Source organism: Equus przewalskii, chromosome 23 (assembly GCF_037783145.1).
Source record: "Equus przewalskii isolate Varuska chromosome 23, EquPr2, whole genome shotgun sequence".
Classification (NCBI taxonomy): Eukaryota; Metazoa; Chordata; class Mammalia; order Perissodactyla; family Equidae; genus Equus; species Equus przewalskii.
In genome coordinates, this window is record NC_091853.1 from 13,220,469 (window position 1) to 13,335,700 (window position 115,232).

The following is a 115,232-nucleotide window of genomic DNA, read 5'->3' on the forward strand; positions in this document are numbered from 1 at the left end:
AGGAGTGGGGGAAATGTTTTTTCCTTTTTTGGTAGTTGCAAGGTAAAAGAGGGTGATATTGGCGGGTCAAGAAAGTGTGGTGTGTAAGTATTCTATATTTGCAAATACAGATTATTGTTGTAGAAGGAATTCATTTAGTATAGGCAATTTTCATTGTGATTTTGAAACTATACTTCCCTGAAAAATGGAATCCTGAAGTCTGTAGAAAACAGAACATTGCGTGTTTAAAAGTTTGTCATGTGGGCTATGTAGCCTAAAAAGACAGAATTCATGAATTGTTGAAGTCTTTTATGCAAAAAGATATCTTTGCTTTGTATGGCCATAAGTAATTCAGAATAAAGTTCATTGTTTTGTCTGGGGAAAAACAGTGAAGGCAAACCGATAGAACTGTACTAAGCAGAGGGCCTGACGTAGGGCAGTAGTTTAAATGTTTGCTTTCGTTATGAAACCATTCTAAAAAATAAATTGTTACGCTTAAGCCCAGCATATAAAACAGATAAAATATAGCTGCTTCTGGTTGAGATAGGGATGGGGGGCTGGAGCCCTTCTTGTTTAGACCCATTTTCTCCTACTCCAAATACCCAGTTTGAAAACTACTGGTGCAGAAGAAAGAGCACGCATGGACTTTTGATTTAGATAGCTCCATACTTACTAGCAGTGTGACCTTGGGCAAAGTTTAGTTTATCAGAGCCACAGTTTTCCTCATCTGTAAAATGGGGATAATAATAACTACCTCATAGAGTTGTTGCAAAGCACTAGCCCTGGCAGAAACAGGGCCTCATTATGTCCTTACCCTCCGTAAATTCTAAACCTAAGTCATTATTTCGTTGGAATCCTTTAAAAATGTGAAATGTTTCAAATGCTGCACGCTTCCAAGAATATATGCTTTTCTGTTAAATAGACTCTCAGGATGATGGGAATGGCATTGCACCTTGATCAGGGGACGCTCCCATAATGGGATTGACAAGAACTGACTGCGATTGTTCAAGGCACTCACTCATGTCTCCACCTCTCCACAATCCCTTTCAGATTTATGTGTTTATTAGCATTAGGGTAGGGCAGCACTTCCTTTCTCCAAAAAGAAATGCACTTCTACTTTTACCAGGGTATTTAAGTCAAGGTTTAGAACTTGTGTGTATACTTTATACTTAAGTTTTAGAATTTGTGGAGATGAAGGAAACTAATGAGGGCTTACTTCTGCCAGTTTAAAGAGTAGTTATTTTAGAAGGCAGAATAAATTTCTTAATGGAAGATAGTTAATAAAGTTTAAGTGACTTTCCTACGAATCTTGTGCAAAATTTCATGTAACTTAGGTAGTTTATAATAGTTTTAATATACATATATGTGTGTATATATATTTTTACTATCAGAGAAAGATCTGTCTTGGACATTGTTTCACATATCCTATCTCTAGGCTTTATGTTTATGGCGAGGAAATAGAAGAAACTGGGACATAAATATTTTGAGGAACAAAATGAGTCTTATTAGTGGAGCTTATATAAGTATTTGGTTAGTTTCTAACATTACTAAAGTTTCTATCAGGTAGTCGAGTGTTGGAATCCAGTTTATAAAGGAGATAAAATATGGCTACTCTGGTTGAAACAGGAGTGGAGCCCTTCTTGCTTGGTCTGCCCATGCTCTTTCCATCCTAAATTTAATGCCCAGTTTGAAAATCAATAAATAATGATAAAATTGAGAAGTTTTAGGTTAGTAGAAAAGCTGTACAATTTATACAATTTACTAAATCCTTAATAAAGTTTCCTTCTTTTTTTTTGTAAAGTATGAAGACTTTAATAGCTGATTTGGATTTGAGAAAAAGAAAAGGTTAATTTCAGAAGTGGTATAGTTATTAAAAAATCTAAAAACTGCCTCTGTACTCCTTTTTTCCTACGTTTTCTTCCTTATTTCTACATTATTACATTTACATTTCTGCTGTCAGTGTGCCCTTCCTAACGGAGTGCTAGCCTTTAAGCCAGCAGATACTTCACCATGCTTTGTAGTGTTTGTTGTTTTTCTTAATGAAGTGGTGGGTGTACTTTCTCTTTGCTTTAAATAACTTGGAAACGTGAGGCAGGTCATGCACCAGCCGTTTAGAGATACAGTTTGAATTCCCATGTGCAGATGTGCCAATCCTCGGAGGGGAGGAGAGCTCAAGCCCCAGGCAAGCCCCTGCTGTGGGGCCCCGGCAGCTGCCTCCTCCCTGTGCCTGTACCGCTCCAGCTTGTGCGTTAAACCCGTAGCATTCTAGGAGCAGAAGGAGGATCGTGGAAATCTGAGGTTGGTTTAAAGGTTTTTCTCTAATTAAAGATGTCTTTTCTATTTCATTCTTATTTGCTCTTTTCTTAAATTCCTGTTTCCTTTTCTCCCCTAAATCCTTGGTTGTCTAATCACTGGTGCTGTCACTTTGTTTCATATGCATTGTATTTGCATTAACTTAAAAAATTTTAAACTTTATATGCAAACACAAAAAATGGCAAAATATTGTATATGTGAAGAATGTGGTAAATAAATATATTTGGAAAAAACTTAGTCTCTGTTGTTTTAAAAGTAACTTCTAGTTTATTTAATATTCTATATTTATTTCATATTCATAAATGCTTTTCATGTTAATATCAAGTAGCTTTATATGCTGAATATAGTCAAAGAGAAGGCAAATGACAGAACTTTCTTATGCAGGATAATGGAGGGGGAGCCATGTTATAGATTATAAAGAAAAAATAATGGGGCCTGGTTGTGACTACGTATTTGCATCAAGAAAAGCAGTGATGAATTCTTGAGCTTCCTCTTCATCGTGGTCATTGTTTGTTGCTTGATTCCTTTTGCTGTTGGCCTTTTAAAATTTGTGAATGAATATTTCTAAAAATGCCCAACCCCCTCGCCCCTAATGAGCAGAAATGGTCTTAGGTTTTTAGTGAAAGCTGAAAATCCATTGGCTAGGAAGTGGGCCTTTTCAGACAAGACGTGGGGAAACCAATTTTGGAGGAAGATAGTTTGCTTGCCTTCCCTCAAAGAATCTTATTCTTTCCATAGAAGCATGTGTCACAGTAAGAGTTAAGAAGTACTCTCTAGTTACCCTCTATGGTCTGGCTCTACCCACCAGCCTCTGCAGTGTCAAAGGAGTGGGAAGGGGGAAGGCCCTTCAGAAATTATACGTGCCCCTGTTTCTTGGACCAAGTGACTGTTTCTTGCTTCTAGGGACAAAGCCTCAGTGTGGCAATTTTCTTGATGAATTTATTAAACTTTAGGGTCCTGTCCTTTTAGGCTCAGCTTGTATTTGGACCCAAATTAAGTTCATGAATGTGATTTATAAAACTGAAATAGCAGTTTGTGAATACATCATAAGAAATCACACGTGAGTGGCATGCTCAGGTTGGCTTGGTTGCTGCATTCTCTGTAGGGGCTCAATTTACTGTATGATGAGAAAGGTGAATTTATCCTAGACTGCATCAACACCTGTGTCAGGTACTGTGCTGTGCACTGAAGATACACTTGTTAACGCAAAAGCATGTTTTTTCCTGTAGGCACACCCACGTGGAATCAGAACGAGGGTACTTAGATGAATAAGGATAAAACTAAGACAATCTGAGACATCATTTCAGTTTTAGGGATGCCCTTCTTGTGTGGAAGCAATTAATACCAGAAGCCACTCTTCCCCAGGGAACTGTTTGGCTGAGCAGCGCCTAGATTTCTTTCTTAGTGTCTCCTTTTAAACATTTCTGATTGATGCCTTCATTCTTTAGCTACATTAAATACAAATACTGGCCTGCTTCCCACTCAGACTCCTTCCAGGAGCTTTGCATCCTGTATTTAGGTGCCTACAGATGTGGCCCACACACTTAGAAGATGAGTGGGTAAAAAGGAGATTGGTGCAGAGGCACACCCACTGTTTATTGTTTGTTCCCACTTCAGGGCACGTTTGGTGATCACACTGACTGGCTCTTCTGAGATAATGTCTTGTCCACCTGAAGCCCTGGAGGACCCTACTGCTGCCTTGGTGTTAAGCAGCTGCCACAGACGTCAGCCACACCAGCAAGCACAATTAGCCCTGTTTACGACTGTCACTTTTTGTGTGTCTTGACATTTTCTATTTAGGAAAATTCTTACCTGCTCATTTTACATTTTGCTGTAGTATTTTCCATCAAAGACCACAATAATATTTTACCTTACTCCATTTTAGGGTTCCCTTGGTATAATTCAAAATTATGAGAGGAGTTTCCGAGGAGTAGCAATTGTCTTAAATAGCTGTGGTCTTCTTGTAATGTTCTTATGTTCTCATCCATTCTTGTGCTTACTGTTTCATATACTTCCACAACTTTAACCCGGACCTTTGCTCAGCAAATGGTGTGTATAATCACCACACCGTTGCACAGGATAGAGAATGAAAAGTAAACTTTGATGTGTTTTTCTTCTCACCACATATCCAATCACTTCCTAAATCCTCTAGATTTACTTTGTGTGTATCGAATCTGTTCACGTATCTCCATCTCTTTTATCTATGCCCTACTTAGATTTTTCTTTTAAACTAGGTTAAGAATATGAAAGATGAGTTACTTTGTTCTTCCAGTATCTAAATGTTTGATAAACCATGGATGCTGGAGTTTGGGACCTCTTAGGTTCAGTATCCTGGTTATGGTTCCACACTATAATGTGGAGTCACACCAGTCAGGAGGGAGGAAGAAGGCAAACAAGCTGGGGAAAAACTGCCTGCCACCTACTTGTGCATTGCTTCTGCCCATTACCTGTTTTGATGGTTGCCAGTCCTTAAGGAGAACTGTGTGTGCTGTATGAGGGCTATATGCGTGTATTTTAATTCTTGGGAAAATCCAGAGAAAAATTAGGGTGATGGGAGATAAGGCTAAAGGCTAACATGCTCAGACATCCAAGGTGTTTGACTAGGAGAGTTAAAAGAGGCCATAGAGATTGTATTTCTCTTTTCAACACTTTGCTCATATACCTCATTGGTATTATTGTAATGATGAGCCCTCTAGGACCAGTACAACTGACACCATCTTATCAACAGTAATTAAGAGTGGTTCTTTCAGCAACTGAGACTCCTTGTCCTGTTCAGGCCAGTTAAGACCACGAACCCATCAACTGGGCTTGCACAAATGCCCAATAAACGAACTTTTTGACCACAAAGGACTGAAAACTCCACCCTTAGATCACACTAACACCACCATTTTGTGAACATGGGTGTTATGAAGAGCCATGAAGCTTGATACACTTGCAGATCTTAAATTACTCACTTTTCCTTAACACTAATCATTTATCTCCACACTTCAGACGGCCCTGCCCTTCAGCCCATAAATTCTGCCTCAAGCCCTGGATCTGAGAGCCGATGCCTCCTGTCTCCTTGCAGATCCATCCAGCAATAATGCTGATTTCTTTTCCCAAAAGCTGATGCTGTAGTAATTGGCTTTTTTTATGCTCATTGGGTAGGAGAACCCCATTCTTGTGCAGTAACATTACCTAGGAAACCAGAAACCAGAGAGTTAAAGTCTATCAACACAGAAGCAATAGAACTGTCCAGCTGATTTTCAAAATCATGTATTGAAATTGTGCCAGGCACTGTGCTTGGGAGTATGACCACTGAACAAGATAAGGTTTCTTCCTTCCTGAAATTTATTTTCTATACTAGACGCATCTAGACGCTGGGATTCCACCAGCATTATTTGGCATTAAGGCTCCATCTTAATACAAAACGATCCCTGGTGGCGGTGAGGAGCGGGGTCTCACCTCCTCGGTGCTAATGCGTTTATCACATTCTATCCTGAGAACAGGTATTTAAGCAAGAAGACCAAATGGTTTTGCTTGGGTTGGCTCCGTCTAAAGTGCCAAAAAAAAAGAGTCTCGACCCAGGAAGGCCTTCCGCATGCTCCGGGGGCGGTGCTTGGGTCCAAGGAAGACCATCAAAATGTCAAAGACGGGGCAGCATCCAAAATAAAGCCTCAACTGATGGGGGACGGGGAGAGAGACCCCGGCCACCACTAGCGCCTGCGCATAGGGCTCGGCCTGCGGGCGGGAGTCCAGGGATCAAGACACTTTCCGACTCCGTGAGAGGGGCCTCGTTACTCATTTTTATTCTCTGTTGCGACTGCACCTGTGCCGTTGGGATTGTTTCTTACGGTCTCCTTCCTTCGCCGGCACCTCCGAAGGCAGCCCCGGTCGCGGATTGCGAAGGCTCGGGGTCCTGGGTTTCCATGACGACACGCAGGCGTTCCAGGAAAAGGCGAGGCCACAAGGTACCTGGCGGGAAACACAATTTACGGGTATGGGTTGCGAGTGTCCGATTCCCATCGCTTGTGAGGCCGAAACGGCGGGAACTGTGCCCGGCCCCGAGTCCGCGGAGCTGGCGGGCGCGAGGGCGCTGCCTGTGGGCCAGGCCGGGAGCCGAGACGACCGGCCTGGAGCGAGGGCGCCGGCGGCTGGTGCCGGCGGTTGCGGGCTGGGCCGAGGGTGTCCTTCCCGGCCTGGGCCCCGGCCCTGACCACAGGCTTCTTGGGCGCCTCCGATGACCTGCGAGAAGACAGAGGTCTCCCCAAGGAAGGAAAACCCACGCTAGATGAATTGTCAACTCCGATCTTAACATAAGCATTTAACAAGTCTCATTTTTCTGTCTGCAGGACAATGTGGCAGCCCTGCCAAGTCCCGGCACCCCGCTGACTTGTTTCTAGGTTAGCTTTATGGAGAGAGATTTCAAATTACTAACGGGAGTGCTAGGAGACATTGTTTATTATGTCTCTCCCGAAAACGCCCTCCAAATTGCCGAACTCCGCCTCGACGCCTGAGGGCAAAAAGTTAAAAGTCTCTGCACCCAAGGAAGAGACAGGTAAAGTTCTTCAAGGATTCCCGCAAATAGTCATGGCCACAGGCGGAAATCACAGTCCGTTCACCGTTTTCCTTGATCTGAGATTTCAGGATACGTTAGCTTCGTTTCCCAATACACTTGTTTCAGTAAAATCAAAAGCTGTTCCTTTCATAGTATTTTGAGTCAGAGTCCTGTGTCGCTACTCCACCCAAGGGCTGTATTTCTAATTTTTTTTCAAATGCTGATGAGTTATATTGTTTTAAATTCGCTCTACTTTAAATACCAATACCACTTATATGAAACTACTTTTTTGGATACCTGGTCTCTGACTTTAAGGAACTAGTTTGTATCAGGTTTTAATAATTATTCTAAATGAAGATAATTCCTTGTTTATGATTTTTATTCATATACAGATAAGTGCAGATCTGTCCTAGAATAAGAATCAGTTAGACCCATTCCTACCCCTGCTAACGCTTCCTCCCGCTCATCTCATCTTGGTTTTACGGGAGATTGTGCTAAAGCCCCCACCGAACCATTTTGTGCTTCCGCTCCCCATCCCCGCGCCCCCGTCCTCTGATATTCTAAATCTATCCCAAACTCTCAAGAGAGAGAGATTTGGTTATGTGAACTTGGGAGGTCTTGATGGTGATCAAAGCATGAGACCTCATTATAGAAATTAACATAAGCCACACGGTGGGAGGGGCATAGATTAGTGGAGAGTTCTTTAAGAGCCCGACTCTCCTTGACTGACTTCAGAGATGACCTTTTCCTGTATAGCCCTCCCGCCTACGTTTATAACCCCATCGCCCTGGTCGAGCTGAGTAGAAGGCTCTTTCTAGTGTTCTTACTCTACCAATTTGCTCAGGTTCTTCTCTCTTCACTTCCAACAATCCCAACTCTACTTTTACATTTTAACCCAACTCAGATCCCTTCCGCTCTATGAATGCCCCGATTTAATGCAATTGTTCTCACCTTTGAACTTATACAGAAAAAATTACTCAATAATTTGACAGTTTTGAGGAGAGGAGATTTCTTTTGTGTTTTTCATATCAAAGGGAAATTAGACATTCATCTTAAGGCTATCCTAGTTAATTGAGTAAGTGAAGTGAGTTTTAATTTTCAACTTTGAATTTAGAATAACAGAGGTTCATCTTTGTATCTGAGTTTTTGAACCCGTGTCTGATGTGTGAACAGGGCAGGCAATATGAGTTTCTTTTTCTTGACTAGATGATATTCAGTGTTTTTAAAGTTGTTACTATTCTTGGCAACCGGAAGCAGTGTTTCCTGGTTAGAAACATTTTGATGGGATTGATCAAGCAGCCTGTGAATCTCCAATTAACTCTGCAGAAAACTAGTCAGCGTTTCTTTCTCATTACTTTCTTAGGACTTCCTGAACTAAGGGAGAAAAGAAATATGGTGGATCGTTCAAAACCCCTTCCTACTTCCCTTCAGAACGAGTTCATCCCTGAGGAAGTTCTTCTTTCCCTGACCTATGCAGCCAATGCCGGTCCTTGTCCTGAAAACTTATTGCCCCCTAAGAAAATTAAAACTGCAAAGGTGTGTATATACATATAAAAAGTACTTGGGAACATTTATCTTTTCAGTATCCAGTTCATTAAGTATTTATTAAACATATCTTATATATTCTAGATTGTCTTAAAAATGTTTTAAAATTAATTTCCTAGATTGAAACTAAAACTAAAATTGAAAACTAAAATGCTCACATATTTCCATTAACCTGTTTTTATGGGATTTACCTAAATGATCATTACTACTCTTAGTCTTGATATATTTCTCTCACTGTTGAATTGGTCTAGTTTCAGTCTTTCTCCACAGTATTGAATAAAAATTCTGCTCTTTTTTCCATAGAATATGCAAATACTCAATATAAAACTCGAAACAATTAAGAATAGCTTTCATTTGTCTAGAGCGCCCTCTGCTGTGTATTTGTGTTTTTGCTTTTCCCCAGGGTACTCTTCTGCGCCCTGTTGACCCGGTCTGGCATCACCCTGTTCGAAGGAATAAGTTCAAATACCTGATTGACCATCCCGTTTCCCTTACTGGAGCTGGAAGGTAAAAAGGGAAGATAATGGGGTAGATGCAGATGAATGGAGTCATTTTCTCATTTTGTATGATTTCTTTGGGAGGGGCAGGGTTGGAAAAATCATAGAATCACAGATTTTAAAGCTTGAGTATATTTGATGAAGCAGAATACAATCTGAACAGGGCACAAGACCAGCTTTTTGTGTATGATTATTATCAGCAGGATGGCAATAGGGCTGGCGGTACCTACTTTTGGTTTAAGTTTACTTTTTTGCATGCTTGTCCCCTTACTCTCTGCTTCGTTGTACCCCAAAAAGGGACAAGATCAGACAGGCAGAATGCTGTCAGTGCTTCTTTTATTTGTACATCTGAAATGAGCTGGGTAATGTAGCTTCATGATGTGCAACCTTGAAAAAACAAGTGCTCAATCCCTGATTTTCTTCAAAGTGAACCCTTAGCTTTTACACGGTTTCAGATCAAATCAGCAAATACTATATGTGGTTTTTATATCATTCCTAAAAATATTCTAAATGTCAGAATTTTTCCTGTGAAGATTGTGACCTGCAATTTTCTATGTCAGGTCCATTTATCAGTTTACTCCCTGCATGTCCCTTACTGAAGTATCACTTCGTCTGAAAGAAATGTTTAAACTTATTAATCCTCAGGGAAATGATTTAGTCTTTCCGAGTTCCATTTTCTCACTCGTAAAAAGGCGATGATAGACTTGCTCCATTTCGTGTACCTTCAGGGATGTTGTAAAGCACAAATGAGATAATGGATACAAGAGCACTGGGAAAACTATATAGTACTATGTAAATATAAGGTGGTATTGCTCAGCTATGTCCCAGTGCTAGAAAACTGGCAGAAACTTGGCCTGTTGACTTTTGTGTCCTGGAGCTTTAGTGTCATCAAGTATCTGTACTGTATTTTACATCTTCAGATCGTGGCTATAATTATTAAGAGTAATTATCAGTAGTTATGAGATGTTTGAAGTACTCTGAAAAAATAATTAGCTATATCTGAATGTGGCAATAAACTGATATTAATGTTTTAATGTCAAATGACTTCTGACTTGGAATTTTTAAAATGTGAAGTTGTGTGTTGTGGCAGACAGGATAATGGCCTACCCCCAGAGTGTCTTCACTCTAATCCTCGGAACCTGTGAATACATATCTTATGTGGCAAAAGGGGCTTTGCAGACGTGATTAAGGTAAGGACCTTGAGATGGAGAGTGTCCTGGATCATGAGGAAGGGCCCAACCGAATCGCCCGAGTGTTAAAAGTGGAACAGGTAGGAAGTTGAATGGGTCAGAAAGATGAGACAAAAGACGGAGCAGCACAGATCCGAAACATGAGAGGGATTCACCCTGCTGTTGCTGGCTTGGAAGATGCAGGAAGGGAGGACACAAGCTAAGAACTGCCTTGGCCACTAGAAGCTGGGAATGGCCCTCGGCTGGCAACCAGCAAGGAAACAGGGATCTCAATCCAAGGACCGCGAGGAACTGAGTTCTATTTACAACCCAAATGGGCATGGAGGTGGATGGTCCCCTAGAGTATCCAGGAAGGAATGCAGCCCTGTCAACACCTTGATTTTAGCCCAGTGAGCCCTGTGTTGGACTTCTGACCTACAGAACTGTAAGATAATAAATCTGTGTTGTTTAAGCTGCTAAATTTCTGGTCACTTGTTATGGCACCAGTAGAAAATTGATAACATGTATGCACAATTAATAGAATTCATAACAAGAGGTAACTTTCTAGCAACCTTAAATATTCAGAGCACAGCAGTAAAATACAAAACGACCAAACAAATAGCCTCTGAGTAATATTTTTTGATAGCTCTCTCAGAGTTGAGTGCAGAAAATAAATACTCTAGACGTCTTAAGCAGGATATTGAGTATTTACCAAATTATTGGAAGGGCTAAAGGAGCGAGTGTGAAGCAATGCCTTTGGGAATAACTCCCAGAACAGAATGGAATTAACCCCTCATAGAGTCTACTGCCTCCAAGGCTGCCACAGAGTTCAGGAGTATGTTCCCTTGAATAGACGTTTGTCCAAGGAAGATAAAAATGGCCAATAGGCACATGAAAAGATGCTCAGCATCATTAGCCGTAAGGAAATGTAAATCAAATCACAATGAAATACTATTTCACACCCACTGGGATGACCAGAATCAAAAAGTGGATAATAACACATGTTAATGAGGATATAGGGGAATTGGAAGTGTCATGCATCGCTGGTGGGAATGTAAGATGGTGCAGCCTCTGTAGAAAGCAGTTTGGCAGTTCTTTAAAAAGTTAAACATAAGGGCTAGCCCCATGGTTTAGTGGCTAATTTTGGCACACTGCTTTGGCAGCCTGGGTTTGTGGGTTTGGATCCCAGGTGAGGACCTACACCACTCATCAGTCATGCTATGGCAGTGACCCACATAAAAAAAAGTTAAAGATAGAGTCACCATATGACCCAGTAATTCTCCTAGGTGTATACTCAAGACAATTGAAAACATATGTCTACACAAAAACTTTACATGAATATTCATGGCAGCGTTATTCATACGGCTAAAAAGTGGAAACAACCCAATTGTCCATTAATCGATCAAAGGATAAACAAAGTGTGGTATACAATGACATATTATTCAGCCATAAAAAGGAATGAAGTAGTGATACATGCTACAACATTGATGAACCTCGAAAACATGCTAAGTGAAAGAAGCCATTCACAAAAGGGCACATATTTGTATGTTTCTGGTTATATGAAATGTGCAGAATAGAGAAATCCATGGAGACAAAAAGTAGATTAGCAGTTGTTGGGGGCTAGCAGGACAGGAGAGTAGGGAATTACTGCTAACGGGTAAGGGGTTTCTTTTTGGGATGTTGAAAATATTCTGAAATTAGATACTGGTGATGGTTGTACAACTTCATGAATGTACTAGAAATTTATAAATTGGACTCTTTAAAAACTGGCCAGCCTGGTGGCATAGTGGTTAAGTTTGCATGCTCCACTTCAGCAGCCCAGGGTTCGTGGGTTCAGATCCCGAGTGCAGACCTACACACCGCTCATCAAGCCATGCTGTGGAGGCATCCCACATAAAATAGAGGAAGATTGGCACAGATGTTAGCTCAGTGACAATCTTTCTCGAGTAAAAAAGGGGAAAATTGGCAACAGATGTTAGCTCAGGGCCACTCTTCCTCATGAAAAAAAAAAAAGTGAATTTTATGATATGTGAATTATATTGCAATAAAAATATACCCCCTTAACTGTTATCCAAGGATCAGGAAGCTGACGTCAAGAAGCTGTCATTACTGCTGCTGTTGCTGCACTGCCTCTCTGGACCTGGGGAGCTGGAGGATGGACTCTGGAATGTCGCTTCAGGAAAACCACATTTTCATGATACTGCAGGCAGAATCAGCTAAAACATGGCAGGAAAATGGCTTCTGCCTCACTTCTACTTCCAAAATCTTGGAAAAGTACATCTACTGGTAGAACTTAGTTCACACCCAGAATCCTAGCTGCAGGAGTATCTAGGAAAGTGCTTTCCAACTTCTTCAATTCAAAGGGGGCGTCCAACACACCCCAGGGCCTGCTGTATTTCCGGACTGTCCTAGGCATTATAATTATACCCAGAGAGTCCTCAAGAAACTTCTAGCTTCTTAAGTCATAAGTTTTCTTAACAGCCACAAAGTTTTAAATACATTTTAAAAAGACTTAATGTTGCTTAAAAAGCATATGTCAGTTATTTGGAAAATTGATATCTCTGAAATATTTCATTCCCTGACAACTTCAGAGAAAAGACATGCTTATTTATGCTCATAACTCATCCAGTGAACATTGGAGAAAAATTTGAAGTATGAAATCAGTTTGATAATCTGGGGCCTGGAGAAAGGGATAAAGAATTTCTTAAAGTCTGATGAAGTTTAGTTTTTATGTTATAGCTAAGAATCAAAGTTCTGTTTTATTTCTTTGAATAAAAATAGATTTTCCAGAAAAGCGGAAGCAGGTGATTTGCCACAAAAGTTTTGTGAGAAATAAAACATATCTCTAATTATTTTTAAAAGAAAAATTATATTCCAACAAATAAGTAAAACATTTCCTCTAAAAATAAATTATATAAATAAAATACCCAATAGTTCAATAACAGAAACATAAAAGGCTCCTAAAATTACTCTTTGAGAAAATTTGTATGACAGTTACCAAACCAACATTTCCTTTAGAAAGATGTGTGTGTGTGTATGCATACGTATGAAACGTTCATTGTTCTGGCTAACAAAGTCATATTTGCCAACTTTTCTGTTATTGGTGTGATAAAAACTGATGTTCCATCATCCTGAGAGCAGCTTTTTTGTAAATAACTTTATTGAGATATCTTTGACACATAAAAATTGTTTATATTTAAGGTGTACAACTTGATAAATGTTTTGATAAATGTATACATTGTGAAAAGATCACCGCAATCAAGCTAAATAACTTATCCATCACCTCTGTATAGTTACCATTTGTGTGTGTGTATGTGTGGTGAGAGGATTAAATTTAAGATCTATTCTCAAAGCACATTCCAAGTAAACAATATAGTATCGTTAACTATCATCATGCTGTACATTACATCTCCAGAACTCATTCATCTTGCATAATGAAACTTTGTACCGTTTGACCAACATCTCATTTCCCTCTCCACCTCCATTCCCTCACCTTACAAATAAGTGAGATGATGCACCATTTGTCTTCCTCTCTCTGGCTTATTTCACTTAGTATAATGTTCTCCAGGTTCATCTATATTGTCACAAATGGCAGGATTTCCTTCTTTTTTTAAGGCTGAATAACATTCTGTTGTACATACACACCACGTTTTCTATATCCATTCTTTTGCTGACAGACATTTAGGTTGTTTCCATGTCTTGGTTGTTGTGAAGAATGCTGCAGTGAACATGGAAGTGCAGGTTTCTCCTCAAGATCCACACTTCATTTCGTTTGGATCTAAACCCAGAAGTGGGGCTGCTGGATCATACGGTCGTTCTATATTTTTTTTTTGTTTTTGAGGAAGATTAACCCTGAGCTAACTGCTGCCAATCCTCCTCTTTTTGCTGAGGAAGCCTGGCCCTGAGCTAACATCCGTGCCCATCTTCCTCTACTCTATATGTGGGACACCTACCACAGCATGGCGTGCCAAGTGGTGCCATGTCCACACCCGGGATCCAAACCAGCGAACCCTGGGCCTCCGAAGCAGAACATGCGCACTTAACTGCTGCGCCACCAGGCCGGCCCCTATTTTTTATTTTTTTGACAAACATCTATACTGTTTTCCTTAAAGGCTGTACCCATTAAAACTGGGGAGAGGGGCAGAGACATCTGGAAATTATATGCAGTAAGTGGCATGATTATAACTGTGCTATAGGGAGATGAATCTGGCAGAAGTAGAATTTAGAATATGCTAGAGAGACTTGAGAATCCACAAAAAAGTAATGACAATTTAGACTAGTGATTTGGTATCGGCAAGAGACAAGAGGACCAACCACTAGAATGATATGAGGGTGGCTCTAAAAGTGAGTGATGGATGGATATTGAGGGCAAAGGATGGGAAGGAATCAGTTATGGATGCTGAGATTTTGCATAGTAGAGTGGTGGTGCTAGCTGAAAGAATTAGTGAATATAGGAGGGTGAAAAGTTAGAATGGTGGGAAGATCATTCACTTGTATCTAGAGGTAGCAAATGTGATCAGGAGAGATTTGATGGCATTGCCAAGGGAGAAAGTGTAAGGAAAGAAGAACAGAGAGATGAGGACAAAATATTGTGGAGCATTTTCTTTTAATAGGCAGGAGGTCACAGAGAAGTCCAAGAAGGAGTAGTTGGGATGAAAGAACCAGGAGAGTCCAGTGACACAGAAGATAGAGGAAAGGAGAGTGTTGTTAAAAAGAGAGGTGATCAACCCTGGAAAATATCCCAGGAAAATAGTGGAAGATAAACTTAGCAGCGGAAAGTTGTCATCAGCTTTCTGAGAATGGTTTCGGAAGAGAGAGAGGGGTAGAAATCAGATTGCAGAGAAATTTCAAGAAATCCGATGCTTAAAAGAAAGTGAGAGTTAGATTGATCGATTGGTTGATAGATAGATCATGATAACATGACCAAATGCATGGTCAAGGGAAGATTTTTAGGAGGGGGAAAGTCCTGAGTTATAGACAAAGGAATATTCCGAGAGAAGAGGAGATACACAGAAATTATGATTGGTGGAATGAGATCCCTGAGGATGTGGGCAAAGATGAAATCAAGGACCTAAGTGGAGGAAATAACCCTGGGGAAGAGAACACATATTAACCTGAGATTGAAGGAAAGGAAAGAATTTGTGAGGTGAATGAGAAATTTGAGGTGGAGAAGAGAAAGATGTGAGGGGAAACTCGCGTCTAATGTGTCAGCCTTCCTAGTAAAGGGTGAGGTAAGGAGACCAGGTTTCTACCCCTTTTTACCGCTAAAAGAATGTGTGTGGACCTTACCTACTCTTATCCAGTAGCCAGACAGGAATTTTATTTTTAATTATACTTTTCTTATTTTTTAGGGATATTTCTTTCCTGTATGATGTTAAATACGTTAAAGGAGAGACTAGGGAGTGTACAGTTTTCCCCCCACATTTGGACTGTTCATTACAGCCACATGATGGTGTCATTGTGCCTCATAAGGTAAATACAGTATTTGACAAATAATTTCCTCTCCTTCTTTCTACTTTAAAAACAAAATCATTTCCCCAAAAGATAAAGCAATGTCATACAATAATAACCTGCATTGCTTATAAGTTTTTGTAGCACTGTCTAATTATTTCTAGAAAAGAGTTTTTAGTGGGAAAAGATCAAAGATATTTTAAGCCATTTTCCAAACTACAGTTATCCACTTTAATCTAGACAATACAATATAGGAGACTAGTTTTTGTTTTTGTTTTTTTTTTTTAGAAATCCACAGTTTAAAGTTGTGAAATTCTTATTTTTGGCATGTTGCTGAAGTGGATTTTAAATTCCTACTGAATTTTAATGCGTCATTAGATTTCTGAATATATGGGACATGTGCAACTAATACTAAAACCAAAGTTGCTCTTTAATTCATGGTTATTTTTTTAATGTATGCTCCGATAAAAGTTTTTTGCTACTTGTCATGACCCATATTCCTAATATTGTTACTTCTGTAATTAGAATCTCTTAACTTAATAAATAGTATCCCATTGCTGTAGGAATTAGGATTTGTGCAACTCTGTTTTTCTTGTCTATTAATGTTTCTTTTTGTCATTATTTCTTTTTTTTTCAGCCAAAGAAACTAACGGATACTTTGATTCCTGAAGAATTTCATATTGTGTCAAATACAGGAGTTTCTGGTTTGGAGTGTTACGATGAGTGAGTACTATTATATATACTGACTATCTGACAAGTTGCACTGTTTCTTCCTTCCCAGACATAGAGGCACCTGAGAATAGTTCACTCATGTTCCTAGGCATTATCTACACTAAAATGAGGAAGCATTTGGCCTACCATCCTAAGACAATTTAAGAAAAGTATCCAAAACTAATGAAAAACTCTTACTTGAACGAGTTTGGGATTTTAGTGATTAAATTGTTCTATGTGTTTTCCTACTGTGTAATATTGAATTTAAAAAAATAGATCTTTGATGGGCAAAAACTGAGCGCCATCCCATCCGAACAAGAACGAGACAAGGATGCCCTCTATCACCACTCTTATTTAACATAGTTCTGGAGGTCCTGGCCAGAGCAATCAGGCAAGAAAAAGGAATAAAAGGAATCCAAATGGGGGGGAAGAAGTGAAACTCTCGCTGTTCGCAGATGACATGATCTTATATATAGATAACCCCAAAGAATCCATTGGAAAACTTTTAGAAGTAATCAACAACTACAGCAAAGTTGCAGGGTATAAAATCAATTTACATAAATCAGTAGCATTTCTATACTCTAATAATGAACTAACAGAAAAAAAACTCAAGAACACAATACCATTCACAATCGCAACAAAAAGAATAAAATACCTCGGGGTGAATTTAACTAAGGAAGTGAAAGACCTGTACAATGAAAATTACAAGGCTTTTCTGAAAGAAATAGATGACGACATAAAGAGATGGAAAGACATTCCATGCACATGGATTGGAAGAATAAACATAGTTAAAATGTCCATTCTACCTAAAGCAATCTACAGATTCAATGCCATCCCAATCAGAATCCCAATGACATTCTTTACAGAAATAGAACAAAGAATCCTAAAATTCATATGGGGCAACAAAAGACCGCGAATTGCTAAAGCAATCCTGAGAAAAAAGAACAAAGCTGGAGGCATCACAATCCCTGACTTCAAAACATACTACAAAGCTACAGTAATCAAAACAGCATGGAACTGGTACAAAAACAGGTGCACAGATCAATGGAACAGAATTGAAAGCCCAGAAATAAAACCACACATCTCTGGACAGCTAATCTTTGACAAAGGAGCTGAGGGCCTACAATAGAGAAAAGAAAGTCTTTTCAACAAATGGTGCTGGGAAAACTGGAAAGCCACATGTAAAAGAATGAAAATTGGCCATTCTTTTTCATCATTCACCAAAATAAACTCAAAATGGATCAAAGACCTAAAGCTGAGACCTGAAACCATAAGGCTTCTAGAAGAAAATGTAGGCAGTACACTCTTTGACATCAGTATTAAAAGAATCTTTTCGGACACCATGTCTTCTCAGACAAGGGAAACAATAGAAAGAATAAACAAATGGGACTTCATCAGACTAAAGAGCTTCTTCAAGGCAAAGGAAAACAGGATTGAAACGAAAAAACAACCCACTAACTGGGAGAAAATATTTGCAAGTAATACATCTGACAAAGGCTTAATATCCATCATATATAAAGAACTCACACAACTCAACAACAAAACATTAAATAACTCCATCAAAAAATGGGCAGGAGACATGAACAGATGTTTCTCCAAAGAAGATATACAGATGGCCAATAGGCACATGAAAAGATGTTCATCATCGCTGTGCATCAGGGAAATGCAAATCAAAACTACACTAAGATATCACCTTACACCCATTAGAATGACAAAAATAACTAAAACAAATAGTAACAAATGTTGGAGAGGTTGTGGAGAAAAAGGAACCCTCATACACTGCTGGTGGGAATGCAAACTGGTGCAGCCACTATGGAAAACAGTAGGGAGATTCCTCAAAAAATTAAAAATAGAACTACCATATGATCCAACTATTCCACTACTGGGTAGCTATCCAAAGAGCTTGAAGTCAGCAATCCCAAAAGTCCTGTGCACCCCAATGTTTATTGCAGCATTATTTACAATCGCCAAGATGTGGAAGCAACCTAAGTGCCCATCAACAGATGACTGGATAAAGAAAATGTGGTACATATATACAGTGGAATACTACTCAGCCGTAAAAAAGAACAAAATCGTCCCATTTGAAACAACATGGATGGACCTTGAGGGAACTGTGTTAAGTGAAATAAGCCAGATAGAAAAGGACAATCTCTGTATGACTCCACTCATATGAGGACTTTAAACCTGTGGACCAAGAGAACAGATTAGTGGCTACCAGGGGAAATGTGGGGTGGGGGGTGGGCACAAAGGGTGAAGGGTTGCACCTACAACACAACTGACAGACAATAACATACAACTGAAATTTCACAAGATTGTAACCTATCATTAACTCAATAAAAAGTTAAAAAGAACAAAAATAGATCTTTGTTCTGAATGCTTGACTATGCCTCTTTAGGAATGGTTTTGAACAATGACTATGGAGACAAAGGAAAGTAGCCCTCTAAGCTGGAATCTCATAATACACGCTCTGGGGCTTAGGTCAAGACTGCAGACTAGTCATCTCAAGTTTTCTTTGATTCGTGTTTATGTGATTAAAAATGGGATCTTAACAAACTAGAACTTTGGACTAAGGTTATAATAAAATATCCAGAAGCTGTCACTCTTTTTGCCTTATCCAATACATATGTTACATGGCACTTCCTTATGATGGTGGGTTTCAGAACAATATTTTTCCAAAGAGAACTAAATGGAACTAATTTTTTGGGTAACTTTTTATTTTTATATAATTTCAAGATTATAAAAAAGTTACAAAAATATGACAAGGAACTCCTATGTACCCTTTATCCTGACTCACTGAGTGTTTACATTTTTCCTCTTTTGCTCTAATATACATGTGCATGCACACACACATATATTTTTAAACTATTCAAGAGTAAATTGGAGGACAAGAGTGACGTCAGCAACATGGCAGAGTGAGCTGTTCCCTTTATGTCTCCCCCTTCAAACTACCACTAAATGGATGTTCATTGATCAACTGAGGACACCCCACACAGCACAATAGGATTCCTGAGAGACATGTGCAGCTATACATCTGAACATGGATGGACTACCCCCAGAGAGGTAGTAGAGATAGGTGAGCACTCTCTGGCCCCTAGCAAACCTGTGCATGTGTCAGACTGCTCTCCCAGCTGGAGCACCCGTAGCACTGCTGCAGCCCTGAGGGTGGGAGTGCATCTCAGTGCAACTGTGGGAACAGGTAACAGCAACCCTGAACCCCTGCATGCTTGCTTTCCAACCTGGTGAGAGAGCCCACAGTGCTGCCCCAGTCCCCATGGAGTGGCCTAGGCTTGGACCCAGTGGGCAGGCCCCACCCACCAAGCACAACAGTTGGTGTGGTGGATATGTGCATCCAGGTGAACGAGTTCCCAGCAACTGCAAATGCCTATAGTACTCCTGTGGCCCCTAACTGGGGAATGCATCTTGGCAGGACTGTGGGAGCAGGTGGCAGCAGCCCTGAGTCCCTGTGTGATCAGTTTCCCATCTGGTGGGGGGGCCCACAGTGCTGCCCTCATCCCCAGGGAGTGGCCCAGACTCGGAACCAGTGGAGAGACCCCACCAACCAAGCACAAGAACTAGTGTGACCTAGGAGGACACAGTGGTGGATCTGTGCACCTGGTTGACTGGGTTCCTGGCTGCTGTGAAAGCCCATAGTACTGCTACAGCCCCAAAGTGGGGAACATGTCTCAGTAGGACTGTGGGAGCAGGTGGCAGCAGCCCTGAGCCCCCGCATGATCACTTTCCCATTCAGTGGGAGGGCCCACAGGGCCACTGTAGTCCCAAGGAGTGGCCCAGTCTCAGACAGGCACAGAAGACAGGGATCATGGTGGGCTCAGCATACACAGCTCCTGCTGCCTCCCCAGTGGTGGCAAATGGAATCTGCAGCTCGATACCATCATTATGCAAAGGCACAAATCCACCCCATCAAATACTATGAAGAGGTATATTAATACTCCAGATGAGAAGGAAACAGACAAACACCCAGAAATCAATCCTGAAGGAACAGAAATTTATAGTCTAAATGACAGAGAACTCAAAATAGCTATCATAAAAAACTCAAGTTACAAGAGAACTCAGAAAGACAGTTTGATGAAATCAGGAATAAAATTAATGAACAGAGGGAATTCTTCACAAAAGAAATTGGTTTTTAAGGAAAAACCAATCAGAAATGTTGGAGATGAAAAACACAATGAATGAAATAAAGAAAAATCTGGACTCCCTAAATAATAGAGCTGATATTATGGAGCACCGAATTAGCAATTTAGAGGACAGAAAATAGATGCTTCAGATGGAAGAGGAGAGAGAACTAAGACTAAAAAGAAATGAAGAAATTCTCTGAGAAATATCCAACTCAATAAGGAAATGCAACATAAAGATTATAGGTATTCAAGAGGGAGAAGAGGGTGAGAAAGAACAGAGAGATTGATCAAAGATATAGTAGCTGAAAACTTCCCAGACGTGGGGAAGGGGCTGGAATTACATGTAAAAGAAGCTAATAGAACTTCTAATTACATCAATGTAAAAAGACCTTATCCAAGGCATATATTAGTAAAACTGGAAAAAGTGAATGACAAAGAAAAAATATTAAGTGCAGCAAGGCAGAAGAAAATAACCTACAAAGGAACCCTCATTAGGCTTTTAGCAGATTTCTCAGCAGAAATCTTATGGGCTAAGAGAGAGTGGAACAATATATTCAAAATTCTGAAAGACAAAAGCTTTCAGTCAAGAATACTCTATCCACCAAAAATATCCTTCAGACATGATGGAGAAATAAAAACTTTCCCAGATAAACAAAAGCTGAGGGAGTTCATCACCACAAGAGCCCTGCTACAAGAAATGATCAAGAAGGCCCTCATCCCTGAAAAAAAAAAAAGAAAGGATTTTCAAAGCCTTAAGCAAGGAGATAAATAGACAGACAAAATCAGAAAATTTCAGCTCTCTATCAGAACAGATTAGCAAACACTTAATTATAACATTAAAGATAAAGGGAAGGAAAACATCAAGAATAACTATAATCACTTCATTTTAACCATGAACTCACAACACAAAACAGAATAAGTTGAGACAATAATAACTTAGATGGGGAAGAGGAAAGGGATGGAACCTGCTTAGACTAAGGAAATAAGATTCTATCAGAAAATGGACTATCTCATCTACAAGATATTTTATACAAACCTCATGGTAACCACTAAAAAAAATCAGAACAGACACAAATGATAAATAATGAGAAAACCATCATATAGAGCCAGAAAACTGAATTGGCAATCCCAAATACACAGGATGAGAAACAAGATAAATACAGAACAACTGGAAAACAAGTGATAAAATGGCAGCATTAAGCCCTCATATATCAATAATCACTCTAAATGTAAATGGATTGAATTCTCCAATCAAAAGACACAGAGTGGTGGGATGGATTGAAAAACAAGACCAAACAATATCCTGCCTCTAGGAAACACAGCTCTAAAGACAAACACAGGCTCAGAGTGAAGGGATGGAAGACGATACTCCAAGGTAATGGCAAATGAAGGCAGATTTTGCCATACTTATATCAGAGAAAGTAGACTTCAAGATAAAAAAGACAATCAGAGGCAAAGAGGAGAAGTATATAATGATAAAAGGGACACTCCACCAAGAGGACATAACACTTATAAATATATATGCACCTAACACAGGAGCACCAAAGTACATAAAGCACCTATTAATTGACCCAAATGGAGATATTAACAGCAACACAATAATTGTAGGGGACTGTAACACCCCACTTACATCAAAGGATAGATCATCCAGGCAGAAAGTCAACAAGGAAATAGTGGAACTAAACAAAAAACTTGACCAGATGGAGTTTATAGATATATATAGGACACTCCATCCAAAATCAGCAGAATACAAATTCTTCTCATGTGCACATGGAACATTCTTAAAGATAGGCCTTCTGTTGAGAAACAAGGCAAGCCTCAGTAAATTTAAGAAGTATTAAATCATAGAAAGCATCTTTTACAACCATAAGGCTATGAAACTAGAAATCAACTACAAAAAGAAAGCTGGGAAAGTGACAAACATGTGGAGACTAAACAACATGCTACTGAACAACCAATGAATCATGGAAGAAATTAAAGGAAGAGTCAAAAAATATCTGGAGACAAATGAAAATGAAAATACACCATACCAACTCATGTGGGATGCAACAAATCGGTCCTAAGAGGGAAATTCATAGCAATGCAGGCCCACCTTAACAAACAAGAAAAATGTCTAATAAGCAATCTTAAACTACAACTAACAGAACTAGAAAAAGAACAAACAAAGCCCAAAGTCAGCAGAAGGAGGGAAATAATAAAACTTAGAGCAGAATAAATGAAATTGAAACTGAAAAAACAGTAGAAAGGATCAATGAAACTAAGAGCTGGTTCTTTGAGAAGATAAACAAAATTGACAAACCCTTAGGCAGACTCACTAAGAAAAAAGAGAAAAGCTTCAAATAAATAAAATTAGAAATGACAGAGGAGAAATTACAATGGATACCACAGAAATACAAAGGATTCTAAGAGAATAATATGAAAAACTATATGCCAACAAATTGGACACTCTAGGAGAAATGGATAAATTCTTAGACTTATACAACCTCCCAAAACTGAAGCAATAAGAAATAGAGAATCTGAATAGACCAATCACAAGTAAAGAGATTGAAATAGTAAGCAAAAACCTCCCCCAAAAAAGTCCAGAACCAGAAGGCTTCTCTGGAGAATTCTACCAAACATTCAAAGAAGATTTAGTACCTCTCCTTCTCAAACTATGCCAAAAAATTGAGGAAGACAGAACACTTCCTAATACATTTTACAAGGCCAACATCACCCTGATCCCAAAGCCAGACAAGGACAACACAAAGAAGGAAAATTAGAGGTGTATACTGCTTCTGAACATAAATGCAAAAATCCTCAACAAAATATTGGGAAATTGAATACAGCAATACATTAAAAAAGATCATACACCACGATCAAGTGGGATTTGTACCAGGGACCCAGGGATGGCTCAACATCTGCAAATCAATCAATGTGATATACCACATTAAGAAAATGAGGAATAAAAACCAGATGATCATCACAATAGACACAGAGAAAGCATTTGAGATCCAACATCTATTTATGATAAAAACTCTCAATAAAATGGTTATAGAAGGAAAGTGCCTCAGCATAATAAAGGCCATATATGACAAACCCAGAGCCAACATCATACTCAATGGGGAAAAACTGAAAGCCATCCCTCTGAGAACAGGAACAAGACAAGGGTGCCCATTTTCACCACTCTTATTCAACATAGTACTGGGGGTTTTGGCCAGAGCACTTAGGCAAGAAAAAGGAATAAGAGGAATCCAAATTGGTAATGAAGAAGTGAAACTCTCACTGTTTGCATACGACATGATTTTATATATAGAAAACCCTAAAGAATCCATCAGAAAACTATTACAAATAATCAAAAACTACAGGAAAGTTGCAGGGTACAAAATTACCTTGCAAAAATCAGTTGCATTTCTATACTCTGATAACAAACTTACAAAGAGAACTCAAGAATACAATCCCATTTACAGTTGCAACAAAAATAAAATATGTAGGAATAAATTTTACCAAGGAAGTGAAAGACATATACAATGAAAACTATAAGACATTATTGAAAGAAATCGAGGATGACATAAAAAATGGAAAGACATTCCATACACATGGATTGGAAGAATAAACATAATTAAAATGTCCATACTACCTAGAGCAGTCTACAGATTCAACGCAATCCCATTCAGAATCCCAATCACATTCCTCACAGAAATAGAGTAAAGAATCCTAAAATTGATATGGGGCAACAAAAAACCCCAAATACTAAAACAATCCTGAGTAAAAAGGACAAAGTTGGAGGTATTACAGTCCCTGACTTCAAAATATACTGCAAAGCTGTAGCAATAAAACAGGAGGTACTGGCACAGAAACAGACACACAGGTCAATGGAACAGAACTGAAAGCCCAGAAATAAAACCACACATCTACAGACAGCTAATCTTCGACCAAGGAGCTAAGAACATACAAGGGAGAAAGGAGTCTATTCAATAAATGGTGTTGGGAAAACTGGACAGCCACATTGCAAAAGAATGAAAGTAGACCGTTATCTTTCACTATACACAAAAATAAACTCAAAATGGATCAAAGACTTGAAGGTAAGACATGAAATCATAAGACACCTAAAAGAAGATATAGGCAGTACACTCTTTAACATCAGTCTTAGAAGTACCTTTCCTAATACCATGTCTACTCAGCCAAGGGAAACAAAAGAAAAAATAAACAAGTGGGACTTCTTCAGACTAAAGAGCTTCTGCAAGGCAAAGGAAACCGTGAACAAAATCAAAAGACAACCTGCCAACTGGGAGAAAATATTTGTAAATCATGTATCTGACCAGGGGTTAATTTCCAAAATATACAAAGAACTCATACAACTCAACTACAAAAAAAACAAAAAACCTAGTCAAAAAGTGGACAGATCTGAACAGACATTTTTCCAAGGAAGATATACAGATGGCTAATGGGAAAATGAAAAGATGTTCAACATCACTAATCATTAGGGAAATGCAAATCAAAGCTACAATGTGATGTCACCTTACACGTGTTAGAATGACTCTAATTACCAAGATAGAAAAAAATATATTGGAGAGCATGTGGAGAAAAGGGAACCCTCATACACTGCTGGTGGGAATGCAAACTGGTGCAGCCACTATGGAAAACAGTATGGAGAATTCTCAAAAAATTGAAAATAGAAATACCGTATGACCCAGCTGTCCCACTACTGGGTATTTATCCAAAGAACTTGAAGTCAACAATTCAAAGAGACTTTGCAACCCTATGTTCATTGCAGTATTATTCACAATAGTCAAGATGTGGAAGCAACCCAAGTGCCATAGAATGATGGTGAACGAATGAATAAAGAAGATGTGGTGTGTGTGTGTATATATATATATATATACATATACATGATAGAGTAGTACTCAGCCATAAAAAAAGACAAAATCATCCCGTGCAACAACAAGGATGGAACTTGAGGGTATTATGTTAACCAAAATAAGGCAGATAGAGAAAGACAAACACTGCATGATTTCACTCATATGTGGAAGATAAACAAACACATGGACAAAAAGAACAGATTAGTGGTTACCAGAGGGGAGGGAGGGTGGGGGCTAGGCATGAAGGGTAAAGAGGCACATATTTATGGTGACTGACAAATAATGTACCACTGAAATTTCATAATGTTATAAACTATTATGACCTCAATTTTTAAAAAAAAGTAAATTGGAGACATCATGACCATTTATCACCAAATACTTTATTGTATATTTCCTAGCAACCCACTAGTTATAGATCTTTTTGATGACTTTTTTAAGCTCCATCATTTCTGCTATATTTATTAGTTGGCATTTTATCATATAGACTCATGGATTTCTATTTTATTCAGTGGTTTTTCTTTATTCTTATTTATTTTGGTGTTCACATTTTTCCAGATTTGGCCAATGCCAGCTCCTTTGAGCTGGCTCTTGTGTTCTTTGGACATGTCACTATCATTCTTTGAATGTTCCCTTATTTTCTGGCTCAACAAGTTTTCCAGGTTCGTCTTTCATTTCCCAACTCCAACTCTGGAATGAGCTCTGAGTCATTTCTACAAGGAGTACTGATTCCTTTTAGTGGTGATTGGTACTTAGGAAACAAGATCTGGATGTTAGATGTGCTCATTGCTCCTGGGGTATCATCACTTCTAGTGCCTCTCACCTACTCATTTTTGAAACTTTATTTTGAGTCTATATTCCCTGGAGATTCTTCACTGATCTAAATTCTGAAAATAGACCTTATTAACCAATGGTATTCCAACAAGGGGCAGAACAAAAGGAAATGCTTATTAACTAGGGGAAGAAAAAAGATACATAAATAATAATGAATTTAAAGGATTACCATGTGGCTGTAATGGTGATACTCATTTAGGTGTAACAAGCACTACCAGAGGAGAGAGAGGCTGGGAGTCAGGAAAGCTCAGTTCTAGTTTCCGTCTCTGCTTCTTATTAATTGTATAACTTGTTTAGTCACTTAACTTTATTGACTTCAGTGTTCTCAGAACATCTTTCCACCTTTGAAAATTTATGTTTTTTTAAAATGAATCAAGGAAATGTTCATATTGTGACATATTGAGGAATGTGATTGAAGCTCCTTTACTAAAAAAATGTTCCACATATGATAGATATTATTACATCTGTGTCTATATATGTCTAAGGCTATTTAGGTGTGACCTTGTGTGCAAAATGATGGACTTTCTGATTGCCTCCAAGCTTCTCACTTCCACGAGGTCTTGAGTTTGTCATGTTGTGACATGTGATAAATGGGCCAGATAATTTTCTTATAATAACATTTACCTGTCTTATTTACTGCAGCAAATATACTACTCTCCTCACAGACAGTGAAAATAGGCTATTGCTCTTCCCATCCATGTAAGTACAGTTTATTTTTGAAAGTGTTTCTCAGAAAGAATAACTATATACATATATATTCCTCTTTCTTGATACTTTATTACATAAAAAATATTAAAGTTACAGCAGAACCCCAAGACAATAATTGCCTACAATTCTGTTATCTAATCAATGTTTTCATTTGTCCAATTGCAATTTATTCAATTTTTGCATATTTATAATATTTAAGTGCTATAAGATGCTTTTATTTTTACAGTTTCAAATTTCTTTTTTCTGTTTTTAAATTTTATTTTATTGTGGTAACAATACTTAACATGACATCTACCCTCTTAAGAAATTTTTAAGTGTTCAATACAGTATTGTTAACCATAGGCACAATGTCGTAGATAGGTAGAACTTATTCACCTTGCATGACTGAAACTTTATGCCCATTGGTTAGTAATTTCCCATTTCCCTCTCCCCCAGCCCCTGGAAACCACCATTCCACTCTCTGACTCCATGAGTTTGACTATTTTAGATCCCCCATGTAAGTGGAATCATGCAGTATTTGTCCTTCTGTTACTGGCTTATTTCACTTAGCATAATGTCCTCCAGGCTCATCCATGTTGTTGCATATTGCAGAATTTCCTTTTTTTAAGGCTGAATAATATTCCATTGTATGTGTATATATATGTGTGTATATATGTGTGTGTGTGTGTGTGTATATATATATACACACACTACACCTTCTTTATCCATTCGTCCATCGGTGGACACTGAGGTTGTTTCTATGTCTTGACTATTGTGAATAGTGCTGTAGTGATCATGGGAGTGCTAGTATCTCTTTAAGATCCTGATTTCAGTTCTTTTGGATAAATGCTGAGAAGTGGGATTGCTGGATCATATATAAAATACTTTTATATTCTACATTTAACCATTAGTATTTCTCCATTTTGCTGATTCTTTTTTTTTCTTATTATCTCTCCTTTGTTCCTCTTCTTCTCTTACGTTGTAAAGTAACCAATATTAACAGCGTGGTGTTTCTCTCTCCACAGTTTTTCTATGTTCTTACAATCCTATACCATAGGTGTATAGAATTTTTTGAGGGGGAGCATTATTTTATTTTATGAAAAAGAGGATCATACTACTTGCATTTTTCTTGTTTTTGTGTGTGTGTGTTTTTTTTGAGGAAGATTAGCCCTGAGCTAACATCTGCCAATCCTCCTCTTTTTGCTGAGGAAGACTTGCCCTGAGCTAACACCCGTGCCCATCTTCCTCTACTTTATATGTGGGACGCCACGCACAGCATGGCGTGCCGAGCGGTGCCATGTCCACACCTGGGATCCGAACTGGCGAACCCCGGGCCGCCGAAGCGGAACCTGAGCGCTTAACTGCTGCACCACCAGCCGGCCCCAACTTTTTTTTTTTTTTTTTCACTATATTACTGATATCCAACTAGATCAGTACATATAGGTCTAAGGCTTTAAAATACCATTAATGTTCCATGTTATGTACACTTTCTTTATACATATTATAATCTTTTTGCCATTTGAGGATGACCTATTTTTTGTAACACTAATCACATAAGTCTGCCACCTTTAATCTTTTAGGAAACCTAATAAAAGAATAGAAGTGGTCCAGCTGAATGGCGTGATGGATACTATGCTTGAGAGGGCTGGTGTGGAAAATCAGGAATACACAGGGCCCACCAAGGTAACTGCAAAGGTCACTGTAACCGAGCGCGGGAGAGCGTGCGCTCTGGAGGTGGAGTGGCTGGACTGGAGGCTGGCCCTGCCGCTTATTAGCTGATGACCTTGGGCAAGTCATTTAATGTATTTGCGCCTCAATTTCTTCATCTGTAAATTAGAGATAATCGTATCTACCTCATAGGGTTGTTGTAGATTTTAAATCACCTAATGAATGTAAAGGGCTTAGAACAGTGCTTGGCATGTGGTAAACACTGTATAATTAATTGTTAGTGTTAGTATTATTGTATTACATTGACTATAAGGTACCATTGATTATATGACCCTTGTTATTTTATGTACCACTAAAAACACTGCCAATTAAACCATGCTTTCTTACCACTTATAATTTTTATTTTGTACTTAGTGAAAGAACTCTTTCAGTCTTACATAGATATAGATTTTTTTTTCTTTATGAGGGCTATTTCTTTTTTGTTTTATAAATTTTTCTTTTTATAGAATTTGAAACTTGAAATAGACAAGTTTAGCATAAGGCACTCCTATGTAACCTTTACCCAGGTTCACCAATTTTTTACATTGTTTCCTATTTGCTTTATCATTCTCTCTCCCTCTCTGCATATCTCTATATGAATAGTTTTTTCTGAACCATTTTGAAGGAAGCTGGTGACATCATACCTCTTTATCACCAAACATTTCAGAGTACACTTCCTATGGATAAGGACAATCTCTTATATATCCATAATACAGTCATCAAAATCAGAAAAGTTAACACTGATATGATAGTATTATCTAATATAGTCCATATTCAAATTGCAAATTTTATCAATTGGCCTGGTAATGGCTTTTATAGCTATTTTCCCCTCTATTTCAGGATCTTAGGATCACACAGTGCTTTTAGTTGTCATGTTCCTTTAGACAACTATAAAACAGTTTTTTGGTTTTCTTAACCTTAATATTCAGAAGAGCACAAGCCCGTATTCTGTAGAATGTTCCTTAATTTTGGCTTGTCTGATGTGTAGTCATGATTAGATTCCGGTTTTGTATTTTTGGCAGGTATAACAGAAGTGATATTGTGACCTTCTCAGTGCATCACATAAAGAGGTGCATGATTAGACATAGGCTTTTAAAAATAATGTATTATTTTTGTATATATATTTAGTTATAAAGGAAAATGTAAGTGAAATAAATTAAAGTGTTTCTAAAACTTATTCACATTTAGAGTGCCTGCCACCTAAAATGGTTTTTACTGACAAAACTGTAATAAATACTGATTATCTTATTTATCATTTGCCAGATGCACAAACTACTACATTTATTGAAGAAGGAACAGACCATTTACAATACAGTATTTCACGAACTTATTCGACAAGTCACCGTGGACTGTGCAGATCGAGGAGAACTGCTGTCGAAAATCAGGTTCGAGCTGCTACTGGAGTATCCCATTTCCCAGTGGATTTTATGTAAGAATTAGGTTTGTGTCTGCTGTCAAGAAGATCACAAAGTACACTTCTCTATTCTGTTGATAGTAAGGAGCCTAAGAGTATTACTATTATATTTTCTATAGTAAACATATAATAGTGGCGAACTTCCTTAAGGTGATTTCTGTTGGATGTTTGATACCATATTCTTTTTATGATTGGGAGTGAAGTGCTATGTGACATAGTGGAAAGAGCGTAGATTCTGGAGACAGACCAATCTGGTTTCAAATCGTCATCTAGATGTGTGACCTTGGTAAAAGTCTGAGCCTTAGTTTTCTCATATGTAAATGAAGATAATAACTACTGCGAAAATTTTCATTTGTCTATTTTTTCATTCGTCAATAATGTTTATTGAGAGTCCACTCTGTGTCAAGCACTAAGATGCTTCACAGGCTTGTGGTGTTTAAATGAGAGCACAGCAGTAGGTGCTCACTATATATCATGGTTATAGATGATGATGATAAATACTGTTATTACTGTAATTCTTCTTATGACCATGGCACTTTCCAAAAAGCTGAAAGGAATAGTGGAATTATAAAAGTGGGTTCAAATTACATATCTGCAGTTTACTTGCCATGGGGCCATAGGCAAATTATTAGATCTCACTGAATATCTGTCTCTCCTGAAAGGGAATTAATAATAGAAATTTGCCCTATTTTCCCACTGTCTGATTTATGGCAGCCGAGTCCCCCTCTCTGATGGTGTTGACAAACTAGAAGCAAAACCATTGATAAGAGACTAGTCAAGATTAGATACTAAGGAGTACTAAGGAGTAAGTTGTTGGAATACCGTCAAGAGCTGGAGAATATCAAATCAGAATGAGGCTAGGCTAAAGTCTGCATTGTCAAGCTAAGAGCAAAGCCAAGTGGGATAGATGAGGAAGCGGGGCAAAGGAACCAGATGACTGACAGTGTATCCAAACCTTCCTCTTATGAAGGGTAGGGATGCGTGGGACTCTTCCAGCTGATTTCAGGAGGTAGCTTCTAGGGCCCGAAATAGGGTGGGGTCCTATCCCAGGAAGTCTAAACAGAAAGAGACAGGCAGGCAAATCAAAGCCAAAATTCTTTAAGAAAAGTTGAGTCTGGGGCCAGCCCAGTGGCATAGTGGTTAAATTCATGTACTCTGCTTCAGCAGCCCGGGGTTCACAGGTTTGGATCCCGGGCATGGACCTACACATTGCTCACCAAGCCATGCTGTGGTGGTGTCCCACATACAACAGAGAGGAAGATTGGCATAGATGTTAGCTCAGGGTGAATCTTCCTCAAGCAGAAAGAGGAAAATTGGCAACAGATGTTAACTCTGGGCCAATCTTCCTCACACACACAAAAAAAGTTGAGTCAGACACTAGGGAGACAAAAATACTAACTCCAAAGTGCCAGAGATAGGATCAGAGTAGAGCTTCAAAGCCAAGGATTTAAAATAGGGTAAAGTTGGAGTTAAGAATACAAAGCAGGTGAGAATAAGCAATGAGGTTTCAGGATGATTGCCACAAACATTCATGATGTGTTTGTGGAATGGTGGACTCAGTAGGTCCAAAGTAATATAGTGGCCAGCATTTTGTTGTGGTAGGAGCTACCGTCCCTATATCGCCAATAGGGGAAGTCCTAAAGAAGATGTTTGTAAAGTTGATACTTCCCTGTGTATGAGCTGCATATTGAGTAATAAACTCCCTGCCACTTTAAGTGTTTAAGCAAGGGCTGGATAATCCTTTCTCTCAGTGGATGAGAGATTAAACTAAAGGATCATTCCAACTCAAAGACGTTATAATTCTGGGGTCTCAGGCTTAGGGTGTAATACCTAGATGACTTTTAATATAAATGAAGACCACTCAGTCATGGTCTTTGTAATTTATCATCTGTGATCATTTCCAAATATTTTGTTTGGATTTATTCAGAAGCAAAAGAAATGACTTCCTTGTATTTCAGGTCTTTGTTTATTTTTAAACAGTTGGTATCTTTTTACATTTCGGTCAATTCGAGAAAAGTAATTTTTCTGTTTTTTTTGAAGGTTGGCACCTGAGCTAACATTTGTTGCCAATCTTCTTTTATTTATTTTTTCTTCTCCCCAAAGCCCCCCAGAACATAGTTGTACATTTTAGTTGTGGGTCCTTCTAGTTGTGCTATGTGGGATGCCGCCTCAGCATGGCCTGATGAGTAGTGCCATGGCCGCGCCCAAGATCCGAACCAGCAAAACCCTGGGCCGCGGAAGTGGAGTGCGTGAACTTAACCACTTGGCCATGGGGCCAGCCCTGAGAAAAGTGATTTTATTCATGAATTCAACTATTTATAAAAATCTCACTATACTCAAGGCACTCTGTGACATGGTTCCTATCATTATAGAGTTTATAATTTAGAAGAAGAAATAAAAGAAGTCCTTATTTGGTTTTATATCTCAGACATTATATCCCAAATAATTATGACTCTGGCTAAAATTCTCCACAATTCGTTCACTTGTATGAGCATGGCAGGAATAGATCCCTTTCTTTTTCTATCTTGTTCTTCCCACATATCTTTTGTGAATGTATGTTCACTGTTTCTTTCCTAGCATTACTTTCTCTCTCACGTATTTTCTGGCTCCTTTTCTTCTGCATGGTGTCTTGTTTTCCTTCTTCCTCATGCAGAGAGCGGTATGTACAAATGCTTGACCAAATTGCCCGGCAGATGATTGACTTCTACAAAGACTTGGTAACTCAGCGAATGATGGACCAGCGCATTTTAGAAGAATTGTACAATTTTAAGAATGTTATTGAGGAACTGACCAGGTAAAAACTGTGATTACCTTTAACACAAAACAAAAGGCAAAGCCGTGTCTCTAAAGAGAGTAAAAAATATTCAGGGAAAGTAGCATGGCTAATGGTGAGGACTCTTTTGTTCTCTTTTCACGTTTAGCAAGAGAACAAAAAGGACTGGATGCAGATGTCGATATAGATGTAGAGACATGGATTGCACAGGTTAACACAGAACCAGGGCTCTGTGTATGTACAGGGAAAAGACTCCTTTTCTTCCTTCCAAGGTAGAGATGTTTATCTTTTTTTTTTTTGAGGAAGACTAGCCCTGAGCTAACTACTGCCACTCCTCCTCTTTTTGCTGAGGAAGACTGGTCCTGAGCTCACATCCGTGCCCATCTTCCTCTACTTTATATGTGGGACGCCTACCACAGCATGGCGTGCCAAGTGGTGCCATGTCCGCACCTGGGATCCGAACCAGCAAACCCCGGACCGCTGAGAAGCGGAACGTGCGAACTTAACCGCTGCACCACCGGGCCGACTCCAGAGATGTTTATCTTAATCAGGTTTATAGAACAATGCCATGATTAGGGTGTTAAGGTTCAAATCCCAAAGAGAATAAGCATTGTATAGCAATCAAGGTTAGAGATCATCTAACCTTGTGGCAAGATATTTAGTGACAAGAATGACGAGGATAGGATAGGCATGACAGAGGGTCCAACGGAGCAGCCTGGAGGCCTTGCCTGTCAACATCCGCCTTTACTCCATTCTAGAGGATCCCGCACATCTTCGTTCTACCTTTTCTAGCCAGACTGATTCCATTGCCAGACCTGGCAAGATTCCATCCAAATGTACACTAGATATCTTCATTTGTTTTATGAGGTAGAGAAACTAGGAAGAGATGTACACATGATAACTGAGAAGATTCCTGAGTATAAAATCTGATTTCCTGGGTAGAAACTTTTTGGAGGTCTTCAACTATGAGTATAAAATCTGTTTGCTCTATTTCAGGGAGCTGTGTCTGGTCCAGGCACACGATATGAAATTAACAAAGGAGGCAGAGAAGGCCCACAAGGATCTGGCGCAAGCTCTTTTAGATGCTGAAAAGAATGCCAAGTGAGTTACCAAACGTTAGCATTATGTCATACATGCTTCACATCTTGTGTTAAGAAACAAAATTTTATAGCAACATTTGAAGTTTTTTTTTATTGCAACAGTGCCCGGAGGAGTTAATCTATGTAATTTTCGTTACATATTAATGAATGCAGTTAAGGTACGTAAAGCTCATTACGTATGTGAACTCCTCCGGCACTGTTGTAATACACGTCTTGTAAATGTTTTGCTGTATGGGAGTTTTCCAGCGGGTATACCTAGAAGTGGAATTACAGGCTCATAGGATACGCACGGCCTTGCCTTGCTAGATATTGCCAAATGCTCCACAAAGCAGCTGTATTGTATATCCTCTCGTCTGTACATGAGAGTGCCCTTTAGCCTGTATCTTTTATCCGTATGGTGGGTGTGAAAAGATATTTAGTTTTTGTTGGCACTTTCCTATTTAGTAACATGAGTCTAGTTCTTTTTTAGATTTTAGTGAATCTACTGCAGTCTTAATGTTTTTATTCTATTTCAAGGGTAGCAAACTTTTTTCTTTTTTTCTTTTTTGATGAGGAAGATTAGCCCTGAGCTAGCATCCATTTCCAATCCTCCTCTTTTTGCTGAGGAAGATTGGCCCTGAGCTCACATCTGTACCCGTCTTCCTCTATTTTATGTGTGGGACACCTGCCACAGCAGGGCTTGATACGTGGCACTTAGATCTATGCCAGGATCCAAACCCTCAAAGCCCAGGCCACCAAAGCCAGTGCGCAAACTTAACCACTGTGCCACTGGTCAGGCCTGCAAACTTTTTCTTTAAAGGGCCAGATGGTGACATATGGTTTCTGATGCAACTACTCAGTCAGCTCTGCCTTTGTAATGTGTGCCATTGGACACAGCCAAGGACAACAGGCTGTGTTCCATTAAAACTTTATTTGTTGACACTGAAATGTGAATTTATAACATTTTCATGTGTCAAAAGCTGGTTATAATCAAATGACACTTTGAGTAGTCCTTAACTAGTTGGACTTTCATATTAATTTCATACTCTAGAACTGAGTTTATAGAGTGCACTCTGTTCCAGAGGTTGGTAAACATTTGGATTGTCCTTGTATCTGGAGAATTTTTCCCCATGTTCTCCGCTAGTATGCATCTGGATAGGAAATATGTGAGGGCATTACGTTTTTGAAAGAAGTATAAAATCTAACCAGTCACTAGACTTGATTAGTTACAAGTGTAACAAGGTGGCTTTATGAATTTAAGTTCACGTAATATAAAATCTGAATTGATGTAAACTATCTGTGCCTTCAAAATTTAAAAAAAGAAACATTCAAGCCTTTTGCTCTTCTGTAATATTTCTGCCCTTAGCACAAAACATTGGTTTCTCAGTGTTTTTGCTTCAAAGAATGCCTAGATCCAAGTGACCCCACTTTAAAGCCAAAAGAAAATTCCAAGAGCAGTTCTTAAAGGAGTCAGAGAAAACAGTAAGCAATCCTTCTGTTTTTCAGTGGTATACTAATGTGTCTGGTACTAGAATGGCCCCCCTGAATTTGAACAAAGATACTTTTCCCCTTGGATTTTCTCCTACCAAAAAATCTAAATTATTGACAATAAAAAAATTCTTCTTTTTTTTTAACCATTAAAAAATATAAAAAGTAAAATTATAGATGTGAAAAATTAAAAATGTAAAATTCTCAGCTGGTGGACTATACAAAAAACAAGTATGGGCTGGATCTGACCCGCAAGCCGTGCTTTACTGACTTCTGTTCTATTTCATTTTCTGTTAGACTTCTGATTACTAGAAGCTCTTGGGTACATATCAAAAGATATATCTGAGTGCATTTAAATTTTTTTATTTAATTAATTAGAAATAATATTATTATATTATCATAGAAGCAGTACATGTGCCTTATAAGAAAATTAGAAAATACAAACAAGCAAAAGTGAATAAATAATATCACCATCTCACCACCCATAGATTACTGCTGTGAATACCTCGGTGTATGTGTATTCTTGTGGACCTTTTTTCTTTGTACATGTGCACACATGCATTTTTTAAACCGAAATTGTATTGTATATATAATTACACAGCCTGGTTTTTTTTTTTTAGTCAACAATCTCTACCTATTTCAGTAAATTTTCACTTCATAAATTGCCTGGGTCATATTCAGATTTTCTCAGTTATTCCTAATATGTACTTCACATTGGGTTGTCCAGACTAGTGTCCAATCTAGGACCACATATTGCATCTTGTTTTATTTCGCTTTGAATCCAGCATAGTCCTCTGCTTTTTTTTTTTTAATTTGTTGAAGAATAACTATATTTTTTAAATGTCGAGAAAAACGCAATGTATATAAGATCTGAATTCAAAATATATTTACTTTTATTCTATTTTATTCCTTACTGGAATGAGAGAGGTAGCTTGATCCTTTTCTGCCCACTGAAGTACTCCTGTTTTCCGTAGTTGATTCACCTTCTTGTCTTAGTAGATAGCTGTTCTGTACTTTGTCTTCTATCCTCATGCCTCTAACATAGCTCTTCACCTTCTTTCGGAGCTGGTGAGCTTGCTTTTTAAAGGTAGAAGCAAACAGGAGAGAACTCAGTCTCTCACCCCTGCGTCTCCCCACCCACCTGCATCTGTGCGCACACCTTCTCTCTTCCTTCTCTTACTGGAGATGAACTGTCTCCTTTTTCAGGCCAGTCTCTCCGTGTGTATGCTGTTACATCTCCTCTTACCTAGTCAAGATATTTTCAGCAAATATTCCGCCTTTCTCCTGTATCATTGATGTTTCCCTCTCCACCTGATTAGTCCTATCAGTATGCAAATATACTATAAGTACTCCCATCTTAAAAACAACAACCCAAAAAAACCCCTAAAAAGGCTCCCAAGTCTGTTAGGACCACATATCCCCTGCTAGCTATGGCCCCATTTCTCTGCTCCCCTTACAGTAAACTTCTTCAAAAGTTTTACTTCTTCGTACTCATTATCTCCATTTCCTGTCCTCCCATTATCGCTTGAACCCACTCCAGTCAGGCTTTCACCTCGACCACTCCACCAAAAGGCACCTGTCATTGCATGCACCAGTGACTTTCATGTTGCTACATCCAAAGGTCACTTATCAATTCTCATTTAACTTGATTTACCAGCTGCATTTGTCATAATTGACCAGTTACCCTTACTTTCAGCATATTATACTCCTAGTTTTCCTTCTACTTTACTTTTGGCTCCTTCTTACTTGTATCCCTTGCAGGTTCCTTTTCATCTCACCAATTTCTGAATATTGGAGTGCTCACTCTTTGGATCTTTCCTCTATCTATATTCACTTCCTAAGTGAATCCATTCAGTTTCTAGGCTTTAAATACCATCATCTCTATACTCAACACACAAATTTATATCTCCAGGTTCAATCTTCTCCTTGAATTCCAGACTTGTATATTCAACAGGCTTAACATTTCTGCTTAGATGCCTAAGGTTCCCAAACTGAATTCCTGTTTTTACTCCTAAACCTACTCCTTCAACACTCTTTTCCCATTTCAATTAATGGCAACTCCATCTTTCCAGTTTCTCCAGCCAAAATCTTGGCATCGTCCGTGATCCCTTTCTTTCTCTCACATCTCACATCTCTCCATTAGCAAATTCTATCAACTCTTGTTTCATTACATATGCAGAATCTTCACGACTTTCACTACTGCCATCTTCATCTCTTGCCTGGGTATTACAATAACCTCAGAATGGCCTTTTTACTTCTGCCTTTACACTACTATAGTCTGTCTATTCTCCCCACACCAGCCAATGTGATCTATTAAAACTTGACTCAAATAATATCATTTCTCTGCTCAAAATTCTTCAATACCTCTCTCTCTTATGGTAAAAGGCCATGCTTTAAAAAAATGGTTTATAAGACTAATCCTACCAGAATTTCTCTGAGTTCTCCTACTTTATTGTAGACATGCTCACCTTTGTGCCTTCCTTGAATGCACCAGCCAGGCTCCCACTTCAGGGCCTGGAATCCTCTCCCCCAGAGAGCTGTGGAGCTTCTTCCCTCCTTCCTTCAGACCTTGGCTCAAATCTTCTGAGCAAGGTCCTTCCTGATCCCCCTGTTTAAAATGGCAATATACTTCATACTCTTGATCCCTTTCCCTAGACTTATTTTTATCCATAGCACTATCACTACTTAATATATTGTTTAACTTTTTTATTTGTTTATTATCTCTTCTGAATAAACTTTATAAGGAAAAGTTTTTTTGGTTTATTTAGTTTTGAACACTACCTGGCATATGGTAGGCACTAAACAGATATTTGTTCAATGAATTAAAAAAATAAACTAGGACTTCTTTTGTGCTAATGTCCACTATAAGAACAAAATATCTTCTAAATCCAGAGAGAAGGGGAAGGAAGGAGAGAAAGAAATCTTATTTTCTTTAAAAATTGATGGTTCTGAAAGGGGATGGTTCATTTTTGTGTGTGATGAGAAATTTTTAGTAATACTTTATTCTGATTATTATTATTAAATAATACTGATTATTTTATTGAAAATTTAGAAAATACAGAAACGTAAATAAGGAAATAAGGAGCATCCATTATTCTGTCTCTTAGAGTTAACTACTATTAATATTTTGGTATATTTTTCTTTTTTCTATGTATTTTTTATGAAAATGAGATCAAACTGAAGATATAATTTTATCATTTGGGTTTTCTCGTTTTATGTTATAACACAAAAAATTTTCCCATGTACCAAAGTATTGAGAACATGATCTTGAATTCACTTGAGCGTGTTTTCATCATAGAGCTTCATCATGTATTTTATTTGGCCAATCCCTGGTTGTTGCACATTGAGGTTGTTTCTGAATTTTTTTCTTTTGCTATTACAAAGCAGGGTCATTAATTCCCTTTTTAAAATCGAGGTCTAATTTTCAGATGGTAAAATGCACATATCTTAAGGGTATAGCTTGTTGAATTTTTATATGTGTATTTACCTGTGTGACATGTAACACGTAGGGTGATTAATTTTGTCTCAGTTGCTTTGAACAAGTGGGAGCCTCCAAACAGAAGGAGGCTTCAGAAGCCAGTGCTGGTAGTTCCTGGCTCTCACCAAAATTAGGAGAATTTTACATCACTGGCCTTTAATTCTTAAAGCAAAGTTAATATTCTGTAGGAGAAAGTGTTCCAAAAGGTTTGTGAGATTCTGCCAGTCACTTTAGAAATTCCGTGTATGTGTTTAATCTTAGAAGGACTTTTAATTCTAAGAGAAGCTTCAGCGTAAGTTAGAAGGAAAAGGCATGTTCTGGTAAACATGAAGAAAAACTAGATAATAAAAAGGTACTTAATTATACTCAAGCTTTTGGTTGGTTGGTAGAGAATTTCTTTAAATCTTATTATATATAATTTAAAAATATAGTGGCTCACAATTATTGGGCTTTGTGCCTTTAATAGAGAATCCTAATTCTATGGGAAAAAAGCTTAACAATAAAACTACTATATTACTGCCACTTGCATTCTGAATTTTTCACTAGATATAGTATTGTTATACCATTGGAATACCATTTTGTAAAAATTCTAGTGAATAAAGAGTATGATGAAAAGTGTTTAGAGCAGGGAACAATATATTGAACTTTTTACTTTAAGACTTTTGTGAGATTTAAAAATGAAATGCGAATATTTTTACTTCCACTTTGCTGTATATTAGTGTTGCTGATCTATCCAGCAATTTTATCGTAATTACTTTATGGTGAGTTTTAAAGGAAAAAATTGCCTGTTTTAGAACAAAACTTCTTAAAAAACAATATGTCTCTATATAGCTGTTTCTTAATTTTTCTTCTAGAATTGTAGAAGAATACCATGACTTATATACATTACAAAGAGGAAGGATGGAGAGCGATATTAAACAGCTAATGGCAGAAAGAGATATCTGGAGCTCAGCCACATATGATTTGGCCCTAAAGGTTGGTTAATCTGGAATCATATCTCAGACTTCTTTTTTGGCTCAAGTTTCGTTTTACAATTTTCTTTCTTTCTTTTTATTGAAGTATAATTGACATACAATATTATATTAGTTTCAGGTGTACAACATAGTGATTTGATATTTTTATATGTTATGAAGATATCACTGCCAGATATAATATATATATGTTATATGCCAGATATATATAACCAGATATAAGTCTGGTTACCATCTGTTACCATACAATGTTATTACCGTATTATTAACTATATTCCCGATGCTGTACATTATGTCTCTGTGATTTATTTATTTTATAACTGGAAATCTTTACTTCTTGATTCCCTTCTCCTTTTTTGCCCATCCGCTTACCCCCAGCCCCTCTGGCAGCCACTGGTTTGTTCTCTGCATCTATGAGTCTGTTTCTGTTTTATTGTATTTGTTTGTTTTGGTTTTTAGATTCCACATGTAAGTGAAATCATACAGTGTCATTCTCTGTCTGATTTATTTCACTTAGCATAATACCCTCTAGGTCTATCCATATTGTTGCAAATGGCAAGATTTTATTCTTTTTTATGGCTGAGTAATATTTCATTGTATATGTGTACCACATCTTCTTTATCCATTTATCTATATTTTTTTTTGAGGAAGATTAGCCCTGAGCTAACTGCTGCCAATCCTCCTCTTTTTGCTGAGGAAGCCTGGCCCTGAGCTAACATCCGTGCCCATCTTCCTCTACTTTGTATGTGGGACACCTACCACAGCATGGCGTGCCAAGCGGTGCCATGTCCGCACCTGGGATCCCAACCGGCGACCCCCGGGCCACTGAAGCGGAATGTGCGAACTTAACTGCTGCAGCACGGTGCCGCCCCTCCATTTATCTATTGACGGACACTTCGGTTGCTACCATATCTTGGCTATTTTCAATAATCTAGACAAAAATTTAAAAAATGAAGATGTATGTTTAATTGATGAATAATGTAGCCATTATGGGCCTTGAAAAGGAAAAGTTATATATTTTTCCTTTGATTCTTTTCTGTTGGGGACCTGGCTATTGCCCAATTAAAGGCTATTTTTTTCAACAGAACCTGTGAAGTATGAACAAGAGTTATTTCTCTGTTGTTTGTGAACACGTTAAAATTTTTTACTTTGAATTATACTAATAATAAACTCAGAAAAGTGGTTCTTATTTTTTCAACTAATCTAACTGTATTAGGATCACTAGATATCTCTCTTTGGTTCTATTAGGTTGGTATCCAAGATGACAAATGAATTGAAATATGGCAGCCTGTGGACCATCATAGTAATGCTTTAGAGAACTAGCAAAATCCCACAGTATTCTATTTTTCTGAAATGTTTGCTAGTTGGTTGCCTATTCTCACACCTGGGACTTATAGTATTATCAGCAAATTATGACCCTCAACAGATTCAAATTTTTGTACCATTTTCCTCTGGAATGGTCAGACCTCATCTAGGATCCAATATTCCATCCTGGTGCAGATTTTAAAAGGGACATTGGCTTGTCCAGAGGCAACAATCACGACAGTAAATATGTAAGAAGCAAATCTGGGAGTTAGGTATGCTCAGTAGAAGAAAAAAAGAAGACAAGTGAGTTCCCTCGCTCGAGAAGTAAACAGGAGAGAACTGATGCCTGGTAGAGGTTTCTGAACAAGCAAAGCTTGAATCGATGGGGCTCTGTGTTAGGCCATCCCTAATGTCCCTTCCCACAAGAAATGACAGCTAGAATGTCAACTCCCTGAAAATAAGGACTTTGTTTCTTTTGTTCACGGCTATATGTACAGTGTCTAGAACACATTCATTGAATGACTATGTAGTTGATTCAATACATCAGTGGTTCTCAAAGTATGGTCCAAAGACCCCCTGGGTGTCCATGAGATCCTTGCATGAGATCGAAACTAGTTGCATCGTAATACTAAGATGTTGTTTGCCCTTTTCACTCTCATTCTCACATGAGTGCACAGTGGATTTTTCTTGAAGTTACATGATAATGGGATATTGCAACAGATTGAAGGCAGAAGCAAATATGAGACTCCAGCTCTATTCTATTAAGGCAAACATTAAAAAGATTTGTAAAAAATGTCAAACAATGGTGCTCTTTTTACTAATTATTTTTTGTTTTGGAAAATATAGTTATTTTTTCATAATAATACTATTTATGTTAACATATCCTGGGTTTATTAATGTTATGTTTAAGTGAACTAACAAAAACATATTTTAAATAATTTCGGTTTTAATTTCCAATACAGTAAATATCAATAGATACAATGCATATAAACAAAAGCTCTTTGGAGTCCACAATAATTTTTAAAAGTGTAAAGGGGTTTGAGATCGAATTGTTTGAGACCCTCTGCTGTGTACTACACTTCACTGTGGTTCTAATTCAGTAGTTTTAGAAACACGAATTTACAATTCAGGTTAGTTCATGATTTAAATAAGAAATTGTGATTGAGTTAATGATTGAATGAAAAATTGATATGTGAAATTGGTTTGGGTTTAATAAATTACAGTGGTTTGATAATGTTTTAGGTTCCTAATTTTAGTAATTTTTTAAAATAGGTAATTGAAAGAAATAGAGTCATATTGGCTAAAAGACTTTACCTCAATGAAAAAGGCTGGAATAAATATGCTAAGCATTTCATCATACTGCTGTCAACCAAGGTAAAGCTCAGTTCATTTAAGTTATGGGAAAAGAGACTCCAGTTTTTGAGGGTTAAGACTATAGGAAGCCTTTGCTAAATTTATAGATTAAATTTTAAATATAGTTTTACATTTGTGCTTTATTGTGGGCAGAATGAAAAATCTAGGGAAATGTGAATAAAGGCTCTCACTTCTTGGGACCAGTGCAGTGGCGTAGTGGTCAAGTTTGCGCGCTACACTTTGGTGGCCCAGGGTTTGCAGGTTCGGATCCTGGGTGAGGACCTACACACCATTCATCAGGCCATGCTGTGGCAGCATCCTATATTCACAATAGAGGAAGACTGGCACAGATGTTAGCGCAGCAACAATCTTTCTCAAGCAAAAAGAGGAAGATTGGCAACAGATGTTAGCCCAGGACCAATCTTCCTCACACACACACAAATACACACACACACACACACACACACACACACAAAGCCTTACTTTTTTGTGTTTGTCTTCTATCCTAATTAAACCAGTTTAAGCAATTTATCTAAGTTAATAATACTGCGAATGTTATTTATAGTTATCCTTCTGTTTATTAGTGCTTAAACTAAAAAAATGTAAGTAGCTGTGCTCATTGAAATAGTTGCATTATTGGTGCATTCTATGCAATTTTATGGGAAAATTCAGTGAGCACACTAGATTGAAAAGGAGGGAAGTGGCATTTAGTGTGTTTCTAGAGTCAAACCATTTACACTAATCTTTCCATTTAATTTTTATAACAATCCTGTGGGATATATATTAGGGTATTTATTTCATGGATAAGAAAAATTAATCTCAGGTTAAATAACATCCCCCAAGGTTTCACAGCCTGTAAATGGCTACGATTCACATTTGGTTCTTTCTGGCTTTGAAACTCCTGTTTTTTTCCAGTGTACTGCATTCCCTCACATGAAAGTCCTATGGGGAAGTTAGGCTCAAGCTGCAAAGGAAAAATCTTGTTCCTAGTACTTTATGTACCATGGAAAAATCCACCACCAGAGGGACCATGTAGTAGGGTCACTGATGATATTTTGAAAGAGGAATAAATCTTTTCGATTTTTTGATCCATTTTCTGTGGATGTCTCTAGTATTACAATATTAAGAACGGTCTGGTATATGCTAATAAGTATTTGTTACATGATTAAATGAATAAATGGTTTGATTCCATCTCTTTTATCTAGGACACTGCAGACCTTGCACTGTTGCATAAGTTGACACAGAAATGGAGAAACTCAGTGAATAAATTTAAACAGGAATTGGAACAAAATGAAGACTCTACAAGGGAGACACTGCAATTTGTTAAGGATGGCCTTGTCAAATGGCAGCAATTCTTCAGAAATAAGTGGGTCTCTGGGAATCTTGTTTTTCTGATTATACTGTGTCATGCCTGATAACTCGGTCTGATTCTTCTTCATTAACATTGATTTTGGTGAGATAACCAGCAGCCCTTACAAGGGCACCACAAGACCAATCCTACTAAGACCTTGAATGGTCTTGTGGTTTCTAGTGCTAATTATCTCTTAGTCCGTCCTGCTCCCTATACCCAGCTGCTGCTGCCTCCATTTAACTCCAGCTGTTTTTCTTTTCTTTCGTCTCTTTGTAAAATCGTCAACTTATGTCATTACTGTTGGCAAACTTGAATATCTGGATCCATTTGCAAATTCTGTAGCATGGTACACATGCAGAGAAGTGGAATCGCTGGGTGGCAGTTATAAGGAGACTGATTTGGATTGGATATCATACTTTGTAACAATTAGACAAATCTGACAATGGAAGAGGCTGCCTATAAAATAGTTAAGTCGAGGCCAGGTGACTGAGTGAAAGGCAAGCTTAGTGGGAATCTGTACTTTGAATGCAGGCTGGACACAATAATTTCTAAGGTTTTTAAAAACTTTAAGATGCTCTGTCTGGTGCAGAAACACATTTAGGTATCATTTCCGTTTCAGATTGAGAACAATGCTTTCAGTTTTTCATATCTTCTAAGAATTTTCCCAATTAGTAGATTTGGAAGTTCTGAAGGCTGAAGCTGGTACACATCCGAGCTGGTTGCTGCTGCCGTCGCCCGTTTCTACTGTTTGTTGCCTCTTAGCTGGGAGGGAGCACAGGTGGTAGAGGTTCTCTTCTCCCTTTCTCTACAGGCCCTTCTTTATCAAGAGCTTTCTCCTTCTGAACTTCAGACATAACAAAGGAAACTCTCTCTTACCAGAAATTGGGGCTCCTGACCTAAATATTGAGACTTAATTATTCATTAGGCTTCCTTTCTATTTATATATTGTTTTGGCAACAGTATTCAACAGGAATTATTCTTATGATGATCTAGTTTTGGAAGCTGAAGACCAGAGACCACCTTTTGTAATACTGTCATGGCCTCTGACCCAGTAACTTGGTTAGTCAGGTCTGATAAGAGTCTGAATTTATATTTATATTTGTAAATTTAAAAATGAATGCCTATGAGGAGAGGGGCTGAACCTGGAAGGCATTCTTGCGAATCATTAAAGAGAAACATAATATTAATTGTTACATAGTGTATGGATTCATGATTTTCTTTGGTTATACCTTGTTCTGAGACCCAGCTCTTGCTCTTTTTCCTTCTTTCAGTGCAACAGACATTTTATCCCCTCGTAAAGGAAGTATACACGGATCAGTCATTCCAGACTTCAAGCAATGGCAAAAGGTGAGACTTTCTAATAAACAGCTTGGCAATCAAAATGCTGATTTGTCAACTTGCCGCTCCTCACCTATAACTGAGTCACCTCTCATCCTTTAAAAATGCCGTGCTAAGCATATGAAAGACAAGGAAAACGGCAAGGGCTTTAAAAATATGTTTAAATATTTTATTTTCAGTTCTATTTTAGATTTTGGGTCAAATAAAGTTAGGCTGCCAGAAAACAATTGGGAAAAGACACTTGGGTGGCAGTGAGGGTAGTTCTGATTCTCTCATCTCCTTATCAGATATAAGGATCCTTTGTGCCTCTCCTGTACGCGGCTTTTGTCTTAGGACCAATCGGACTTTTAAAATTAATAACAACTTTTAAAAAAATTATGGTATAATATATGCAAGATAAAATTGATCATTTTAACCCTTTTTAAGTGTGCAGTTCAGTGGCATTAAGTACAGTCACATTGCGTTGCAGGCGTCATCACTATCCATGTCCAGAGCTTTTTCATCTTGTTGAACAGAAACTCTGTCCCCGTTAAATAATAACTTCCCAGTCCCTGCCCTGGCCCCTGGCGACCACCGTTCTGCTTTCTGTCTCTGTGAATTTGGCTGCTCTAGGCACCTCATGTAAATGGAATGGTATAGAATTTGTCCTTCTGTTACTTATTTCCTTCAGCATAACGTCCTCAAGTTTCACCCATGGTATAGCATGTGTCAGAATTTCCTTCCTTTTTAAGGCTGAATAATATTCCATTCTATGTATTTACCACATTTTGTTTGTTTATTAATAACATCTTTTTAAAGGGTTAGAGCTTTGAAAATAGGTTTCATTAATCAAATTGCTATCACGTTATACAAAGGAAAATATATAAGATATTGAAATACCTCCAAAGTGAGTATCAAATTCATGACCTGATGAAATCTCATCCAGATCCCAGGAAGCCGCTGCTTTGCTTTCAGAATGACTCGAGCAGAATATTCTCAAGATTGAAGGTGTTTGTTGTCCTATATACAATATGGCTAGTTTAGTGACTTTTTACTGTTTATCTGGCAATTCTGACACTGCATAGATAAAACTGAAAAAAAAGTCATGCTTCTGTATTTAGTAGGAATAATAATAACTCTTATTCATTAAGCACTTACTCCATCAGGCTGAAGGTGCTGTGTGTACATTATCTTACTTAGTCCTCGTGGCAGCCACTTGATGCAGGTTTTATAATCCTCATCTTACAGATGCGGAAATTGAAGCTCAGAAATGTTAAGTAACTTGCCTAAGTTATCAATAAATGGTAAGTGACTGAGTCGGAATTTGAGTCCAGGTCTCTCCATCTCCAAAATCCTTACTCTTAGCTGCTCTGCTGCGTCACTTCCCTGTACTGATTACTCTTGCTGAAGAGTGCGCGATTGGTTCCATTATCTGAGTCACAAATAACGGCAAGTTTTATGTATAACTGCACCTTATTTTTTCCACAAATGTTTATTGATATGTATAGGACTTGGGCTTGGGGTTAGACAGACAAGTAAAACGTTAATAAAACACAACCTATGCATTCTAGGAACTTTCCCCGTCTAGTGGGGATGATGTAAACAGATATATTATATCCCTACCAAAGCAAGTAGTAATTAAACTTGCTCAGCTCTCTGGGACTTAATTGCCTCTCCCTAATTTTTTACCCACATACAATTTAATATAATGATTTTCATCCTGGTAAACCGTAGGTTATCTTATAGAGTATCAAAATTAACTTAAATTCACTTTAATTTTAAAAATGTATGTCACATATTTCAAGAAGAAATGGTCTTAACAAATAATAATAGGATATACAACTCTAAAATGATCGGGAGTCCCTGGGGAATAAAGATCGGTAGACTTTGATGAAGTCAGTAGTGAATAACGTGCTGATCTCCTTACCCCCCTTTACCCTCTAGATGCTGCATGAAGATAAAGACAAGTTTACTGGGGATCATCTAGTGTCAAAATACGATTCTCTCAAGATTATTAAACACTTACAGGAAAACTGGATGGATATTGGGCTTGGGATATTTGGTCGCCATAAAAGTATGGAGGGGGAGATGCCACCAGAGCGACAGTACATGGAGGAAATTGCGAAAAGCATAGAAAGACTCTACAAAGAATTTAAAATAAGAATAAATGGGGATAACGGTAAGAAAAAAACACTAATGAGTAGATTGCTTGACGTAAAGAATTTCAACAGTAATTATTATTTTTAATACAATTAATATTTAAAATCAAAATAACACATGCATATAGTTTTAAAAATCAAGAAAAATAAAGCATTGAGCATCAATTTATTGAGATATAATTCAAGCGCAATATATTTCACCTACTTAAAGTGTACAATTCGATCATTTTTATTATATTCACAGATGTGGGCAACCATCACCACAGTCAGTTTTAGAATATTTTCATCAAAAGAAACCTTGTACCTTTTAGCTGTCACTCTTTTATCCCCCCTGTCCCCACCCCAGTCTTAAGTCTACTCTTTTCTCTATAGATTTCTCTATTCTGGACTTTCATATGAATAGAATCATATAGTATCTGATCTTTTGTGACTGACCTTTCACTTAGCATAATGTTTAAAAGGTTCATCTATGTTTCAGCACGTATCAGTACTTGCTTCATTTTTATGGCAGATAATATTCCATTGTATGTATATATCACATTTTGTTTATCATTTTATCTGTTGATGGACGTTTGGGTTGTTTCCACTTTTTGGCTATTGTGAATAATGCTGATATAAACATTTGCTTACACATTTCTGTGTGGACATAAATTTTCATTTCTCTTAGGTATATACCCAGAATTAGAATTGCTGATCATGTGGTAGCTCTGTATTTAATTTCTTGAGGACTGTCACACTGTTTTCAAAGAGGCTGCATCATTTTATATACCCACCAGCAGTGTATGAGGGTTCTGATTTCTCCACATTTTTGCCAATCCTTGTTATCTGACTTTTTAATTCTAGCTATACTTGTGGGTGTGAAATAGTATCTCATTGTGGTTTTGATTTATTTGTGTTTTCCTGATCACTAATGATGTTGAGCATCTTTTTAAGCCTTATTAGGCATTTGTATTTAATCTTTTGGAGAAATGTCTATACAGACCCTTGTCCATGTTTTATTTTTATTTTTTTATTTTTGTAAAGATTGGCACCTGAGCTAACAACTGTTGCCAATCTTCTTCTTTTTTCTTTTCCTTTTTCTCCCCAAATCCCCCCAGTACATAGTTGTATATCTTAGTTGTGGGTCCCTCTAGTTGTGGCATTTGGGATGCTGCCTCAACATGGCCTGATGAGTGACGCCATGTCGGCACCCAGGATCTGAACCATGGAAACCCTGGGCCGCTGAAGCAGAGCATGCGAACTTAACCACTCGGCCACGGGGCAACCCCTGTCCATGTTTTGATTGCATTATTTGTCTTTCTATTATTGGGTTGTAAGAGTTCTTTATATATTCTAGATTCAAGTACCTTTTCAGATATATGAATTGTAAATGTTTTCTCTGATTCTGTGGATTGCCTTTTCATTTTCTTGGTGGTTTCCTTTGAGATGCAAAAATTTTTAATTTTGATGAAGTCCAGATTACCTATTTTTTTCTTTTTTTTGTTTTTGCTTTTGGTGTCATGTCTATGAATCTTTTTCCAAATTCAAAGTCATGAAGTTTCCTCTATATAGTCCTCTAAGACTTTTATAGTTTTTGCTCTCAGATTACGGTGTTTGATCCATTTTGAGTTAATTTTTTTATATGGTGTGAGGTAAGGGTCCAACTTCATTCTTTTGCATGTGGATATCCCATTATTCCAGCAGCATTTGTTGAAAAGACCATATTTTCCACATTTAGTGGTCTTGGCACCCTTGTCAAAAATCAGCTGACCATAGATGTATGGGTGTAATTCTGGACTCTCAATTCTATTCCATTGGTCTATATGTCTGTCCTTGTGCTAGTACCACACTGTCTTGATTACTGTTGCTTTGCAGTAAATTTCAAAATTAAGTATGAGTCCTCCTACTTTATTCTTTTTCATGATTGTTTTGGCTATTCTGGATCACTTGCAATTCCATATTAATTTTAGAAACAGCTTATTAATTTCTACAAGGACATAAGCTTGGATTTTGATAGGGATTGTGTTGCATCTATGGATCTGTTTGGGGAAGATTGGCATCTTAACAATGTTAAATCTTTCAATCCATGAACGTGGGATTCCCCCAATTATTTAGATTTTCTTTAGTTTCTTTCAACAATGTTTTGTAGTGTTCTGAGAATAAGTTTTGCACTTCTTTTGTTAAATATTTTCCTTTGTATTATATTCTTTTCAACACCATTATGACTGCAATTGTTTTCTTAATTTTATTTTCGGGTGCTTCATTGCATGTGTATAGAAATACAATTGATTTTGTATCCTGACAACTTGTTGAACTCATTTATTAGTTCTAATAGGTTTTTAGTGGATTCCTTAAGATTTTCTGTTTACGAGATCATGCCATCTGTTTATAGAGATTGTTTTACTTGTTCTTTTCCAATCTGGATTCCCTTTATTTATTTTTCTGGCCTAATTTCCCTGGCTAGAACCTCTAGTACAATGTTGGAAATTATGATGTTAGCTGTGAGTTTTTCATAGATGCTCTGTATCAATGTCTTAATCTGTTTGAGCTGCTGTGACAAACTACCATAGACTGGTGGCTTATAAACAACATAAATTTATTTTTCACAGTTTTGAAGGCTAGGAAATCCAAAATCAAGGCAATGGTAGATTAGGCCCTCTGGTGAGGCCCCTTCCTGGCTCGTAGATGGCGGCTTCACATGGTTGCAAGAGTTAAAGGAGCTCTCTGGGGTCTCTTTTATAAGGGCATTAATCCTGTTCATGAGGGCTCCACGTTCATGACATAGTCACTTTCCAAAGGCCCCACCTTCAAATACCATCACATTGGAGGTTAAGATTCAACAAATGAATTTGAGGAAAACACAAACATTCAGTCTCTAGCAATCAAGTTTAGAAAGTTCCTTTCTATTTCTTTTTAAAATCCCCCCCAGCTTTATTGAGATATAATTGATGTATAATATTTTATAAGTTTAAGGTGTATAATTTGATATATGCATATATTGTGAAATAATTACCACAATAACTTTAGTTAACACATCCATCACCTCACACAGTCACCAATTTTTTTGTGTGACGAAAACTTTTAAGATTTACTCTTTCAGCAACTTTCAAGTATACAGTACAGTATTGTTCACTACAGTCATGCTGTGCATCACGTCCCCAGAACTTATTTATCTTGTAACTGGAAGTTAGTACCCTTTGTTAACCTTGACTCATTTCCCCCGCACTCACCCTCCCCCTGCCCCGGCAACCACCACTCTACTCTCTGTCCTTATGAGTTCAGTTTTTTTAGATTCCACATATAAATGAGATCACATAGTACTTGTGTTTCTCTATTTGACTTATTTCACTTAGCACAATGCCCTCAGGGTCCATCTATGTTGTTGCAAATAGCAGAATTTTCTTTTTTACGGCTAAATAATATTCCATTGTACATATTTACCGTATCTTTTTTATCCATTCATCTGTCTGTAGACACTTCGGTTGTCTTGGCTATTGTAAGTAATGCTGCAATGAATGGGGGAGTGTGTAGATATCTTTTTGAGATAGTGATTTCGTCTCCTCTAAATGAATACCCAGAAGGAGAATTGCTGGATCCTCTGGTAGTTCTATTTTTAATTTTTTGAGGAACTTCCATACAGTTTTTCATAGTGGCTGTACCAATTTACATTACCAACACTGCACACAGGGTACCTTTTCTTCCAAGTCCTCACCAACACTTATCTCTTGTCTTTCTGATAGTAGCCATTCTAACAGGTGTGAGATGATATCTCATTGTGGTTTTGATTTGCATTTCCCTGAGATTAGTGATGTTGAACACCTTTTTATGTACCTGTTGACCATCTGTATGTCTCCTTTGGAAAAATGTCCACTCAGATCCTCTGTCCATTTTTTAATCAGATTGGTTTTTTAAGATTGTTTGTTCTATTTCTGTGAAAAATGCTATTGGAATTTTAATAGAGATTGCATTGAATCTATAGATTGCTTTGGGTAATATGGACATTTTAACAATATTAATTCTTCCAATCCATGAGCATGGAATATCTTTCCATTTATTTCTGTCTGCTTCAATTTCTTTCATCATTGTCTTATAGTTTTCAGTGTACAGGTCTTTCACCATCTTGGTTGAATTTGTTCCTAGGTCTTTTATTCTTTTTGATGTGATTGTAAATGGGATTGTTTTCTTAACTTCTCTTTCTGATAGTTCATTATTAGTGTACAGAAATACAACAGATTTTTGTATGTTGATTTTGTATCCTCCGATTTTACTGAATTGGTTTATTAGTTCCAAGAGTTTTTTGGTGGAGTCTTTAGGGTTTTCTAAATGCAATATCATGTCATCTGCAAACAGTGACAGTTTTACTTCTTCCTTTCTGATTTGGATGCCTTTTATTTCTTTTTCTTGCCTAATTGCTGTGGCTAGGACTTCCAATACTCTGTTGAATAAAACTAGCGAGAGTGGGCATCTTTGTCTTGTTCCTGATCATAGAGGAAAAGTTTTCAGCTTTTTATCATTGAATATGATGTTAGCTGTGGGCTTGTCGTATATGACCTTTATTATGTTAAAGTATGTTCCCTGTATACCCGCTTTGTCAAATGTATAATCCAGTGACATTCATGTAAAATCAGACGTGTATGCATAGAAAAGTAAATAAAATTATGACTTAACAGTAATGAAGTAATAAAACAAGAAAAATTGGGGTCCAAAGGACAGTTCAAAAGAAAATGCAAGCGATTTGAAGAGGACTTGGATGGGTTGATGTTCAGAGGCCAGGTACTCATGAGAGGCTGTTCCTGATGAGTGGAAGAAAGTTTAAGCTGATTTTGTGATTATTTGCTTATGGCTTGAGTCTATTGTCAAAGAACAAGCAGTCTTTCCCTTTTGTGAATTTGGAGATTAAGACCTTTTTATTCATATATGACCACGTTCCTACATTTGCATTTGTCTATCTGACACAATTTTCTTTCTCCCTGGAGAACTCTCTTTAGCATTTCCTATAATTTGGATCTGCTGGTGATTTCTCTTTGTTTTTATTTTCCTTTTTTTGTTTAAATGATCTTTTATCTGTGTTGTATAGAATTCTGATTTGGCAGCAATTTTCTTTCAGTACTTTACATGGTCTAATCCAATATTAAACATGCACTGAATTTTTAATTTCAATTATTGCTTTTCTCAGTTCTAGAATTTTATGAACTTTTAGAGTTTCTAGTTCTCTGCTGAAATTCTCCATCTTGTCACTTAATAACTTAAAAATTTTAATCACAGTTAATCTTAAAGTCTTGTGTCTGGTTCAATAATATCTGGTTCTCCTGTAGGTCTTTTTTTATTATCTGTATTTTGTCTTGGTTTTGAGTCAATTCTTTTCCTATCCCTGACTGTTTCTGATTGATACTGGACATCGTGTGTGAGAATTTCTAGAGATAATTTGAGACTCTGAATGGTGCTATATTTCACAAGAATGACTTTACTTTTTTCTTCTGGCAGGTCATTTAGGGTAAGGGCAGATCGTTTTAATCCAAACAGGGACTGAGCTGAAGTGAAGTATGGCTTCAGGCTTTGTGAGGGCTGGTCTATTTCTGCTCCACCCTTATTTCTAAGATGCAGCCCTCAAGGGTTCAGGAGTCCCAAGTGAAAGTCTGATGTGTTTACCTCTACTCCTTAGCAGATTTTGAACTTCAATATTATCCCTCCAGTAGGGTGACCAGATATCTCAGTTTGCCATGGGAGATATTGAAAATCCATCCTCCCAAACCTGTGGGAGACATTAAAAACCCGTCCAAGCACTTTCACTCACTGTGTCACGTGTTACGTAAGAATCCTTCCCAGTAAAGTGTTCCAGGCAACCCGATCCATTAACTGGCACTGTTGTTCAACATGAAACTACTGTAGATGGGAAAACACAATCTTAATTATCTGCAGCAGCAGTAGTGTAGATATAGATAAAATGTCAATACTTACCCATGAGAATATATAGTGGGCAGAGAAAAAAGAAAGTAGTAAATGGTTTAAAATAAATGAGAAAGTCAAAATGATGAATGATAGTGATATGAACAGACCATTTTGAGTACTCCTAAGATATCAGAGTTTACTGATGAAGGCAGTGAAAATATTTTCATTAAGGACAAGAAAAAGTTTGCTTTTTAATTATTTCTCTTTATATATCTCTGAGATGGGAGCATTTTCATTTCTTCTTTTGCAAATGAGATAAGACAAAGGTATAGAGACGGTATTTTGCCATGATCTTACAGTGAATCAGTCAAAGAGTAGGATCCAGACTTAATCTTGTTCAGACTAAAACTATAAACTTTGTGAAAACCTGAACAATGACCTGAAAAATGGCTCAAGAACTATGTCTGTTGTCAGTTCTGTTATTTACTATCCTATAATCATGAAGAAGCTTTTTATTGTCATTGTCTTCTTAACAGAATGACAAAGTGAATTAATGCCTTTTACAGAAAACTGTAGCTTATAGTTTCTGGGTTTAATGCATTTGGTTCTCAGCTGAGAAGACATAAAACTTCGAGTATAAACTCTTATCAAAGAAATAGTCCATCAGTCAGAAAAGCATGAATGATACGGTGTTTATTCACTACACATTTATTTAGGAACTCCTCTTTTCAAGATTCTCTGCTAGGCAAGCTCTAGGATAATAAAAAGATGAAAAAATATATGCCCCTGCTCATTAATATTTTATAATTTATTATTGAAATAGACTTACAAATACTTCTAGAAGTTAATACTTTTCTCACTTTCCTAGGTATCTCAAAAATTCTTCCAAGTTTGATTAGCTCTCTTGAATCCTGTTCTTTCAAGTTGGAAAACCTCCTGGTGTTTCCTGAAATGCTTCTTGAAGAATGGGAGGGAATTAATGGAAAAATTAATGAAATGAAATCTCAGTTGGATGCACTGTTGAACATTATTGGTACTGTTCCACAGTACATAGACATGGATTCTGGCTCGTAAGTTCCCTTAGCACTCTGCCGGGTAGAAGAAGGGAATCCCCACTTCTCAACTGCATTTTCCCAGTGCCTAGACTCAGCAACAGGTAGCTGGGGTCAGACAGGAAACCTTGCCATCCTGTTCCTCTCCGGAAGGAAGCCATCTGACTGGGGGCTGAGGGAACCCTATGTTCTTGGCTGCAGCGGTCTAGACTGGAGTTTCTGCCTCGCTGAGCGGAGGGGAGAGCAGGAGGAGTCTTGGTTCAGATACTGCAGACTCTTGACTTTCTTACCGAATCTTCATAGATTGTCTTGAATAGATGTTTCTTCAGTTGCTGTTTGTCCTTTGGACCATTTCCAGAGGCTTTCAGTGTTTTTTTAAGAAATAATTTTCACCAGTTTCACTGGGGAGTAGGTCAGCTTTGCTCTTCATACTGTCATGTTGGAAGCTGATCTCTTGAGAGAACTTTAAAATTCCTTCTTCTCACTTTGTGGTCTCACCAGTCCAGAAGTGAACGTAAGGGGTGTGAGTGTGAGTTTTTATGGTGGAGAGCCAACACTGAAGGTGAGATCCGTGTTGTCCAAAGTGCGTCATGCCAGTTGCCTCCTACCTGCGGTTAGGAAGGCTATGTCAGTGAGTAAGCCATTATACCGGATCATTCAAGGCTTTGACTCACCTTTCCCTGAGTTCTCAAACAATTGTCCACACCTAAATTTACTAGGCCCAGACAAATGAAACCCTTTCTTTTAGCCGATAGTTACTTTCATACTCTAAGTAAGTGACTGATCTTTATTTTACTTGACTTTTCCTTCAGGGTACTCCAAGAAAATATCTATAACATGATTCAACAGTGGCTTTTGAAGATAGGCAATGAGATTAACAATGGTAACATTGAACTTCAGCGCCACGTATGTACACGTAGGGACTTGTGAGGTTATATTTTGCCTTGGCTGGGCGTTTTGTTCGGGGAAAAACCAGGTCATGCCTATTCAATTGAAGCAGGAAGTTGGGAGGGCAAAATTGGAACTTGTATCATATAATGACTCAAATGATTTGCAGTGGACTTTTAAACGCAGTATGTTTCTGCCTCTGGGATGAAGTTTCAGAGATGATCAAAGTTTTTGAGTTCTAATTATCTTGACTCAGTATACTGATTTTTTTTCCCTTAATTGCATTAATCTGAGATGTGACCATTTTAAGGATTTATGTTGGTGCCCTGACTAGCCAAAGGATGACAGAAACATGTTACTAGGAGGAAAGATAAGATGCCACAATACTACTGGTCTATAATTATTAGAACAAATAGAATTGTTCCGCATTTCTGAAGAACTGAACCTGTGGACTTTTAACCAGCATAACATGAAATAATGATTTCCAAAGGATGTCTTAGTTTATTAGTTTGTCATGTTTACTCCCACCTCCTTGTCTTAATTAATTTACGCAGGAATCTCTTATTATAAGTAAAGTTAATATGCAAATTCTTGATCTTACAAAATTGATAAAGTGAATTTAATTAATTTCAATATTGCTTAGATTAGGCATTTGAAAGGCAGAGAGCATCACGTTATATGAAAATACTACTTATGAAGCATTGGATTCTATCAGTCTATGAGCATGTTGTAAGCAAATAGGCACCAAGAGTTGAGGAGCAAATATATTAAGAAGTCTGGATCCAGGGGATCCTCAGGCTTAGGAGAAATTTCTATGACTTGGAAGACAGCCAAAATTAAGAAGAAAAAGGGTAGCAGAGTGCCCGTCACATAGGGAGACTCAACACACACGTGTTGAATGAAGTAAGGAAGAACATCGCAGCATTGTTGGTGTCTTACAGTATTGCTACATTAGCCCCTTCTTTGGGAAAATACTCAGTTTACCATTGGGCATGTATCTCCATGGAATCATATACTCAATTTTTGTATTATGGAATTCAATTTTTATAATATAGGATTATTTTGAAATTGCCTTTGTATACTTCTATTTTAACACTACATTATTATAATATAATTAAACTGTGTAGAAAATTTGCAAGATTATAAATTCCTTGAGGAACTCTGTATATCCATCCATCTTAACTGGTACAAGTATTTAAAAATGGAGAAGTTTGCCCCTTTTTCACCCACTCTTCATTTTCCTTTCTGATTCATCTTTTTCCCTCTAGTTTTGCTTTGTTTTCCCTTTATACCCTTCCTCCATCTGATCTGTGCTGCCTGGCAGTCTAAAACAGCCATCTGCAAACATTTTTTTTTATCATGTACCTCTATCAGCAAAAAATGTTTGAGCAAGTCATTTCTAAGTTACTATTTCTAACTTACATGCAAGAATTACTCTATTGACCTGTTTTTTACTTTATTAAACATATACAGGGGCTTGCCCGGAGGCGTAGTGGTTAAGTTCGCATACTCCACTTCAGTGGCCTGGGGTTCGCAGTTTCGGATCTTGGGTGTGGACCATGCTGTGGCAGCATCCCTCACAAAACAGAGAAAGATTGGCAACAGATATTAGCTCAGGGCCAATCTTCCTGACCAAAAAAAAAAAAGTGACATAGTGCATCTAGTGTTGAAACTGTGAACTATGTCAAGCTCATGCTGACTCTGACAGGTGTTGCATATCACTCTTATTTCCCTCAAGAGTTTAAAATCCCATGGCCTCCTTAACTGCAGAACCTTGGAGTGCCTTGCTGCACAATATGAGAACTGTGGCTTTAATGGGTTAATACCCTTGATCAAGCTGAAAAAGAGGAAGTGGATAGTTTAATATAGTATAGTGACCAAAAGAAAATAAGGTTACACTAGCTGAGTAGTGATGATTTGATTTCATTAAGCATGATAGTGTTGGGGCCGGCCTGTGGCCTAGTGGTTAAGTTTGGCACACTCACGGGTCAGCCTGGTAGTGCAGCGGGTAAGTGCTCATGTTCCGCTTCTTGGTGGCCCGGAGTTCGCCGGTTGGGATCCTGGGTGCGGACATGGCACTGCTTGGCACGCCATGCTGTGCTAGGCATCCCACATATAAAGTAGAGGAAGATGGGCACAGATGTTAGCTCAGGGCCAGACTTCCTCAGCAAAAAAAGAGGAGGACTGGCAGTAGTTAGCTCAGGGCTAATCTTCCTCAAAAAAAAAAAAAAAATGTTTGGCGTGCTCTGCTCTGGCGGCCCAGGTTTGGACCTATACCGCTCGTTGGTGGCCATGCTGCACCGGTGACCCACATACAAAATAGAGGAAGATTGGCACAGGTGTTAGCTCAGGGCAAAACTTCATCAGCCAAAAAAAAGAAAAAAGAAAAAAGAATGATAGTGTTGTCGAAAATTGGACACAGGTATGATAATTTCTATTTTTAAATTTGCTATGGTTTTTATGGTTCAATTTATTTAAAATGGGTCATTTGTATTACAATCATTTTTTAACAGATGGATGAATTGCATATATCTATGATCCAGTGGATGGTAAATTTTCTGATTTTAATGGTACCTGACTTTACTGACCAAGACACTCTCCCAAATGTGGAGGAGGAATGTGCTGAAAAACGTGATATAGGAGTTGCAGAGTTGGAGCTAGATGCGATTGCACTGGCAAGAAAGTTGTCCCAATACTCCAGCTATTTGAGCAGGTGAAACTATCTGGTTATTTTATTACTTCCTTTCGAAGATTAAATGTGACATAAAGCAGAGGTGAGAAGGGCAGTTAAGTAGCAGCAATAAGAGATTATTTTAAAACCTTGGAAGAAATACTAGTTCAGTTTTTCAACTGGCTTTAACACTGTCCAGTTGGAATATGAGATTTTGGTGTTTTCCCAATGGCTTTAGAATTCTTTTGAAAACAATGTTAGTATGGGCAGGATGGGAAGTGAGTACAGGTGTGGGAGTGAGAATTAGTAAGAAACAAAAAGACTCTTTTACTTGCATCAATAAGGTACATCTTGTACTTTTGCCCATACTGGGGGGCATTTATAAAGAAGCTTGTAGTTTCCTGTGTAATTCCGTGCAAAGCTGAATGTATATTTTTGTATGTTTCACTAAACACCAACCAAAACATCCCTTAAAAAAAAAAGAAAAATCCCTTATATCTGAAAAGCTAAGAGATTCCCATCAAATAAAGATAAGTTCCAAAAAATTGTAATTTTTTAACTAGGAAGCATACTGTCACTATGATTACTGCAAATTCAGGAAGCAGTTTTTACAATCCAGCCAACTTTCCCCTTCATCTCCATTCAATGTTACCAGTGGTCAAAAGTAAGAGGAATGGAGGGCAGGAAGAAGGCAAGGGTGAGAAACTGAGAAAGAGTCAAATTATTCTCCTTGGTGAGTCATTAGCTTAATTATTATGATAAACTTTCACTGTATCTGGATTTAAAACACCTAGAAGAGGAACCACCGATAAATGGGTCATGCTGTATATGTGTGTGTGCGCGCTTTTTCCCCCAGTTGTTGCAGAGGGATGGTAACAGCCATGGCTCTGAGTATCGCAAGTCGCTCTAAAAAAAATCCTAGGAAGGAACTCCGTGAGCTGCAGAAGATGAAGGTAATGACTCTGTCTTCCCCTTAGTTTGTTTTGTCTTATTTTTTTTAAGCAACTTTTTAGGTTTAATTGATTTACAAGAAACAGCACATATTTCAAGTGCACAATTTGATAATTTCTAAAATATGCTTACACCTGTAAAATGATCACTATGGTAAAAAAGGAACGTACTCAACACTCAAAGTTTCCTTGTACCCCTTTGTAATCTCTCCTTCCAGCCTCATGCTGTCCCCAGGCAATGCCTGGTCCGCTTTCTAACAGTGAAGATTATTTTTCATTTTCAAGAATTGATATACAGAATGTACACTTTTGTGTCTAACTAAGCATAATTCTTTCAAGATTCACGCATATTATTGCTTTTATCCAAAGTCTGTGCTTTTTAGTGTTCAATAGTACTTCATTGTGTGGACACACACCATTTATCTATCCATTCTCTGTTAATGGGCATTTGAATTGTTTCTAGTTTTCAATTATTACAAATAAAGCGTCCATGCATATTCATGTACATATGCATTGCTTTCCTTTCTCTTAAGTAAATATCTAGGAATGAAATGGCTGAGTAATATGGTAAGTGTGTGTTTAACTTTTTAAGAAACTGTCAAACTGTCTTCCAAAGTGGTTAAACCATTTGACACTTATGCCAGCAGTGTATGAGAGTTCCCCTTGCTTCATGTCCTCACCAACACTTGATATGGTCAGTCTTTTCAATTTTAGACCTTCTAATAGGTAGGTGGTGGTATGCCATTGTGGTTTTAATTTGCATTTCCTAATGACCGACGATGTTGAACATCTTTTCATGGGCTTATTTGTCACCCATATATCTCCTTTGGTGAAATGTATATTTGAAAGTTGCTAAGAGAGTAGATCTTAAAAGTTCTCTTCACAAGAAAAAAAAAAAGTAACCGTGTGAGGTGATGGATGTTAACTAAATTTATTGTGGTATTCATTTTGCAATATGTATATATATCACATCACATTATGTTGTACACCTTAAATTTATACAATATTATATGTCAATTATATCTCAATAAAATGGAAAACAATGCAAAAATATTTTTCAATTGTCTTGTAATTTGGTTAGTAGATAATTGAGATATTTGAACAGTTACAAGTGAAATAAAATTAATAAACTATTTATGAAAAAATGTGAAATGTCTGTTCAAATCTTTGACCCATTTATTATTGGTTTGTTTGTTTTCTCATTATTGAGTTTGAGACGTCTTGGTCTGGCTACAAGTCCTTTATCAGATATATGATTTACAAATATTTTCTCTCAGTTTGTGGCTTGTCTTTCCTTCTCTTAACAATATTTTTCAAAGAGAGGGAATTCTGAATTTTGATGAAGTTCAATCTATCATTGTTTTTTGTTGTCTAGAGCTTGCTTTTGGTGTTGTGTCTAAGGAAATCTTGGTTTAATAACATCACAAAGATTCTCTCTCAGAAATTTTATAGTTTTAGGCTTTATATTCAGGTCTGTGATTCATTTTGAGTTAATTTTTTCCATGTATGGTGCCAGGTGTGGATTGAAATTTATTTCTTGGCATTTGGATAGCCAATCGTTTTAGCACCATTTGCTGAAGAGGCTATCCTTTTTCTATTAAGATGCCTTTGCATCTTTGTTGAAAATCCATTGACAGTGTATGTGTGGGTATTATTCTGGACATTCTATTGTGTTCTGTTGATCTGTTTGTCAACATTGTCACCATTATCAAACTGTCTTGATTTCTGTAGTTTTATAATAAGTTTTGGAATCAGGTAGTATAAATCCTCCAAATTTGTTCTTCTTTTTCAAGATTGCTCAGGCTCTTCTAGCTCTTTTGCTTTCCATATGTGAAATTTTTAGAGTTACCTTATCAATTTCTCCACAAAAGCCTGCTGGGATTTGATTATTATTACATTTTATCTATTGATTAATTTGTGAAGAATTGACATCTTAACAATATTGAATCTTTGGATCTGTGAACATAATATATGTCTTAATTTATGTAAGTCCTTCTTTATTTCTTTCAACAAAGTTTAATCCATCTTTTGTCAGGTTTATCCCTAAGGATTTCATATTTTGGTACTCTTAGAAATGATATTCTTTTCTTATTTCAATTTCTGATTACTCATTGCTAATATATAATTATAATACATTTTTAAAAATATATTGATCTTATATCCTGTACCTAGCTGAATTCACTTATTCCTCTAAGAAGTTTGTTTTGTTTTGTTTTCAGTTTCCTTAGAATTTTCTCTGTGCACAATCATGTCATCTGCAGATAGGGACAATTTTATTTCTTCCTTTCCAATGTGTATGTCTTTATTTCTTTCTCTTGCCTTATTGCATTGACTAGACTCTCTAGTACCAGGTTGAATAAAAGTGGTAAGAGCAGACATCCTTGCCTTGATCCGTCTTAGGGGAAAAGTATTTTTTCTGTCATCTTTAAGTATGATGCTAGCTGTAGGTTTTCCAAAGTTGCCCTTTGTCAATTTGAAGAAGTTCATTTTTATTCCATTTGCTTAAAAAATATTTTTAAGTCAGAAATGAATGTTGGATTTTATCAAATCCTTTTTTTTTTTGGCATCTACTGAGTTGGTCGTATAAGTTTTCTTTTTTAGTCTTTCAATATGGTGAATTACACTGATTAATTTTTGAATTGAATGTTAAACTAACCTTGCATTCCCAGGATAAACACCACTTCATCATGATATATTATCTCTTTCATGTATTGCTCAATTCAATTGGTTAAATTTTTGTTTAGAATTTTTGCATTGATGTTCATGAGGCATATTGATTATGTAGTTTTGTTTTGTTTTGTAATATCTTTGGTTTTGATATTGGGGTAATACTGGCCTCTTAGAATGAGTTGAGAAGTGTTTCTTACTCTTCTGTTTTCTGGAACGATTTGTATAGAATTGTGTATTATTTCTTCCTTAAATGTTTGGTAGAGTTCACCAGTGAAGCCATCTGGGATTTGTGGGAAAGTTTTAAATTACGAATATAGAGCTACTCAGATATAGGGCTATTCAATTTCTTTAATGGATTTAAGGAAGTTTCTTTACTGGATATAGGGGTTTTGTCTCTTTCTTCTTTAGTGAGCTCAGTAGCTTTGGTCTTGTAAGGAATTTGTGATTTCATCTAAGTTGTCTAATTTATTGACATAGATTTGCTCATATTCCCCTATTATTCTTTTAATAATTATAGGAGGTCTGCTCTCTCATTCCTGTTTTTGAAAGTTTGTCTCTTCTCCTTTTTTGTCCTCATCAGTATACAAAAAGATTTATCAATTTTCTTGATCTCAAAAACCAGCTTTGGTTTCACTGATTTTCTCTATTTTTCTGTTTTCTGTTTCCTAAATTTCCACTCTGGTCTTCATTATTTCTTTTTTCCTACTTACTTTGGGTTTAATTTTCTCTTCCTTTTCTAACTTCATAAGGTATACCTGAGATCATAATTTAAGACCTATCTATAAACAGTAGAGTGGGTAAATATATTATGGTATATAGGGACTGGCGTAAAGGCTGCAGGCAATTTTCTCTTCTTTGGCCTGTGTGATGTTTAAATGACTGCTCTCATTAGACTCTACATATATATATTTTTTTATGCTCTTCTATATGTATGGTAGATCTCACAGTTTTAAAAAGTGGGTTATAAAAAATTCTATGTGCAAAATCTTACTAATAAATGTTAAAATCTCTAGGAGATGGAGACTTTTCTAGGAAAATAAAGTAAGTAACGTTAACTTCAGAAGGATAAAATTGGCCAATTTTCAGGGAAGAAACAGATGCATTTGTGAAAAAAAACCTAAAACTTTTTCTCTGGACTTGAGTATTTTCAGACTTTCAAGGAGCAGGTAGTCCCCATGCCATATAAAAAATTTAAGAGCATAGATAATGACTGCAAGTTTTCCCAGTTAATTTCAAATAACTGACAAAGTTCTAAAAAAAAAATCCCAATAAATATAGGAGAAATAAACCTCATAAATACAGATGCTGAATCCAAATGTAAAAATAGCAAATTTCATTCAGTAGAAATTTAAAATAATAAAACACTGTGAATAATTAGGGTACGTGTCAGGGGAGTAAGAATATTTTACTGTTTGAAAATGTGTTATTATAGGTATATTTCACTTCTCCTCATCTAACAGCTGGAATATCTCAGTTTTAGTTTTGATTCTGGGAAGGCCTCAAAGTGTTCTTCATGTGCCTCTGAACCGAACAGTCTCTGGGAGCTTGCAGCCCTCACTGTGCATCTAGAAATGTGCTCCCATCTTCTCAGGCCTGCTGCAAGCAGACCCTGCTGCTACCCACTCCCAGATGTGGTAGAGATCCTGAATGTGGCAGGCTGGTGGTGGGGACCAACTGGCCTGTGGCACAATACACCTTAGTCTTCATTCACTACTTAAATGGGGGTAGAGCTCCATGTGGTAAGACCGTGTTTCCAGGTAAAGGCAATTTTAGAATAAGGATTTTAGGATGCTTTGAGGTATACCTCCTCGTTAAATTTAAGGCTACAGCAATATGGAGGGACATTATTGTGAGAGGCTCTTCATGAGGGGACCTTAGGGAACTATATAAAACCATCCTTATTAGGAGATTTTTGTGAGAGCTTTGTACAATGGACCATTCGTTGCCTGTCCCACCCAGGCCCTCACTGGAGGCCCATGATCTGACTCTCTCTTTGAGAACCGACACTTTCCACCAGGCTACTTAGGTCTTCTGTTAAGCTCTTTCCCATTTACTAACCCTTTGCTAGCAATTTCAGATCAATAAACCGGGAAGTGTTGTCAGAGGAGGCTGAGAATCTGCTCTCGTGCCAGAAGTAAGCCTATAACTCATCCCATCCTTGGGCCTTTTTTCTACCCAATGTGTAAGGCCCCTCTCTAAGTCTGAGGCTGAGGCCTTTCAAGGGTACATCAGACTAGTTTATGGCTCAGCAGGACCCCCTGCCCACTGCCCTGGGAGTGCCTCAGGACTCTTTATAAAGAAAACAAATGGTTCGTTCCCCCTTCATTAGGGTTGTCTTAATTCCAAATTCATCCCTGTCCTTGACTGCTACCGTCTTCCCCTGATCTCCTAGACAACTCTGTGGTACATGAACCTTTATGACATCAGACTCTGGGACTCCTATGGCCTCATCCATATCCCACAAAGTGAAGAGTGGAAGATGGTCCTCCGGAGAAGCCTTGTCAAATGTGGTTATACTGAGATGCTGTGTGGCTTGTCCCACACTCCAGCCACATTCTAGCACTTGAAGAAGAACATCTTGCCAACCTACTAGACTGATACTTGGATGACATTAGTGACAGTTTCCCACAGTATAATATTTCTTGGGCTCCTTTCCAGTGAATGAGAGTTGCATGATGCTGTACAGGATTCTGGAGTGGGAAGCCTCTTAAGTAAGTATCTTTTGAAGTTTGATCACTCTTACTGATGGTTCTTACTCTTCCACCATAACTACCTGGATAAATTACTTCTTCAAGAAGACTTGGGAATTATCTAGTTCCCCAAGACCATTGAGGTAGTCTGGTGGCTAATGACCCTGTTTACCTCCCACCTGATCCTGGCTTATCCTGACGCAGTTTGACTTCACACAGCTGAGCTACAGTTAAGCTGGAAGCCATTCTTCAAGAGGATTCAGCTCTAGCGATCCTTGCCCCTGTGACTATTTCTGAAAGAAACTGGTGTCAGTGCATATCAACTGCTCAACTTGGGAATACTAATTGCTTATCATTAAGGCTTCATTTGAGGCTTGGAAGCACTGTATCAAAGAGGCCTGGCATCCAGTGAGAGTATATTGGGACCACTGCAGTCTAGACTAGCTACTGAAAACCCAGAAACTTAGCCCTCAATAAGCTAGATAGATGTCTTTTTTCACGTGCCTTCAGTTGACCATCTATAATGTTCCCAGGCATCTAGAATTAGAGTCACTGATGCCCTGGAGTTTAATCATAAACTGAGCAAATGGCGGATGACCTGGAAGGATCTCTGAGATAACCTTCAGCAGGCCAAGACTGGTAAAAGATACACATTGACCAACACCTGATAGTGCTGAGAATATATGGGAGGGAACTATCTCCTCTCAAGAACAAAGGAATACTGACCCTGGTGGAAATGAGAGGATTTCTAGCTGGGGCCCTTCAAACTGACTTCTGGCTGCAGTTGACTCCCCCCCCACGCCATTCTTTCCCATCTCTGCCCTGTGTAATTTATCAAGACCCTGCCATCCACCATGGGCTGCAATAACTTCCTGTCATCCAAGTACTATTGCCAGTTCCAGGATTTGGCCCTCCAAAAGGAGTATGACTTTGAAGAGTGGTGCTGGGGACCTGCCTCTTGTGGTGTTGCAGTAGGTAAACTCAGGGAAGTCCCAGATTTCCCAACTTTTTGTGGGGACCTGGGGATGATGGATTCTTAATAATTCCATTACCACCATAGTCTCACCACTTTTATAAAGACTATCTGCTGTAGCCTTCTCTTTCTCCAGCTTTTGACCCACTACAATAGGCTTAACAGTTAGGACCATCTCTTGCTTTTTAAATCCTCCTTCACCACAGACAAGAATTTCAGCCCTTTACTTCACACCAGAAATATTTATTAACACAACCCTGATTCAGACTTTATTAGAATTAAGTAACAGTGTAGATGGAAGGAGAGCCACATGTACTGGTTAGCAACCAAGCTATCTGGGTCTAGAGCTAGTCAAATGTGATGTTGAAGATTTTGAAGGAAAACTTGCTTAACTCTATAATTACTGTAAAACTTTCATCAAAAAACTCCTAGTGATGTTTTTCCCCTGTCAGGAGTCTTATGATAGTATTTTCGGTGTCTCAGAAGTTTATAAGAAAATGACTAAGATCTATTTCACAGTATGCAAATTCAGCTGGAGAATAGTTTATTTCTCATGAATAATGAATTAACTCTGAAGAAATAAAATTTCAAAAATATCATACTATTTTCAAAATTAACTAATGCTTTGTTCTCAGTACAATAAAGAAAGTTAAATAATATGTGCATCAAATTTTGTAGCTGGAAGGATCCTTGGGGGCAGTGTTGTGATGGAGACTCACAATGGCTCACAGGAGCTGACTGTGACACGCCTTCCCAATTCCACATTCAGCGATAATGGACTGAATTGATAAATACCATTGAAATAGCCATAGTGGGAATACATATATCATGGAAATCAGCAAATGCTACAAATTAGGGCTCCCCCCAACCCGAGATGGTGTTTACTAGTTCCATGTTGCATAGGGGTCATTAGTGTAAACCAACAACCTCATTTGTTTTTATTAGATGAAGACTATTTAAGAGTTTACTCAAGGGGCTGGCCTGGTGGCGCAGCGGTTAAATGCGCACGTTCCACTTCGGCAGCCCAGGGTTCGTGATTCGCATCCCAGGTGCAGACATGGCACCACTTGGCAAGCCATGCTGTGGTAGGCATCCTGCACATAAAGTAGAGGAAGATGGGCACAGATGTTAGCTCAGGGCCAATCTTCCTCAGCAAAAAGAGGAGGATTCGCGGCAGTTAGCTCAGGTCTAATCTTCCTCAAAAAAAAAAGTTTACTCAAGAAGTCACAGCTAACTAGGTGAACTTAGGACTAGAACCCAATACTTTCATATCCCTTGTTTGATCCTCTTTTCAATATGCAGTAAGACATCATCCCAACCCTTTGAATCCAGAATTTAAACTTATCAGTGAAATTACAAAGCTGTGGTAAACTTACCTCTACTGGCTTTAGCTTCCTTATCTTTAACATAACAGTTTGGATTTGATTTCTAAAATTTTTTGGCTCTGATATTTCATAGTAATTCCACAATTAAAGACAAGTTTAATAATGAGAAAAATATAAGACATCTTACTGCTCTTTATGGTTGATTTCAGGGACCTGAAGCAGGTCATTATTTCACCACACGGTACAGTTTTTTGATGGTTAAAGTGACCAGATTCTTCCCCAGAGAAGATAATGTTTCCCAATTCCCTCTGCTTTTACTCACTAATAAGGAATAATGGATCTTTTAAACGTTGAAGCCAGATCTTAGCTGTCAGGAGATCTTGGTAAAGTAAACGTAGGTTTGCTATTCACTCTAGGTAGACGAGACCTGCTGTAGACCCGGCTTGTATCTCAATAGATAAGGTGTGAGCGTCTTTTCTGGAATGGTGCCTCAAATCTTTATTCATTCACTCTATGGGGGCAGGGGCAGTAATATTTTTGTAGTGGTTTAGAGCCCAGGCCACCTAGATTAGAATCCAAGCACCATGCTTAACTGTGTCTGTGACCTTGAGCAAGCTATTTAACTGCTCTCTTCCTCAATTTCCTCATCTTAAAATATAAGGATAATAATAGAACGTATCTCAGGTCTCATCATAAGAAAAAAAAATTGTGACTATGTATGGTGATGCTTGTTAACTGGACTTATTGCAGTGATCATTTTGCAAGATGTACACATTTTGAATCATTACGTTGTGTACCTGAAACTAGTACAATGTTATTTCAATTATACATCAATAAAAAAATAATAGTATATGTCTTACATTGAGGATCAAATGAATTCATATATGCACAATACATGCTTATCACAAGAGTCTGGCATATAATTAAATGCCATGTAAGTGTTTGCTATCGTTATTGTTATGCAATCACAGTTGACCTGGCCAGTTACATAACGTTTGTTGGGACAGACCATTTGCCCATAGTAAATTCAGCAATCTTTCTGCATCTGGTTTTATGGCACTTCACCGCTCCTTAGTCCCATTCCAACCCAGGTTCCAAACCCCATTGATAAGACGTGATATTTAGGTCTACAGTCATAAAAAATCACATCTGCACAAATCTTGGAACCGAAGTGATCCAAAGCTAATTGAATGGCGCTATCTTTAGAGGCACTGTACTTAGAAGCTCCTCAACAGGAATGGGTGAATAAATTAGCTGGTGTAATCGGATTTTTCCTGCTTAGTAATGATCTTTTCTCTCTTCTCAGAAAGAATGTTATGAGTGGATCACCACGTGCTCTCACCTCCTGTCTGGGATCAAAGGCAGAGAAATAAATTTATTGACACATGAAGAAAAAGCGCACCTATTTGAAGAAGAGGTATTGTCCGTGTGTTAGCTCTGTTCGTTATTCAGCTTCTTCCTGCATTTCAGTGGATAAGGCTTCAGCAGCCTTTTCCAATCAGTGTTTTGAATCCTCATTTATTTACTCTATCAGAAGAGAATTTTGGCTCTGACCGAGAGCATTGGCAGTTCTTCCCGCTTTTAAGAGAGGATTATCGCCCAAACTTCTCTCCTCACTTTCGTAGCAGATGATTTTGTCGTCTGCTTCATAAAGGACGGGGTGGCTTTCAGAGGGGAGCTGCCTGCCGCTTCCTCAGCGTACGCTCAGATGACCTGCTTCTGCACACACCCTTCCTCCTCAGTCTCAGTCTTCCTGTCCAAGGTTATTTCTTCCTTTGAGAACTTAATCCCATGTCCATTGTCCTCTCTCTTTTGTATCTTTAACACCCTCCTCTCTAATGGTTCCATTTTACCAACATATAAACATGGTCCTTTCTCTCACTCTAAAAGACAGGTGCCTTGTTCTTGTCTCCTTCTCTCCTACTTCTTTCTCTTTCCTGTAACAATCACTTTTCGTAAAACTCTGAAGCTACTGTAAGGTCACCAATGATTCCTTATTGCCAGATCCAAGGAACTCCAATCCCATATTTAACCTGACTTCTCTGTAGCATGTGACCCTGTTAACCGTTCACTCTTTTTTTTTTTAAAGATTGGCACCTGAGCTAACAACTGTTGCCAATCTTCTTTTTCTTTTTTTTTTTTTCCTGCCTTTTCTCCCCAAGTCTCCCCAGTACATAGTTGCATATTTCAGTTGTGGGTCCTTCTGGTTGTGGCATGTGGGACGCCGCCTCAGCATTGATGAGCCATGCCATGTCCATGCCCAGGATCTGAACCAGCGAAACCCTGGGCCACCGAAGCGGAGCACATGAACTTAACCACTCGGCCACGGGCCCAGCTGCCAATCATTCACTCTTTTAGTAATCTCTTCTCACAAGACAAAAATTCTGTGTTTTTTTTCCTACTTATTATTTCTTTTCATTCTACTTTTAGTCTTCCACCTCTACATACCTCTTAAACGTTGCCATTTTGCCTTGCCTTGCTTTCACTTCTTATTCTACCCCCTACACATTACTATTAATCCTGTGGTTTTAACTACCACCTGTTTACCGAGGATCTCAAATCAATGAATATCGTATACTTAATGGGAGTCACAAATGTTTATTTTTACTTCCATCTCTTTGAGGGAATTCACCTCCAGTAAATTCTGAAGAAGCTCCCATTACTATCAGAGCCATAAACTATACTGGTATGATCTGATGGCGCTGTAGGGGAGGAAGAAATTTTCCTCTACCCTTCTAGGTTCTTCTGGCTGGTCTAAGAATTAAATTGACAATAACAGGAGGAAATCAAAGAAAGTTTAATAACATGTATGCATGGGAGAAACCCAGGAAAACTGAATAACTCACCAAAATAGCCAAAGCCACCACCTTAAATACCATCTCGAGCTAAAGACAAAAGAGGATGTTGGGGGTAGTGGTTTGGGACTTGAAAGGGGAGGAAGGCAATTCACATGGAGATGGGAAAGCAAATGGTTGATAAACAAATGTTTGCCATGCCAGGCAGAGACAATGGGACATGGAGAGGACTTTGATCAAATGGGCCTTGCTAGGTTCCTCCCTGTCTACCACACCTGGTTGATGTTGCACTATAGTTATCGATGGTGATAGCTCCTTCCTGGAAGAAGCTTTCCATATTAAATTCTTTTAGGCAATTAGGGGAAAGTCAAAGTTTCTTCCTGAGTCTTTTTTTCTTAAAAATAATCAAGCCAGAGAGACACATTTTGTGGTGGCAAATTCTGCTCCCCTACGGCATGTATGTCAGTGCTCTTGAGTCTGAGAGGGAAGTTTCTGTCTACATATTTGTAGGACTTTAATTTTACATTTAAACACTGAAGAAACACTACCTTTCTAAATTATACACCTTTAACAAAAGCATTTTCCTTTGCTGTCCAGATCTTGACCAGAATTATTTTGAACTTAACCACTAAATGATTTCATAAACATTATAAATCTTAAGTTACCGTATAGTTTTAGAAACTTAATAAAGTTCCAAAAACATAATGTTGGCTACACATCAGATCTAGGAAAAAATTCAAGAACTATACAGAATCATAGAATCTTAAGAACAGAAAGGATTTTAAAGGTGATTGAATTCAGTCAACCATTGACACATAGATCTTAGTGTAACACCCACACTTGATCATTGTGCCTATGTTTGAATATCTTAAGTGACAAAGAACTACTTTCAGAGATAGCCCATTCATTTTTGGTGAGCACTGACTATTAGAACATGATTCATTCTATTGAACTAAATGAAATGTCTACTTGTAGCTTTTTCTACCCACTGGTTAGGACCCACTGCTACATCTTTTTGGGTTGATATGAATGAGGCTGATTTGTCTTCCACATTATAGTATTTCCAACATTTGAAAATAGTCATATTCACCCAAGCCTATTTCTGGATCTTCTATTGATCTACTCATCTATTGCCTGTTCATGGGTCATTACCACATATTTTAATTATTGAGGCTTTATGATACAGTCTCATATTTGGTAGGGCCAGCCGTCCTCACTGATCTGTTTCAGGTGCTGCATCGCTATTCTTGCTTATTTTTATTCTACATAACTTTATAAGCTAACTCTAGAAAAAATATGATTGTTTAAAACTGGGATAATATTAAATTTATATATTAACTGAGAGAGGACAGACATGTTTATGATGTTGAGTTGTCCTAGCCAAGAATAGGGGATATAGGATGTCTAATTTTAGGCCTTTTGAAAATTTTTTATAGTTTGCTTATTTTGCACATTTCTTGTAAGTTTTGTGCCTGAGTATTTTATTTTCTGCTATTTTAAATGGGATCTTCTTTTCCATTATATCTTCTAACTGGTAAATGTTTGTATATATTTTGTTGATGCCTGTATTTTAATTTTATGTGCTGTGACTTTACTAAATTGTCCTGTTGTTTTTAGTAGTTTTTCAGTTGATTCTTTTGGGTTCTCCAGATATTTAATCAAATCGTCTACAAATACAGATAGTTTTATCTCTTTCTGTTCAATTATGATGCCTCTAGTTGCTTTTCCTTGTCTAATTGCATTGAATAATTCTTCCAATTCAATGTTAGATAGTAGTGAAGATAGCAAGCATCCTTTTATTGTTTCTGACTTTAATGTACCTTTAAGAAATATTCTGGCATTGCAGGTGATTGTTTAATTTCTTTATTGTTCCTTTAGACATCTCAGGCCATCCACCCGGCGTCACTTTCCTTCTGCCTTAACCTTTAGAGTTTTCTTTAGTCAGGATCTACTGGAAGATAACTCACTTTTTGTGTGTCTGAAAATGTCTTTATTTCACCCTTATTCTTAAAATTTTTTGCTGGGTGCACTATACTAGGATGATGTTCTTTTCTCTCAGCACAGTGATGATACTATTTCCACTGTTTTCTGGATTTTATGGTTACCAAACTCACAATTGAGAATTCAGTCGTCAGTTCCTTTCAAGTTGATCCATCCCTGTTCTTTGGCTACTTTTAAGATGTTCTTTTTGTCTTTGGCATTTTGCAATTTCACTCTGATGCATGGGGGGTGGATTTTCTTTTCTTTTCTTTTTAAATTTTCACTTGGGATTCTCTTGGTTTCCTGAAACTTTGGCTTGGTTTCTTTCAATAGATCTGGAAATTTTTCAGTTGTTATCTCCTCAAATATTGTCTCTACCATATTTACTGTGTTCTTTCCTTCTGGAACTCTGAAGGGATATGTACTGGCATCTGTCCCCCACATCTCTTGATCCTCTTTCATATTTTCTGTCTCTTTGCCTCTGCATTGCATCCTGGATAATTTCTTCTGCCTTTCTTTCTTTTTTTAAAGATTGGCACCTGAGCTAACATCTGTTGCCAATCTTCTTTTTTTTTTTTTAAAGATTTTATTTTTTTCCTTTTTCTCCCCAAAACCCCCTGGTACATAGTTGTATATTCTTCATTGTGGGTCCTTCTAGTTGTGGCATGTGGGACGCTGCCTCAGCATGGTTTGATGAGCAGTGCCATGTCCGCGCCCAGGATTTGAACCAATGAAACACTGGGCTGCCTGCAGCAGAGCACGCGATCTTAACCACTCGGCCACGGGGCCAGCCCTGCCAATCTTCTTTTTTATTTTTCTTCTTCTTCTCCCCAAAGTCCCCTAGTACACAGTTGTAGATTCTAGTTGTAGGTCCTTCTAGTTGTGCTATATGGGACACTGCCTCAGCATGGCCTGATGAGTGGTGCCATGTCCACACCCAGGATCCAAACCTGCAAAACCCTGGGCTGCTGAAGCGGAGCACATGAACTGAACCACTCGGCCATGGGGCCTGCCCCCTGGCTTACTTTCTAGTTCACTAATTTGCTCTTCAACTGAGTTTAATCTGCTATTAACCATTTCTGTTGAGTTTTTAAATTTAATTGTTGAAGTTCTGTTTGGTTGTTTTTCAGATTTGATCATTTTTGCAGTCTTTCTCTCTTTACTCATATTTTCAATCTCTTATTTCCTTAAACAGGTTAAATGTAACTTTGTAGTCTATCTGATAATTCCAATATATGATATATCTGTATAAGGATGTTAATTACAACATTATTTATAATAGCAAAATACTAGAAAATATAAATGTTGGTCAATAAGGGATTAGTTTAATAAATTCTGATACATTCATATAATGGGATTCTGTGCAGATAAAGTAGATGTTTACGTAGCGAAATAAAAATCATTCCTGATATGTTATTGAGAGAAGCAGATTATAGAACGTAATATATTATAATATTGTATTATCATAACGTAACATATATAATATTATTTCATTTGTATTCAAATATTTATATGTGTATAAATAAAGCAGTCTAGAAGAATATTCAGCAAACTGATAGAAGTTGTTACTGAGAGTTGAGATTCTTAATTTATTTGTATTCTTCAAATATTTTGCGGCAATAGTATATGTATTATCAGAGAAAAAGAGTATTTTCATTTTGGAAAAATATCCTAACATATTGTGAATATTTTTCTATACCATGTACATATTTCTACAATATAATTTAAAATTGCTATAAACTATCTTATTGTATGGTTTACATCATAATTTATTTACGCATTTTCCTATTGTGGGCACTGAGCTAATTTCTAGCTTTTGTTTTATAAACATTACTGCAATAAACATCTGAAGGACAGTCGTTAGTCAAGATTCGTGTAGGCTCCTTTGAAGTATCCAACACTACTGACTCCTTCTTTCTTCTCTTTTGGCTTTCCTGGTGGCCCTCTCATACTTCTGAGGCAACTTTGGGCCTCCTTTGTGGCTCCTCTTTCTTCTCTAGCCCTTTAGGTGACTAGGTTCCTGTCCTAAGGCCTCGTCCTCTAGTCTCTTCACAAGTTCTCCTTTAGTGATGTAATTTACTTTCTCGGCTCTAACTAAAGGCAGGTAACTGTTAAATCCCTATCTTTAGCCCAAATCCCTCCATCTAAACTCCGGGTCCATATATTCAGCTACTTCCTGGATATTTGCACTTGGATATCTTAGTGGTACCTTAGATTCACACAGCCTAATCTGAACTTGTCTATTTTCCCAAGCTTGCTTAACCATCTTTGTTCATTATCTCTGTGAATGGCATTATCATCTACGTAGTGTCCTAAACCATATACCAGGTATCATGCAAGATGCTCTGTTTCTGTGACCATCCCATGTCCATCCAGTCAATCAATCACTGAGTTACCTTCTAAATATCTCTTGAATCCTCATCCTCTTCATTCCTGCAACTCTGTGTTGTTCATTCAGTCCTCTTGTCAATTTCTTCTCCCTCCTCTTCCTCTCTCTCTTTCTCTTCTTTCCTCCCTTCCTTCCTCCTCTTTAAATCTACTCTCCTGTTGCTACAGTGATTGTTTTCAAATGCAAAACAGATCAATCAATTTATTGCTACTTCAGCGCTTTCAGGATGAAATCCAATCTCCGTGGCATGACGGTCTAGCTCTTCCTCTGTGCTTGTGCCCCTGTCCATCTTTCCCCAAGTTTCTGACCCACTGAACTACTTTTATTCTTAGAGCCAATCATATGCAAACAGCATCCTCTACCTAGAACTGCCTTGTACCGTCTTTTTTCTCTTGCTCATCCTTTGAAGAAAAAACTTAGGCATTAGCTGCTTCAGGAAATCTTCCTGACCAACCAGCTCTTTCACCCCCGTCCACTACCAGATCTAGATTAGGTGCTCCTCCTATGTGACTATATGTGTCCATAGCATTTTCTTGTTCACTAAATTGTAAGCTTTTTAAGGGCAGGGACCTTTCTTGTTAATCTTTGTATCCTTATCACTAGCACAATGCCCAAGTGCAGGATTAGTGCTCATTAAATGTTTTTGAATGCATAATTGCTAATACAGTACTAAAATATTAGTATACCCTAAGTTATAATTGTAATTGTTTTATCTCACAGGACATTTTAAAAGAATTCCTTGAGCCTGAAAGAGACAAGCCTTCTAAAGAGAATGAAGAAGAAAGTAAGGAGGATAAGAAACTTGGGGAGGAAAAGGAAGAAAAGAAAGCGGAAGAAGTAAGATTACTTAGTATTATTTTTTCTTTCTCTTTATATTTTTAAGGTATAGAGAGAGAGAGGTACTGTTGAAAATGGAACTAGATCATCTGGAGTAAACTCTTCAACTTCCTTCTTTTCCTCACGTAGACTTAGCTAGACTTACAGACACAGATCTCTTTATTGCTCCTCTCCAAATCCAGCTGTCTCCCATTAGCCTCGTTTACACCTGCACTCCTATTAACCATATGACCTACCTCTCGTCCTGATGCTGTTTCTTTATCCCTTCATTGCCATTTTTCAATTAGTAGTTTAACTACTAATTTTTCAATAGTAGTTTGATTTTTCAAATAGTAGTTTAAACTCTGTTTCCACTTCTTGGGCTCCCATTCTGAGCTGCCTCTTTCCCTCCTCCCAGGCCCATCTCCACACTTCCCTTCTCCTACGCTGTCTCCATCCCTGCTATTAGTATTAGTAGTAATTAGGGTAATTAGGGCATTAGTAGTAATAACAACCCTTCCTGGGGCATTTACAATAATAATAATGAAAATACAATGAAAACTACCAATGATTAGTGCCCCATTAGTTATCTCTTATCTACAGAAAACAACTTCAAGGTAAATATTATTGCCCCCATTGTACGGATAAGAAAACTGATGCTCAGAAAGGTTGACTGACTTACCCAAAATCATACAGCTATAAGTGGCAGAATGCACATTCAAACCCAGATAAGTCTGGCATAAGAGCCCTTGCTAATTCCTGGATTAACTATTGTCTTCAGCTTTCAGAACTCATGATCACCTAACATTTTCTATACTGTCTTAATTTACTTCCCTGATGTTTCTTCCCTGTGAATAGTTTAAATATTGGCATGACCCCAGGCTCTGACCTAGGTCCTCTACTCATGTACGTGCCGGACAACAGAAGAAAAATATCGTACAACACTCAAGCCTCTTTTGACCAGCATTTTCTGTTTTATTTCTGGTACAGTGCTTGGTATAAAGAAGGTACAAAATAAATGGAAAGCAGTATTATTTGGTCACTAAATTCTACCATATCTTTCAAGTATGTAATGTATCCCCTCCTTTCCTCCTTCTGTGGCTTTATCAGGCCCTTTGCTCTGTATTTTACAAAATTCTATTCAACCTTCAAATATAATTTTTCTCTGAAAAAATTTCCGTGGGTGTCTAGGCAGAATGCAGGGCCCTTTTCTGGGTGCACACAGCTCTTGGAACACAGCTCTGTGCTAAGAGTAATCATGCATACCATAATTATTTTATTGCTATCTCTCCTAATGTACTGTGAGTTCCTGAGATCTGGAAGAAATCTTTGGTTTTTTGAGTTATCTCCCCTTATCCCCATTTCCCCATCCCCATTAATTTCTCACACAGTGTTTGCTGTAAGTCTTCAAAAATGCTTGTTAAATGATTAAAGCAAAGGAAAATTCAAGCTTCAGACATGGCACCAGGCAACTTGCCATGCCACTGTGTCACACACCAGCTCACTAACAGGTCCTTGGTATTTCTGTGCCCTAGAAACTTTCAACATCTACAGAGAAGGAAAAACTCATTCGATTCATTGGAGAAGACGAAAATGTTCATACCAAACCTCTGTTTGAAACAGATGTGTTGTCTTCCTGGGTATGTATCTGAAACCCAACCAGAAAGTTCAAAACTAGAGAAAAAAGCTGGGAAATTTAACATTATGTAAAAATGGTGTGGATCTAACATAACCTTTAGCTTCTCCAAAAGGATCAAGGGCTCCTAAGTAATATATTTTCCAGATTTTTTTTCTCCCAGCATCATCCCTGGAAAACTCTCATTTTTTCTGGGCTGGCCTCATGGTGTAGTGGTAAAGTTCACACAGTCCACTTCAGCAGCCTGGGGTTCGTGGGTTTGGATCCCTGGCGTGGACCAACACGCCAGTCATCAAGCCATGCTGTGGCAGAAGATTGGCACAGATTTTAGCTCAGGGCCAATCTTCTCCACCAAAAACAACTCTTGTTTATTTACCTTAACTCTACAAACCTTCTCATTCTCTTCTTTAAAGCTCATATTAAAATCAGCATCTCATCCTTTTTCTTAATTTAACAATATTTTGGTCAATATTTGAATTTATATTCATTCAGCAGACTCTACTGAGAATTGTGATAAGCACATACCTCCAACTACAGGGATTACTGGAAAATTAGAAAACTTTAGACAGCAGCTGTGGAAACTCAGCAGGAAAACAAATTTAAAATTCCTCCACAGAAAGTTCTAGAACCACGGTAGATTTAAATAAGCTCTAGATTGGTATCTCTCTCTATGCAGGATGCCATGACTGTAGGACTCTATGGGAGGGCTTCATCCCATTAATCTCCTGAAATGGTATGAAACATTTTGTGTGTAGGTTCATACCCTGCATCTTCTTTGGGGGCGGAGAGAAAAATCCATAGGTTTCATCAAATTTCCCAACCCCAAAGTTAAGAATCATTTCACTGTTAGGGTTTTGATCTATCTGAGTAGACAGTGGTGTGTGTGGGGGTGGGGAGCTGTGCTGAGGGCAGTGGTGGATGGCAGCTAGATCACTAAGGTGAAGGTGTGGCCCAAAGTAGAGGCAGATTGCAGGGATATATGTCCAGGAAGGTTGTAGGAAATATGCTCCAACTCTAGTAGGAAAAACTGGGAGAAACCATGTGGAGAGTCAGACAGGAGCTACAAAACTGGGGTGAGAGTGGTTCATGGGTGTGGGGGGGTTGCAATCACATTCTCCCAAATAGTGCCTTTTTAACAAATTTTTGAAATAATATGTTCACCACCAATAGTCTAGTTTTTATCCATCACCATACATATTATGCCCCTTTACCCCTTTGCCCTCCCCCACCCCCCTCCCCTCTGGTAACCATTAATCTGTTCCCCTTATCCACATGTTTGTTTATCTGCCACATATGAGTGAAATCATACAGTGTTTGTCTTTCTCTTTCTGGCTTATTTCACTTGGCATAATACCCTCAGGGTTCATCCATGTTGTCACAAATGGCACAATTTTGTCTTTTTTATGGCTGAGTAGTATTCCATTGTATATTTATACCACATTTTCTTTATGCAATCATCAGTTGATGGGCACTTAGGTTGCTTCTACATCTTGGCTATTGTGAATAATGCTGTGATGAACATAGGGGTCCATAAATCTCTTGGAATTGTTGATTTCATGTTCTTTGGACAAATACCCAGTGGTGGGATAGCTGGGTCATGTGATATCTCTGTTTTTAATTTTTTGAGGAATCTCCATACTGTTTTCATAGTGGCTGCACCAGTTTGCATTCCCACCAGCAGTCTATGAGGGTTCCCTTTCCTCCACATCCTCTTCAACACTTGTTTCTTCCTTGTTAATTCTAGCCATTCTGATGGATGTAAGATGATATCTCATTGTAGTTTTGATTTGCATTTCCCTAATAATTAGTGATATTGAACATCTTTTCATGTGCCTGTTGGCCATCTGTATATCTTCTTTGGAAAAATGTCTATTCAGATCCTATGCCGTTTTTTAGATCAGGTTGTTTTTTTGTTGTTGAGTTGTATGAATTCTTTATGTATAATGGAGATTAACCCCTTGTCAGATATATGATTTGCAAATATTTTCTCCCAGTTAGTGGGTTGTATTTTTGTTTTGTTGATGGTTTCTTTTTGCCTTGCAGAAGCTTTTTAGCCTGATGTAATTCCATTTGTTTATTTTTTCTTTTGTTTCCCTTGCCTGAGTAGGCATAGTATTCTACAAGATACTTCTAAGACCAATGTCGAAAAGGGTACTGCCTATATTTTCTTCTAGAAATTTTATGGTTTCAGGTCTTACATTCGAGTCTTTAATCCATTTTGAGTTAATTTTTGTGTATGGTATAAGATAATGGTCTACTTTCATTCTTTTGCATGTGTGTGTCCAGTTTTCCCAACACCGTTTATTGAAGAGACTTTCCTTTCTCCATTGTTAGTTCTTGGTTCCTTTGGTGAAGGTTGGCTGTACATAGATGTGTGGTTTTATTTCTGGGCTTTCGATTCTGTTCCATTGATCTGTGTGTCTGTTTTTGTGCCAGTACCATGCTGTTTTGATTACTATCACTTTGTAGTATATTTTGAAGTCAGGGATTGTGATGCCTCCAGCTTTATTCTTTTTTCTCAGGATTGCTTTGGTTATTCAGGATCTTTACAGAAACTGACATATAGTGATATACACCTGAGATTTACACAATGTTATAAGCCAATATGACCTCAATAAAATAATTAAATAAAAAATAATATGTTAATATATCAGTCAAGACAATGAAGCAAAGATGTAAGAGGAAGCAGTGTGAACACAGTGTCCTTAGACATGTACAAAAAAGAGAGATAAAGGGTAACACCGTTTTATCTGCTACCTGCAACCAGTCCCCCCCCAAAGCCCTCTTGCCTCAGATTTGCTCCCCTGAGGTAAGAACGCTGCTCTGCCATCCAGGTTGGGCTGCAGGGTCAGGCCCTAGAGCTAGGCAGGAAGCAGACAGGAAAACAAGAGCCTATAGCCTGGGGCAAAACTGAGGGTGTGGTACATGTCTTTGATGATGTGGGGCTCCTGCTCTGGGATGCCACCATTCCATCTGACATAGTGTGGTGCCACACTAGCCCACCCAAGGACGATGTGGCCCAGAAAGTCCATCTCCAGGCCTTGAAAAGTTGTTGTTGCTGCTACTATAGATCTCCGAAGACTAAACTGTCTATGTTCTCACTGACCATACGGTCTGGGGAGTGGACCCAAATGCCTTTCAGGTATACTATTACCTGCAAGCTCCTGGAGGTAAAGAAGAATCAGGTTCATCCTATGGCGTGGTGGCTGGAGCACTGCACTTGTGGAACGGGATCCCCAGGTGCTCAAACAAAAAGGGCCTAATTGTGCTAGGTGAGTGAAGACAAGGCTGATATTGGGGGATGTTGGTACCCAGAGAATGAAGATTCTATGAACCAGATTGTGAGGTCAGAGATCTGGGGCAGGAGGTGGAGCTGGGGGAAGCGCTCTCCTGATTCAGACTACACTGCGGGCTCGGGGGAGCAGGCTCCGTGCTCCTTCCATTTCCAAAATACTGGGGCTCCCTAAGGGTGCTTTAAGGTTTCAAAACTTTCACTGTAAGTTTTTCGTTTGCTTTTGTTTGCTTGTTTGTCTTCCTTTATTCTTTTTGATAGACACTCAGCCTTTGGTCCTAAGAACAAAAACAACCATTTAGGAGGAATATAGGTCCAAGGCATCAGACCCATCGGGCAGCTGCACTCTCTCTTCCTGGTCTAGAAATACAACTCCTAGGAGGCAGCACATTTGATTGATACTGGAGAAGGAAGGAAGGGAGGGAGGGAGGGATAGGGAAGCAGAGACCTTGTGGTCTGCAGTATAACTTGTCGTGTCCCTGGGAGTTGAGTGGTACAACAGGAGAGCTCAAGAGATAGCTGGATCCCGGGTTTCTGGTGAGACATAGCTCCAGACCACTGGGAAGCCAGGCACCTGAGCGTGGAAAATTCCAGCTACTCCTAGTATCCCCTCCTGCAAGTGACTCCAGTATAGGATTTTCTGGGGGTTGAGACATGAGTGATATCTCAACAGGAGTGGTAGTAAGTCACCACCAGCCCGGGCAGGCTAAACCAGGGCCTTATTCATATTGTTACCTGATGCCCTAGTGTCCACCATAATGGGGTCTGGACCATCCATTATTCAAAACTCTCCTCAGTTAGCTGGGAGTTAGGGCTTTGTGGGAATTCCTGAGGCTTGTACTCAAAGCTGGAACCACGTACAAAATGCCACCTGCTGTGCCTGATACAGGCACAGCTACCCAATTCAGCACTGAGCCTGATTCACTGGTGAACTGAGTGATCCCATTAAGCAGCATTGACTTTGCCTCTGCCCTTCCTGGGGGAAGGCTGCTCTGCCTTCAAGTGCAGCTCAGTTTAGTCAGTTCTGAGAACTCGTTGCACAGCACCCTTTGTGGCCCTCTCAGAGTCAGAATTATTCCAACATTGTCTCTGTAGGACAGGCAACCCGAGTGGTACCACATTTCAGCTGACTGGTGGAGATATGGGATGACTAAATTCAGCAAGCTCTCCCCGAGGCCACCAAAAGTGCTCAGAGCTGTAGTGGACGCTGGGCACTGCTACTTGGCCGTATGAGTAGGGTTGCCTATAGCTCAGCTACCCTAATAAGCAAGACATTAGAAACAATCTCTGTCAGGCTCATCTTCAAACCATAGGTCCTGGCTATCTATAAAGAGTTGTAAGTGTATGAGGAAGATAGGAGAGTTTGCTGGGTCAGCCATGAACTCCTTTGGAAGAGTGAGCAGGGGCCAGTCTTGGGAGATCAGCAGTATTTTTAACATAAGATTACATATTCTGCCCTTACCTCTGTCATTGGGCTGAAGGAGGCCCTTAGAGATCTGAGTTTTCCTCCCACAATACCATGTACCCCAGGCATAGGTATTAAGAGCAGTGATTAATTTACCAAGCAGTGATTAATTTATAACAGCAACAGGGGAGGGCCCTTGGAATTGATGGCTCCAGAAAATAAGTCCAAAGCTGACAGGGGCAGTATGTCCAGCTAGGAGTTCAGTGCTGAGAGTTGGATCCCAAGGAGCTAGGCCTGGAGCTCGATCCCCGCTGAGACAGTCCCAAACCAGAGATGTTAGTCCAATCCAAAGCCCATTGGTAGAGTCAGACCTCAGGAAGACCAAGCCAAAAATGCCAAAGGCAGAATTGGATTCGGACAGAGACTAGCTTGAAGCTACAGCAGATTGTCACAAACATGGAAGGTTCAATGCGACGCTTCCAAGAGCCATGTGGCCCATGTTTGTCTCTATGATACAGTGGGCGAAAGAGCATAAAAGCTGAAGGGAGGTTAGGAATATGAGAAGAGGGCCCAGTGCAGTCCTTGTGCTTAGCCTTGAGGCATCTGTATCAGCACACGGGTGACGCAGGGGAGGTTGCCCCCAGCATACATAGAGGATGCCATAATGCTGGGAGCCCAGCGTCCAGCCCTTTAGGCCCTACTGGAGGGTTTGAAATGGGCCACACAACATTAACCTATACTTGCCAGTGTCAAAAGAGAAGGACATTTGCTTCGCACATTTTAACTGAATATATATATCTATTGAATGAATGAGGAGAGAGTCAGAAGGCTCAAATGCTAACTATGCAGTACAGTCCTGGTTTACTTTGGTTCCTGCCCATAGTTAAAGTTATTTCGTACAGTTATAAACCATGTGTGGAATTCCATTCCAGAAGCCTCTGCTCTGAAAACCTTTCTTTCGGATTCAAAGAACAAATAAGTTAGTAGCGTGTGCTGTATAGACACAGCCGCATCACATGCTGCTGATGCGGGCTGAACAATGATAGCATTTGCTTTCCAAAGAAACTGTCCAAGAAGGAGAAGCAAAGCAGAAAGAGAAGTATGTGACTGGGAAAATAGAAAGAGAGTAAAAGAGCGAGAGTAAAGGTGAAAATGTTTAACACAGTTTCTTTTCTCTGGTTTTCTTTTAGAAAAAGCTAGCATAATGCAATGGAGCGTGTGATTGAGAATGAAGAGGCCTAGGAAAGGGTTTTGCTTTAAGCCGCGAGATCGTTCTGTGACTGTGGCAGGCTGCCTTCCCTCCTACAGCTCCCTTTCCGACTGTAATGGGGGGCTTACCTTTTACTTACCTCTGGTTGGGAAACAGGAAAAATGAGATTTTCAAAAGCATACAGTTCTGTGAAAATGTCATAATATTCATTTTTAAATATGCTTATAATTTTGTCTTGTAAGTTTCCTCTTTTACCTTCCTCTTATTTTGTTTTCTTGAATATAGGTTGAGTGAAAATAAATGAAAGAGGGTATTTTTTTTTCATATCTTCATTGCCTTGATATTTATTAAGTTTCCTAAAGACCTGAAAGTTCTTATTGGATTTTGCAATGTTTTATGCTTAGTGAAGTAAATTATTAATAAGATAAGTATAGTTGATTTCCTCGATCTTTAACTACATTTATTAGAGAAACATCTTTGCCCTTCTACTTATTTTTTAAACCTTTTCTTCTTTCCCTGTTTCTTTTTGTTGATATTGTTTTCCCTGCTTCTTTACAACTCTAATCAAATTTATGTCCACGTGTACCATGAATAATTTGGAAGCTGGTATGCTATTTGGCCACGGGCAATCTCTATTATTTTTGGTGTTAAGAATGTGCTTAATCACCTACTATATAAATATGGGTAGTAGAAAAAAATATTCTGAACAGCTTGGTCTAGAACATGCTGAAGAGGAAGAATGTTAGCTGTTGGGACTCTCAGTTCATTCATAGCGCATATTTCCTTTGTCAGAGAGAATCAGCTAATCAAGGTACATTGGCCCAAAAGTATATTGAAGCAATGGCTATAATTGAACGCACGCAGGAGAAGTTAATGTAAGTATGAGGCACCACAATGGTTAGAAGATGAAGATTGCTGGCCAGGAGGTTTGGCTGAGAAATCCACGCTTCTTGGCTGAGCTTTGGTTCTCCTCCTTCCTTCGTCCTCACTAGAGGGATGGGTATCTCCAAATCTTTCACTAGAGGCAGTGAACTACACTGCTCGAGTAGGAACATCCGTCTTCACCCACAGTGGAGGTGGAGGAAGTCAAAGTGTGTGTGTGTGTAGGGGGATGGGGTGTTGGGAGTGATCCCATTCAGTATGTGTCTGAGAGATGAACTAGAGAAATAAATGGAGCTGGGAGAAACAACTGTGTGCACGAAAGAATGTTATTACATTACCCAAAGAGTGGGAAGGACGATGTAGTTAAAATGGCTGAGAATGCCAAGAGAAGAGCATAGCATATGGACATGAAATACGTGCTCTAGTGATTAAGAAGCACATCTCAGACTGGTTTTCTTGATCGCAAAATCCCGTTTTAAAGGGCGCTGGGAAAGAAGGGACACTATTGGATTGAGTTTGTTGGTCACATCAACGAAGAGAAGCCAAAATTAACTACTGAAAAGAGGTTCCTTGGCTATTGATGGAGAGTTCCATATCCTCAAACGTCAGATTTCACTAAGAAATGATAATATGTTGTATTCTTAAGTCAATTAATTAAAAATAAATCAATTCTTAAAGCATAACTGCAACTCTGACATTACCATCCAGAGTAGCTCCCAGGCCTCCAATTTTTGGTTAATCATTGATGCTGCTGCTTCCCTTATTTGAACCCTTGAGACACATTCATCGAATCCCACTGCCTTTTTTAGACAATGAGTTTCTATATATGAAAGATACTTTTTTGAACCTTTCCATTTTGTTGTGTTTCTCTGGACTTTGTCCACATCAGAGAGGTTGAAAGCAGAGCCAGACAAGCAGAGGAGAAGTTTGAGGACGTAAATGAGACACTTCATTATACCCTCATAAGAAATAAAGAACTGGAGAAAGAACTAGAAGAAATGTTGATAAAGTCTAGAGAGAAGGAGTCTGAAAGAGGAGAAGAAGAAGAAAATGAAGGAGAAAGAGAAGAAGAAGAAGAAAAAGAAGAAGAAGAAGAAATGAGACCACTAGAAAGTTCCTCAAAATCTTTGAAGAAAAGTGAGCCTTGCTTTCTCATTTTGCTTTATTTAGGTTGTATTTATGAAAGAAAACTTGATCGGGTCACAAATATTTTAGAAGAGTATCAAGATCTTTAGTGTTGGTCTACTAATTCATCCTTCTCACAGGAATGCATATACACTTAACTACATAACTATCTTATTCACATAACTCACAAAAAGGAAAAGCAAATGACTAACAACTGTAGACTAGTAAACTAATATAAATACAATTTTTACTTATAAAACTGGCAAAGATTTTTAAAAACAAAAGAATACAATGCTGGTCAGAAGGAGCAAAGTAGTTAGTTTTACAGATAATATTTGTGGATGGACAGACAGATAGCCCTTTCAAAAAATAATTTGAGAGTACAAATGGATATGCCTTAAGAATATGCATATACTTTGACCTAATAATTTCACTCTTGAGAATCTAGTCTAAGGAAATAATACTACATACAGAAAAAAAATTAATGCACAAAGATGTTCAGTGTATCACTGTATATAATAGGAAAAAATAGAAACAACCTACCTCTCCAATCCTGGAAGAAAGATTAAATAAATTACGCTATATTAATATACCTGAATATCATGCAACTATGGAAATGGGGTTTATAAGAAATTTGTAATGACATGGGAAATTCTTATGTTAAAGTATCAAATGCAAGAAACAGGATGTGAAACAATTTTTTAAAGCTGGAAAAAAAGACCAGAAAGAAATACGCCTAAATATTGGCATTGTCTCTGGTTATGGAGGTTCATGGGGGAATTTTGTCCTTATTTTTTGGTACTTGTTGGGTTTTTCTATGATGAAAACAATGTCCTTTATTCTACAGGAAAAGGAATGTAACTGTCTGTTTTCTTATCTCCAATTACTGCTGTAATATGCCCGCAAGCGGTTGTCAGTATCCCCAGAACTGGAGGCTATTTTTTGATTTTTGCTTTCATCTTCAACCTGGGGTCTGTTCCCAGGACAACTCCTGGTGCAAAGGATAGTACTGGGAAGATATCTACTCTCTGTCTTTCTTTGTCACCCCTATCTCTACCTGTGGCCCCAGCAAAGGCAGTAAGTTAGCCAGTCCCTCACAGTCTCTGGGCCCAGGTTTGGTATACCAACACTGTTTAGAGGAAGAGTCTGAGCCCATTTTCTCTCCTTCTGTTAACTCTGAACTGGTAAAATATTAATTATTCCAAGTGTGACGATCTCTTAGCTTTAGGTTTGAATATGTGTGAGATAGTTTTCATGAGTTAAAAAATTTCAGGGCCAGCCCAGTGGCGCAGCGGTTAAGTGCGCATGTTCCACTTCAGCGGCCCGGAGTTAGCTGGTCCGGATCCTAGGTGTGGACCTACACACCTCTTGTCAAGCCATGCTGTGGCAGGCCTCCCACATATAAAGTAGAGGAAGAGGGGTACGGATGGCTCAGGGCCAGTCTTCCTCAGCAAAAAGAGGAGGATTTGTGGCAGATGTTAGCTCAGGACTGATCTTCCTCAAAAAAAAAAAAAAGAAAAAAATTCATCTTCTCATATTGTGGTGCAATTTTATCCTGATCATTTGAAAACTGGACTTTTTCCAGATTACAGAAAAATAAATATGCAAACCATACAAAAGGCCTATGTGTTAAACCTGAAGGCTACCTGAATATGGAATGAGTGAGTTTAGTTTCATCCATTTCCATCAAGGTCTTGAGGATTAGATTAAATCCAGAATAAAAAAGTTTTAATAGTTTTAGGTAGAGGATAACTATACACAGTTAGTCCCTCACCTGCAAATCATAACCTACACAAACAGAGTCATCCTCCCCCCTCCTGGTAGGCCCGTCAGTGTCATTGCAGGGCCCTCAAAGGTGGAGGATGAGAAGCTTTGCAAAGCGTAGGGGAATTGGCTCCTAAGTGAGGCAATCCCCATGGCATGGAGGTGACTGGACTTTTTTCTCTGGAAAATCCATAAGTTAGACATTCCTTAGGGTTAGCAGGCAGTTTTAAAACGTGCAGATGCCTCTGGAACCGTGTGACGCTCATAAGGCATATACAGTGTCATGTGTGGATGAGTTAGTGCAGTGAGATGACTTTTCCCCTGAGAGCTGTGCAGTGAAGGGCTGGGAAAACATACATGGTAAACAAAGGAGCCTTGTAAACGCTGAGTAAACAGAAGATCTGGAGGAGTAAGGAGATGTTTATTTTTGTTTTATGTCAATATTTTTAATAATTAGCAAATCATCACGCTCTAAGCTGTGAATAAAGAAAGGAATCGAGAGGGGAGTTTACAAAGATGAATATGACTGAGTCTCTGATCTCAGCGAGGCCCGTGATTAGGACTGGGGAGATACACTAATAGCAAGACAAGGTGTGAACAAGGTGACCAAAGGTGGGATGGAGGTGGCAGTAGCCAGTCGGAAGGATTCAAATTGAGAAGCTTGGTGTCATGGAGCAGCCCAGGAGAGCAGACTGGATGGCAGAAGGGCTCCTGCACCCATCCCAAAGGTGGGCTTGATGGGGTCTATGCACCGGCGACTGGAGAGAGGGACCAGGAGACAGACAGGGTTGTAGGCATGGATGTGGGAGGATCCCGGATACCAGCTCTATTTGAATTTTTTTTCACCAAGCTTGGGGGTATATATAAGAAAGAAGCAGGAAATGTTCTTCTTTTTCTTCTCCCCTTCACTACATATCCCTGTTTTACAGGACCCAGAACTCAGGCACTTAACTGACTACACTTAAACTTTGGGAAAATGTGTTCTGAATCCCAATAACCAATTTAGAGTCAAATTTTGGGCACATAGTCTGTTTGTAGCTTGGGGATTACTCAGGCGGAACAAAATTTTAAAAATGCTTTGTAAGGTTAAAAGTCCTTAGTAAATGTAAGATGTTGTTCCTACAATAATTGCTTTTGTCTCTTCAGAGTCACAGAACAAAGAGGGTGCTCCCAACACTAAATCCAGAACCCGGACTAAATCCAGCCAGAAGAGCAAACCCAAGCAGCAGCCATAGGGCGCTGGGCTTCCCCGTGGCTCCTTGCTGAACCCACCCCAGATACCTCTGTGCTGTTGAGCTGACCACGTGGCTCGACTGGAGGGAGTCCCTTTGCAACAGCTACTGGAAAAGCCACGACATACACCCCAAGAACATTTTCTCTTTAAAAGTCACGTAATGGCTGTAGGGAATCAGTACATTATATTTCCCAGATTAAAAATAGCTTGTGCGGAAGTTGGCTGGCCTCTTCAATTGGTTTCCTAACAGAGATCTGTGAAAAGTGTCAATTTCTGTCAAGAAAATAATTCTTTTTGAAGACTTTGAACTCTGCAGAGAAGAGTGGCAAATAAAAAGCAGTATTTTTTCAGTTTAAAAGAGAGGATCCTGATAATGTACTTAGATTTCTGCAGCATTTTTAGATTTCTTATGATTTCAGGCATCCTTATGATTAATTTGATCTTCACAATAATCATACAAAGTAGGTGGAGGAGATACTGTTATCCCCATTGCTCAGAAGATGAAACTGAGGCCCAAAATGGTTATAAGGCTCCCCAAGGTCATAGAGCTGATGGGCATCAGAGCCCCCAGCTTGCTGGACCCATGTCTGGATTGTTTGCCAGGAGCGATGAGCCACCAGGCCATTGCTCAGATGGTTTCCTTCACAGGGGCCAGTGTTGCTGAAGATTCACCCAAAATGTCCATTCTTTGCTTTTATTGCCTCGTTTGTCTGCTCCATTCACAACCCTGGATCCATCTAGGCACTAGAGATGACCTAACCTGCAAAAATAAGTTTCAAATGACAAATGGACGTTCCAGGCAGTCGCCCAGCAAAGTCTCCCTCCTGCCTCACTGCTCCTGGCTCGCTTACTTTTGCCCTTATCTGTCCGGCTCCAAACACCTATGGAGAGATTTCTGCACCTGCTTTGGCTCCACATGTTTGGTGTTCCTTTGGATTTATCTCTTGGAATTTTAGACCTCTGCCTGCTCCTTAAGCCTCAGAAACCCCCTGACTCCAGAGCCGCCAGCCTTATTTAAGCAAAATCCCTGGCTAGGCCTACCCCTGGCCATCATCAAAGTGTGTGTGGGATGGGTTTCAAAAATGCTTAGAGTCTCCCCAAGCCTGCTGGATGACTCTAATTCTGGGGGAAGAAAACATGAAATTCTTCATAAAGCTGGCCGTGCTCGTGGCCCAGCTGAAAGCCAAAGCTGAGGCTATTGGCTCCCTTACGGTTCCCACCTGCTGGGGCATAGCTAGCCCTACTCTTTCGCCTTCCCCAAGAGATCCTTGGATGATCCTAGCAAATTTGGGGAACTTTTGGTGGGACTTCATAATACTTTTTTATTAATTTCCCACTTCGCTGGAATGAGTGGTCATTTCCATATAAATCAGCAGCCCTCATCTCTGAAAATGAGAGCCTTGCCCCTCAGAATTTGTCGAAGGCCATGTCCATTCCATTGGGTGGAAGATTTGGTCTCTAAATGCCGGAGTTATGCCTGCTGCCACTACAATTAGAACGAGATGTTTGGTACCATGAACCCACCAAACATTAGTTTGGGTGGTTTGGTTGTGAGCCACAGAAACCCACTCTTGCAAACACAAGTGAAAGGATAATTTATTGAAAGCATGTTGGGGAGTTAAGGAGATTGAAGGGAAGTCTTAAAGAACCAGGCTAGGAACAGACAGGACTAGGCAGTTTTAGATTTCAGGAGCAAGAAGTGCTTCACCATCTCATTCAGTTGCTACTGTCAAACAAACTCCAATCATTTCTTCCATCCTTACATTATTTTGCCAGAGTCTTAAAGCCTCAAGAGGGAGAGAGACTACCCTGTGGTCACATACCACCCCGTGGATGTACATGGGATGGTAAAAGGACTTCAGGGATCTCTCTAGCATCCTTAAAGGGAAGGAAGGACACCTTGCTCTACTGTTCCACTAGGATGAATCAGTATAGGGAAAGGAAGTGCCCAAAGAAAATCAGGGTTGTGGTAGGAGGCATAATGAGTGTTAGGTGGTTAAAAAAAAGTGCACTACAGGGAAGGCAACTGCACTGCTGCTCCCTGGAAACGTGGGCAGCTCCACGTTCCCAAATAGCTGATTTGTTTAGATAGTCCTTGAGACCCTGGTACACCTTCTCAGGGTGATCCTGAGGTACTCTCCCAAGTAGAGTGGAGGGAGGAGCTCTTGCTGCTCATCTCTGGCAGTCATGCTGCCCGGTGAGGCTGTTGTGTTTGAACTAAAGGAGACCAGCTACTCTGTGCTCAGCTGTCCAGACAAAGCCATGCTGACCTCATCTCCAGAAAGCTGGTCTGGCCTTGTAGTAGAGGAAACTGGATGGGCCCCATCATACTCCTCTATGTCCCAACCCCCAATCACAGTGGTGATGTGTTCCTTGTCCCTGGGGAGCTGAGGTGGTAGTGTTTCAAGGTGCATACCATAGTGTGCTCAAGGACCTTAGGAAGTCTGGTCAGCAAGCCCTCGTCCACCAGGCCTGGCTCTTCACCACACACCCAGACCTACTCCATGCATGTGGGCACCATGCAATTCTCTTCCAAGAGATCTAGTTCCAGACTATAGTCCTACTGATTTGACTGTGATCAGGTCACCTGTCAGGTATTCTCTACACATTGACTGGGCTTTCCTCTTGTTCTTGGCCTTTCCTAGCTGGAGAATGACTCAGACATTACCCGAGTAGTCTGCACTTTGCATTTCACTTTCAAATACTGCTAGGAATTCTGCCTGTAGACCCCAAAGCTCTAGAGCACTGTCTGCCCCCTTTTGGAATTCCAGATAAGTGAGCCACCTACCAGCAAGTATTCTCCTACAGGAAGGAGGGGAGTTTCTCTAAAATTAGGAGTATAACTGCTGTAGCCCTGCTGCCTAGGAACTGCATGCCTGCAAAATGGGAGTGCTTGCTCTCTGAGCCCGAGGCTGAGGCCCTCCATAGCCATGTTGATATGAAGCAGTGCCTAGAGGTCATCAGGACTTCCATCTCTGCCTCAGAAAAATGGAGAGTTCATTTTAGCCAAGTCTACCACAGCCTCAAGACAATCTGCTATTCGGGATTGCTGAGCAAGTCCACTAATCCCCCTGACCTCAAAGACAGACTGTAGAGTGCCAGGTTTCAAGAAGCGGGACTTCCTGCTCGGTGCAACTTGTCTAAGCTGGTGCATCTAAGAGCAAGACTGACGAAGGCCGGCGTCCAGGGCTTCCTTGCAATCCCAGTATACAGTGGTGCTGTTTGGCCTGGGAAGTGTCCCTGTTGTTCTCGAATGGCTGGTGAAAGGACTCCTGAACAACTTTCTGGATTGCAGTGGCTTCTGTTTGTTTGGAGAGCATCCTCTTGCATTTGCAGGGCTTGGGCCCCATGAGCCCCTGATCTGGCAGAGGTGTACTTTAGGCTACCCTTAGCCAGCTGTGAGAAACACTTTCAGAAATCTGAAGATAAAATTAATCCTTCCTATGATCTGTCTCGCCAAGGTACACTGCTTTTTCGTAGACAAGATATCCCCAAATCAGATGTCCAACAGATCCTGGAGTTTACAAGGTACCACTGTCTAGTTTCAGCATAGCAGCCAGAGCAAGCCTGGTACAACATAACGTTACACTCGCTAATCCATCCCCCATTTTCCACTCTGGCCACCCAAATAGTCAAACCTGGGCAGGAAAGAAAGAGGAGCTTGTCTGATTTCTGGCTGTAACTATTGCTCACCAGGAGAAGAAATTCGTCTGTCTTGCTTTTGCTTTATTATCATCCAAAGAGCTGTACACCTTTAAGACAAATGCTTGAAATATCGTCATGGGGTTCTAACACAGGAGACCCCATGTGCAAATTCTTCAGCTGGTTCTGTCCAAGGACAACCACCCTGGGGGCAGGAACTACTGGCCATCAGGGCTATCTTTGAAGGATGGGGGCAACCTGTGTAGGGGGCCAGGCTCCTATGTGGATGCAGCCTGATCACTGTCATTTAGAACTTCTGGGGTAAAACCAGAGAAACAATAATAGTCACCATTTATTGAGCATTTACCTTGTGTAAGCATTGTGCTAAGCACTTCACATGCTATCCATTTAATCACAACAACTATTTGAGGTGGGTTCTATTTTATCCCCATTCATATTGGGGTAAGTAGCATGTCCGAGGTTAAACATCTAGTGAGCGATGGAGTCTGGATCAAATCTGGCATGTCTGACAGCAGAGCCTAAGCACTCAGTTACAGTACTAGATAGCCTCTCCAAGCTCAGAAGAAGCTGAAAGTGCAGTTGATACCTCTTTCAAAGAATTTGACTTCCACATTGTCTACTTATTGCTCAGCTCAACTACTGAGCAAATGCACTGACACACAAGTCAAAATTCGAGAGGATATCAGAACCTTATAGTCCCCATAGACTCTACCAAAGAACACGGTAGCAGCCAGGAGCAATCTACTGGGGAGGAGCATGCTTAGCCATCCAGACGTGACCCCCAAGGATATGGAATGCAGAGGCATTGGCAGAATGACCTGCTGGGCCTCCCACACATAGCACAGTCCAAACTGCAGAGCTCCGGCCCTACCCTGATACTTCTGATGAGCCAGAGTGGCCCTTGAAGTTCTAAGGTGGGCCTGCAAAGCCTCCTTAGGATGACCTCTTTCTGGTTATTTCAGGTCCAACAACCTGCAGTACACCAGCCCTTAAGTGACATGCCTGCACAATAAATGCAGGTCTAGACAGACCAAAGAGTCAATGTCATTCCCCAAGTGCCCTGGAATACCATTGTCATAGAATTTGTCATAGACTTGTCCCACTCTCCTGCCATGTTGTTTTGGTCATGGTGGACTCCAACATCAAATTGGAACATGTTTTATCAGCTTACTGCCTGCAATAGGCTGACTGTATCTCCCCAAAATTCATATGTTGAAACCCTTACCTCTAATGTGATGGCATTAGGATGTGGGGCCTTTGGTAGGTGATTAGGTTATGAGGAGGAGCCCCATGAATGGGATTAGTGCCCTTATAGAAGAGACCCCAGAGAGCTCCCTTCCCCCTTATCCAATGTGAGGACACAGCGAGAAGATGGCTGTCTCTGAATCAGGAAGTGCAGCCTTACCAGATGCCAAATCTGCTGGCATCTTGATCTTGGACTTCCCAGCCTCCAGCACCGTGAGAAGTAAGTTTCTGTTGTTTATAAGCCACCCAGTCTATGGTATGCTGTTATAGCAGCCCAAACTGACTAGGATACTGCTCCTCTATTAATATTAAAATAAATTTCCAGAGAAAAACTGTTCCCTAGTATGTATCTTAGCTTTGGATTACACGGTCCAGCTTGTCCTCTACCCATCATTTCAAGGTCAGTTCCCAGGTGGAATGCAGCACCTGGGTCTCAAGAGACTTCTGCTGCTGGGACCTTGCAAACAGCACTATCAGCTTACTTAGCTAGTCTCTGAAGAATTTGCCTTCGACTATTCACTATACTTTTTCACCCAGAACACAGTTTCATAGCAACTTCTCCCCATTATTTCCTTCCCATCAAGCCCTCTCACCCCAACAGCTGGTTAGTACCTGAAGATACCATAGGCCACTCAAGCAGACCTGGAAGGTACCCCCCAACAAGCTAATGAGAAATTTAAATGTTGACTAGAGCTAGACAACAGAGGAGAATAACCAGTGGGTAATATCATAGGCACTCCCCAGATATATAGGCACATCTGCCTTTGACAAAAACAAAAAAACAACAAAACCATGCAACGTGGAATTATTAAGGGTCATAAAAACCATCATTACATTATGACCCTGGCATTCACTTCTAATTGTTCTATTCCTGACTCTGGTTATGCCTGAACTAGCATGACCCTACCTCCTTCTTCATTACTCAAGCCGACATTTGCCAAAGTGAGATCAGGAACCACCCACACTGGTGAAAAGTGACCAACAACTCTTGATGTCATCTTAACTCCAGTAAGCAGTGCCCTGGGATGGGTATGGACCAAGACAATGGTAATGAGAAATACTTCCCCCTTCAGGGATGTTCTAATTGCCATTGGCCCTTTAAATGGGCTAGACTATCTATGACTGTGCCCTGGCTGGTCCACAAAAGCAAACTAGAAACCCTAAGAGATTAGACATTCTAGGAAATCACCCAGGAGTGCCCCCTAACTCTCATTTCATCCACTGCTGCCTTGTCAGTGCTTGCTTTCCTCTCTGGCACCACACTGCTGGCTCTGGCAGATGTTGTAACCTGCCTGTGGCTTACTTGGATTTGACAGCCTTTTGGATTCCACGTGTTGTATTTTGACACTTCTGCACAGTTTAGAGCTTTGCCTGCTCCTTTGGCTTCAGAGTCTCCCATTGCCCGCAGCAGAGATTACTCAATCTATGGCTTTCAACATTGCCACTCCCACACAAGCAAGTATGGTCCTTGGGAGTAGGGACTGGGGATATTTTTCTTTTAATAAGATATGGAAATATTTCTCAAAGCTGGATGAAGCAGCCTTTTGAAACAAAATTCAAAGTTATCATCTCAGTACATAATAACCGTATAAGCTGATTGTTATAACAATAAATGAATTTGACATGGTTGTCATGAATACATAGGTTTTGAAGTCATCTAACAGTCCTGCATAATCTTGGGAAGACACATTGCTTGGCTAAAGTTCTAGGGCATAGCAGGGTTGGGCTAGAATGTTTGGTTTTCCCAGGTGTGGATGGAGGTGAGGAGGTGGCCTAGAGATGTGACAGAGATGACCCTAAGGCTGGCATCACTATATACTGCTAGGGAGTTTTTGTTCTTTCTTTTTTTAGAGGTCAGGAAGGATGGCAGAGAGGGAAGGAATGAAGTGATTGAGAGACAACAGGTTAGGCAAAGCATCCTTGATCTTGGGCCTTATTTCTGTCACTTAAACATAGTGAGAAAACAGCCTCTCTCCAATGGACAAAATGCTACACAAGTTTCTAGGTCCACTGCAAGGAGCTCAGAATACATTTTTCTCTCTGAAATAACGTTCAGTAGAGTTTTATGGGCTAACATTCATGAACAAAACCACCTTATAGGTGTTTTTATGCAAAATGTTTAAAGTTCCGATGAGGGACAGCAGGAAGATATCCCCAATATAAAATAATAACATTGGATAACACGAAGAGTAAAGAGAGAGCTGAAGGACAGAGAAATCACCCAATAGTGAGGCACTGGGGATGGTTACCACCATTTCTCTCGGTACCAGCACCATGGAAATTCCCATTTTAAGTAGCACTTTGTTAGCATGACAATTTTAGTTATATTTTTGTAATGTCTTATGTATTATTGATTTTTTCTAAGATTACAGAGCATTTGCTATATACCTGAGTATGCTTTCTTATTTACTTGGCTAATTTTTTTCTGTAGATATGTATTTCCAATTGTATTAGGCAAGTTAATGGAAAATAAGATTTAAATAATATTATAGGAATGTATTCCTACTAGGGAATATCTGTACAAGAAAAGAATACTTCAGGGCATGTATAGATCACATAACATTATTATTGTTTGAAAAATAAGCAAGCTGGTAAATTCCATACTGAAAATACATCAGCTCCATATTTACAGTGACGCTTCCTCAGATTTTAAGCAACATGTATGAGATAAATGTTTCTGTCCTTTCATTGCTCTATATAGAAAAGGAGTGCCCACAAAAAGAATTCCTTTTAAATTCTTTAATTAAGTATAAATTTTATATCCAACCCAAGTACATCTCTTTTTCTTTCATTCACTCAGGAACGTTTAAGTGTCACCGTGGCGCGACTCCCAGGGTTAGGTGCGAGGAATCTGGGGTAGAGTGTACAAGGGTGAGCGTGGTCGGGGAAAATGACTAAGACGTGCCTCTGAGGAGCGCATGGTACAGTTGGAGAGAAGCCTGCATCTAAAGTCCAGGATTACAATAGAGTGTGATAAGCACAATGATGGAGGTGTGGAAAGGGCTGTGGGAGCAGCAAAGAACTTGCCAAAGGGGCCAGAGGGCATACAGCAAAAGGACATTTGACCTAGATTTTCAGAAGTCAGAATTTAGCCACATATAGACTCTAAATTCTTTCTGAAGAGGAGTGTCGGCTAAAGCTCTTTCCCACAGTTACTCTGATTAGATGATCCACCTAAACTTGTTGCATGGCTTCTTTGTCATTCTGTCATCTCACCGTCTTCTCAGCTATGTTGCTACACTGTGACTGCATGCACTACAGGGACATTCCATATGGCAACCAAAGAAAGGCAGGCAGTGAGGTCAGAGAAGCCGGCTCAGGGACGTGGCTGGTATATGGCAGGCCCCGTTCCAGCACACTATCCTCGGCTCCTCCTATAACATGGGAGAGTCTTTCTTTTTAGGATTCAGTGGCTCAACAGGTTTGGGAGGATTTGGGAAGGGGATGCTTCCTTGAGTTCTGTTGCTAGGAGAAGACAGGAAATTTAGCAAGTCACACGGCAAAGGTAAAACCACCGTGGGAGGTTTCTCCGTGGACAAGGACTGAAGGGTATGGAGGTATCGAAGCTGAACAGCAGCCGGAGAGCCTGAGAGAATCTCAGCTGCCATCCTCAGGGACTCCGAGGCAGCCTTCTCCCCTTCCGCAGCGATCATCTAGAGAAAAGATGTCCGGAAAAGCAAAGTGATTTTTCTTCTTTGCTCCATGAAGGTTTTAATCACTATTCAGTGTGACACAACCAACAAGCACGGAGTATCTACTGTGCACAGGCGCTATTAAGCACCGGAGAACAGACTGTATTTCTCAAGATCTTGGTCTAGGGAGACAGATTATACTATTAATTGTAACTTAGGGCCAAATTTGTTAAGGGCCACGGCAGGCATAGATGCAGTGTTAAGGGGAGTTATTAATTCTGTCTAGAGGGTCTTGAAAGATTAGTAGGATTTTGCCATATAGAGAAAAGGTTGGTCAGCATTCCAGGTGAAGACACGGAATCCTGAAAGGATGACTGCCAACTCAGGTAAGCATTTCAGAAGAAAAAGCACCAAGCTCACCACCCAAATGCCAGCTGAAAGTGGGCAAAGAGGACTAGATTCAGAGATCTAGAAGCAACTCTGCCCAGAGGACCACTGTCCTCCTCCCCACTGCTCCAAAGTTATTGACTTTCTTATGTGTGGGAGTTTTGTCTTCACCTACTTTCTGTTCTTTAAAAGAAATTTGCCTCTTTTTGGTCCTCATTTTCTTCTTCCCAACACCCCTCCCACCCACACCTCAATCCTTAGGAGCTGCTGGCAGCCACATCTTTGCTTCTCACTGGCATGCCTGAGTAGAGGCTATGAGTAGCACAGACTTCTGTCGGCTCTGGTGTTGAGGGAATGGGCCCTGCTCATGGTTATCCCTCCAGAGCTTGTGCAAGGTTAGGGATACAGGTCTGGGTGTCATTTACCTAAAGGTGACAGGTGACTGATATCCAGGGAAAGATGCCTGCACGACAGAAGAGGGATGAAGTGTGAGGAGACGCCTTTAAGGAGAGACAGTGAAGGTAAGACTCAAGAAGGAGGAGGTAAGACTCAAGAAGGAGGAGAGCCTCAGAGAGGGGGTGTAACAGGTAAAGAGATGTTGCATTAGACAGGCAGCTATTAACACACTTTAAGAGAACAATAGAGTTGGCAGGAGAGACAGAAGCCCCATTTCCTCCCAGTGCCTGGATGAATGAGAGGTGGGAAGGCAGAGGGGAAATGCTCTCTATGAGCGGGCCTTTTGGATCCTCCAGCGCTCCTCAAAGAGCAGCCTCAGTGGGAGGACAGCCTGCTCAGTGCTGGCTCACCCGCACTTTGGCCTGTCTCTGTGCTTCGGCTTCCACAGCCAGTGAGTGCTGAAGCCCGGCTGGCAGCCTCACATCCTTGCTGAAAAAGAAAGAACACGTGGGTAGGTAGATACGCAGCACTGCTTTTAGCAGCCAGGGCTTTCACGCAGACCTGCCACCTTCTCTACTGTTGTCTCCTGATGTGTAGCAAGTTCTGATTCAGCAGAGCGTGCCGTCCCTGGACCTCTGGACGGACGGTGGGCAGAGGGGAGTGTCTCAAGGGTCAGGGCTTCAAAGGCAGACTTTTACCATCACTGATGCTACAGTAGAACTGTGGTTTTCTCTTTACAAGTAAAACAAATTTTGTGGATGTATTATGATTATTTTTTTCCCACGTAAAGTTTCTAAATCCCAATTATTAAATTTGAATACTGAAAAACAGCCTTGAAGAGCCATACTATTAATAATAAGGGAAGAAATTTAATTCATAAAAGAGAACTGATTTTCAAAAGGATAGAACTAACCAAATAAGAACAATACTTAGTATATTGCATAAAAGATACAAAACTGTATTTTTATCCTTTTATCTATGAAAAATACACAGACAAAAACCAATTGACAGTTCTTCACAAAGTTAAACAGAGTTACCATATGATCCAGTAATTCCACTCCTAGGTATATACTCCAGAGAACTGAAAACATGTTCACACGCAGACCTGCACACGCGTGTTCGCTGCAGCATTATTCATAATAGCCTCAAAGTGGAAACAACCCAAATGTCTGTCAACTGATGAGCAGATAAACAAAAAGTGGTATAGCCACACAATAGAAGGTTATTCAACCATAAAAAGGAATGAAGTACTGATTCGTGCTACACCATACATGAACCTTGAAAACATTATGTTAAGTGAAAGAAGCCAGACACCAAAGGCCACATATTGTATGATTACATTTATATGAAATGTCCAGAAGAACAAATCCAGAGAGACAGAAAGCAGTTAGTGGGTGTCAAGGGCTGGGGGTGAGGGGGCAATTAGGAGCTCCTGCTTAATGGGTTCAGGCTTTCTTTTTGGGGTGATGAAAATGTTCTGGAATTAGATGGTAGTGATGGTTGCACCACTCTATGAATATACTAAAACCACTGAGTTGTACTTTATTATTATTATTTTTTTAAATTTTAATTTACTTATTTATTTTGGTGAGGAAGATTGGCCCTGAGCTAACATCTGTTGCCAATCTTCCTCTTTTTGCTTGAGGAAGATGTCACTGAGCTAACACCTGTGCCAATCTTCCTCTATTTTATGTGGATGCTGCTACAGCATGGCTTGACAAGCGTTGTGTAGGTCCGTGCCCAGGATCTGAACCCACGAATGCCAGGCCACCAAAGTGGAATGCGCAAACTTAACCACTATGCCACTGGCTGGCCCTTGAGTTGTATGTTAAGATAGTTAAAATGATGAGTTTTATGTTATGTGAATTTTATCTTAAAAAAATATATTTGAAAATCTATAGAGACAAAATGCGAAAGTAATTTGCCCAAATGTTACAATAGTTGTGTTATGGCTATGAGGTAATAAATGATTTTTTCCTCTTTTTTCCAAATTTATGCTAATATGGCTATGGTGCTCATTCCATGAAAATAATTTTCAAATAAAAAATGTTAAATGAAACCAAAATATTTTCCTTTATCATATCGTTCTACCTGGTTAATTTCCTACCCACATTTCTGTTCTCTCCACTTTGATTCCCCAAATACAAGTCACTGAATCCAGGGCGACCTGTGGAGGGAAGAGTTAAGATGTCAGTGAGAACGTCCAGGTGGGAGTAGAGCCCCCTGTGCACTGATGGCCACCGTTCTGTATTGAGAAAGCACATTTCTTCTGAAACAACATTGTTCCCCTCTTTTGTTTTAACATCACGGTGCTTTGCAAAAAGTTGTTTAATTTGCACAGTGCCACTTGATAAATATTTGTGGAATTAAAGATGATGTGGTAGGCTGAATAATGACTTCCAAAGACATCCATGTCCTAATCCCAAGGACCTGTGAATGTTACCCAAAAGGGCCTTTGTGGATGTGATTAAAGTAAAGGATTTGAAAGTGGGGAGATTATCCTAGATCTTCCCAGAGAGCCCTGAATGCAATCACAAGAGTGCTTGTAAGAGGGAAGCAGAGGGAGATCTGAGGACAGAAGAGAAGGCGACGTGATGATGGAGGCAGAGACTGGGGGGACGTGCTGTGCAGATGGAGGAAGGGGCCACAAGCTGAAGAATGCAGGCTGTTTCTAGAAGCTGAAAAAGGCCAGGAAACAGATTCTGCTCTCAGAACCTCCAGAGGAAACCAGCCCTGCTGACGCCTTGACTTTGGCCCAGTGAAACTGATCTTGGACTTCTGGCCTTCAAAACTGTAAGAGATTAAATGGGTGCTGTTTTAGCCACCAAGTTTGTGGTAATTTGTTACAGAAGCAATAGAAAATAATGCAGATGGTGTCTTTGTTAAATTTGTTTTAAAACGCTCTCATTAGAGAACCAGAGTCTCTCCTGTCTCTCCCAGACGGCTTTCATTTACGGGTGATTCCTCTCCCTTCCTGTTGGTGGCATCTGTTTCCCCTGCTTCTCGGTCCCAGGACGGGGAAGAAAATGAACTGTGGGTTCTGGAAAGGAGAGGCAAGGCTTGGAGCTCGGCATGTGGGATCACACTCTTTCCTTTTTAACTTATTTCTGATGATTTCTTTGTGGCCAGATAAATAGCTAGCTTAGTGCATTGAGAACCCTAGAAGACTAATTTGGGGTTGGTGAGAGGAAGGAATGTTGAAAAAGATGCCACAGAGGAGGTGGCATCTTAAAGAACAAATACAATTTTGCCTGTGGGGAAAAGGGAAGTATTCCAAGGAGAGGAAACAGCTTAAGAGGAGGCATTTGGAAGCATCACAGTGCTGGACGCTGGAGTAAGGTAAGTAGGCTGGAGTGTCAGATAGGGTGGGAGAAGGACAGCGAGAGGTGAGGCTACCAAAGTTGGGTCATTTATTCACTCATCCAAAAAACATTATCTGGCTGCTGTTCAACAAGCCCTTTGCCAGGTGCTAAGGACAGAGATGAATAAAATATGACCTCTGCCAATGTGGAGTTCATAATCGGGGAAGAGAAACGTATAAATACATAAATTATAATCCAATGTAACAAAGGCAAGCTTGAATGTCAAGAGTCTGGACCCTGTCCTTTATCCTTTAGAGGGGAAGGATGACCAGGAGGAGAGGCTGAAGGGAAAAGAGGGGGAGCACACTTGAGTGGTTTGTTTTTTGTTTTTGTTTTTGTTTTTTTGAGGAAGTTTAGCCCTGAGCTAACTACTGCCAGTTCTCCTCTTTTTGCTGAGGAAGACTGGCCCTGAGCTAACATCCATGCCCATCTTCCTCTACTTTATACATGGGACACCTACCACAGCATGGCTTTTGCCAAGCGGTGCCATATCTGCACCCAGGATCCGAACCGGCGAACCCCAGGCCAATGAGAAGTGGAACATGCGCACTTAACTGCTGCGCCACTAGGCCAGCCCCACTTGAGTGGTTTTAAATTCCAGAGCAACAACTCCTGAGTGTGCTTATTTTTCCTTTCCAGCTTCTCTTATTTCCTAAGTTCTTCCCTTTTCCATCAGGATACTAATCGCGGTTTTATCTGTATCAAGTTGGACAAGTCACAAACATTTGGAAACCTCATTTTCTCAGTTTAATCACTGCCCAGGCTTCATCAAGCACAATCGTTATCAATGTCTTTGATTCTTAGATCCTTCTATTGGAGGTTCTCCTTTCAGCTAGACGTGATTTGTAACCTCCTAACTCAATTCCGGGCCTGGGTGCCCCATGGCCTCAATGACAGGCTCCATCATGGTCACTGCTACTTGACTAGCCAGCTGCCTGGAATCCTGTTTTGTTTTCACCTCTCTTCTGAATATCTTTGCCAGCTTGTCTCGGGGAGAATCAAAGATGCCTGCCCTGGCGTGGGCGAGGTTGCTGAGCTTGCTGCCTGCGGGCTAGCGGAGGCTGCTCGTGAGGCAGTTCTTGCTCTTCTCTGCCTCCTCTCATTGAAATCAATTAAATCTACATGATTGATTGGGTAATTAATCATGTAAAGGTCAATGACATCTTACCTCTTGTTCTCTGAAAGTCTTATTTGAATTTATCATTATTTAACTTTGCTTGTTTCCCCTACTAGACTGTAAGCTGCCGGGAACCATTCCTCATCATCTTCGTGGACCACCATCCCCTCCTGCACAGCCCCCCCACCACTGCCAGCTCCCACTCCCACCACTTTGTGCCATGTGGGCCCTTTACAATTAGTCTAAAGCCACTGGGTAGGGTTGAGAGCAAAAACTGTGTCAATGACTGAGTAATCAGCACCAGATTGGTGACTATGATAGGCTCAGGGTCCATTTGGCAACCTCTGACTTAGTTATCAGCTCCTTAAGGGATGACCTCTTCAGCAGTGGGTGCCTGGCACATGGAAGACTCAACAATGGCCAATGAAGAAATGAAAAAGAGATAAAGCGATATTTCGACCTATTTGATGTTAAGTTTATCGAAGTACCTTTACATCTTGGGCAATGCTTTTCCTCTCCAGAAGAATTTCGGTGAGGGATCGATGTGCCAGGAGACGCTTCATGGTGGTTTGCACAAGGAATTGGACAGCTTTGGACACATGAGCGAGACTGCTCAGGAGAAGAGACGCATTTTCCATTCGGTAGTAGCAGATGGCATCTATCTCCATTATGAACATGTCTTTGGTCACAATCTGGGCAGAAAAAAACGTTTGCATGACGGGCCTGATTTTGGGGCTCCTTTCCCATGTGGGTGGAGAGGAGCTAAACGTGTTCAAAGGGCATTTTCTCAGAGTAAGATTATAGCGAGAAGGAAAAAAAGAGTAGCTGGCTCACCCTTCATTCAAAATAGATGTGGTTTTGAAGATTATGGAGTTTTTATTAAATACACTAAAGAACTCCCAGTTTAATCCTGTTGTAAATCCTTCTGTAAAAAAATCATGAATAATTTCCTGATATGAAGACATTCAGTTAATTGTATATCTGGTCTTTTTAAACTGATGCCAAAAACTGTGCCAAGAGAGAAGCCCATTCTGGGAAACAAGCACTTTCCTGTTTGGCTTGCTGGGCGTACGCTAGAGGGCAGACTGGTGACACACACCCAAAGCCCTAAAGATGCACGTTCTCAGCATTTCCATTTTAAGCACTTAGCACAAGGACATATTTTAAGCATTTAGTTGCAAGGTTGTTATTCATAGTGTTGCAATAATAAATTGGAAATAACTTAATATCAACCATAGGGAATTATAACTTGTGGTACGTCCATACAATGAAATGCTATGTGTCCACTTAAAATAAAAGGGGAGGAACGTAGCTAATATATGAAAAGATGATCACAATAGATTGTTGAGTGTAAAAAGGCATGTTACAAAATACTGTGTATGGTATGCTATATATACCCGTGTGTAAATAGAACCACACATATAGAAAAATCTGAGAGGATATACTCCAAAATATCAACATTTATCTATAGGTAATAGGATTAGGGGCAAATTTTATTTCTTCCTTTTTTACATTTTATTATCTAAAACAAGACTTTTAAAAAATATATAATTTCATTTACATTTCTACTTAGTAAAAGAAAGAATGAGAAAGAACTTCAAACTGAAAGTAGGAGACAATATAGGAAAGGCTTATAAATCTGAATTACTAACAGAAAAATCTATATGCTACCCTACTTTTCCTTTAATTTTTAATTGTGATAATCAAATTTATCATCTTAATCATTTTTGATGTCCAATTCAGTAGTGTTAAGTACATTCAAATTGTGGTGCAACTGGTCTCCAGCACTATTTTCATCTTGCAACACTGAAACTCATTAAACAACAACTCCTCATTCCCCTCTCCAACTACCATTCTACTTTCTGTCTCTGAGTCTGACTACTCTAGGTACCTTATTTAAGTGGAATCATACAGCATTTGTCTTTTTGTGACTAGCTTATTTCACTTAGCATACTATTCAAGGTTCATCCATGATGTAGCATATGTCAGAATTTCTTTACTTTTTAAGGCTGAATAATATTCCATTGTAGGTATATACCACATTTTCTTTATCCATTCAGTCATTGATGAACACTTGGGTTGCTTTCATATTTTGGCTTTTGTGAATAATGCTGCTATGAACATAGGTACACAAATATCTCTTCAAAACCTTGCTTTCAATTCTTTGGGGTGTACGTGCAGAAGTGGAATTGCTGGATCAAATGGTAACTCTATTTTTAATTTTTTGAGGAACCACGGTGCTGTTTTCTACAGCAGCTGCACCATTTTACATTCCCACCAATGGTATACAGGGGTTCCAATTTCTCTGCATCTTCGCCAACACTTGCTATTTTTTGGTTCTTTTTTTTCCTTTATAGTAGCCATCATGGTGGTTTTGATTTGCATTTCTTTAATGATTAGTGATGCTGAACATCTCTTTGTGGGTTTTTTGGCCATTTGTATATCTTCTTTAGAGAAATGTCTATTCAAGTCTGTATTAGTCAGAGCTCCCCAGAGAAATAGAATCATTGGGGGGTGTGTGTGGAGAGAAAGAGAGAGAGAGATTTTAAGAAATTGGCTCACACAATTGTAGAGGCTGACAAATCCAAAAGCCTCAGGATAGGCCAAAAGGCTGAAGACCCAAGGAAGAGGTGATGTCGCAGCTAGAGTCTGAGAGCAGTCTGCTGGCAGAATTGCCTCCTTCTCCAGGGGAGGTTAGGTTAGTCTTTTTCTTTACCTTTTTTTTTTAAGATTTTATTTTTCCTTTCTCTCTGAAAGCCCCTGGTACATAGTTGTATATTTTTAGTTGTGGGTCCTTCTAGTTGTGGCATGTGGGACGCTGCCTCAGCATGGCCTGATGAGTGGTGCCATGTCTGCGCCCAGAATTTGAACTGGCGAAACCCTGGGCTGCCGAAGCGGAGTGTGCGAACTTAACCACTTGGCCACGGGGCTGGCCCCGGTTAGTCTTTTACTTAAGGCCTTCAACTTACTAGATGAGGCCCACCCACATTACGGAGGGTAATCTGCTTTAATCAAAGCCTACCAATTTAAATATTAATCTGATCTAAAAAATACCTTCACAGCAACATCCACATGCATTTGACAAAATATCTGGGTACCATATCTTATCCAAGTTGATACATAAAATTAACTATCACAAAGTCCTTTGCCCACTTTTAATTGGGTTGTTTGCTTTTTTGTTGTTGAGTTATAAGATATCTTTACATATTCTGGATATTAACCTCTTGTGAGATATATTATTTTCAAATATCTTCTCCCATTCCATAGGTTGCCTGTGCTTTCTGTTGATTGTGTCGTTTGAGGCACGGGAGTCTTTAATTTTGATGTAGTCTATACCTCTACTTGCCTTTTCTACTTTTGAGCTTAAATAATCATTTTGTTTTAGATGAGAATTGGTGGCTCAGCCACACGTAGAGAGAAAGCAAAATCCATCATTTGGCTTACCTCATGAAAAGGTATCTCCAAGGTTTGGAGACGAAGGTCAACCTTGTGGTAGGTGTCCAGGCAAGGCAAAAAGAAGAAAAGGCCTAGAAGAGGGGGAGAGAGAAGTGACAGGTGAATGGCTAGCATGGATACTGTTTTGGGTTCACCTTTTTGGGGTCAGGTTGCCCATGCATTGCTTTTTTTAGCCTCTAACTACACACAGACCATTGGGCACCACCTCCTCCGCATAGTGTGTTTGTTGTTGCTAAGGTTACCAGATAATCTGGTGTTTAATCTGGCACACTTTTGAGGGTAAAAGGAGAACACTGTTACCACTTACTCCAGGAAAATAGGCATAAACAGGGATTATCCCCAGTTAAATGGGCTGTATGGTCACCTTGGTTACGGTGCTGACCCCTCTAGATCTTGTGTCCCATGACTGTCTCCTTCACTAGATTTGAACTCCCTCACAAGAATATCTTATACACTATTGTTAGCTTTATTGCCTGACTTAGTGCCTTTTAGGTGCTCTGTAAAATTATTTTTTAATTCATTTATGTACCAAGGTGATAAACTTTAGAGCCAGCAACCTCCATATGGTGTTTCTTAAAATGTGAGCCCCAGAGGTAATCAGAATAGCAATATCCTGATACCACAGCCTTCTGGTTGGCTAGTTATTCCTCATCCATCCAACGTAATGTACAGGGTAAATGTGAAATAAACATTTTAGATTGATTTGAGATTTCTGAGAGCCCACGGACACTGCAGGCTCCTGCAAGAGCCAAAGCTTTGTTGAAACAAGCAGCATCTACAGAGCCCAGGATCTCTCTGAGGAGCAGCCCAACTACCAGCCCTTTCTAGCCCCAGTCAAGAAGGATGCTGAAAACTAGAATCAGAACAGGACAGTCCCCATCCTAGAACTCAGGGTCTGGTTCTACTTTTGTGTGAACCCATCTGTTGATTCTGAATCTTCAAACTCTGACTTGTGTCTTTTACTCTGGTCTATTCTCTGCCTGTTTCTGTAGAAGTGGCCTGGAACTTGGACCCTTTCCAGTATATGCACAGTGGGACTATGCCCCTCTCACGCCTTCCTGATTAGCTGGCATCGCCAAACCCCAACTACTAGAATTTCAGACTAACTATACTTCTATCTGTGCCCCATGATCAGATTGGACCTCTGGACATCAACACCACTAGCCTTTAAGGTCCTAGAGATCGGAAACTATGTCTCATTCATCCATCTTCATCTCCCTGGGAGTTACACAGCATCTGAAACACAAGAAGTGCTCAGTTTATGTTTCTTAAATTCCACTAACTGAAGGCCAATTTGTTATGTGGATGCTGAACTTTACCCATCTCCCATAGTTTGGTCTGACCCTCTGGACTCTGAACTAGCTCAGCTTTGCTCTGAGAATTCACAAATTCTCGCAGAGAATTTGCTCTGAGAATTAACTGAGCATGTACACATTCTGCTCAAACGGGTGCCTGGCCCTGGGTCCTAAGCCTTCTTGTTACTCCAGCCAGCCTGGTCCTGGCACTTGGCTCTCGGCACCCATCCTCTCTCTGGGTCACTGTGACCTGGTAGTAATGCTCTCTGAAGAATTTCTTAATAAACTGTGTTACAAGTAACGGACTGGAAAATGAAGATATCATGAATCTAGTTGCTTCATGTAATCTGAGGTCCATACTACAAATATGCGTGGATTGAAGAAACCAGCAAGTCTATAGGGGGTAAAAAAGGTATTTCTTACCAGGGCCTTTGGCCCTTCCAGGAAGCAGATGTCCCAGCCGGAATATAATTACTCTCTCATACTCCTGTACAACCTAAAAAGAAATGTAATACTTTTGAATCACTCCAAGAAAGAAAAAGAAAGTCTTCAAAAGGCCTTGGCATGAGGGGCTGGCCCCGTGGCTGAGTGGTTAAGTTCGCGCGCTCCGCTGCAGGCGGCCCAGTGTTTCGTTGGTTCGAATCCTGGGCGCGGACATGGCACTGCTCGTCAGACCATGCTGAGGCAGCGTCCCACATGCCACAACTAGAAGAACCCACAACGAAGAATACACAACTATGTACCGGGGGGCTTTGGGGAGAAAAAGGAAAAAATAAAATCTTAAAAAAAAAAAAAAAGGCCTTGGCATGAGAGTGATCCTAGGTATCAGAAATCTTGTGTTTTGAGAACTAAGAAAAAAATTTGTTAATACTTATATTTCCAAAATCTATATTTAGTAAGTGTAGAATTTCTGAAACCAGTGAAAAAGTATATTGGCCATGTTAATTTTTGAGCCCATGGACAGAATTTTGATTAAAGAGTCATGATTATCTAAAAAATAATGCTTCCACAATGTTCCCTAAATCAAAGAAATTACAGCATATTTATCACAGCGTGTTTAATTTTGTATTTTTCTGTGAGTTCTGCATTATTATCTTTTATATATATCAATCATTACTCTTTAACAAAAAGAGGGAGTGTGTATATATATATATTTGTTTTTTTGAGGAAGATTAGCCCTGAGCTAACTGCTGCCAATCCTCCTCTTTTTGCTGAGGAAGACTGGCCCTGACCTAACATCCATGCCCATCTTCCTCTACTTTATATGTGGGACGCCTACCACAGCATGGCTTGACAAGCGGTGCCATGTCCACACCCGGGATCCGAACCAGCAAACCCCAGGCCGCCAAAGCAGAATGCACGAACCTAACCGCTGTGCCACCAGGCTGGCCTCCAAAGATGGAGTATATTTTAATATCACTTCTTATATTTTGTTTCAAACTAAATTTCTTCTGAGGTCAGTTAAACAGGATTAAGTTGGATTTTACTTGCCAGTTTTCACTGGTGATGTATTTAGAAAAATTCAGGGCCAGCCCAGTGACGCAGTGGTTAAGTTTGCATGTTCTGTTTTGGCGGCATGGGGTTCGCTGGTTCGGATCCCAGGTGTGGACCTACACACTGGTTGTCAAGCCATGCTGTAGCCGGCGTCCCACATATAAAGTAGAGGAAGATGGGCATGGATGTTAGCTCAGGGCCAGTCTTCCTCAGCAAAAAAGAGGAGGATTGGTGGCATATGTTAGCTCAGGGCTAATCTTCCAAAAAAGAAAAAGTTCAGTGTTCCCTGAAAATGTGTAGTGCTATTTTTAAGTGACAAAAAAGGAGATTCTCTGTGTAGAAATGTCTGTCTTTTAGAAGAGAGATGGGAAAGTTACTGCACACTACTTTAAAAATGAACTTCACTTTCTGGCCCAGTATCAGAAGCTGGGTTCTACTGCTTGCTTATCAGTAGCTTAGTTGGTCATATTTATATATATGCCCCACCAGGTTGTGAACTCCCTAATGATATGGAGTTAAGCATTTTTCTAAGTGCCTAAAAAATGCCTGATGCATAGTAAGTGTCCAATAAATATTTGTTTAATGAATGAAGAATTTACTTGTGACTGTAGACAAGTCTGTTTTCCTTCTTCATTCTCCCTCCACTTTAGAAAGCTCCATTGAATATAATTAGTCAAGTATGAAAACGCAATGGAGAAACCAGAAGTAACACATTTTGAATGGGTTCAGGTAACAGGTTCTACTACCTACTGATAAGTCCCTTGAGGCCAAGAACCATGTCTTGTTCATCCTTGTGAGATTTAGAACTCCTGTGCCTGAACACTACCTTGCTTGTTGAAACAATGATTGCCCCAGACAGCCCCAGTTTCTTGATTCCCTAGCATTTCTTGTTTCTTTTCGGCTTTTATTGGAAGAAATAAATTCTTCTCAGAGATGAAGAGGAGTCTTACTCCTTCAAGACCTTGCTCAAATGTAACTGTCTAGTTCTACTTTCATGTCTACTTAATTGGCTTCTTAGGGCTTGCTCTTAAGTGATCAGACCTGAGAGCCTTCTCCACAAATTGTGGCTGAGTCAGTGTTGCAGCTCATGGCAGCCATGCAGGTGCTCAGATCACCCTTTAAGAAGAACCTGATGTCAACTATATGCTGTCTATAGGAGACACATTTTATTTTTATGCTGAGGAAGATTCACCCCGAGCTAACATCTGTTGCCAATCTTTCTCTTTTTGTATGTGAGCCGCTGTAACAGCATGGCAACTGACAGATGAGTGGTACAGGTCAGCGCCTGGGAATCAAACCCGGGCTGCTGAAGCAGAGTGCACTGAACTTAACCACTAGGCCACTGGGGCTGGCCCAGAGACACACTTTAGATTCAAAAATACAAATAGGGTGAGAGTAAAAGGAGGGAAAAAAGATATACCACACAAAGAGCAACCAAAAGAGCAAGAGTGGCATATTGCTATCAGACAAAATGGAGTTTAAAACAAACACACAAAAATGTTACTAGTGATAAAGAAGGACATTGTATAATGATAAAGGGGTCAGTGCATTAGGAAAGTATAACACTGATAAACATATACGCACCTGAAAATAGAGCAAAAATCCAGAGAAAAGAATATAGAAATAGACAATTCAACAATAGTTGGAGACTTTAATATCCCATTTTCAATCATTTATAGAACAAGACGACAGAAGATCAACAAGGAAACAGAAGACTTGAACAACACCGTAAACAAACTCAACCTAATAGACATCTACACATAACTCCATCCAACGACAGCAGAATACACATTCTTCTCAAGCACAGACAAAACATCTCCAGGACAGACTGCATGCTAGGCCATAAAGCAAACCTCAATGAATTCAAAAGGATTTAAATCACACAAAATATATTCTCTGATTACAACGGAAAGAAATTAGAAGTCAATAACAGAAGGAAATTTGGGAAATTCACAAATACATAGAAATTAAACAACACACTCTAAAATAACCAATGAGTCAAAGAGGAAATTACCCCAAAAAAATTATATACTTTGAGATGAATGAAAACAAAACCACAAGATACCAAAACATATGGGATGCAACTAAAGCAATGTTTAGAGGAAAATTTCTAGCTGTAAATGCCTATAAGAAAAAAAAAGAAATATCTCAAAATAATACCCTAATCTTCTACCTTAAGATACTGGAAATAGAAGAGCAAACTAAATCTAAGACAAGCAGAAATAAGAAAATAATAAAGATTAGAGTGGAAATAAATGCAATAGAAAATAGAAAAATAATAGAGAAAATCAAGGAACCAAAAGTTGATTCTTTAAAAAGATTAACAAAATTGACAAATATTTTGCTAGTCTGATCAAGAAAAGAGAGAATACTCAAATTGCCAAAATCAGGAATGAAAGAGGAATGATAGGGACATCACCATTGTTCTTACAGAAATAAAAAACATTATAAGAGAAAATACTATGAACCATATGCCAACACATTAGATAACTTAGATGAAATGGACAAATTCCTATAGAGACACAAACTACCAAAACTGACACAAGAAGAGAAGGAAAAACTGAAAAGATCTAGAAGTAAAAGATTGAGTTAGTAGTATTAAAATTTCCCACAAATAGGTGGCCAACCCAGTGGTGCAGTGGTTAAGTTCGCACATTCTGCTTTGGCAGCCTGGGGTTCACCGGTTCAGATCCTGGGTGTGGACCTATGCACTGCTTGTCAGGCCATGCTGCGGCAGGCATCCCACATATAAAGTAGAGGAAGATGGGCATGGATGTTAGCTCAGGGCCAGTCTTCCTCAGCAAAAAAAAAGAGGAGGATTGGTGGCAGATGTTAGCTCAGGGCTAATCTTCCTCAAAAAAAAAAAAAAGTTTCCCACAAATAAAAGTCTAGGACCAGATAGTTTCACTGGTGAATTCTGCCAAACATTTAAAGAGGAAGTAATACCAGTTCTTCACAAATTCTCCCAAAAACTAGAAGAGGAGGGGAATCTTCCCAACTCATTCTCTGAGGCCAGTATTACCCTGATACCAAAACAAAACAGAGACATCACAACATAAGAAAACTATAGACTAATATCTCTTATGAATATAGATGCAAAAATCCTCAACAAATTACCAGCAACCCGAATCCAGTAACATATAAAAGGATTATGCACCATAACCAAGTGGGACTTACCCTAGGAATACACAGTTGGTTTAATTCAATGAATGTAATACACCATATCAATAGAATAAAAGGCAAATACCACATGATCATCTCAATAGATGTAAAAAAGGCATTTGACAAAATCCAATACCCTTTCATGAAGAAGGGGAAGAAGGAAGGGAAGGAAGGGAAGGAAGATAAGGACGAAGAGGAGGAGGAGGAGAGGAAGAAGAGCCTGCACGAGGAGTGCAATCAGCGATGGCCCCAGCAACATTTGTAGGGTTCCAGCCATAGACATGCTCTTCTCTGGCAGCTTCAGCCAATGACCAAGAATGGTGAGGGTACTAGGGCCTGGCCATTTCTGCCCATAGTGAAACTCCTCTATGAAGCAAACTTTGCTCTGGAGTTCCCTTTCAGGCTAGCCAAGACTTTCTTCGAGCTGCACCACAGTCTGAGGCTCTTTCTGTTCAATCCTTCCTTCCCCTTCTCGTAGCACAGGTGTCAGACCTGCATCATCGTCTGAAGGTTTTCCTTGCTTTCTCTTGCTCTCTCTCCCCTTAATCTGTCACAGACAATGGCTCCCAATAAGCTCCTTGTACTTCTAATTCCTTCTAATGTGCTTCCTGAACTGACATAGGTCTTCATTTACTCCAAGGGCAGGCAAGTGTAACCACCTGTGGGCCAAAGATAAGTGTCATTCATGGTCTACAGAAGCTGTCTAACAAGTTTCCTTGAAGTGTCACCAGTGGAAGTAGACATCATGATCTCTTTTGGGCTCGTCCTTGTGTTACAGAGTACAGATGACCTAGACATAGCCCCTGTCCTGATGGGGCTCTCAGTCTAACGGGAGAGATCAGCTGTCAACAAATACTATACATGGGGTAAGTGCTAGAATAGATGTGAAAGCAGAGTACACAAGAGTACAAGGAAGGGAATGATAGTACGGGAAAGTGAAGGAAGGCTTCACAGTTACATTTGGGAAAGGTCTTCAAGGAGTAAGAAGTCTCCTGGAAGGTGAGTGGTGGTGAGGGCATTCCACGCAGAGCAGACAGCATGTACCAAAATAAAGAAGTAGGGGTGGACACGTTGAGGTCAGTGAGAGGCACCAGGAAATTACTTACTGGGTCCTCATGGAATCTCACCTTTATGCAGAACCAGATAGAAAAAGGGAAGGTCACTATGATGAAGAGCAGGGATGTGAGGACAAGAAGCCACTCACAGGCCCCTAAACTGGAAGACTTGGTACCTTAAAAAAAAAAAGCAGAAGAATAATTATATAGGAACTTCACCATATTCACTGACTAGTACTTGTTGGTCCACTCCTTGGTCTCAAGGTCAGAGCAGTTTGTAGACACTGCTGGAAATATTAGCATGAGCTGGATATCAGAGTGGTCAGTTCACAGGACCTGGGGCATTGTCTGTGGGAAGGGCTAATTGGGCCTATGGAAGGCGGAGCAGTATGAGTTCCAATTCTGATTCTACCATTTTCTGTCAGAGCAAGGCATATGACCTCTTCGAACCTCAGTTTCCTCTTTCTAGTGCTGATGTTAGTTTTGCAGTGGCGCAGCTTGCATATCTGCCCCCTTCAAGAGATATGCACATCAATTTGATGATGACCTTTCCAGTTGTTTCAGACATGGAGATAAAATTTTCAGGCCGATGAGTTATCCTCTTTCTTCCCAGCCCTTCAAGATAGACTCTTCACCCTTCCAAATCTTTACTCACCTTCTAGTCCTCTCTGAGGTTTTTAAACTGACAAATAGAATTCCTTTGACCAGTTTTCTAGTACCCGGAGATTAAAATTCTTGAGATTTACAAAACTATTACATTTTAATCATTTTCTCTATCCACTTGTCCTTCCTTCTTACGTTCAACAAATATTTATTGAGGACCTATATTGCCTCGGGCACTATCCCAGGCCCTGACGACACAACATAAACAAGACAAGGCCCCGGGAAGCTTGTGTTCTTGAGATCGGCTTTCCCAGACACTGTTTCATTTATCACCCAAGCAACCTGGATGTTGTGCACTCCAGTTCCTTATCACTTTTTTACAGACACTGATGGACTAATGTTAATCCCAGAAAGGCGATTTTCAAAGACTGTCTGGGAAGCCACACCCTAATCCAAAGAAAGAGCTCAGTCCCATAAGATTAGTGCCATACAGCCTAGGTGTGTCGTAGGCTAGACCACTTAGGTTTGTGTAAGAACATTCCATGATGTCGGCACAACGATGAAATCACCCAACAATGCATTTCTCAGAGTGTCTCCTGTTGTTAAGCGAAGCATGAATGTATTGCGGACTGTATCCCACCCCTGGAGTTCCCCAGTGTTCATCAGCATACTGGAGCCAGGAGAATCCCTGCAACGAAGCATTCTCAGCTTCCTTTAACCCAGTATTTCCCAAACATTTAACCAGGCATGTTTCTTTAAGGAATTCATGTGCTATAGACTTTATTTCTCATGCAACCTACTTTGGGAAATGCTCTATCAATATCATGTTAGTTTTTACAATATTCTTCCCTGAGGGCAATAACAGTGTTATTGCATGTTTAATTAGTTTATAAATGTATTTCATTTGCCAGAGGTAAACATGGTAAGTAAAAATAAATAAATGTACATACAGGCAAAATTACATTTTATAAGTGAAGAAAGTCCTCAAAATTCTTTCATACAGTAGTTAGGGAGCTGAAGAGAAAACTAATATCTATACCCAAAACCTAACTTGAAGCTTTATTCACAAAAGACTATTCTCCTGGAAGAAGTTCCTTGAATATCCAATTGGTTTGGGTTAAGTAAATAGCGAAACATTAGAAACATTAAATGTTAAAGAGCCTTTAGATTCCACACAGGCCAAGAATGCCCAACATTTTGGTAAAATGAAGCTCCTTTTTGTTTCTCCCAAGTCTTAAGTAGCCTGGCTGTGGGAGTGTGGAGTTAAGTGAGGAGGAGGAGGAGGGGATGTTGTTGCCTTTTCCTCCTGGAGCCACAAGAAACCTTCCCAGACAAGGGCTCTGCAAGGCTGCCTTGTCCTTAATGGGACTTCTCATCCATTGCTTGGGGTCTTGGGCTCTAGTCACTTTATAGCTGGAGAAATTGAGTGAAGCCCACCAAGGTGAAGCTACTTGCCCAAGGCCACAGCTGGCTGGTGGCAGTGCTGGGACCCTGACCAGAAATCAGGAGCGGCACCATGCAAGGATGGGCTTTTCAGTCAGACTGTCTGTCTTTGGAATTCTGGCTTCTTCACTTCCCAGCTGTAGGTCTTGGGCAAGTTACTTAATTTCTCAGCATTTTTCCTCATCTGTGATATGAGAATGATACTACTCAGTAAAACACCTACTGTGTGCCTGGCACATAGTAGGGGCTCCATAAATGGGGGCTCCCTTCCTTGCCCACCCCCACCAATGTGGTCTGAAACACAATCTTTACAAGACCTCCAACCTCCGCATTACTGTAACATTGAACCCAACAACCTTTTAATGACCAGAAGTTTCTGACCGAAGAAAGGGCATCAGTTAGGCAAACCAGAATTACCATGGGCCACAAAAACTATACCCCAACTGCAGGAATCTTTCTCAAGTCATAGCTTTCAAAGCTCCAGCACATACTGCATTGCTAGCAGCCAGGAAATGTTAAAATTTCATAGCCAGCAGAAAGCAATAAAACACACTATTCTTTATTTACTTTCCTTTAAATCTCCCTCATCCTACACTTAAGGTGTAATGAGTTTTCTTCTTCCATTCATTATAAAAGGTAATAAAAGCAGATAAATTTGTTCCTAAGAGTTGCTTCACCTGCAGAAGCCAAAGAGATACCTTTCCCGGTGACTCTCTCCTTTGGTCCAACTTTCCTCTCATTGAGCTTGCAAGGCTTCTGCTCTCATTGAGTATGTTCCTTGCTCCAGGCTCTGTGCAAAGTGCTTTGGATGTCTTATCTCATTTTATCCTCACAACCACCCTCTGAGGTCGGTGCCCTTGTTATCCCCATTAGACAGATGGTTAAGGCCCTGACTGTGATCATGTGGCTAGCTGAGATTTCAGCTTGGGTCTGCCTTTTCTCTACTTGCCTCTGCTGCCTCTACTTTTTAGAAAGAATGATCATCCCAAAGAAAGTCTAAAATGCTTTTAGGTAAAACTGAGGCGTGAGGATGAGGAGAGAAGAATAAGCTACATAGTTACCCAGAACCACCAGCTCATGCATGTCTTTACTTAAATTAGGTGCCTATATACTCTTCCACGGCCACAGAAACCAGCTGCATGGTTCCTTTTTTACGCTGATTGGTCCCCAACCTGGACCACACTCCTACCTCTCATCCATGGCTGGCCCCTGAGACCAACGGTACAGTATTTAGTTTATTTGTATTTCTTCTGATGTATTGTGGTCTCCACCCCTGGGGGGGTCGGTGGGTCTTAACTCGTGCCTTTTATTCCTTAGGAATCCGAGCAGGTCCAGCAGGCTGCTCTCGGTGGCTCTGGGTGCACCTTATCTGACATCCTTTGGGTACCACTTGGAAAGGTCGCTCACCCTCCCTGGTCCCTGACCTGCCGCCTGGTACCTTCCTCTGGCCGCTCGCTCTCCAGCAGCGCCACCACCTCGGTGCCCTCCTCGCCGGAGCCCCGGACTTCATCGACGTCCACCACGGTGGCTGCTGGCGCTCGGGGCTCCTCTGGGCTCGCTGCCCTCCCAGAGCCTGGCCGCTCGCGCCCGGCATCCCGGCGCCCGCGGCCTCCGCTGCCCCTCTCGGCCTTTGCTCTCTTGTTCTCCTTGTGGGGGGACCCGCCGCCTCTCCCATGGGCCTCCCTGGAGGAGCTCCGAGCCCTCTTCTCCATCCTCAGAGCGGCCGGTCCGGGAGCGCGGTCCCTGCAGAGTCACAGGCTGCGCTGTGGGGCGCGTCCGGAGCAGGACCTTAAGGACCGTGGGCGGGGGCGGGCCCCGGGGCGGGGCTCGGCTCGCCGTGAAGCCCCACAGCAGGTGCCCAGGAGGGCTGTAGGCGGGGCCCGCCAACCCGGAGACTGGGTGCCGCTTTCGACGATGAGTTCGTCTGAGAGCCGGTGTCCCAGTTCATGAGGTTTAAATGTGTTTCTACAGACGGAGATTTGAGCTGTAAAGAGCATTCAGTTACCTGAAATACCACGGAGGCTTGCAAATCGCTGAAGGTGTGATGGCGCTTTATGATTTGTAAACAGCGTGTGAAATAGGGTATGTCTCCTCGTGTAATGCTAGAGCGCCTAAGGGGACACAAAAGGTCATCGAATTAGGGTAACTTCCAGGCAAAATTAGAAACAGCTGCCCAAACCTCCCCCACAACCTCGTTACTCCCTTAGAGTCTTCCCAA

At 39.6% G+C, this 115,232-nt stretch overlaps 2 protein-coding genes and 1 long non-coding RNA gene across 13 annotated transcripts; 2 read left to right on the forward strand and 1 right to left on the reverse strand.

Annotated features, from left to right (window-relative positions):
* Positions 1–5,875: 5,875 nt before the first annotated feature.
* On the forward strand, positions 5,876–86,921 carry AXDND1 (axonemal dynein light chain domain containing 1). 10 transcript variants are annotated; one of them, XM_008543497.2, is made up of 26 exons: positions 5,876–6,242; positions 6,624–6,829; positions 8,193–8,365; positions 8,778–8,881; positions 15,392–15,512; positions 16,129–16,214; positions 26,650–26,706; positions 28,275–28,377; positions 29,665–29,786; positions 32,469–32,609; positions 33,585–33,689; positions 39,488–39,608; positions 42,182–42,283; positions 43,468–43,628; positions 44,885–44,960; positions 46,875–47,109; positions 53,826–54,027; positions 54,822–54,915; positions 57,411–57,610; positions 58,425–58,521; positions 67,483–67,593; positions 74,061–74,177; positions 75,692–75,796; positions 82,492–82,574; positions 83,471–83,718; positions 86,617–86,921. In XM_008543497.2, the coding sequence occupies exons 2-26, from the start codon at positions 6,736–6,738 to the stop codon at positions 86,703–86,705; spliced, it is 3,147 nt and encodes a 1,048-aa protein (XP_008541719.2). In that variant the 5' UTR covers positions 5,876–6,242; positions 6,624–6,735; the 3' UTR covers positions 86,706–86,921. The 10 variants fall into 10 exon arrangements, with proteins under 10 accessions (XP_008541719.2, XP_070447797.1, XP_070447791.1 ...); XM_070591688.1 differs by having other exon boundaries at positions 6,232–6,269; XM_070591696.1 differs by lacking the exon at positions 83,471–83,718.
* Positions 86,922–94,340: 7,419 nt separating this feature from the next.
* NPHS2 (NPHS2 stomatin family member, podocin) lies at positions 94,341–114,975 on the reverse strand. Of its 2 annotated transcripts, none has more exons than XM_008543505.2 (8): positions 114,453–114,975; positions 111,041–111,144; positions 105,681–105,753; positions 103,951–104,033; positions 100,995–101,198; positions 98,139–98,194; positions 96,438–96,516; positions 94,341–95,265 (listed from the first exon to the last, which is right to left on the reverse strand). In XM_008543505.2, exons 1-8 carry the CDS (start codon positions 114,724–114,726, stop codon positions 94,987–94,989), a joined length of 1,152 nt encoding a protein of 383 aa, XP_008541727.2. In that variant the 5' UTR covers positions 114,727–114,975; the 3' UTR covers positions 94,341–94,986. The 2 variants fall into 2 exon arrangements, with proteins under 2 accessions (XP_008541727.2, XP_008541737.2); XM_008543515.2 differs by having other exon boundaries at positions 98,135–98,194; positions 114,453–114,781.
* Positions 94,612–101,414, forward strand: LOC139078998 (uncharacterized). Its single transcript, XR_011532243.1, has 3 exons — positions 94,612–95,630; positions 96,085–96,152; positions 100,623–101,414. It is a non-coding gene; the product is annotated as an uncharacterized lncRNA (long non-coding RNA).
* Positions 114,976–115,232: the final 257 nt, after the last annotated feature.

Coding starts and splice junctions, on each gene's coding strand:
- AXDND1 (XM_008543497.2), top strand. CDS start 6,736: ATGTCTCTCCCGAAAACGCCCTCCAAATTGCCGAACTCCGCCTCGACG. Junction 8,882..15,391: donor TCCCTTACTGGAGCTGGAAG/GTAAAAAGGGAA, acceptor CTTATTTTTTAG/GGATATTTCTTTCCTGTATG. Junction 57,611..58,424: donor TACTCCAGCTATTTGAGCAG/GTGAAACTATCT, acceptor TTTTTCCCCCAG/TTGTTGCAGAGGGATGGTAA.
- NPHS2 (XM_008543505.2), bottom strand. CDS start 114,726: ATGGAGAAGAGGGCTCGGAGCTCCTCCAGGGAGGCCCATGGGAGAGGC. Junction 111,145..114,452: donor GAGCGAGCGGCCAGAGGAAG/GTACCAGGCGGC, acceptor TTTTTTTTTAAG/GTACCAAGTCTTCCAGTTTA. Junction 105,754..111,040: donor CTATCTGGTTCTGCATAAAG/GTGAGATTCCAT, acceptor ATTTCTTTTTAG/GTTGTACAGGAGTATGAGAG.